The sequence below is a fragment of the Nymphaea colorata genome, unplaced genomic scaffold, assembly GCF_008831285.2.
Source record: "Nymphaea colorata isolate Beijing-Zhang1983 unplaced genomic scaffold, ASM883128v2 scaffold0001, whole genome shotgun sequence".
Taxonomy (NCBI): Eukaryota; Viridiplantae; Streptophyta; class Magnoliopsida; order Nymphaeales; family Nymphaeaceae; genus Nymphaea; species Nymphaea colorata.
Genome location: NW_022204507.1, coordinates 1,934,250 through 2,062,842, shown reverse-complemented (window position 1 = coordinate 2,062,842; position 128,593 = coordinate 1,934,250). Strand labels below are relative to the sequence as shown.

Here is a 128,593-nt window from a genome sequence, read left to right as displayed (position 1 = left end):
TGTTCGACTGGTTAATTGTCAACTTGCATCTGTTGTATACAACTTTTGCACTGCGCTAATTGAGCAGTTGTTCCCAATGTCAGTATTAGCCTCTCCTATGTTGTTGAGTTTTGATAAAATGATACTAGAAATCTACTGTCCAATTATTAATAAGCTTGCCCCCAGTTGCATAACGACGTTTACCATATGGTTCTTCATCAAATGATCGACATCCCTACTGTTCAACACTAATGGGAGCTCAACATTTTGGATCATAACCTTAAACTTTAAGCAGTTATGCATCTAATTTGATGAGCCTTATAATGACCGACGACATTTTTAATATTTTTAATAAGAACTAAGAAATTTTGATATCTCTCTCAGCAAAATAGTCTGCCCAAGGGGAAGATAACTCCTTTGTAGAAAAAATCATGATGTTATTTGGATGAGAAGAAAAAAGTCAGGAAAGATAAGAATAACAAAACAGTGAAAAACTGATCTCTATTATTTCATGAGGTAAAAAACTAGGAGTCTAGATTTTAGAGGCCCTTCGAATCCATTGGAACAAAACAAAACGAAACAGCCACATTCCATTTATGCAAAGTCAATGCAAATGGTGGATATCTAACGCTCAAAACGCCATGAGACAGCGGCTGCATGTTAATGGTGTCAGAAAGTGACTTGCTGTTAGTGGATTCCAATAACTGACTGTTTAAAAATGATAAGAGCCATTGGTACATGGTGTGAAATGATGAATTCCTGTTAATGGTGCAAGATAATGGTATTACATAACAAATATGTTTACTAATGGTGTGAGATAAAGACTATATGTTAATAGTGCTTGATATCAAATGTCTATTAATGGTGTTAAATAATGAGTGTCTATTAGTAGTGTAAGATGATGCCTATCTATTAATAGTGTTAGATAATGGTTGTTTAAGAATGGAAAGACCATCCATCCATGGTGTGAAGTAATAAATGTCTATTAATGGTGTGATATAACAAATATTTAAGAATAGTAAGGACTATCTGTCTATGGTGTGAGATAACGAATATCTGTTAATGGTGTGAGATAAACGTATTACATAATGAGTGTCTACCAATAATGTGGGATAAAGACTGTATGCTAGTGATATTATATAACAAGTGTTTGTTGATGGTGTGAGATAACAACTGCATGTAAATTGTGTGAGAAAACAACTATTTGACGATGGTGTGACGACTGCATGCTAATTGTCTGAGGTAACTATTTTTCAATGGTAGTAGTAACTACATTAGATGCAAAATACATTGTTCATGTCATTAGTTTTTGTTTTCTTCTTCACTTTGTTAGACACAAACATTGTCCATGCCATTGCTTTCTGTTATCTTCCTCATGTGTTTTTACATAGTTCACAAAGTCGTCACATATCTTTTTTTTGAGATGTGATATATCATCTTGTGAAGAAAACAACCTATTTGTGAGCAAGAAAACAACATCCTGACTAAGGTGTGTGATGTTTATCTACGACCTACATAGTCAAAAGCCGGTTCACGGTCTTGTAGATTGTTTAAGTGTATTTGATGACTAATGCATGGTAATTGTATGCTTTGTTCTAGCGTGGAGCTTTCCTTTTATGAAAAAAGTGCCATTAAGCCATGCTAATCCTGCACTCACTCTCTAAAAATTCCTTTACGAACATCAAATTAAGATGTACTGGTCCATGTATTTCTAATGAATTGTGGTATAAACAAGCAGCCTTCGGCATGTCAAGCACATATAATACTCAATGATGGCACTCTTCCTACAACATAGGAAGCATGACTTTAATGCATGAAACCAAAACTGAAGGCCATCCGTTGAACTGTGCTCTGTATAACATGATACAAGGTCATAAATAATGTATCATTAGCAAGCAAACAATAAATGTTCTGAAAAATGCAAAAAATCATAACAAGATGACTGAGAATGCAATACTTTTCGTTCATTACTTTGTCACACTAACTCTATTATGTCGTGCAAAACCAGTAAGGAGAAGACATACTATATAATTGAACCACCTACCATATTTCCTTATGGTATGAGGCTATAGAATACTTACAATGTAACTTATCCATTTGTTTGGGCTGAGAACATAGACAACCGCTATATCTCATCACTGAATGACTTTTACTTCACCCTCTTCACCTTCTCAAATGCAATAGTATGCTAGAGACTCTTTTATCTATGAATATAGTAGACTCTTTTATCTATGAATATAGTTCAAATTCTTCCTGCCATGGCCTATTTAATGCACTTGCAGGCAACCACATGATAATACATTGATTGATGACTACATTGCTATAGTAAGAGCATGCGATACTCCAGTTCATTGCAGCAATACCTTGCCATTTGCAAAGCAGCAGTACACACGTGATAGTACAACAAATATTCTTTGCGAATTGTTTTTGTTGCAGTTATCGACGGCTTTAATTTAATGCAACTGGAGTAACCAACAACTTCATTTAATGTAGCTGAATGAGTGTGAGAGAATCAATGTGCGTTGTAGTGTACTTTGCCAATTGCATTATAGTGGTATACATACGATTTAACACTAACAATGTTTTATATTGTTCTTACATAAGGTTTTGTTTTGTTTTGTTGCATTTATTGATGGCAGGTAAGACTGTGATCAATGATAAATAACATCAATATAGCTATTATATAGACAATGCCAAGTTATATGCTTGTAAAAAAATCAATCTAATTAATCTTCATTAACAAATGTATTTAAATAACCTTCACATATAAGATTTAGACGATGATCAATGAGAAATAGCATAAATATAACAATTACATAGACAATACAAAGTTATACATTCATAATCTAATCAATCGAATCAATATTCATTAACAAATGTGTTTAAATAACATCTATATATAAAACATAGACGATGAACGATGATAAATAACATCAACATAACAATTACATAGATAATACCAAGTCATACGTTTGTAATCCAATCAATTGAATCGATGTTCATTAACTTGTGAGATAACGAACGTGTGTAAATAATATCCCCATATAAGACTTAGATGATATTTGATTATAAATAATGTCAACATAACAGTTACATAGGTAATATCAAGCTATATATTTGTAATCAAATCAATCGAATCAGTTGAAACAATTATGTAGATAATAGAAGAGTTGAAAAAAGTCTGACAAGTTGGTGTCAACACATATGACATCAAAAGATGGTAAATTCATCTTACATGAAGCACTATTATGGACCATTAATGATTTCCATGAGTATGCAAATATGTTAGGATGGAATACTAAATTTTACCTAGCTTGTCCTTGTTGTTATAAGAAAACTTGTTTTTATCGTAAATAGGCTCCATAAGCAGTGTTTATTGTGCATAAATGGTGGCTGCATATATCACATCGACATCATTGAAATGCATGCTCTTTTGATGGTACTATTGAGGAGATGCATGCTCCTATTGTTCTTTCTAGTTTGAGGTACCACATGAAGTTGAAAATATTAAGACTATCTTTAGACAAAAGATTTTCATACAATCATAATTAGAGGAAGAAAAAGTACACTCTTTCAATTGCCTTATCGGGAACATATTGCGACACAATGGATGTGTTGCACATCAAAAATAACATACGTGATAACTTAATCGGTACATTATTGAATATTGATGAGTAATCAAAAGACACATTATACCCCTGACTTGATATCGATAAGCCATTCCTTCACCTTCTGCAAGTTGATGGCTACGATAAAATACATTTGACTCCAGCTTACTTCTCAACGCACCAAAGTGAGAAAGTTGTTTTCTATAAAGTGTCAAAAAAATAAAGTTTCAGATGGTTAATCTTCAAATATCTGTCGATGTGTGCGCATTGACAAAAACTTTCAGGGCTTAAGTCTCATGACTGTCATGTTTTGATGCATTAGCTTCTTCCTTTGGCCCTATGGAGATCACTAAAAAAAGTGAATTTAGTGATTATGTTGTTGTGGAGTTTCTTCAAGTAGTTGCACTCAAAAGTTTTCTAGGAGAATGAATTGCAAGACTTGGAAGAAAAAATTTTCATTACATTGTGCCACCTAGAAAGGATATTCTCCCCTCCATTTTTTGATATCATGGTACACTTGACAAATCGTTCAAAGTGCTCACCAAAACTGGAATTGAATGTCATTCTTCATATCACTCCGATAGTGGTTGTTTTAGGATGTTCACTATGAGGGAGTCATTACTAGGCTGTCTAGTGCAATATCGATGAATGTATCATATCAAAAGATACTATTGGTACTTTAAAAGTGTATTTTTATTTTTTTATAAATTGCTTATAGTTGATAACAATGATTTTGCATGATGATAAGGTTTTAAGCAGGTTAAAAACATTTGTTCAAAATAAAAGTTGCTCAGAAGGTTCTATGCTAAAGGTTACTGGAAAAGAGTGCATGGAATTTTGTGTTTCATACTTGCACAATGTGGAAACACGGTTGAATCATCCACACATAAATGATGACATTATTGTAAAAGTAAATGGAGAAATAACTACAAAATGGCGAAAGGGTCAAGCTTTGAGAAAGATTGATATTATTCTTTTAGATGACACTATATTGTGGCAGACACATCAATATATTCTTTTGGATGACTATATAAATTTATAGTAGATGTTATTGTATTTCTAATGGTTGATACAGACAAAATATTAGAGAAATAAAAAGTCAATATTGTAGAAGTTGAAAACATACATAAAATCCAATTTCAAGTTTGGTTTACGAAACATGTAACTTTATAATCATATCGTCTTACCATACTTTTTTATTGAACTTATTTTTTTAAAAAAACATTTATTATATTTTCATATGCAAATGTTACTTCCATCTAATCAGAAAGTGATAGAAGAAATTAAATGGCTATTACATGGTCCTCAATTGTTGGTAAGAAGGTTCAAAGGATATCTCATAATGGGTGTCAGCTTCTTACAAAATAGAGAGTAATAGAAAAACCCAAAACATCGTTGTACTTACATCAAGTTTCTCGAGTACTAGAGATATCTGGCCTAGAAGAAAAAATGTCACTTTTTATGTTGTCAGTGAAAATATTATTGAACTGAAATATTATGGAGAGTTTAGATTTGTGTTGTTCAAACGTGAATGGTTCGATGTTCTTGGGTTGCAAGGTCGGCGAAAAACAAGTTTGGTTTCACACTCATTAATTGTAATCACAGATGCATGTATAATGAGCCTTTTGGTTTAGCATCTCAAGTTAAACAAGTTTTCTATATTGATGATCCTTTAGATAATGATTGAAAAGTTGTTATCAAGACAAAACCAAGAAATTTGTTTGCAATGAATGAAGAAGGTGGAGACCTAAATGTTGAAGATTTTGAAATATATTGGGACTTTGAAAGCAATGTCAAAACTGATGAAGATAGCAACATGGGTTGGGTTATGACAAACAGGAATGTGACTACGATTAGCATGAATGTACTTCAAAAGAAAAGACCAAGAGAAGAAGATGAAGTTGATAGTTCACTAAATGTAGACTTTCACTTTTTCTGCTATGTCTGTTTTGTTAGTGGTCACACATGCAAACAACCATACATTGTTGTTTTCTTCACCCTTTTCGATATATTACACATTATTTTTAATGCATTCTGATATTGTGATTTTGAATATAGAATTTACAGCATTGCTTAAATTCCTGGTTACATATAGAACTATTGTAATATTGCATAGGGAATTCGATTATTATTTTATTATTATTATTATTATTATGAAATGAGGGATAGTCAAGTTACTCCAAATTGACTAAACAAAGTTCTTGTTCATGAAGCAACCATGTTTTTAGATTCTCTTATAAATCAGTAGCTAATTTCTCGTATGTTTATGTTTTTCTCTTCATCTTAATAAGATCAATATATCAGATTGAGTTAATATGAGGTTAGAATATAATGGGACCTTGTCTAAAAGTTTTTTTTCAGACAGATGCATGCTATGATATGATCTTGTTAATGCTAACAAAACTGCACTGTCAACCAGATTTACCTATATAACTTATTGAATTTACTTGTGTTTTTGTTGCTCTATCGTGTATTCAACTATGATCAAGTGCTTATAACTTGCTTCTTGGGTTGGATAAGGTGGATTGCTATGTCCATCTAGGCTATCTAGGCTTTTTTGGTTGGATTCATGTCATTACTTTGTGTGTCTTACTATTTACTTTCATTTTTACTTCTTTATTTAGGTAAGCTAGTACAACTGTCGGTAAGTTTTACTCTATTTAGAGTAGAGAAAATATAGGTTTTTGTTGCTCCAAAAAGGTATCTCTACCAGTATCTATATTATAGATGCTAACTAAAAAAAAAGTATGTGAGGAGCTTCTTTCTATCCCTAGGTGCACCAATCAATCACAATCCATGCTAGTAGGTCAAAGTCAAACAAATAGCCAGCCTACAATTTCTTGTGTAGGTATATGTGGTTGTATTATAATTATATGTCAGATTTTTTTAGGAATCTTGAATGTAGATTTATTATGTTGCTTTTATTGTCTTTTGGTGCCCAAAGCAAAGCACACATGAGGCCCAAATAGGCTTCTAGAGGTTGCAAGGTTGTCCATAGGTGAAAAAATTAAAGTATCTATAAATAAGTATGGGCAACTAATAGGAGACGATGTATTGAAAGTATCACAATGCATTGGTACTTTAGCATGTGATGACAACTTGCAATGGAAGCAAGTGCCGAAGACAAACAAAGAATTTATGTGCCTGTGTTAAGAAAAAGGCTTCTTTTACAATTGTCAATGAACAGTTACACAAATTGAAGATATATTGGGAATTTGATAAGGCAAAGGTGTGAATAGTCGTATACTTACCTTTTAATTTTTAATTGATTCTATGACAATATATTTTCTTGTTTTATGTTTATTACTTATGAAATTACGTATCAGTGACATTTCATATCTATAAATTTAGAGCGCCAACGTGAAACAAATAGAGCAAACCATATAAAACAAGTCATTTGTAATAGTAATATAACAAAGAGTCTTGCCTGATGCTGTGCAGAGAAGGTAAAAATACTTGTGTATTATAAGTTATAATTGTACACATTGTTTGGTTTTAAATATTTCTTGACTAGATAGATATTTATTTGTTTATTTATTTTTCTTTGTTTATTTATTTTTCTTTGACATAGATAAAAAACAAACTCACTCACACGCACAGCTCTAACTCAATTAGAGCAAACCCTCACCAAAGGAAGGATTACATTACATTCGATAACCCTAATTGCACCCCAATTCCCTTATTTATAACCATCTTCTGGGTCAGTCCACTAAACCCACTTTAGACCCGATTCCAGATCCAAAACCTAGATACCAACAGTTGAGTTAAATTCTGAGTGATAAATATTTTACAATGCTCATATTTTGTTATATTTTAACAAGAATTTAAGAGATCTATTTTATATCCCTGACCTAACTAGTCCAAGATATACCAATTTTCCTAAAATACGCAAACACACACACACAATTCCAGATCCAAAACCTAGACACCAACAGTTAAGTTAAATTATGAGTCACATTTTAGAATGCTCATATTTTGTTATATGTTAACAAGAATTTAAGAGGTCCATTTTATATCCCTGCCTAACTGGTCCAAGATATACCAATTTTCCTAGAATACACACACATACACACACACACAGACATATATATATATATATATATAATTGTACAATAGTTGAACTTTTTTCCTACAAATGTCTTCTTTGCATACCGAAAACATTTTCTTTCTAAGGTGGATCCTAACTTTTGAGACATGGAAAATCCCCTGCAAAGAAAGCTCGTCAAGAAATACTAAATAATATCTACAACCTGAATAACACACTGAAGAAGGATATCCAGTTTTGCAATGATTCACGACAACAGAAACCCAGAAGTTCATGTTACAGATTCACTTCGAAGATTTCAAATGGTCACGCCTACTGTCTCATTATCTTTTTAGCACTTGCGAACTCGTTCAAAAATTACACTTGGATCAGACAACAAAAGTGTTGAATGCACCACTCTGCAGTTTCTCGTGTTCAACCTCACAAGACGTTTTCCTCCTATTCTCGTCTGAACTACAGCAGTTGGAGTCTGGAGAAGAAAACATGCCTGGCGTGTAAAAGCAAAGATCGATCCCAGATAGGAAGAAGTCACCAGCCATGTAAAACGAGAGGCCCATGCCAAAGTGAAGTTGCATAAAGAAATCCCGCGGCTTTAAGTATTTACAACAGTGTCGTGCAAACCAGACAATGTTACAAGTTTTCCTGTTCAACAGAAGGAGTCTCTCTTCTGTTCAGAAACTGTAAAGGGCAGGAAGTGACTGGAACCGAACTTGTCATGAAAGAATACACGCACACTATGCATAATCCTGCTCCAACAGACACCAGCACAAAGAATATAGATCAATGAACTTGAAAACACAAACTATGATCTCAGTATCGAGCTACTTTTGTGTTTAAATGCCATAGTCATTCACAAATCATAGCCTTAAAGGCATCTCATAAGACATTCTAAATGCAGATAGAGTAAAAAAGAAAAAGATGGCTACAAGTACACACATTTTCCTTTTTAATACATCTAACCTCCACCTGTTCCGACCATTATTATGCATCTTTTACATGAATAGTGGGGATTCTAACAAAGTTTGCAGAAATTAGCAAGACATTCTATTGCTCATATATAACATGCATTATTATAAAAATATACTGTTAATCCGTAAACAGTTTCCTACAAAAAGAAAAATGCCTTGGGGATGAATAAGTTGAGCGTCCAAGGTCTACATTGATATTTTTAGGCCCTCTCCCAACCAGGTCCTGAATATATCATAGACGAGGAGAAAGACAGATATTACTTACCCGCATAAGCAATTGTTGCGCCAGAGGCCGCTCTACCCAACACGGATGAGAGATAAAGAATAAGAACCACCTACAGAAATTTCTAGGACATTTTTATTCTTGTAACATTGCAGAAACTGTCAAACTGAAATAGGCAGGTAGGATTCTGTGCATCAAAACATATAAATGATGGGATGGGGCCAAAAATCCAGAATACAAGGAGCAAAAACAAACAGAGATGATCCAAGTGAAGGGCGAGATGGTCAGAAAGATCATTCAATGGTGAAGTATCAGCGTGGTTGCAACCATTCTCACAGATATCCAAACAGCGGAGTCTTTCTTGAATAATTTTCGGCAAAGCTGAAATTCTCGGGAAATTTTTGACAAAAATTAGGCAATTTTTTTAGAAAAGAATAATCCTAAAAATTAGGAAAAAGTAAAATAAATTGAAAAACTAAAAAACAGCATAAGAAATAACTTGAGAAAATGATACAAATGTTATTTTAGACTTTTAGTAATAATAGAAATGAAGGCAAATAAACTTAGCTTTTAAACTTTTAAAAAAAACATAAAAAAATGTGACTAAAAACACAAAAAAAGAAACACGAAAAGTCCAAAAAGGGGGAAAAGATGGATTTTTTCATTTTCATTGTTTTAAATATTTTCATCAGGCTTCTTTTTTTAAAAAAAAAGCCGGTTCTATGTGACAATGATTGCAACCGACAACAAAAATTTCACAGATATAAAAGGGAAAAAAGAAACACATATATAAAAAAAATTGTGAGAAATAAGTAAAGCCACACTCACGCTTAAGCCAAGCATGCGAATTGCGAACATAAATGATGAAAATCATTCTAACAGGCTAACACTTCGAAGCATGCAAATAAAAATCATTCTAACCAACTAACACTTAAGCATCAGAAATGAAAAAGCACTTTACCAAAAGCAAGCGTAGTTGATCCATGAACAGAATAATAGAATCATTTCCAACATTTGAAGACAAAAATTGCTAAAAATAAATTTGCACTTTCACTTTGGGACAGCAAACATGCTCAACGAATACATAAAGCAACAGAAATCATATACAACCATGCCTTGAGAAAGAGCCGCTTATCATGCCCGGTTGCAGCAACTCTCAATACAGATTCTGCTGCACCTACGGTGTTAGCCAAGCAAGCAGCCACTCCATTTGCAGTCTCCTGAGATATCTGCCACTCAAGAGGATCAACAGGTACCCTACATAGTTATGGCACGAAGAGTGAATACCATTTTTCTTTCGTTTTCTACTAGGATAAAGAACCACGTATCACACTAATCCTCACGGATAACATCATGAAAAGACATGCACAGGTTATCCCATGTGCTACCGGCAGAAAAGAAATTCGAGAACTAAACTTGTTATAGCAACTATCCACACTACATCCTTCATAGAAACCAAATGACTATACCCATCCATTTCCAATTAGACACCCACATTCCTTGGTGGATGACTAACATCACAAATCAACCCCATTGCCAACATGACAGGCAATCTAGCAGCAACAGTTGAGCAAAACACTGACGTTCAAGGGCCAAATATGGGGAAACAGTGTTCTATTTTCCTTTTTATTTGTTTTGTTTTCTCAAATTTCCAGAAGACCTATTTCCCATATGCGACAAGTAGCATGTAGGTCTACTCAACAACCGATGTGCATTAGATTTCATCATTATCACCTCTCTGAATTCTCAATACTTCTACAAATAATATGAAACGCTGAGTTCTAAAATTTGCCAAACTTCCCCTCGATTCTAGTACAAGAAGCAGCAATAAGATGAATATGTAATTCTATGCTCATAGAACTCCATTCTGGCTAGATTAAGAACCCAATTCCCCAATAAGCACTAACTAAGATCACCGAACCGCAGGAATGAATTCCTAAACTTGGAAAGCACCGAAATTAAGATGCCCTCGAATCACAAAATCCTCACGGACCAACTCAATAAGGGAATACCGTGCATCCAAATATAAACACAATATGAGCACCGTACAATGGACTGTCACTTTAAATCCCCTCCCATTCCCTACCCCATGGAATGCTTAGAAAAAGCACCCAAACGAAATGCCCTTGAATCTCCAACGCCGCAACTGAACCTGACTCAGTAAGTCCAACAAAGAAACAAGTACATAAGAAGTAACTAAACGAAATCGCGATAATTGAATACTGATGACTGATAGAAGATGCCGAAAACAGAAAGCCGGCGGTAGAAGAAAGGTGGACCGGTTTTCAATTCAAAACAGAAATGGATGAAGAGATCGATCTCTTCAATTGTTTGTCTTTTGGTGAATAAGCTTACGAGATTTTCATTTGGCGGAATAGGAGGCCAAGAATGGCGAGCGAGCAGGCGACGACGATAAAGACGTCGGAGACAAGCGAGACGACGCTCGAGTCCCTGAGGGCGCAGTGGTAGTACACGAGTGACCCGCAAAGCAGCAGCACAAGAGGCTTCGCCGCCTCCGCCCTCTGACCGCTGGGGTGGCGATCCATCGGCTAGGCTTTCCTCTCTCGCTCTGCGTGTACAGGGGATCTGACGAGGCGCGTCGCCGTCGGCCGGCAAGTTTCTGCCCTACAGAATATCTGAAAATATAAGGGTGGGAGGGAGTCGGAGCTTCGCCGGATGAGGGCCAACCCACGGTGTTTGGGCGAAGGTCCAGTGGTCGACGAGCCGGCCTTCATAAGCAAGGGTGCTGTTAGGACAAAGGTCAAGTCTGGCAAGGTTTGACGAACCATCGCTCGTTACCTGGCAAGGGCTACCGTCAATCCCTTACCCGACAGTCGACTGTAACGAAACAAATAGCTCAAGTGTTGAGCAGTAGTAATAATTTGTCTCTAGCTTTATAAAATAAGAAGAAAAAGATTCGGCAAGACGGACACCTCCTCAATTAGAAACAAAACCTATTATTATTTGTTGAATTATTTCTAGCCCACCAAGTTCTTTTTTCCACTTAAAATTTATTTTACGAGGAGGCACCTATCATCTCTTCCTTTGGTTCCAGTTGATGCATGAAAGGTGGGAAAATCATAGCTGCCCCGAACTTTTACGTGAAGCATACCCAGAATATATGAAGACTTACATTTCTTGAGATGTAAAAAAAAAAAACTTGGCGAAACCTTTCCTCATTAGCTTGCTTAGGTCATTTATCTTTGTCCTTGACTGATAGCTAGACATCAATTGAGCAGGACTCATCTTGTAAGAAATCTATATAGTGGGCCTATATACGTGTCAATTTTCATATATGACAGGTTATATGTATGGATAGACCTAATTTAATGTAATCTAAAAGTTTGGTTCTGCTATCATCTTCTTTAATACGGATTATTTGTGTATAAACCAAAGAGGATTCATATCTGGTTTATGTGGGCAAAACCATCATTTGGACCCTCTTAAAGTTTATAAATAGGGTTGTGGTCCCTAAGGCACAAGTGGTCAGGTGATATTCGATTGTGTGATCTCCTCTATCTCATCTTAAAGTATTTCGCATCGCACCCTTACAACCATTGGAAGATTCATTGGGCTCTCTCTCACTTGTGCTATGAACATTGGTACGCTTTCGCAAAGTTCATTGATCGACTCTTACGTTTTTGGCTTGTATAACATGTTTGCTTGTTTATGCCTCCAAACGGTATAGAGCCAATCCATTTATGCTTTTTGTTTAATCTGGTTTTCTGTATTTTGGTGTGGCTTCATTTTCAGTTTTTTCTATAGCCTTTGGTGCACACGAGCCAAGTCGAGCCCGAGCTTGGCCAGCTCAAGCTCAATTCGGCTCAAAAAAATTGAGCTCGAGCTCGGCTCTAACTCGAGTCGAGTTCTCGTTTAACTCATTTAACTCGTTTAACTCATTTAACTCGTTTAGTGTTAACTTGTTTAGACATTAACTCGCTTATCGTTAACTATGTCCAAATTTTCTATTGCAACAACCTTCAGCCCTCTTGAATAATATTTGTCTTAGGTGGTGTTTTGAATATTTAAGTTTTTTAGGAACAACTCTTTACAAATAAATGTTCTAGTAGTGGACTAATCTTGTAATTTGTTGTCTTACCCTAATTCTCATTTAGCATGAAAATAAGGCCGACTATTAGAACAACAAAGAGAATTTCTCTCTCTCTCTCTCTCCTCTCCCTTCTTGCTTCCAGCAACATTGTATCAGAGCCATACCCTTCTTGGGACTGACACCTGTTCCTCTTGTCATCGTCATCTTACCCATCTTCTTCCTCTTCTTCTGTTATCGTTGTGGATTTTGTGGGTAAAACTTGTAGATCATGCATATTGGGGCTCGATCTAGGGTTTTCTCAACAAAAAATGAAAACCGTAGATTGATGCCTTGTTGAAGTGGATGTAGTTGCAAATTAGCTAATGGTCCTTGTTGCTGGTCACTTTTGCTAAGCGTGGGAACAGCAAAATCTTCTTCATTGGCGCTGGTCACTTCTGCTAAGCGTGGGAACAACAGAGTCTTCTTCCTTGTCGCTGGTCACTTCTACTAAGTGTGGGAATAAAGTGTTAAAAGTCTTTTTTTATCATGTCTATGGAATATATGATCAGTCTTCAAGTTGTGCGTAGCGTGGATGTTAGGATTGATATGTGTGCAGTTAAACAAGGCATGGAAAAGATACGTACTATGACCTGCTTCTTGTCTGCCATGGACCAGCTCTCTATGTTATAAAGTGGATTTTTTTTTTCAGCAAAAAGCTCCTTATCAACTGTTTATTGTTTCTACTGTTGTGTGCTCTACTTTTGCTCATTGCTGTTGCATATTCTACTTATTGTTGCGTATTATAGTCAGACTGTGTGGTTCAATTGTTTGTCTTACGATGGATCTGGAACAACAGTATACCTAAGAACGAGTCTCATACGGAATACAAAGTTGTTGGGAATTTATTCTTCTATAGTTCGACTGTGAAAGATGGTCACAACTATGAAATTTGGTCGCTATGTTCATGATGTCTGTAGTAGGACATTAGAAAGACCATATCATTGAAGAAAATGAACCAAATGTTAAAACAAGAAAGTATACCACATGGAAAGATGATAATAGTATTGTTATGTCGTGGATTATGAACAGTATGCAGTCTGATATTGCTTCTACTCTTGCTTACTATACAACTGCTAAACACATGTGGACTTTGTTGAGACAAACCTGTTCTCATGACAATAATGTTTCAAAAATTTTACAAGTTGAGGAAGAATTACTCTTGGAATTATCTTAATACTTTGCTTCAGTTAAAACAGCGTATGAATGATTGAAGACCCTTCGACCTCCATGTCAGGCATGTTACAAGATTCATTTTGAGCAAACAATGGTGGCAAAGTTATTGGCTGGTTAGTCCCCTAAATATGAAATAGCTGAAGTTCAGATGCTTACTGGTGCACAAATTCCAGATCTTGCTGAGACAGATAATACACTTAGTAGATTTGTTGTATCTCTCTCTCAGCCCTAGAATGAGTCTCCTGCTGCTTCCTTAGCCGTGTCCAGAGGACATGGACATGCTACAAGGGAAAAAGGCTTAGGTTGTGGTAGGGGGCAGAGGTAGATTTCAGTGTACATACTGTCGCAAATTGGAACATTTAGAAGATAGATGTTGGGACAAACATGGTTGTCCAGCTTCTAGTTCCCATATGGAAGAGGATACCTTAGGTGGCAGAGGGAGATTCACTTCTTAGATTCCTGTAGGTTATGCCTGAGCCGCTACACCACTTGGAGAGACTCCTTCCATGATAGCTCCTGATAGCTTCAAGGTGACTATGAGCAAGGTAGAGTATGATCAGCTTATGACTCAGTAGGGGTGGGCATCAGGCCGGGTTGGCCCAGCCTGGTTATAATAAAATAATATTTTTATAAATTATAAAATATTTTTTAAATTATAAAAAAATTTAAATATAAAATATATTTGTTAGTAATAAATATATTACCCCTGAAGGTCTCTTTCTTGCTCAACATAAGTATATGCTTGATCTACTCGCATCGCATGGTCAATGCTTCTTGATGCCATGGGAACTACTATCCCCTTTCTCCTAGAGTTGCAGTACAAAAAATTGCAAGCTTTTCTGAGACTGGCCGAAAGTAGGCCATCTGTAAAAAGAAGATTTCGTGACGATATCAGAACAGTGACAGTAAAGAAGATTTTTATTGATGGCATGGAAATTTCGCCAAAAAACAACTCATATACTGCGCTGCCATACAAACGTGTTACATTTACTGACGGATCAGCGCATCGTCAGTAAGAATTTCCTGCAATATTGATGGGCGAACAAAACTATCGGTGTTCTAAGTGTCCCCCTTTCTACTTCGTGTTCTCCCTCCATTACTGCCGGTGAAGAAGGTGCCGATCGGCGGTCCACCTTCAGCGACCACCTTCATCGGTGACCCACCTTCACCGGTCACCTTTATCGGCTAGAGCCCTCTCTCGAGCCGTTGTATCTGTTAGTGCCGGTGACGAAGCTGCCCATCAGCAACCCACCTCCTCTTCAATGACGATCTCAAGGTCCAAGTTAGTAAAACAGATGCTAGAGTACCCATGGAATTTGGTTTTGTGATATACTTCCGCAGTTGTGGCTGTCGACCATTTTGATTTTAGGGACAATGTGTAGAGCATGTTATATTTCAATTTCATGTAACATATTTTACTTTTATTTATGTTGGTTTACCCACACGTCCAAACTTCTCCCATTGATGCGTGTAAACCTAAGTCGAAGGATCAATTACCGTACTTCTTTTCATGTATTCAATGTCATGTACAAGTGCCATCCTAATATGGAAGATAGACTACAATTATCAAAAACATTGGTGACTTATTTCAGTTTAAATGGAGAAAGCAATTCATTTATATGCATTAATTGCACATTTCATTTGTTATGTTAATTGCAGGGGTTTTAATTGTATTCCCATTGTTTGGTTTGTACATAATACAATTCTAAAAAAATATGTTGTTTTACTAATGGGCAAAAACCATCAATGAAAAAGGCATTACTAACAGACGCTTCACGCAATAGAAAGAGATGCTTATTGAGAGACCGTCTTGATGTCAATGTAAACTACCTTTAATCAACGAGCTCATTTCGTCAATTAGATGGAAAATGTACTGATGGACATACTCGTCAGTAAATATCAAAGTTTTACCAACGTGACAATTCCATCAGCAAAGGGAACACCTTTATTGATGGAATCAGACTGTCAGTAAAGGTTAAGGTTTTACTGATGCAAGACTCTATTATTGCAAGTTGAAGTACAATGATGTTCTACGAAACCATCAGTTAAAGTTTTAGCAACACCATCTACAATGACGAACTCTGCTTGTCGTCAGTGATAGCTACAATTTTTAATGACACTTTCATCGTATCAGTAAAGCTTCTGTTTTTTGTAGTGTTGCTTTGTCTAGATATGACGGTGACAAATTGATGAATCCAGCAACACATAGGTAGCTCATTGGTGCACTTTAGTATCTCATATGAACACGACCAAATTTGCTTATGCGGTGAACAAAGTGTGCAAATTGATGCAACAACCTTCCACTATTCATTGGGTCACCATCAAGTGAATTCTCCATTGTGTGAAGCACAACATTAGCTGTGGACACTTGTTACACCCATCTACCACTTGTATCCTCATTGCTTACTACGATGTTGACCAGGCAGTAAACCCAGACAAACATAAATCCACTAGTGGGTGTATTGTCTTCCTTGAAGGTTCAGTCGCGTCGTAGTCAGCATGCAAACAACCTATTTTTGCCCGGTTATGTACGGAAGTAGAATATAGAGCTCTTGCTTCAACCACGTTAGAAGTTCTATCAATTACTCATTTTCATTTTCTTCGTAAGCTTCTAGTGCTAATGCTGGTGCTTCTCTGTGACGCTTTAAGTGCCACTTGTATTACCACCAATCCCATACCACACCAACAAACCAAACACATTGAGACCGACAACCACAACCACTTCATCTGTGAACATGTCGCTAACTAGCATGTAACTACTAGACATGTCTCTACCGATTCTCAAATTGCTGATATCATGACTAAAGCTCTATGTCGACCACATTTTGAAGAACTTCGGGTCAAGCACAACACCCTTGCTAGACCGTTGAACTTGAGGGGGGCTATTAGAGAAGAAAGATCAGAAGACAGATCTGGATCTTAATCCAGATCCGTGAGTCAAAGAAAACAATGAGGACTCATGCGGTTTCGGATCAAGATAAGGAAGTTGGAGATAATCTTGTCGCCAACCTTGTAGCGAAATCTAAAAATTATGATTCCAAATTTGAGCTGTGAAAATTATGTAAATCTCCTAGTTGCAAGGAGACATTTTCACATTGTAACGGTGAAACTTTAATAGAAGAACCTCTACCCTAATGCGACATTTGAGAGAGTGAGTGAGAATCTTGAGGCCGTGGACGTGAGTCGAACCACTTAAATACCGTGTGGTATCTTCTTCTTCTCATTCTTGTACCCTTTTTAAGCTCCAAGAAAATAGCTGCCAAGCTTGCACTGCTGTGACAAATTTAGATATTTTCGCTCATGGTTGGAATGTTGGATCCAGCTTGTGTTGTTTTTGTAGAAGTCCGGCTGACTTGGAACCAGGCGAGCTCGAGCGCTCCATTCTGCGGACTGTATTGCTGTTGAATTTTACTCGCCGAACCCCGTTTGTTTACCCGATCCCTAGTGCCGCAAACGGAGAGGCTTAATCTGGATGGGCCGAGCCGAGAAAGCGCGCGAAAGAAGGGAGAGTCGACTCAGAGAGGTGGCGCACCAAAGGAGCATCCCTTATACAGAGGAGGAGAAGTAAGCATCTATACAGCCCGAAACTGTTTCATCAATTTATTGTGTTCACTGTTCGTTTCTTTCCTCCAATATCTGTTGCAATCGGCATCCAAAACGGACCCCAGGCTGCATTTCTTGTGGAGTTATAGCGAGAATCAATGCCGATGCTACTGGCGAATCCTGAACCCATTGAACACTGGGATGGATTATGGCATAGGAGCCCTAGAGACTATTACCTTTGCCTTTTGCTTTGTTCTCCTACGATGGATTGGACGCTTCAATATGTTATATCTTATCTTGCATTTTTGGTTTTTGTCTTGGGAGTCTGGAAGAGGTAATAGTCATCTCTTTTCTTTCTGTCGTTACGATTTTGAGAATTAGGCGTCTTATCTAGCAACTGACGCAACAAAATGTCGCAACAAATGTATCTGTAGAGACCAGCTTGTACACCATTGTTCTCTAGAACGTCATGAAACTACATCCAACTTATAGCGTTTGCAGGTTCTTTTGAATTAGAAAACTAATGCATGCTAGGTGATTATATTTAAAACTAATGCATGCTAGGTGATTATATCAGTTACACGCTCTGTGGTTTTCATGTTGGTCAAGCAACCTTTTGTTCATAAAAGAAAGGAAACACAAGAGAGTATTTAGTTGTTCTGTTTATTTTCTTGAATCTGTTCAGTAGATGCATTTGAGTCTTGCTATCCTTAGAACCACCTTCCCCTAAATACTGTTTCACCTGATGACCATTCACTTAGTGCAGCATTGTTGTTATGTTTTTGACTTTTTTGTCATGCTTCTTCAGTTGCTCTAGTCTGATTTTCTATATAGATTAGCTCTTTTCTCTTCTCTTCCACAAATAATCAAATATTGACCTTGCTGACCTCTTTATTATGAGGATTAGCTGATTTTTTTTTATCCATGTAGCTTGCTTTTTGTTCATAAAACTGTATAAATTTGTCAGTTCCCTGTTTTCTGTTGCACTTTCTAAAATGGTTATCTTAAAAAAAATGCATGGTTGACTTGGACTTGAATTCCCTTCAACATTTGTGTGAACAAGGCAAAGGGAAAAAGGAACCATAAAGGACAGGAGGGTTATCCATGCTATCAAACCATGGATCAGCAACCCACTAGCTTACCAAGTCAGTAGTGAGTCAACTGTTACATAGTGTTATACTTATAATAACTAGTTATATACAGATTCTCTTAAAAAATTAATAAATCCCAGCTCGAGTCACCAAGTTGACCTGCTGAGTCACAAGACGAGAACGCCTTCATCAAGTCCCAAGGTGCTGGGTTTTAAGATTTTACCTTATTGCAGGTATAAGAGCCAGTCAATTGTCCATGACAAATTGCAAGCCAAATTCACATTTTTGCTGCTGTCACTGCTTTTCCCTCCTCTAATCATATGCTTCCAAAGCAGCTGAGCTGAATCTATTTCAGCTGCACCAGCAGTATTTACACTACCAATGGATCTTGCTATGACCACTTGCAACTATCTTTCTTTTATCAGCCATTACATTTGAAAAGCTAAAACTGAAAATTAAGTTGCTGGTAAAGCAAAAAGAAATAAGACAAAAGCAAAATTAATAATAAAGAACATAGATGAAGAAAATACATAAACACATAAATAGATATATACATGTATATGTACAAAGTACTAAATGGTGGCTCCCTTATTTTTGGTGAAAAGTGCACTTGGGAAAAGAAATATGGAAAATGACCCAATAAATGTGCCTATTCCTCTCTCTCTCTCTCTCTATATATATATATATATGTATATATGTGTGTGTATATATATATATATATAAAGAATGTTGAACTTTAACATCAAATCTGAAGAAGAAGAAGAAGAAGAAGAAAGAGATAGTTGAGAGAAGGAAGGGAGGAGAGAACGAGAGAGGTCACGAGAGAGAGAAGGGAGCACATTACTTGTTATGGCTCCTTTACTTCTTATTCAATAAAAAGGAACTAATTAGGGTTATGTTTAACCGTTTACATAAAGAGTCCAATAGTACTTAAAATTCAAAGAACTACCTAATAATAAAGTTCCAAAATACAGAAAACCTCAAACCAATACATTTTCTCAACAAAGAAAACAGCAAGATGTCCTCTTCTTTGTCCGAAAATGGGTTTGATTAGCTTCACCTATGAGAATTTATGAAAGAATTTCAAACAAAACAACTCAAGTCTACTGCAGACTGAAATAGTGCAACTGTGCAGTTCTGAACATGACTGCAGTAGCGTCTGTGCAGTTCTAACCTGACTGCATAGTGCAGTTCTAGTAGAACCGCATACTGCATTCACATATGCTGATAGCCTGATAATAACAATTATTTAGGAAATACTCAACATTATTTTCTGGTATGAAGCTCGGCAGTCGGTATCGACAGTTTGTTTTAAGGCATTTAGCATTTTAAGAGAACTAAAAGCAAACAAACTATAGAAAATACAAGGGAAACACATAGTAAATGCACAAAGCTGCTAAGGACGAACTGTTTTACATACCGGAAAAAATCCATACAAGAAAACAATGCTGCATCAACAGGTAACATCATGAGTGTTGAATATTGGAGGAAGAAGGGGATGAGAGAGAGAGAGAGAGAGAGAGAGAGAGAGGAAACAGTTTCTTCCTTACTCACGTGACCCTAATCTCATATTAAAAGAGATTAGGGTTGGCAATATAATAATTACAGATTCAGTCCACTAAATATAAGAAAATATTTAAAGAACTACTATTCAACTTTCTAATATTGCAGAAACACTCTTTAACACTCCTCCTCAAGCAGGAGCATAGATGTCAATCATGCTCAGCTTGTTATAACCTCTCAGGAAATTGCCTATGGGAAGAGCTTAGTGAACATATCAGCTGCCTGATCTTCAGAGAAGACATGAATAGTGCTAATAATTCATTCTTGAACTAAATCCCGAACATAGTGGCAATCCACTTCAATATGTTTTGTCCTCTCATGAAAGACAGGATTGTTAGCAATATAGGTAGTTGCCTTGTTGTCACAATCAATGTTATCACTGCTGTATCGTATCGTGTATCGGTCGGGCCGACCCATACACCGTATTATAACGTATCGTAAATGTATCGTAACGTATCGTAAAATTATTATTTTTTAATTTGTAAAAAATATTAAAAAATTATAAAAAATAGAAAAAAATCAGAAAAAATCTAACAAATCCCAAAAAAACAAGTAAAAATCAGAAAAACTCAAGAAAAATGTATTTAAAGGAACATTCATCATTCATGTATATGAAGTATGAACTATGAACTTATGAAGTATGCATATGAACAACACATTCCAAAATAAGAAATCAAACATTCAAAAATCAAAATAACATACTAAGCAGCCGAAGAGTATTCAATTACATCACAATTCATAAGTTCAGAAGTCAAAACATATAGACATAGTTATCATATTTCATGATTCAACAAAAAGCCTCGTCAATCGTCATCTGCAATCTGCATCATCATCTTCATTCTTCATCATCATCTTCATTTTCTTCATTAAGTGCTTCTTGATCTATCCCCTTTGTTGCAAATGGAATGTCACCAACATTCCATTGCTCCTCAGCCTCTCCTTCTTCAATAATCTCTGCTGCTTCTTCAACGCTCAAAAAATCAAGATCGTCTTCATCAAGTATTGCAGATGGTTCTTCTTCAACCCAAGAATCTAATATATCAAAATGATCAATGTTGATAGGATCATATTGAGTGTGATGCTTCCTCGTATATGTGGTTTCTAGTTGCCTAACAAGAGAAAAGTTTAACAAATTGTTAGGAATTAAAATATATATTAGAATTTGCTATTTTGTATAACAAATGTTTACCTTTGTCTCAACTTCATATTATAACGAATGTAAACAAGGTCATTCAACCTTTTATGTTCCAGCCTATTCCTCTTCTTACTGTGGATGTGCTGAAATACACTCCAATTTCTTTCACATCCAGTTGCATTACATGTTTGGCTGAGAATTCTAATTGCAAGACAGATGGAAAGTAAAACTGAGAGAATAATATATGAGAAGGTAAAAATGTAGAGTAGAAGCTAAACAACAAAAAGTATAAAGTCTCTTTTTCTAATACCTGGACGCATAGTTGTCCTGCATCAAACTGCTGTGTCTCTCGCCATGGTACCAGAAGCCGTATCATATTTGTTGATCGACATATGGATAGCGTCTTGTTCTTTACTATCACTTACTAATACGTCAATACAATCCAACATGCCATACTCGACCTCTCTGTCCTTCTTAAAAGTGGGAAGATATCTAATAGCAGGATTTAGGTAGTAGGCTGTTGCATGAAGAGGGCGATGAAATTGTCCAGACCACCTTTCATCTATAATCTTCCACATAGGCATGTATAACTTCTTTTTTCCCTTCATATTATCTCTAATGGCCTCCTTGACTTTGTCCATAGACTCATATAAATATCCAATAAAAGGTCTATCTTTACTATCAACTAATCTGAGGACTTTCACTAGAGGTACACAAATCTTCAATAAGTGCACACATGATTTCCAAAAATCAGCATCGAAGATGGTATCCACAACTATCGTAGCCTTTTTTTTTTATAAGCATGTGGATATGCAGCCCAATCATCACTTGAAAACATCTGCCTGAGAGGAGTTCTTTGCTTGACTATACCCTGCACAGTCAAAACATTTGTAGCAAATTGTGTTTGTGCAGGTCGAATCAATTCAGCCCCATTTGTGAATTTCCTCATCAAATTCAAGACATAAGCATGATTATAAATAAACTTCGTGATTTCTTGGCATCTATGAATTGTCAACTTCATATCATCTCTTTCACCAAGATCCTGAAACATAAGATTTACACAGTGAGCAGCACATGGACTCCAATAAAATGTCCTATATCATGCTGCTAACATTTCACCTGCAGCTTTATAATTTGCTGCATTATCATTGATAAATTGTATGACATTTTCAGGCCCAACTTCTTGTATAACTTTATCAAAAATCCCAAACAAAACATCAACAGTCTTAGGAGTATCAAACAAATCAACAGATTTTAAGAACATAGTACCAAGGAGGCAATATACAAGGAAATTTACCAATGTTCTGTTCTTGATGTTTGTCCACCCATATGCCATTACACTGCATCCTGTAGCTTTCCAGCTCAATTTTAGTTCATCACAATATGTCTGACATCTCTAACTACATTGTTGAGAATTTTACCTCGCAATTTATGAAAAGAGGACATTTTATACCCTCGACCTACACTAGCAATCACATCTGCTATAGGCTGAAAATGATAAGAGTTTGCTGCATTGAAGGGAATGGATGCATCATAGAACCACTTTCCTATGGTTTCATCTGCTGCTTCAACAATATCCTTTGATTGCATGGCTATACGAATCTTAGGCTCAGCACCAACAACAATATAATTGGGAAAAAAATTCTTGATCGAACTAGACATATTACTCGACCTCATAGTAGGTACTCTACCACCACTAGTACGACCATGACTCCTGCCACGTCCTTGTGAAACTGAACTTGCACTTGCACCTCTTCTTTTTTTGGTTGCAGTTGCAGAAGAACCACCTCCATGCATGATGTCTTTCCCTTTAGCTGTTCCCAAACTGACACCAACATGTTCTTCTTCAAGCTCAACAACATCTTCACCTTCACTTTCTTCCTCTTCATGTGGGTCCCCATATCCTTCCTCTCTTGCATTTCCTTTTCAATCCTATTTGCTTTCACTGCATTAAGAAGCTCCATACATTGGTGCTTTACATACGCTGGCAATGGGTTCTCTTGGGAGCCATTGCAAGCAGCCACTTCGTTGTGTACCAGCTATATGGTTTTTAAAACGAGAGATCCCTCCTGATATGATTTGCTTACAATAATTGCACTTAACTCTTGACCTATCTTTGGGATTCACCCTTGTACACCACTGCCATGCAGGATCCGACATTATATCTTCACAAAACAAGTAAAAACATACAAATAAATGTAGGAAATAAGAGAAATGAACGATTCAACGACAAAAATAAGTTATTTCTTACCTTCTTGGTGTTAGAAACCAAAAAACCCTCTTTCTCCAAGTTTCCCACCGTCCCGAGACTCCCCACAACAAGAAATAAAGCTTTTTCACCGGCAAATCTTGATGCAAATGGAGAAAATCTCTCCCTCACACGTCTCTTGCAGTGTTTAGAAACAAGAGAAGAGAGAGAGAGGAGCGTACGTTTGAAAAAAAGACACAAAAAAGGGGCCGTCGGGCCTCTTTTTCATTTTACTCCTGTATCACACGATACAGGCAGTACGTGTGCGATACGCATGCGTATCGTGTATAGAACGTGTGTCGTATCGTTTTTGTTGATAAACATTGGTCACAATACATATTCATTGGGAGATTCACTGAAACACCCAACTCTAGAAGTAATGATCTGACCCATGACATTTCAGCCGTAGTTTGAGCCATAGCCCTATATTCCTACTCAACATTAGATCGGGCCACCACATTCTGCTTCTTGCTCCTTCAAGAAATAAGATTACCTCCCACAAAAACACAAAAACCTGTAATAGACTTTCTGTCATCTACAGATCCTGCATAATCAGTATCACTATATGCTTCAATGTCAACACCTTCTTCCTTTTTGAACCATAACCCCTTTCCTCAGACTGATTTTAGGTATCTGACAACCATTAGAGCAGCGTCCCAATGAACTTTCCTGGGTTTTTTCATGAATTGACTTAGTTTATTCACAGTGAAGCTAATGTTAGAGCGAGTTACAGTAAAATATAGCAGATCTCTGTAAGATTTAAAGTCAAAAGGCTCTGAATTATCATCATGTATATGAATGCGAAAGTTCATGGGAAGAGTAGCAGGTTTAGCCCCCAATAAACCTGTTTCTTGCAGAAGATCCAAAGCATATTTTCTCTGAGATACTACAACTCATTTACTACTAGGGGCCACCTCAATACCAAGGAAATAATGGAGTTGTCCAAGGTCTTTTATGACAAAGTGTTTCTGAAGAAATTCCTTTGTCTGAGCTATCTCTTGATCACTTTGCCCAATGAGAACAATATCATCAACGTGAACAATTAATATCACTATACCAGATGTACCTTGCTTGATAAACAATGAGTGATCAAGTTGAGACCGCCGAAAGCCACATTTACATAAGACCTCAGATAGCTTATGAAATCATGCACGAGGACTCTGTTTAAGCCCATAAATAGCCTTCTTTAATTTGCATACCTTGGAACACTCCCCCTGTCGCTCAAAACCAGGTGGTTGCAACATATAGACAGTTTCAGAAAGATCTTCATATAGAAAAGCATTTTTCACGTCCAGCTAAAATAAAGGCCATTGTCGCTAGACAACAAGTGATATAATAAGTCGAATAGAGCCCAATCGATCCATGGGTGAAAAAGTCTCAAAGAAGTCGACACCATAAATCTGTGTATATCCTTTAGCGACAAGACATGCCTTGAACCGTTCAACTGAACCATCAGAATGATACTTGATGGTGAACACCCACTTGGAGCCAACCACATTACGGTGCCTCGGTGGATCCACCAATTCCCAAGTCTCTCGAGAGATAAGAGCATCCATTTCCTCCTGCATGGCATGCCACCACAGTGAATCTAATAGGGCTTGATAGTGAGACGAAGGGATCATGTGTGACTAGGCAGAGCTCGATCAAACTGCACCAAACTTGTACTCAAATGGTCAGTAGAGACAAAATTAGAAATCAGGTGTAGTGTGCACTGTCGCTTTCCCTTACGAATAGCAATAGGGAGATCATCTGCATAGTGTTCATCATTTAAACCTGAATCAGTCTGATCAGTGGAGCTTACCTCCTGAGAAGACGCTGGTAGGGGGTTGGGAGAGGGACCAAGACGACGAGTGTAAACCAATGGAGGATCAAGGAAACGTTCATGTGACATAGGTTTAGATGGCGGGACATAGGTTTAGATGGCTGGAATGACTCAAGGGACACTGGTGTAATAGGAAGAGGAACAAGTATAGGCATCTCAGACGAAGGAGGACTCGAAGGGGAAAAATAAGGACGAGACTCAAAGAATGTAACATCCACACTGATAATCTCTTTCTTGGTCTGGGGATCAAAGCACTTATATCCTTTTTGATTGGCAGAGTATCCAATAAATACACATTTGATGGCTTGGGCAACAAGTTTGTTTTTGTTTGGGCCTAGGATGTGTGCAAAGCAAGTGCATCCAAATACGTGGGAATCTTCTTTCATTTGGGTCTACCGTGAAGTTAGACGGCTCAAACTATGAAATCTGGTCTCGCGTATTTAGGATGTCTGTTAAGGGGCACAGAAAGAAACATGTTATTGAGGAGGAAGAACCCCTAACCAAGACATGAAAATATTCTACATGGGAAGAAGATAACAATATTGTTATGTCATGGATTATGAACAGCGTGCAGACACACATCACTCCTATGATTGCATATTGTACCTCTTCCAAGCATATGTGGGAATTTCTGAAGCAAACGTACTCCCATGATAAGAGTATGAGCAAAGTCTTGCAGGTTGAAGAAGAACTCCTTAAACTCCAACAAGGTGACTCAGATCTGGCCCAATACTTTGCGTCAGTCAAATCAGCCTATGAGAGACTCAAAGCCCTACGTTCCCCGTGTTAATCATGCTACAAAACCCACTTTGAGCAGCACATGGTGGCAAAATTTTTAGCTGGGTTATCTCCTGATTTTGCAACGGCCAAAGCCCAAATGTTGACTGGGGCTGAAATTCCAGACCTGGCTGAGGCGTATAACAGGCTAAGTCGTCCGGCAGTGACTCTCTCTCCATCCTCAACTGATGCACCCTCTTCAGCATTAGCTGTCCCAGGAGGTCGTGGGCAGTCCTTAGCCATCTCAGGAAGCCGAGGACATGCTTTCAATAGAGGGAAAGGAGGTCGTAGTTCAGGAGGTGGACGTGGTAGATTACAATGCATGTTCTGTGGAAGACTTGGTCATCTAGAAGATAGATGCTGAAATAAACATGGTCGCCCAATGATTCGAGGCTTTGAGTCATCACAGATCAAGAGTTCTTCTCATATCCCAAAAGCTTCACATGTTGAAGATGACCATACAGAATCAAATGCAGAAAAGGTCACTGTTGGTATGAGTAAATCAGAGTATGAACAATTTCTGGCACAGAAAACCTCATCTTCCTCCTTAGCGTCTACAGTTGTGGGTGATTTTGCTTTTTCCACCATTATGCAGAACCAAGACCCAGGTATGTCATGGATTATTGATTCTGGAGCCTCCAAACACTTTTGCAGTCAACCAAATTTATTCATTGTGCTTCATCATTTTCCTCAACCTAGATAGGTGAAGCTTGTAGATGGGAGATTATCTCCTATTATCGGTTGGGGTAGTGTGAAAATTTCTGATTGTTTAACCGTGAATAATGTATTGTTTGCTCCTGACTTTCCCACTCATCTTCTCTCTGTTAAAGGGCTGACTCATGATTTGAACTGTAGAGTCAGTTTTGATCCTGGTTCGTGTTGGTTTTAGGACTTGTAGACTGGGAGGATGATTGGTGGAGGCCATGAACGAGGGGGAGTCTATTTCCTGTCTGAGGCCATGGACACAACTGCTACATCAGTTCCATCTAAACCTACGAATCTTCAGTGGCATCTCATACTTGGGCATCCATCGGTGCCAAAACATCGTTGCTTGTTTCCTCAGCTTTCCATGTCAGAGTCACTCCAGCGTGAAGTCTGTCAACTTGGGAAACACACTAGGAGTAGTTTTCCTTCGAGTCTAAGTCCTTCAAGTCATAGTATATTTGATTTACTTCATGTCAATGTGTGGGGGCTTAGCCATACTGCTAGCCAGTCTAAATTTTGGTATTATCTAGTTGTAGTTGATGATTTCTCTCGTGTTAGTTGGGTTTTCCTTTTGAAGGAACGGTCTGCAGTTATATGTATCCTTCAAAATCTTATTATTGAAATAAAAACTCAATTTGGTGTTTCTGTTAAGTCTGTTCACACTGACAATGCTCTTGAATTCAAATCGTCCAATCTTTTACAATTTTACTCAAAACATGAGATTGTTCCTCAATTCACCTGTCCACATACCTCGCCACAGAATGGGGTTGCAGAGAGAAAACATCGACATTTGTTCGAAGTTGCTCGTACTCTCATGATACAGAGCCATGTACCATTTTACTTTTGGGGGGATGCGATCCTAACTGCTTGTTACTTCCTTAATCGCCTACCATCATCATGTATACTTAACAAATTCCAATTCAAATGCTTTGCCCGGATCATCCACTGTTTCAAACTCCACCTCGTGTGTTTGGATACACATGCTTTGTTCATATCCTTGGACCAAAGCGAGATAAACTTGCTGCCAAACCCGAAAATTTGGTTATCCCAAGAACCAACGAGGCTACAAATGCTTTCACCCTCTCACCCAGAAAGAGTATGTCATTGCGGACATCACATTCTTTGAGTCCCGTCCATATTTCCCACAACCATCTACCTCTTGCCCTGAGAGTCTCCCTCAATGTCCTTTGCCAATCCCACCTTTCCCTCTTACGTCCCTTCTGAGTTCATCACCGCCCTGAAATCGTTTTCCGGATCCTCCATTAGTCTACTCTCGCCAACAGGGTCTCTCACATGGCTCTCCTCCATCATCCTCTCCTGAGGTAAGTGTACCTGATTCCTCACCTCCGGTTATCTCTGACTCGCAGGACCTTCCTATTGCCTTGCGGAAGGGTAGACGTCAATGCACCATTCATCCCATTTCACAGTTCGTGACGTCTGAATATGTAAGTGACAAGGTGCAACAATTTATTCATGCTCTATCTACTTATACTACTCCGACATGTCATCAGCAAGCATTACTAGACCCTAATTGGTGCCAGGCTATGGAAGAGGAAATACATACTTTACAAGAACGCCACATGTGGGACCTTGTTGCTCCTCCTTCCGGTTGTGATATTGTTGATCCAAATGGGTATTCACTATCAAATACCATGCAGATGGCACCCTTGAACACTATAAAGCTCGGTTGGTTGCAAAAGGATATACTCGGACCTATGGTATTGATTTCTTTGACACCTTCTCGCCAGTGGCCCGGTTAGGTATCATTCGCCTCTTGATTTCTCTTGCAGTTCACTATGACTGGCAGATGCATCAATTGGATGTCAAAAATGCATTCTTGTATGACGATCTTCAGGAGACCGTTTATATGCAACAACCACTTGGCTTCGAGGTTTAGGGGGAGTGTGGGAAGGTGTGCAAATTGCGGAAGGCTATATACGGATTGAAACAAAGTCCCCATGCGTGGTTTCATAAACTATTTGATATTGTCTCACAGAGTGGATTCCAAAGGTCACCTCTTGATTATTCAGTGTTTGTTAAGAAGGGAGAGTTGGGTATGGTTATCTTGGCAGTATATGTTGATGATATTGTATTGATCGGCAACTATAAACAAGGTATATCTAAGACCAAAGAATTTCTTCAAAAGCACTTTGTCACAAAAGATCTTGAACACTTGAGATACTTCCTTGGAATAGAAGTGGCTCGTTGTAAGGAAGTGTAGAAATACGAACAAGAAGAGGAAGAGGAACAACAATCACGATGTAACGTGGAAAACCCTCAACACGAGGGAGAAAAAACCACGAATGAGGAGGAGTTGGTGCCCACTAGCAGCCAGACTCTCTCTCTCTTTTGATTATCATTCACATAAGGATTAGGGTTACATGACTTAAGTAGTGCCCAAAACGGGCTACAAGGCGGGTCGGGTATGGATCCGGACCCGAAACATACGATCTATCAACACTCCCCCTCAAGTTGGGCATACATATCAAACATGCCCAACTTGGATACATTCCTCTCAAATGAAGCTGAAGGAAGAGCTTTCGTCAGAACATCAGCAGTTTGGTCTTCAGACTTCATGTAAGGTAAGATCAACTCTTTCGCATCAATTCTTTCCCGAATGAAGTGACGATCAATTTCAACATGTTTTGTTCTGTCATGAAGAACAGGATTGTTGGCTAAGTTGATTGCAGATTTGTTATCAAAGTACATCTTCATAGGTCATTCAATCTCTATTCCAATGTCAGTCAGCAATATCTTCAACCATAGTAATTCTGACACTCCCATAGCAACTGCCCTATATTCTGCCTCTGCACTAGATCTGAGCAAACATCCTGTCTCTTGCTCCTCCATACAACAAGGTTTCCTCCCAAGTAGACACAGTACCCTGTAGTAGATCGTCTGGTATCACCACAACCTGCCCAATCCGCATCAGAATAGCCCTCGATTTCCACAGTCTCTTGTTTCACATACAGGAGTCCCTTGCCAGGATTTTTCTTCAGGTAGCATAGCACTTTGTCCACAGCCTTCAGATGTGCATCGGTTGGTGCATGCATGAATTGGCTCAAAACATTCACCGCAAAGGTGATATTAGGTCTCGTGAGAGTAAGATAAATCAACTTCCCAACCAGACGTTGATATCTTCCCTTGTCTTCTTCACAGAGAGGCTCTCCATCTCTAAGGCTCAACTTGTGCCCAGTGTCAAATGGGGTAGGAGTAGGTCTACATCCCAATTTACCAGTTTCTTCCAGCAGATCTAATGTGTATTTCCTTTGGTTTAGTACAAGACCAGTACTAGACCTAGCAACCTCCATACCAAGAAAATACCTTAGCTTGCCAAGATCTTTGAGATCGAATTCTGTAGCCAGTAACCCTTTTAGCTTGATAATCTCCTCCTCATCATCTCCTGTGACAATCATGTCATCTACGTTGACCAGCAGGAGAGTAACCCTGCTCTCCTTCTTCTTCACAAACAGAGTGTGATCTCCATTTCCTTGTTTGTATCCATCACGTATCATCACTCTTCTCAGTCGTTCGAACCACGCTCTGGGCGATTGCTTAAGGCCATATAAGGCCTTTTTCAGCTTACAACATTTTTCTGGTTCTTCATATCCTGGAGGCATATGCATATATACTTCTTCTTCGAGGTCACCATTGAGGAATGCATTCTTAACATCTAGTTGATACATCTTCCACTCCTTCATCACAGCTAGGGATATAACCACCCTCACTGTCTTCATTTTCGCAACAGGAGCAAAGGTTTCCAAGTAATCAATTCCATATTTCTGGCTAAATCCCTTGGCCACAAGTCGAGCTTTATATCTTTCAACACTCCCATCTGGTTTGTACTTGATGGTATACACCCATTTGGATCCAACTAAGTGAGCGGCTTCAGGAATCTTCACCACTTCCCATGTCATATTTCTTCTCAGGGCATCTAATTCTTCTTTCATTGCATCAGCCCACTTGGAGTCACTTTGAGCTTCAGCAACAGTCCTGGGGATCACAGCCAAAGAAAGAGTAGAAACAAAACACTTGTAATCTTTTCCAAGTCTGGAATAAGAAACAAAATTACCAATGGGGTGTTGAGTACATGACCTGACACCCTTTTTCAGGGCAATGGGAAGATCTTCATTCTTCTTTTCAACCTCATCATGAGTCTCCACGGTAGGACTTGGTTCATCCAGGGAAGGAGTGGCATTGGGATTGGAAGTAGATCTAGCATCACAAGTCATCATCTCTGTCCGAGTACCTCGTCTAGAGTAAAACTGTCCAAATAACCGAGGGCCTTCCTTCTCAATGCTAGTGTCACACCTTTCCTCCTTCTCAGGCACATCAACAGTAGTAAGCAATTTTGCTTTCTTGTAGTCCAAAAAATCTATAAACTGAAGTTCCTATCTCTGAGAATACTCTTCCCTGCTCACAGACTTCTCCCCCTGAAGAGGATTCTCACCAAAGTAAGAGGCATGTTCTAAGAAGGTAACATCCCTCGTAACATAAACTCGACCAGTAATAGGATCAATACATTTGTATCCTTTTTGCGTAGGAGAGTATCCAACAAAGACACCTTTGATAGACCTAGGATCAAGTTTCTTGACATTTGGACTGTGATCATGGATAAAACATACACAACCAAAAATACGAGGAGGAAGAGGGAATGGTGGACGACTGCCAGGAAGCAACGAGTGGGGAGTCCTATCATTCAAAACACGATTGGGCATGCGGTTAATAAGATAGGCACTAGTAAGAACAGCATCACCCCAATAGTGTTTAGGAAGATTTCTCTGAAACAAAAGAGCCCTGGTGACATTAAGAAGTTGACGATTTTTCCTTTCAGCAACCCCATTTTGAGGGGGGTGTAACTACAAGATGTTTCATGAACAATCCCCCGTTGTCTAAGAAACTCCTCAACAGGCTGACACATGTACTCACGGGCATTATCGGACCGGAAAGTTTTAACATTCGCACCATATTGGGTATGCACAAGAAGAATGAATGTCTCGATGATACGAGGAACCTCACTGCGGTCTTTTAACAAGTACACAAACGTAGCACGAGAGAAATCATCAATGAAAGTGATAAAATACTGGAAACCTTGACGGGTATAAATTCCTGAAGGTCCCCATACATCAGAGTGAATCAGGGAAAAAGCTTCATTAACACAACTAGTAGAAAGAGGGTACGAAGCCCTCACATGTTTGGCAAACTGACAAACATCACAAGAAATGGAAGACAAATCAAAGGAGGAACACAAGTCTCGAAACAAATGTTTCAAAATCCCAAAAGGTAAATGCCCAAAACGTTCATGCCAGTACATAAAGGACTGAAGACAATCTTCTCTTCTCTTATCTGTCTTGCGGATCGCTGTCAACAGAGCAGTAGCCACACGTATGGGAAGACGATATAATCCATCAGAAGCTAAACCAATCCCAATCCTCTTCCCTGTCACCAAGTCCTGCAAAACACAGCGATCGACAGAGAAAATAAGTTCACAATTCAATTCTTTAGTAAGTCTACTGACTGACAAGAGATTTAAAGGAAACTGGGGAACATGTAAAGCGCCCTACACATGAAATTTGTCCAACAAGGACAGAGTGCCTACGCCTGCCACACAGGTAGAAGAACCATCTGCAAGAGAAACACGTTCCTTTCCCGAGGACAACTTATACTCATGAAACAATTTTGGATTACCTGTCATGTGATGAGTAGCACCACTATCGACAATCCATTCTCCCACAGAAGAGTTACCTTTATTGCCAATAACTGCAAGAGCATGATTAGCTGTAGTGTCCTCTGAGGTCTCAATCTTGTTGACATCGATCCTGCCCAAATAAGCCCTTAGTTCACGAAGCTGATCAGCCGAAATAGAAAGTTTTTCCCCACTGGATTTGGGCGTCCCAGGCCCACGTGTCTTCCCACTAGAAGACCTCCCTCTATTGCCTTTCTTGTCTGGATAGAGATCCCAACAGTAATCGACGGTGTGACCCATCTTCTTGCAGTGTGTGCATCGGCGAGGGGGTCTAGCCAAGCCTCCAGGTCCACGGCTCACAAGGGCTGATCTCTCATGAGAGAGATCAAGATCCCTCTTGCTTTCATTGGTTACCAGCCTTCTCTGTTCTTCTGCTTCAACAACCGAGAGTATATATCTTCAATACTGGACACCTCTCCAGAATTCAGAATCTGGCTCCGAACACCTTCAAACTCATCATTTAAGCCAGCTAAAAAGAGGAACACTCTGTTTTCCCATTTCTGGGCAATGTAAACTGCCTGATCTTGGGGACAGTGCCACGGAATATCAGAGTGATTGTCAAGTTCTTCCCACTTTGCTTTCAAAGCCCCATAGTATTCTGCAATAGAAGAGTTCCCTTGGCGAAGGTTATAAACAGTCTTCATTACTTGATAAGTGCGAATGACCGTCTTCTTCTGGCCATACATTTGCTCAAGGACCACCCACATGTCTCGTGCAGTCTTCTTCCGAAGGATAAGAGGCTGAATCTCAGCGGAGACAGAGTTAACAATCCACGTTTTTACTTGATTGTCCTCATGGAACCAAGTGTACCACGCATCACTTGCTCTTGCTGGTTCAGGGTTGCTCCCGTCGATATAGGCCATCCGACCACGGCCAGCAATCCCCATAGTCATAGCCGGCGACCACGAGAAATAGTTCTCCTTTGTGAGGCGAAGAGTAATAACCTGCACAGGAACGTTCTCGTGTCTCACAGTTCCAATTTCAGTTTGACTGACCATCGACGAGGAAGAAGAGGCTGCCATAATGACAGACCCACACAACGACGAGAGCAACAAAGGCAGGGAGCAACTGCAGCGTGGAACCCTGAAGACGGCGGCGGTGGCAGAAGGGCGGAGCGTGAGGCGCTTGACGGCAGCGGGAACAGAAAACGGCGGCGGGAGGCCCTTGGCGGCGCAAGAGCAGAGGGCGGCGCTTGGAGGCGCTCGCCGAGTGCAGGAGGACGAGCGGCGGAAGGGCGGACGGCGGCGGCAGTCGTCTTGGCGTCGGACGACGGCGATAAGCAGTGGCTCCATCCGACGATAAACAGGTCGGGGCGCCTCCTCCAACACGTTAATGCCGGAACTTCACGGCTCTGATACCATGTAGAAATACAAACAAGAAGAGGAAGAGGAACAACAATCACGATGTAACGTGGAAAACCCTCAACACGAGGGAGAAAAAACCACGAATGAGGAGGAGTTGGTGCCCACTAACAACCAGACTCTCTCTCTCTTTTGATTATCATTCACATAAGGATTAGGGTTACATGACTTAAGTAGTGCCCAAAACGGGCTACAAGGCGGGTCGGGTATGGATCCGGACCCGAAACATACGATCTATCAACAGGAAGAAATAGTTCTCTCTCAAAGAAAGTACATTTTAGCCTTATTGCAAGACACTGGAATGTTGGGTGCAAAACCTGCCACCATTCCCATGAATCCTCGATTGCACTTACATGATGAGCAGTCAGAACCTGTAAAAGCCAAGATGTATAGATCCTTAATTGGAAAGCTTCTTTATGTGACAGTTACAAGACCGGATATTAGTTTTGCAGTGGGAAAGCTGAGTCAATTTATGGAGAAACCAAGGTAGATTCATTGGGAAGTTGCATTGATGATAGTCAAATACTTAAAGTCCTCTCCTGGTAAAGGACTACTATTCAAGAAAGGGAAAACCTTAGATGTCCAAGCCTATAGTGATGCAGACTATGCAGGATCCGTTGAAGATAGAAAATCTACTACTAGATTTTGTGTTTTTGTATGAGAGAATCTTATATCCTGGAGGAGCAAGAAACAGAATGTGGTCTCATGATCTAGTGCTGAGTCAGAATATAGGGCAATGGCCCAAATGACAACAAAATTAACATGGGTTAAATCCATGCTTGAAAGCCTTGACATTCCAGTTCAACTATTTATGACAATGTTTTGTGATAACAGGGCAGCCACCTATATTGCAAATAACCCAGTCTTTCACGAACGAACTAAACGCATCGAAGTAGACTGCCATTACATTTGTGATTTAGTTCAAGGAGGAGTGATTTATACAACTCACGTGGTCTCTGAAGAACAAACTGCTGATATCTTTACTAAAGCTCTTGCAATTAGTGAATTTTCAAAGTGTTGTAACAAGCTGAGCATGGTAGATATCTATGCTCCAGCTTGAGGGGGAGTGTTGACGTTGAGGTAGTTTTTAGAATATTAAAGAACTTTACAGTTCTTTAATTATTTACAATAACTTTTTGGTTTACATTGTAATTCTGTTTTGTACCCTAATTCTCCCTTAAGGGTTAGGGTAAGTGATCAATAAGATTTTTGGACGTTTTTCTTCTCTCTCTTTCTCTCACGATCACAAACTCAACAAAATAATTTCAGCCGATGACCGCAACACAAGCAGGAACTTTACGATTAGCAGCAGTCCACAACTAATGAGATCTCAACTTATAGATTTCATATCCACGATCTGCAGGTCATTCTGCTCCTCACATCAAATTACATCCACAAGCAGCAGATTGACTCTGCCCCACACAGTCAACATAAAAATCTGATTACAGCAGAAGTAACCTCCATGAGATCCACTTAAGTATCAGGTTGAACACAAACACAAAACAAATCGGAAGACTGTTTTCAGACGTGGATAGCAGGCAACACTTTCAGATGTCGATAATAGGTAGCAAACAAGCACAAGTTTGACAGCAGAGAAAACCTGTCTAACTTCAACGATACACAGAGAAAACAGAAATCTGCCTACTCCATACAATTTCAAACTTGTCTCACTTCAATGATGTAGGGAAAAGACTGAACCTGCCAACACGACATACCTTTGCCTGTGGGAATCCACCAGGCACCACACAACTAAACAGATCAGACTGCCCTAGCAGATCCGACGTTCTTTGGCCTAAACATCTTCCACGGCTGCACTTGAGTTAGACCTGATTTTGCAGCAAAGTCTGATCTGATTCACCATTTGAGCGACGTGATATGCTTCAATGGCAGCAGCTTTCAGCAACTTCACGACAGCAGCAACAACACAAGCGTGCTAATCATGTTTTCACATGTTAAAACGTGATTAGCCCCTATCCAACCAACCAATCAACTTGCTTGTTTTGTAAACAGCAAGAACCCTAGGTGTGAAACCCTAGTTTGGCGGAAGTGAGGAGAAATGAGAGGAGAAGGGAACCTTAGGCGTGAAACCCTAGATCACACAGCCCTAGGTTTGTTGCTTTGCTACCATGTTGAATATTGGAGGAAGAAGGGGATGTGAGAGAGAGAGAGAGAGAGAGAGAGGAAACACTTTCTTCCTTATTCACGTGACCCTAATCTCATATTAAAAGAGATTAGGGTTGGCAATATAACAATTACAGATTCAGTTCACTAAATATAAGAAAATATTTAAATAACTACTATTCAACTTTCTAATATTGCAGAAACATCTTTAACAATGCGAAAATGAAAAAGTATGAACTGATGATTGAATACCATTAGTAATAAGAATAAAAAGAACATTGAAGCAGCGTAGGAAAGAAGGAGAAGTCGACTCAATACCAATTGCCGGAGGGCAGAATGAAATCGCCAGAGATTTGAGGGCTTGACAGAAAAATGAAAATAGGGATTGCTGGAGGAAAACGATGCCCAGACATGCACGAATGTGTCCAAGATGTTCAACATATTGGGTACCTGCTGTTTCATTGGAGCTAACACCAGTCAACAAAAAAAGTCACGGAAAAATATCACAGACAAGTCAAGAGCACTATCAACCCACAGATGTTGCTTAGAGCCCTCGACTCCATCAAAGGCTCTTATTTGCCAATGTATAGACATAGTAACAAAGAAAAAAGAAAAAAGGAAGCCCTAATTATTGGACAAAAAATAACTTGCTCACTTTTGATCGAGTCCAGAAATGGTTGGATATGGTCATGGGTGCATTGACTGCAACCAATACCCTTTGACACATGTCCTGGCTGTGTCCTGGGCTGTACTTGTACCTGTTTTGGGTCGTATGGACACGGGTATGGAGCTAGACAAAGGTGTCCATGAGACATAGAGCCACTCTCTTAGTTTCACAGTTTCAATCAGTATGACCTAAAAGTTTCATGTGTCATATGTAGATAAATGACTCATAATTAGTTAAAGGAATTCAAAACTTAAGAAGTGAGCAACTCTCACTCTCTCCTTATCCAATACAGACATGCACATCTTGCTCATTCCTATGCAGAGGCTTGTGGTTTCACACACTACTGGATTCTTGCTGATTATCCCATGGCTGGAAATGGAATAAAATTTTACTATTATAGGTGAAGCCACCACTACTTATTGAGTGGTTTTAAATGGACTAATGATTTAGCACTCTAGAAGAACTAAATGACCAAACATTCATGCTCTAGTTGAATGCCAAAGATAAGAAATTTTTGGTCTTACTTATCTATTGTTTGTGTTGCTACTTTCGTATGGTTTAGGCAGTTGATAACTTCCACATGTTCATCTAATTGAAGCATGGCATTTGCTACTGTGATATTTTCCAGAAACACTTTTCTTTTTGCAACTGTTCATCGTATTTTTTTTTCTTGTTGTGCATTTCTTTCTTTTCTTTAGTGGGACCTTTTTAACAGGATATTAATACAAATTACTAAAATGCATAATTTTGAAATTATGTATGCTTGAAAATGTTAATGGAAAGATATCTAACTTAATAATCTTTTTGGGCTTAATGGCATCAAGTAGCTATTGAACTGGTAAGTTTTGATGGATGTTCCCCTGATTCATCTATATTCCTTGATGGATCAGAGTCACTATGTGTCTTTCAGTTTTTGATTGTAAAGACTAGCTGACATTTTTCCTTGATGAAATATGCTTTAGATGGTGGTCTCCAAAAACTGTTGCTGTGGTGACCGGAAGTAATAGAGGGATTGGATTTGCGATTGCTAGACAACTTGGAAGGCATGGCTTGCATGTTATCATTACATCAAGACACAGTGATGAAGGTCAAGCTGCAATGCTTTTGTTGCAAAAGGAAGGATTAAATGTTAATCACCATCCATTGGATGTTCTTGATTCTACATCTGTCAAACTATTTGCTGAGTGGATTCTTGAGAATTATGAGGGACTGGATATTTTGGTAAGATAGATCTCATTCTTCAATTGAAGGCAGTGGTTGTTCCTTTGCGATGGAAAAGTTTATTTTTGAAATTCTTTGAATTTTGAGCTGTTTTTATTTGGCTCGCACTTACGTTTGGAGCATAAACCATGTATGTCATCTCATAGCTAATACCAATCTTGTAAAGAGCATATCATAACATGCATTGGTTGTTCCAATAGTTACATTGTATTGTAACTGTTGAATTAGGTGGTCTTTTGAATATTGAAGAGTTTGATTCGAGTAGTGGACTAATCTTGTAATTTGTTATCTTATCCTAGTTCTCATTTAACCTGAGAATAGGGCCGACTATTGGAACAACGAAAAGATTTTTTTTTCTCTCTCTCGTTCTCAACTGCTTCTTCTCTCTCTTCTTGCTTCCAGCAACATGGTATCAGAGCCCAACCCTTCTTGGAACTGACACTTTTTTCTCTCCCTCATCATCTTGCCCATCTTCTTCCTCTTCTTCTATTATCGTTGGGGATTTTGTGGGTAAAACTTGTGGATCGTGCATATTGGGTCTTGATCTAGGGTTTTCTTAACAAAAGATGAAAACCCTAGATTGATGCCTTGTTGAAGTGGACGTGGTTGCAAAATAGCTAATGGTCCTTGTCGCTGGTCACTTCTACTAAGCGTGGGAACAACAGAGTATTCTTCATTGACGCTGGTCACTTCTGCTAAGCATGGGAACAACAAAGTCTTCTTCCTTGTCGCTGGTAACTTATGCTAAGCATGGAAACAACAAAATCTTCTTCCTTGTCGCTGGTAACTTATGCTAAGCTTGGCAACAACAGTAAATGTTAAAAGTGATTTTTTATCATGTCTGTGGAATATATATAATCAGTCTTCAAGTTGATGCGTGGTAATAGTAGTAACTATTAAAAGTGATCTTTTATCATGTCTGTGGAATATATGAGCAGTCTTCAAGTTGTGGCATGGCGTGAATGTTATGACTGGTACATGTGGAATTAAATGAGGCATGGAAAAGATACCTATGATAACCTGCTTCTTGTCTGCTGTGGACCAGCTCTCTACGTTATAAAGTGAAATTTTTTTTAGCAGAAAGCTTCTTAGCAACAGTTTATTGCTTTAACTACTGCTGTGTGTTCTACTTACTGCTCACGGTTGCTGCATATTCTACTTACTGCTGCGTGTTCTACTTACTGCTCACTGCTGCTGCATATTCTACTTACTGCTACGTATTATAGTCAGACTGTGTGGTTCAGACAACCCTAAGATCGAGTCTCATACTGAATACAAAGTTGTTGGGAATCCATTTTTCTATGCTTCGACTGTGAAATTAGATGGTCAAAACTATGAAATTTGGTCGTGTATGTTCATGATGTCTGTAGTAGGACATCGGAAAGACCATATCATTGAAGAAGATGAACCAAATGTTAAAACAGTAAAGTATATCACATGGAAAGAAGATAATAGTATTGTTATGTCGTGGATTATGAACAGTGTGCAGTCTGATATCGCTCCTACTCTTGCTTACTATACAACTGCTAAACACGTGTAGACTTTTTTGAGACACACCTATTCTCATGACAAGAATGTTTCAAAAATTTACAAGTTGAGGAGGAGTTACTCAAACTGCAGCAAGGTGACTTGGAATTATCTCAACACTTTGCTTCAGTTATAGCAGTGTATGAACGATTGAAGGCTCTTCGACCTCCATGTCAGGCATGTTACAAGACTCATTTTGAGCAGACAATGGTGGCAAAGTTCTTGGCTGGTTTGTCCCATAAATATGAGGTAGCTAAAGTTCAGATGCTTACTGGCATAGAAATTCTAGATCTTGCTGAGGCATATAATAGACTCAGTAGATTGGTTGTATCTCTCTCTTAGCCCTAAGGTGAGTCTCCTGCTGCTGCGCTGGAGGACGTGGACATGCTACAAGAGGAAGTGGCTCAGGTCGTGGTGTAGGGGGCAGAGGGAGATTTCAGTATGTACACTGTGGCAAATTGGAACATTTAGAAGATAGATGTTGGGACAAACATGGTTGTCCAGCTCCTAGTTTCCATGGAAGAGGATTCAGTACCTCAGGTGGCGGAGGGAGATTCACTTCTCAGATTCCTATAAGGTTTGCCCGAGCTGCTACACTACTTGAAGAGATTCCTTCTTTGACGACTCTTGATAGCTCCACGGTGACTGAGCAAGGTAGAGTATGATCAGCTTATGACTCAGCGATCTCTCCCTACCTCGACGTCTGCTACTGCATCCTTGGTTATGGTGGATTTTTCTTTGTCTGTTGGTAGTACTTCCCGTGAACCAGGTTCTGTGTGGATTATTGATTCTGGGGCTTCGAAACATTTCTGCAGTTAGCCTGACTCATTTACCTTATTGTATCGTTTTGCATAACCTCAACATGTTAGACTTGCCAATGGAAAACTCTCTTATTATGGGAGTTGGGGATGTGAAATATCTAGTTTTGTATCTCTTTCTAATGTTTTATATGCACCATAATTTCCTGCTAATCTTCTGTCTATTACTCAATTGACAAAGAATTTGCAATGTAGAGTCAGATTTGATCCTGGTTCATGTATTTTTCAGGACTTGCAAAATGGGAAGACGATTGGTGGCGGCCATGAGCACAAGGGAGTTTACATTCTGTCACATGCAGTGGAGGGTGTGGCATCTATGGCTCTATCTAAGCCTAGCCCGTATCAGTGGCATCTTTGACGAGGCCATCCTTCATTATCCAAGCTCCGTGGTGTCCTCCTTAATATTTTTGTGTTCGAGTCATTTCAGTGTGAGGCCTGTCAATTGGGCAAATACACTAGCAGTAGTTTTCCTTCCAGTATTAGTCGGTCGAGTCATGCAGTTTTTGATCTCATTCATGTTGATGTTTGAGGGCCTCGCTGGGTGGTAAGCCGAGCCAAGTTTAGGCATCACCTTGTTATTGTCGACGATTTTTTTCGTCTTAGTTGGGTGTTCTTGTTAAAAGAGAGGTCTGAAATTATTTGTATTCTTCAAAATTTCATTATTGAAATAAAGGCTCAGTTTGGTTCCATTGTCAAAAACATTCGCGCATTATCCATTGTCAAAAACATTCACACTGATAATGCTTGTGAGTTCAAATCCAATACATTGCTGCAATTTTACACCAAATATTGAATTTGCCGTCAATTTACTTGTCCCTACACTTCTCAACAAAATGGTATTGCTGATCGTAAACATCGTCAACTACTAGACATGGCTCGTACTCTCATGATATATAGTTGTGTTCCGGCCCAATTTTGGGGTGATGCCATTCTCACTGCATGTTATCTAATTAAACGTCTTCCGTTTTCATCCCTTGACAATTAAATTTCTATTCAAGTTTTCTATCCAGAAAGACTGTTTTCCCTTCCACCCAAAGTCTTTGGGTGTACTTGCTTTGTTCACATCCTTGGTCCTAATAGGGGTAAACTTGGTGCACAATCAATTAAATGTATTTTCATTGGTTATTCAAAACACCAAAATGGTTATATCTGTTTTGACTCCCATACTCATAAGCAGTACATCAATGCAGATGTTACATTCTTTGAGTCACGTCCTTATTTCAAGTCTACTCCATCGCTATCAGACAAGTCGATGTCTATTCCTTTACCTATACTGCCAGTTCCCCTGCAGTCTATTATGTGTGCCACCGGTTCACCTCCCAGTGTCAATAGATTCCATGATCCCCCACTGGTATACACCCGCTCACATGCTTCTGCTCATGACTGCGCACCAGTTGCTTCTCAGGATGTAAGTATACCTGACCTCACTGCTCCTCCTCCTCCTCCTCCTCCACATGATGCTTCTGAAATATCTTTAGACTTACTGATTGCCTTAGGCAAAGGCAAACGACAGTGTACTTTGCATACTATATCTCAATTTGCTTCTACTGACAATATTGGTGGTAGCTTACAACAGTTTGTGTTAGTCTTGTCAGTGAATTCAATTCCTTCAAGTCACGAACAGACATTACTTGACCTGAAGTGGCGGCAAGCTATGCAGGATGAGATGGAGACACTACTGCAACGAGGGACATGGGAATTGGTTGATCCCTCTTTTGGTTGCGCTGTCGTGGGCTCCAAACAGGTTTTTACCATAAAGTATTTATCTAATGGCTCAGTGGAACTGTCACACCCCAACCCTTTTGACCCTCAAATTTTTTTTTCTAAACATAAGACATTGAGGTGCGACGACACAACAATTCAAAATGAGATGAGCCAAGCAATTCAAAACAATGGGGCAAACTTTCATTTATATAACAATTTCAGTTGATACAAAATTACATCAATGTGTATGACAAAAATGCCCCAAACCATATGATTGATGTCCAACAACAACAAGACATCAATATAACCCAAAACACGATGCGCCGACACTACAAACGACCCAAAACCTCCCCAGTAGGATGTGAGTGAAGCCATCTGCTCAACCTGCTACCCCGAGTCCGCCAAAACCTGAAAAAAAAGAAGCAACTGAAGGCTTAGCCTTTGCAGTATGACAAGCTAGGAAAATGCCAAACCCTTTTAGGTAGGGCTCAAATATGAGAACAATCATAAAAACAATCTATCATCATGTCGTGTCAGGGCATAGTCACATCATTTGCCAAGAAGGCCCCTAACAATAGACCACGACATGTGAAGGCCACTCAATGGCCACAGTAACACAATTTCAAATCACATGCAAGACATGCTTAAACATTTCATTTGCATTCGTAAGCACAAGATTCACAAGCACATCAATCACATACATTTCATTCATATACATTACATTTCCATTAACTTCAGTGAATTGACAGTTCCTGTGGGTGCAAACACAGGCACGTGCACACCGCGGGCAGCCTACAGCCGAGAGACAACTCCCGTGGTGGCCCAGAACAGTATGGATCTATTCACCCACTGCAGAGGTAGAGCACTCAGCCATGGATGTGTGAATTCCAAGGAGAGATACTCAGCCTTCCCTAGGACACCTAGGTTGGGAAGGCGGGAGCTCAACGCTCCAAGCACAACAAACAATAGTGTTAAGACGTGCTTATATTCAGTATTAGGCTTGAGAGGGCACTTGTGTAATAATGTTTCTTTTAATGACTTTCTTGTAACTTTTCCCTCTCCTCTAGTCTATATAAAGAGGAGTTAGGGATTCTTTCGATAAAAATCAAAGATTAGTTCTCTTAAATTTATCATGGTATCAGAGCTCCAGCCGTCTCCTCCTCAGCGGGTTGTCGCCGACTGAGCGGCGCCAGCCGCCGCCTAGTCGGCGTCAGCTGCCGCCGCCCGACCCATCCCTGCTGCCCCTCGTCGCCCTGCCTGTCTGCTGTCTGCCGTCCCTCAGTCCGCCGTCTGCCTGCGGCCGTCCGCCTGCGCCGCCGCCGCGTGTGCACTCTGCCGTTGCTCTGCCCAGCATACTGAACGCCTGCGCCCGTTGCTGCGTCGCCTGTCATCTTCGCCGCCGCCTGCCGCCTGACCTCATTCCCGCCGCTGCTGCTCTGCCTGCACGCTGATTTTCCTCTCAGCGTCTTTCCGCTGCATGCTGCTCCGCCGCTGCTCTGCACGCTGCTCCTCCGCTGCACGCTGCTCCGCCGCTGCTCTGCCCGTGGTTCTGCACGCTGATTTTCTTCTCAGCGTCGTCTCTGGTATCTCTCTTCGTTCAGCTCTGCTGTTGCCTCTTCCAGCCGATCAGACTTATGGATTGCTACATGCGTTAACTGCATATTGCTTCATGATCAGCATGTTGTCTTTCGATATGTGATTGTATTCTTTTTGCCTGCACTTCCTATTCCGTGGCTCGGTTTCCTCCTTTGTGTTGAGAGATGTCTGAAATTAGCAGTGGCGCTAATACCTCTTCCTTTGTATCGTCGGGAGAGATGAAGAGTTCCCCATTTTCCAGCATTATCACCAAAATGGATGGGGGTAATTACGAGATGTGGGCCATGCAAGTAAAAAGAACCTTGATCGCTCATGAGAAGGAACATCTCATATTGGAGCCCGAGCCAGTACAGAAGGTAGGAAAATATACTACTTGGTTTAAAGATAATTCGTTGGTTATGGTATGGATTGTTGGTACTCTCTCTCAAGAAATTGCAAATGAAGTCTTGCACAAGGACAGTGCAAAGGATATGTGGGATTCCCTTGCTGCCACGTATTCACAGGCAAGAAATGAAACGCGCATTATGCAGCTTCATCATGATATTCATCAGATGCGACAAGATGGCCGACCTCTTCACACTTATTATTCTAGTCTCAAGTCCATGTTTGAGAGACTGAATAGCTACTTTCCCGCGTGCAAGTGTGAACAACAAAAGGCATACAGAGATATGCTTATGGTAGGGGTCTTTCTTTCTGGTTTAGACTCTGTTTATGAATCCGCAAAGAACCAAATGCTTACTAGTCCCTCGATTCCTCCTATTGATGAGGCTTACAGTAGGCTAAGCAGAATTCCGATCTCTGCATCGACTGTTCCTGATACCACTTCTGCTATGCTGGCTACTCGTGGCAGAGGTGGACCCTTTTTTGCCAGAGGACGAGGGGGCCGTGGCCGTGGCAATACCCCTTCGCGCCCTGTATGTCAGTTTTGTCACCGCATTGGTCATACTGTGGATAAGTGTTGGCAGAAACATGGCCGTCCAGCTTTTGCAAATCAGACTGTATCTACTGATTCTCCTGAGCAGCCTAAGTCTCAGCACACTGCCTCCTCCAGTGAGCTGCATGTAGATGACATTCTCTCTCAGTTGAGGAACTTGATTGGCGACAGCGCCCATCAATCCCCTGGTCCGACCACTTCTACTGTTCCTACCACTGCGAGTGCTTCTTCATCTGGTATGTATTCTGCTTGTACAGTCTGCTCTGCTACTGACACTACAGATTGGCTTATTGATTCTGGTGCATCGACACATCTTTGTGGGGATAAGGCGCAATTCACCTCTTACGTCCCTACTCCACCGGGTCGTTCGGTTATTCTAGCAGATGGAAAATATTCACCAGTTGTTGGACATGGAGAGGTCCAACTTACTTCATCATTGCCGCTACAGCACGTTCTTCATGCACCAAAATTCCCCCATAGCCTACTTTCTATCAGTCAGATTACCAGAGAATTAAATTGTCGTGCTATATTTGACTCTTCCTCTCTTGTGTTTCAGGATATACTGACGGGCAGGGTGATTGGCAGTGGCCGTGAACAGGGAGGTCTCTACAGGCTAGTGCATTCCTTTCCCTTTGCTGGATCTACCTCGTCGGGGTCGTCCTCATCCTCGGCTTATACTTGGCATTTACGTTTTGGACATCTCCCGTTTCAGAAACTGCTGCATGTTCTCCCTCAGCTGTCTCATAAGTCGTCTTTTCAATGTGAGTCTTGTCAGTTAGGCAAACACCATCGGTCATCCTTTCCTCCGCGGTCCAGTAGAAGTAGCCACTCTGTGTTTGAGTTACTTCATTTTGATGTTTGGGGCCCGAGTCGTACTCCTGACCTTCAGGGTCATCGGTATTATCTTGTTGCTGTTGATGATTACAGTCGTGTTAGTTGGGTTTTTCTTATGAAACACAAATCTGAAGCGGGTCATGTAATCAAAAATTTTATCAATGAAATTCTGACTGAGTTTGATACTTGTGTCAAGATTGTGCGCTCTGACAATGCTCTTGAGTTCTGTGCTTCCTCTTTAGAACAATTTTTCAGGGATAAGGGTATCATTCACCAAACTTCTTGTGCTTATACCTCTCAACAAAATGGGGTTGCTGAAAGAAAACACCGCCATATTCTTGATGTCGCCAGAACCATTATCATACACAGCCATGTTCCTCATTCTTACTGGGGAGATGCTGTTCTTACAGCATGCTATCTTATTAATCGCATGCCGTCATCTGTGTTGGGAGATCTTATTCCTTTCTCTGCTCTTTTTCTTGACAGAGAATTGTTTTCTGTTGCACCTCGTATTTTTGGATGTGTTGCCTTTGTTCAGTTGCTTGGTCCTGGGAGAGATAAGTTATCCCCTCGGGCTATCAAAATGATCTTTGTTGGTTATTCCCGCACTCAAAAGGGATATCGCTGTTATGATCCTTCTACTCGTCGATATTATGTGAATGCTGATGTTACATTTTTTGAGTCAATCTCTTATTTCTCTCCAAATGGAACTCAATTAAGGGTGCCTGAATTTAGTGATGAAGTCCACCTTCCTTTACCCCTCATGAGTTATCCACAACCCGTTGCTTCGCGTTTTGGGGCCAGAGCATGCTCCTGGTCCTCATATTAATGAACTTGATATGCCCATTGCTCAAAGGAAAGGCAAACGCAGTTGCACTTTGCATCCTCTCTCTGGTCATTTATCCATAGCTAGACTCACTCCTACTTACCGACAGTTTGTCAAGGGACTGTCGGCTGTAGCTCTTCCACAGACTCCCATGGACGCTCTTTCTGAGCCCAAATGGGCCGCAACAATGCAAGAAGAGATGGATGCTCTTCAGTCTAGAGGCACCTGGACACTAGTTACTCCTTCATCTGATGCAGCTGTTGTTGGTTGCAGATGGGTATTTACTGTTAAATACAGAGCAGATGGCAGCATTGAGAGATATAAGGCTCGCCTGGTTGCTAAAGGCTATACTCAGACTTATGGGGTTGATTATTATGATACCTTCTCTCCTGTGGCACGACATGCCTCTTTACGGGTTCTTCTCGCTGTTGCAGTCAGCAAGAATTGGTCTCTATCACAGCTTGATGTCAAAAATGCCTTTCTGTATGGTGACCTACATGAAGAAGTGTATATGCAGCAACCACCAGGGTTTGTTGCTGAGGGGGAGTGTCAGAAAGTGTGCAGATTGAGAAAGGCAATTTATGGTCTGAAACAAAGTCCTCGAGCTTGGTTCCAAAAATTATCAGAGAATATTGAGAATGAGGGCTTCAGACGTTCTTCGGCCGATCATTCCCTTTTTGTCAAGAAAACTTCTACAGGTACAGTGATAGTTCTTGTCTATGTTGATGATATCATTGTTACAGGGGATGATATTCAGGGGATTTCCAACATCAAGGACGTCCTTGGACGACACTTTGTCACCAAGGATCTTGGTGAGCTATGCTATTTCCTAGGTATTGAGTTTGCCAGAAATCAGAAGGGTCTTATCATGTGCCAAAGGAAATACGTTACTGATGTTTTGCAAGAGACAGGTATGCTAGGATGTCGACCTGCCTCTACACCCATGGACATCAATACTCGCTTGTATGATGATGATACTGAAGATGTTGACGCTAGACAATATAGAGGGATTGTTGGGAAGCTCCTATATATCACTGTTACTCGACCTGATATTGCCTATGCTGTCAGCAGAGTGAGTCAATTTCTGGATAAGCCCAAGAAAGTCCATTGGGATGCTGCTATGATGATTCTCAGGTATCTAAAAAATTCACCAGGAATGAGACTCTTCTTTCAAAATGGTACATCTCTCACTATATCTGTGTATGTTGATGCTGATTATGCGGGATGTCACCTTGACAGAAAATCCACTACTGGATTTTGTGTGTTTATTGGATCCAACTTGGTCACATGGAAGAGTAAGAAGCAGACAGTGGTTGCCAGATCAAGTGCAGAATCTGAGTATAGAGCTATGGCTCAGGCTACTGCTGAAGTTATGTGGGTTAGATCTCTGATGTTGGATCTTACTGTGGAAGTGCCTCTTCCTATGCAATTGTTAGGTGATAACAAAGCTGCTCTGTTTATTGCTAATAATCTTGCTTTCCATGAGAGAACCAAGCATGTTGAAGTAGATTGTCACTATACCAGAGACATGATTCAAAAGGGGTTTGTAAGTACCTCCCATATTTCAACTACAGGGCAAACTGCTGATATTTTTACTAAAGCTCTTGCAAGAGGACCATTCCAAAGTTGTTGTTCCAAGTTGAGCTTGTTTGACATATACGCTCCAACTTGAGGAGTAGTGTTAAGACGTGCTTATATTCAGTATTAGGCTTGAGAGGGCACTTGTGTAATAATGTTTCTTTTAATGACTTTCTTGTAACTTTTCCCTCTCCTCTAGTCTATATAAAGAGGAGTTAGGGATTCTTTCGATAAAAATCAAAGATTAGTTCTCTTAAATTTATCAAATAGTACCCTGGGGCTTTGCACCGCCTCCGCTCCGAACAGGCGAGACCAGTGCCGAAGGCGAGACAACTCCGAAACACATAGCCACATCCCACTGGCCTCTCATCTCTTATTCTTTCATTATTATCATTATAATTGCACATTCACAAAATAACCGGCTAGCTGGTATACTTCACGAGTGCACCCACACCTCCAATTGCCTCCACATAAGGGCCACACATATCATTACATTCTTAGCTAGCCGTCATACAGTATGGGTACACTACCCTCCAATTCATTCATTTGCATCATTGCCCGCGGCAATGCATATGCAACTGTTGACGGGTTTTGTTGTCCGGGTCCGGATCCTTACCCGATCCGGTTTGTCCTAATTAGGACTACTTATATCTCTGTAAACCCTAATCTTAGAGTTAATGAAGTTTTGAAGAGAGAGAGTGTCTGGAGGCTAGTGGGCACCAGACCTCCTCACCCGTGGTTTTTCTTCCCTCGCATTGAGGGTTTTCCACGTTACATCTGTGTGCTTTCTTTTACTCTCGTGCATATTTTGTTTCTACATGGTATCAGAGCCGTCAGACTTGGAGAAAACAAAATCTGTTTTTCTAGGGTTGTGAAGTTCCAATCCTGACTGCCGTCGCTACCACCGTCACCGTCGCCGTCGCTACCACCACCGCCGCCACTGCCGTTGCTGCGCCGCCGCTGTCGCCGCGCCGTGACATTGCCTCCGTCGCTGCCGCCGCTGCTCCACCGTGGCCGTGACCGCCGACACCTCTCGCATGACGACCAGCCGACATCCGACGCCAACATCTCTGCTGACGCCTCTGCCGACGCCGACTCTACCGCCGACGCCGACGTCTCTGCCGACGCCGACGTCTCTGCCGACGCCGACGTCCGACCACCGACGCCGACGTCCGACGTCGTTGCCTGTTCTCGGCGCGCGCTGCCAAGCGTCGCCCTCTGCTTCCGCCGTTGATCCCCGACTGCGTCATCTCCCCTCTTCTCTAGGTTACTGCTGCTGTGTGTTCTTTGGCAACCACTTCTAACTGGTGATCATGGCTGACTCGTCTTCTTCTTCAGTCAATACTAATCTACCTGATGTTGTGTCTGTGCAGACTGATCATGTACCGGTTCAAGTTACCACCATTCAACTTACCAAGGAGAACTATTCACGATGGTCTGCTGCGATTACTATGGGGATTGCTGGGCGAGGACGCATTGCCTATGTGAATGGGAGAAAGGTTGAACCTGCTGCAGATAGTCTGGCTTGGGATACATGGTTTCTTGAAGACAACCAGGTAAAAACCTGGATTGTTAATTCAGTGTCCTCGGATATCCAACCCCTCATTCTTCGTAAGAAGACTGCAAGGGATATGTGGATTATTTTGGAGCAGATGTATGGTCAAAAGAAAAGGAAAGTTCGTGTGTATCAACTTATGAAGGATGTGTATTCCCTGTGACAAGGTGCTCTCTCGGTTGCAGACTTTTATGCAGCATTAAAATCTAAGTGGGAGGACCTTGACTATCATTCTGATATTACATGGAGGTGTCCTCATGACCAGATGCAGTATATGACTGATAAATGGGAGAACAGGGTATTCCTTTTCTTATCCGGACTGAATGATGACTTTGAAAATATAAGGAGTCAGATTCTTAACTCTGACGAATCATTTAGTATTGAAGATGTCTATTCCCGAGTTGAAGCTGAAGAACAGAGAAGGCTGCTTTCTAGTGGACGAAAGGGGGAAGAATAGTCTGCCTATGTTAGCTGTGCCCCTGTGGGAACTCCTCGTTCTTCCCAAAAATGTACACATTGCAAAAAATTTGGTCATACTAGGGATTTTTGTTGGGACCTGCATCCAGAGAAGAAGGATAGTAGGGGGAGGTCTTCTAGTGGGAAGAAGCTTGTATCGTCTGCAACAAGTCTGAGTGATGGGAAAGGTTCTATTTCTACAGAACAGATTCGTGAGCTACGAGCATATTTGAGCAAGATTGATGTTGGTCAGGCAGATACACCAGATGAGGTGAAGATCAATCAGGCATTGGCTGTTTCAAGGGCAGAAGGTACTTCTTATATGGGTGAATGGATTGTTGACAGCGGTGCCACTCATCACATGACTGGCAACCCCAAGCTTTTTCATGACTACAAGCTATCCTCGGGAAAGGAACGTGTGTCCCTTGCCGATGGTTCCTTTACCTCTGTGGCAGGGAAAGGGAGTCTTTCCTTGTTAAATAATTTTTTAGTTCACAATGCCTTACATGTTCCCCATCTTCCCTTAAATTTGTTATCTGTTAGTAAGATTACCAAGGAACTGAAGTGTGAACTTATATTTTCTGAAAAACGTTGTGTTTTGCAGGACTTAGTGACAGGGAAGAGGATTGGGATTGGTTTGGTGTCTGATGGGCTGTATCGGCTTCCTATACGCGTTGTCACAGCTCTTATGTCAGCAGTCAGCAGGACAGAGAAAAAGGAGGAAGAGTGTCGTCAGTTATTTTTGTTTTGGCATGAACGCCTTGGTCATCTCCCATTTGGGATTTTGAAACATTTGTTCCCTGAACTATGTTCTAGTTTAAACATTTCCATGTTATCATGTGATGTGTGTCAGTTTGCGAAGCATGTTAGAGCTTCTTATCCAATTTCAAATAGTCGTTCTAATAAAGCTTTCTCCTTGGTTCATTCTGATGTGTGGGGGCCTTCGGGCATTCATTCTCGTGGTGGTTTTCAATACTTTATAACTTTTATAGATGATTATTCAAGGTGTACCTTTGTGTATTTGTTGAAAGATCGTAGTGAGGTGCCTCACATTATTGAAACTTTCATCCTCCTAGTGGAAAACCAGTATGGAAATTCTATCAAGACTTTTCGGTCTGATAATGCTCGTGAATATATGTGTCTCACTGTTGAAGAATTCTTTCGAAAGAGGGGGATTGTTCATGAGACATCCTGTAGTTATACCCCCCCTCAAAATGGAGTTGCTGAGAGGAAAAATCGTCAGTTGCTCAATGTCACCCGAGCCATATTGTTCCAAAGAAATCTCCCAAAATACTATTGGAGAGATGCAATCCTTACTAGTGTCTACTTGATTAATCGCATGCCTAGTCGTGTGCTAAAGGGTCGTACTCCCTACTCTATGCTTCCAGGGAGTAATCAACCTTTTCACCTCCCTCCTCGAGTCTTTGGATGTGTGTGTTTCATACATAACCACAGCCCAAATGTGAAAAAACTTGATCCCAAATCTATTAAGGGCATATTTCTTGGGTATTCTTCCACTCAAAAAGGTTATAAATGTCTAGATCCCACCACTGGTCGTCTTCACATTACCAAAGATGTCACATTTTTGGAACATGTCTCATATTTTGGTGAGAATTCTCTTCAGGGGGAGAAGTTAATGTCTAAGGATGAGTATTCTCCCACACAGGAAATTCAGTTTATAGACTTTATGGATTACAGGCGTGAAGAGAATCCTGTTGCCAAGGTGCTTGGCAAAGATGAAGAGGGGACGACTACTGATGTACATGAACATGAGAAGGAGGGAGAGCATCCTATGGTGACAGAACAAGAGGGTAGTCGTATGTTTGGATAGGTGTATTCCAGGAGAAGAGCTTGTACTGACAAGGTGATTAATGATGAGGAGGTTATACCGAATCCCAATCCTACTTCTTCCTTGGATGATCCAAGTCGTGTTCAGAAGCAAGATGTTGGAAGAGAAATTCAGACTGAAAAGGAAAAGGAGGATCTTCCCATTGCCTTGAGAAAGGGTGTCAGGTCATGTACTCAGCACCCTATTGGTAACTTCGTATCTTACTCTAGATTGAGCACTGACTATAAATGTTTTCTATCCTCCTTGGCTGTGGTTGTGATTCCCAGGAATGCTACAGAGGCTCAGGGTGACATTAAGTGGTCTCATGCAATGAAAGAAGAGATGGAAGCTTTAGACAGAAATCAGACATGGGAGGTGGTTGATATTCCTGAAGCAGCCCACTTGGTTGGGTCGAAGTGGGTCTACACTGTTAAGTACAAACCAGATGGGAACATTGAGAGGTACAAAGCACGATTGGTGGCCAAGGGGTTCAGTCAGAAATATGGGATCGACTACTTAAAGACGTATATGGGATCGACTACTTAAAGACGTTTGCTCCCGTTGCAAAGATGAAGACTGTTAGAGTTATTATTTCATTGGCGGTGCTGAAGGGTTGGGAGATGTGCCAACTTGATGTGAAAAATGCCTTCCTCAATGGAGATCTCGAAGAGGAGGTGTACATGTGCATGCCACCAGGTTTTGAGAAACTTGGAAAATGCTGTAAATTGAAGAAAGCTTTGTATGGGCTGAAACAGTCTCCCCGAGCATGGTTTGAACGGCTCACTTGCTATGAAGAAACATGGCTACAAACAAGGAAATGGAGATCATACCCTGTTTGTAAAGAGAAGAGAGAGTAAAGTTACTCTACTATTGGTTTATGTTGATGATATGATTGTTACAGGTGATGATAAGGAAGAGATAGCAAGATTAAAGGGTTTATTATCTACTGAATTTGATCTAAAAGATCTTGGTAAGCTGAAGTATTTCCTTGGTATTGAAATTGCTAGATCAGGTACAACTCTTGTACTTAGTCAAAGGAAGTATACCCTGGATCTACTGAAGGAGACATGAAAACTGGGGTGCAGACAAGCCTCTACTCCTATAGATGCTGGGCATAAACTTGGTAGCAGAGATGGAGAACTGTTGTGTGAAGAAGCTAAAGGGAGATATCAACGTCTAGTTGGCAAACTGATTTATCTCACTTTGACTAGACCTGATATCACATTTGCTGTAAATGTGATGAGCCAGTTCATGAATGCACCTACAGATATGCACTTGAAGGCTGTAGATAGAATTCTGTGCTACTTGAAAAAGAATCCCGGGAAAGGACTTCTATATGTGCAACAAAGATCTATTAAAGTTGAAGGGTATTCTGATGCAGACTGGGCAGGCTGTGTTAACACCAGAAGATCTACTTCAGGGTACTGCATCTACTTGGGGGGAAATTTAGTTGTTTGGAGAAGCAAGAGACAAGATGTGTGTTCCCGCTCGAGTGCAGAGGCTGAATATAGGGCTGTGGCTACTGGGGTATCAGATTGTTATGGCTGAAGATCTTATTGACAGATATTGGAATAGAGATTGAAGGGCCTATGAGGATGTATTGTGATAATAAGTCTGCAATCAACTTAGCTAACAACTCGGTTCTTCATGATCGAACAAAGCATGTGGAGATTGACCGTCACTTCATTAGAGAAAGAATTGATGCTAAGGAATTAACGCTACCATACATGAAGTCGGAAGACCAAACTGCTGATATCCTAACCAAGGCCTTAAGTGTAACTCCATTTGAGAGAAATGTATCCAAGTTGGGCATGTTTGATATGTATGCCCAACTTGAGGGGGAGTGTTGACGGGTTTTGTTGTCCGGGTCCGGATCCTTACCCGATCCAGTTTGTCCTAATTAGGACTACTTATATCTCTGTAAACCCTAATCTTAGAGTTAATGAAGTTTTGAAGAGAGAGAGTGTCTGGAGGCTAGTGGGCACCAGACCTCCTCACCCGTGGTTTTTCTTCCCTCGCGTTGAGGGTTTTTCACGTTACATCTGTGTGCTTTCTTCTACTCTCGTGCATATTTTGTTTCTACAGCAACAAATCACAACATTCACATTCATAAAAACTCACATCTTATCAAACACATCTTTTAAAACTTAGCCAAATTCCGGAGAGTACTTTTGATCCGTGATTGGCTCGTAGCTGTCCTAGGCAGTTATCATTCTAAGATGCTTTGTAATGCACAATTGGGGTCGAGGAGACACTCGAATCGATACCTCACTTCATCTGTCCTAAGCAGTTATCAATTCTAGCATGCACATGCAATGCGTAACATTTTCAAAACAAGCTTCTAATAACTTTTCAAAATAGATCTTATCATATATCAAATCATTTACATGCATACATACATTCACTCACAAAACAATCAATCAATCACATCACAATCCTAGGATCCCACGATCTTAGGAACACACAATCACATGTTGGCCCCAGGTAGGGATTTGCCTAGAATGCCGCCATACTTGTCGCGCACCCACAAAACTCTTCAAAATGCCTCAAGCTTCGAATCTGGTCGCTCAAGGTCTACGGGACGTGTCTGGTGTACCTACAGACATAAGCAAAAGATAAGATTTCTACTAGTTAGCCTTACGATCCAAACAAATATAAAACAAAATCATTGAAGCACATGCCTCAAGAGGGTGTCGACGGGTAGTGTCGACCTACAAAGCCCTCTAATAGGTCTCTTCTCAGCCCTAGAGGTTACCACCAAAAGGCTTAAGCTTCGCGCTTTCGATTTGAATCGATCACTAATCCACTTTTCCCTTGCTTCCTTAGTTAAGGTGTCTTCCCAACATACACACCCTCTTCCAACCAACACGTACTACGCACGTCGACAATGGTGTGCTCCACGCGTTCACAAAGACGGTCCTACACCTTTTTCATAACATCACAATCTCTACCATGCTTCCTTATTGCTTCGAAATCAACACATCATGCTAGAAAAACACTTATACACATAGATCCTCGTCTTCTCAACATAGTCATAAATTTCCCTCAAAATAGCAACATCACTAAAATGCAATCCAAATCATCAAATCATGAGTCTAGTATGCTCAAATAATAATTATACATGCTCCAACAACAAAATTCAACAATTCAAGCTCGATTAGGTCTTGCTCACCCCAATCTTAGTGTCCAAATTGTCGCAATGTTCTTGGCAGCCACCTCAAGCGTTCGATCAAGTGCCAATGCCCAAAATTGCTTGCTGCTGTCGCCAACCACACGGCCTACTTGCTGGTAAGAGGGGGAAAACAGACTTCCCTAGCTGTAATCCATTCAAACGGCAATAGGTACGATGATAATCAACAAAAGGGAGATGAAAATAGAGGTCTGCCGTGAGAATGAGACATTCAGTGGTGAGATAGATGGTTCGGTTGAGGGTGCTGACAGTGAGGAGAGAATGCAGGCAGAGAGAGCAAGAGAGTGTGGGAGTGGCAGAGGAGGAGGGATAGCACGGGCGAGGGAAATGGGGGAGATGGTGAGGAGGAGACAAATGAGACGAGGAGGGAGCTCGAGCAGAGAGGGAGAGAAAGAAAACGTGCGGGCAGAGGGTGCTGACGGAGAGGGGAGAGGCTGCGTAGGAGGGAGGAGGAGAAGAAGGAAGAGGAAGGAGGAATAAGGCGAGGGAGAAGAGGCAGAGGGCTTACCAGAGCGCCGTCGCAGTCCTTCCTCCGCCGACCCAAGCGTCGCCGCGGCCACCTTTCGTCTCCCGTTGCTCTCTATCGTGCGAACCAGCAAAAGACAAAGGAGAAAGAGACGTTGAGGAAGGCGAAGGAGAAGAGTTACCTCGCGCGACGGTCTCCCACGCTGGTGGATTCGGGTTCGGGTCTGGACCCGATCCGGCCCACCTACAAAAACAACGAGTGTTACAGGAACACTACAAAGCTCGTCTTGTCGCAAAAGGGTACACTCAAACATATACTTAGATCAAAAGAGAGGTCTGCTGTTAGATGAAGGCATTCGGCTATGAGAATGAGGTTCAGTTGAGGGAGACTCATGCACAGTTAGGGAGATCCAACAATCGGGCGTGGGGAAAAAGAGGCAAGCGAGAGGGAGAGTGTCGAGAGAGTGAGTGCTCGGTTGGGGAAGAATGCAGAAGAATAACGAGAATGACAGTGAGAATGAAAAGAGGTTGCGAGTGAAAGGAGCTGGCGGTAGAGGGAAAGTGCGGGCAGAGAGGAATGGTAGGGTGACGCAGAAGGGACAAAGTGCGGGAGAGGGGAAATGAGCAGAGGGTTCGGACAAGGGAGAAAGGGCAGGTGCAAATGAAAGAGAGCGTGCAGAGAGGGAGGAGAGAAGACAGAAGAGACGGGGAGAGAGTTCGACTAGAGAGAGCGTGGCAGGAAATAGTGTAGACAGAGAGCTCCAGACAGAGGGAGAGCAAGGGTGAGCGGGAAGAAGAAGAAAGAAGAGAGAGAGAGAGAGAGACCGAAGGGCTTAGACCTCCTACCGGCAAAACGAGAGAGCTATGAGGAGGGAGATGCTGAGTAAGGCGAGGGAGAAGAGCCCTCGCGTAGGGCTCTCACACGGGTGAGTTTCGGGTCCGAGTCTGCACCCTCTCCAGCCTAACCTAAAACAAAGTCGTGCGTTACATAGGCAGTGGGCGACAAACGGAGTTGCTGGTTGAATGGTCCAATCACAATGAACTGCTCGCCACCTGGGATCCAGCTGAAGAAATACAAAGACATTTTCTAGAGTTTTCACCTTGAGGATAAGGTCTGTTGAGGGGGGTGGGGGGAGCAGATTGTGAGGTGTCAAACTTACCAGGTGCTGGTATACGATATTAGTCACAGAGTTATTGGGATTAGTGGGTCGGACAGAGACCCAGTATGTAATAATCCCAACCCATGTCGGGCTGTATATAAGTCGAAAGGGGGCTAACCCTAAGGGGACGAAAAAGAAGGAATTACTGGGAGCTGCGCTTTTGGCGGCTGGGTTGTGAGGCGTGAGTGGTGTGGCTGGCCAAGAGGCTCTGAGCCCTTGAGCAGCTGAGAGTTCCTCTTGTTAGCCGAGAAGCTAACAAAAATATAATGAAAGATATTTTTTTGGGGGAGAGTTGGACTAAACACGTGGCTTGATGTGCCATCTTGCTTTATTTTCGAGTTTGATAAGTTTGTTTGATGAGGTGATGTAAAGGTGTTTTAGTGGGGATGCTGGTAATTTCCCCGTTTTCTGGTTGATGTATCTGATTGAGGTTCAATCTGCATCCAATCTAAGTCTTTTCTTTCCTTTTGTTAGAAAAAGGGAGAGAGATAGGTTTTTCCTTTTCTTGATAGGTTTTTGATGTTTTTAGTGCAGTTTGTGATGAATTACTGTTTAGCATTTCTACCATTTGTACAGATTTAAACAAAAGATTGTTATACGATGTTAGGTTTAAAAAATATTGATGTTGTTACTATTGTTTAGTAATCCCTACGATTTGGCATCATGTTTCATATATTCCTTATTTCTTTAGTAACTTGAAACTATGTGTGTTTTTCCCTTTTTATTTTAACTACGTATGTAGGTCAACAATGCAGGTGTTAATTTCAACACTGGATCAGATAATTCTGTGGAGTTTGCTGAAAGGGTTATTGAGACAAATTACTTTGGCACTAAACGGGTGATTGAATCTATGGTCCCCCTGATGAGGTCGGCTTTCAATGCACGAATAGTTAACACCAGCTCCAGACTTGGTAGGCTAAATGGCCGAAGGAACGTAAGTATACATTTTTCTTGTTTGCCTCTTTCATAATCTCCAATACGTGGTTTCTTCCACAACCTCTCTCACTTCGCAAAGAAGTTCCGCCCCAACCAAACTGCATTCAACTAGGGCAGGAACTTCCGGTTATTCGTGATTGAATCGAGTAGCTGAGTCCAGTTGTGGTATTGTTTGCCATCACAATGTTGTTTTTCATGATGCTGTTTTGTGAAGTTTATCGTGTGTGTCACTCTCACATTGTGCACATGCAGAATCTATCACGCCACATGCACATTCAGTCAACGTCTAACCTATCATGAAGCTCATATCTACCTGTGAAATCTGAACAGTTGGGTTTAAAAATCTCTACTCACAAGAGCTGATCACGAGAATACATCAGTTCCACATTTCAAACATGTCCACCATGTAGGCTTTTGAATCATTTCTCCCATACTCTATTTAAGCTTCTGAATTCCACATACATTTTTCTCAAACACCATATCCAATGATGAAGACTAAGAAATCTTATAATCTGTAAATCTTATAATCTGTTCACTCGCATATATATATATATATATATATATATATTCCATGTCAGCAAGTGCAAGACTACATGTCTCTATCGTGTTCCAAATCACACACTGCCATTCAAACAATCAGTCCATATTGCAAACCGTTAAAGAGTGTTTCTGCAATATTAGAAAGTTGGAGAGTAGGTCTTTAAATAATATCTTATGTTTCTTGGACTGAATTTGTAAATTTTGTATCGCCAGCTCTAATCTCTTTAACTTGAGATTAGGGTTACATTAATGATATCTTTTTGGCCTCTCTCTTTCTCATCGTAACATGGTATCAGAGCTTGATTTGGCGTCGACAGCCAGGTGAGTTCTCTGGTGACCCTCTTCTCCGGCGACCTCTTCCCTCCTCCCTCTTCTCATCGCCCATCTCTATTCCCTCTTATCACGCAATAAGGAGGCAGTAAGAGAATAGAGTTTGGGTGTGCTGCATGGAGAAGGACTTGATCACGCCTATGTGGAAGGCGTGTTCAGATCCTTATGTAGATCTTGTGGATGCTACTTCAGCTGTGATCAGAGTTTTACATTGATCGTGTACGGCAGGGTCAATCTGCTGGTTGTGGATGCAGTTTGACGTGAGGAGCTGCTGTCTGTGGATTCAGTTTTACGTGAGCAGCAGAAGGATCTACAGATCATGGATGTGAAATCTGTAAGTTGAGGCTTCTTGAATTGATGACTGCTGCTGATCGTAAATATGAGATATGTCAGTTGATATTGTTGGTCTCTTTGTCGTGCATTGTGGACAACTAGTTTTATGTGAAACAGCTGTATTTAGGAGTAGCAGCAGCCATCAATCGATGGTGGAAGAAGTTCCAGCCATCGACTGAAACAGTCTATTCAGGATTGTTGCCTAATTTATAGAGTTTTAGATTTGATGTTCGAGTCATAAGTGTTTTGCAAATCTTCTGTGTTGCCGTGCCTTTGATATTCCTCTGACATTCATGGTCAGTGTATTACATTTCAAAGTTGTGGGTAACAACTATATCATAAACTCTTAACTTGTGCGCCAGTTGGGTCTTCTTTATTTACTATGGCTGAAAACAGTAAATCTGAAGGTTTTACTAAATACATGGTGGCTGGATACCTTCTCTTATGGAACCGCGATCAAACTTAATGGTTCAAATTATGAAATATGGTCTAGGGTGTTCATAATGTCTGTAGCTGGTCATAAGAAGATATATGTTCTTGAGGAGGATGAACCTATTGAGAAAAAAGGAAAATATGTTGCGTGGGATGAAGACAATTATACTGTTATGTCTTGGATTATGAACAACGTGGAGTCTCATGTAGCTCCAACTATTGCATATTACACTAAGGCCAAAGATCTGTGGTCTTTCTTGAGGAAGACATACTCTCATGCTACTAATGTAATTAAGATTCTACAATTGAAAGAGGAGTTATGCAACATACGGCAAAGGGATCAAGACCTATCTCAATATTTTGCTACATTGACTGCTACATATGAACGGTTAAAAACTTTTCGTCCACCTTGCCAGCATTGCCATGCATCACACTTTGAAACTGGTATGGTAGCAAAGTTTCTATCTGGGTTATCTTCAGAGTATTCTGTGGCAAAGTCTCAAATCCTCACAGGCAGTGATTTTCCAGACTCAACAGACACATATAATAGGTTGAGTCATCTTGCAATCACTCTTTCTCAGCCTATGCATGATACACTTGTCTCTGCACTTGTGATATCAGGTGGATGTGGCCATAGTCCTTATGTTGGAGCTAGAGGATGTGGTGCAGGCCGTGGTGTAGGATGCGGTAGACAGGATGCGGTAGGCTTTAATGCACCTTCTGTGGCAAACTGGGTCATCTAGAGGGTCACTGTTGGGACAAGCATCCTCACCTCCATTCTGTTGGTCCTCCTGATCGGTGCAGGCAAAGGTCCTTCTTCATCCTAAGCAACCCACTCAAAGCCGACAAGATCTATGGTTAAGTCTTCTACTGATCTTCCTATATCCATGTCATATTCCCTTACTTAAGTAAGGATGAATATGATCTTGTTCTTGCTCAGAGGTCGGCCTTTACATTTGCCCCTACATCTGCCAATGCTACTGTAATGGACTCAGCCTTCTCTGTTGGTGCTCCTACCGATGACCCAGGTATGATGTGGATGATAGATTATGGCGCTTCCAGGTACTGTTGTAATCAACCACAAAACTTTTCATCATTAATCAGATTCTCTACACCACAACATGTCAGACTGGCTGATGGCAAGCTGTCCCCTGTTTTGGGCAGTGGTGATATCTACTTCCCACACTTAGGTACTATTGCACATGTGCTATATGCTCCTCAGTTTCCTGTTAACTTATTATCTGTTAAGCAGCTGACTATTGACTTATAGTGTAGAGCTAAGTCACCCGGGTGCACCATTTTTGGCCTCACTCCCGCATCGACGTGATACGGGTGTGCCCCTGATGCGCACCCGAAGTGGTCAAACAAGAGTCGGATGCAGTCAGCCGCACCTGACTAAAATCATCCTTTTCTGACTCGCGCCCGACTCGTGTTTGACGCAAGTCGGGTGCGGTCAAATGCGAATCGGTCTATTTTGGTCCAATTTTTAGGGTTTTTTTGTTTTTTATTTTTAACAAAGTCGATCGGGCACCGACATCAACCTCGCCCCTTTGCATCTGCTGTCTCTCGCCTGCGTTCGTCTCTTCCACCGGCGGCTACCTCTCTATTCGGCGACTGGCGTCCGCAACATGATCTCCATCTAGCGGCATCAGGTTTTCTTCTTTCCCTATTTCCTCTTCTTCGTCCCTCTTGGCCTCTTCTTTGTCCCTTCTTCTTCAACTCTCTTCCTCCTTTCTTCTTCGCCCCTCGTCGTCCCTTCTTCTTCATCCCTCTTCTTCATCTTCTTTGTCCCATCTTCTTCGTCCCTCTTCTTCGTCCTCTTCGTCCCTCTTAGCATGCATATTTGGTACTTGCCTTTTATGTTTACCTAATTTATCCTTTATTTTTTTATTTTTTCTAGAATTTGTGGTCTTTGTCATTTTCATCCATGTTTTCATGCTTATGTGATTGAATGTTTTTGTGTTTCTTGCTCTGCAGCTTTACAAAATAAATTGTTTTTGTTACTGTTATTAAAATTTTTTCACTGGTTTTTTTTTTTTTTTGCATTGCAGTTTATGATAATGATTAGTGGATAGCTCTTTAGAACAACGGATAACTCTTTAAACTTATTTATAGGCATTCATTCTGATTAAAAAACCAGTGCTTCTTTTGTTTTATATTCTGATTTTTGTGAAATCTGGATAGCTGCAGACTGCAGTTACGCAGTATATATCCTTTGAACTTTGCTGGTTTCTTTATATTTTGATTCTTCGTCTCTATTGCTGGTTTCTAATTTTCGTATTATGAATCAAGTTGTGTAATGTGTACTTGTGTAATTGTGTTATTCAAGTGCATGTGCATTTGGCCATTTATGACTGAAAGTGAACTATGCAGAGTCGCAGACTATCTATTCTTAAATTTGTTATATTTAATTTTTTTTTTTTTGAACTTTGAAAGGAAAACCATAAAAGATGGAAAACAGAACGAAAGGAAAAAAAGTTGTTTCAGATTCTCCTGCATTAGGTTTTTCATCTAGTGTGAATCGGGATGAAGGTGATGTTTCAAAGTCTTGTACAGTACTTGGTGAAACATATGCATCTGAAGAACAACCACTATGGAAAGAAATGAAAACAGTCACTAAAGATGTAGGCAGTGGCGGTGGAAATGTGCATTTTGTATGTCGATATTGTCAAGTTACATTTGTGGATCTTACACAAGAATTAAGGCACATTTGTTGAAGTTGCGAATTCAAGGATGTAAAAATGTTTCTACAGAAAAAGCTCGAGAGTTGAAGAGGTTGCAAGATTGTGCTGATGCAATCCACAACAAGAAGAAAATAAGTATTATTGTGACAAATCCTAAGAGTTATGATAGAAAAAGAAAGACTATAGAGAAATATTTTGATTCTTGCAGAAGAGCAGAAATAGATAAAGTGATTGCTAAGTTTTTCTATTCTAGTTGCATTCCTTTCAATGTAGCTAGAAATCCATATTGGAAGAACGCTTGTACTATGCTTGCAAATAGCAAATTATCATGATATATTACCTCTCGGTTCAGAAAGGTTGCGCACATCACTTCTTCAGAATGAAAAAAACAAGGTTGAGCAAAGTTTAGAAAGAAAAAAGTTTAAATGGAACACGACTGGGGTATCAATTGTTTCGGATGGGTGGACAAAGATGTCGACTAATTAATTTCATTGCCATTGCACGTGATGAACCAATATTTTTGAAGGCAGTTGATGCATCTGGAGAATATAAAGATGTCGGATATTTGAAGCAATTATTTGTAGAAGCCATCAAGGAGGTTGGTCCTGATAAAGTAGTGTAGCTCATTACAGAGGTATGATTTTTCACATATTTTTTGGACTCCATGTGTTGCACATACTTTGAATTTAGCACTGAAGGACATATGCAATCCTCCAAGTCAAGATGCAGATCCTAAGGGACATGAGCTATTCTCATGAATTCAAGAGATTAAAAAAGATGCAAGAAATATTAGAAATTTTATCATTACTCACCAAAATGCATTGTCTTTTTTCAGCAATCATTCTGATTTGAGATTGTTAAAGGTTGCACAGAGACACGATTTGCTTCAATAATTGTCATGTTGAAAAGAATTCAAAGAGTGCGAGATGCACTTATTCAAATGGTGTTTAGTTGAGAGTGGAGCTTTTATCGAGTTGAAGATGAGGCTAAAGCTCAAAGTATTAAAAACCTTATTGTTGAAGATAAATGGTGGAATAAAATTGCATATTTTTTGGATTTTACAGAGTTAATTTGGTGCATGCTGAGAGCTGTTGATAAAGATGCGTCTATGCTTCATAAAGTTTATGAAATGTGGGACGATATGATTGAACAAATTCAGTGTATAGTTTTTAAGAAAGAAAAAAAAACACATTGTACTTAGAGTTCTTTGGTCACATACATAGAATATTAGTTGAAAAATGGGATAGGAACAATACTCTCTTGCATTGCATGGCTCATTCTTTAAATCTCAAATATTACACTAAAAAATGACTTGAAAGAGCTCCTAGACGTGTTACTCCAAATCTAGATAATGAGTTAAAGAATGTCATGTATGGATACACTTTTTACAGATTCTTATACCAGAAGACAAGCTATTTGTGAATATAACAAGTTTTCTTTAGGAGATTTCAGTTTAGAAGGCACAGCAGAAACAAGAGAAGTTGATGACATAAGTCCTTTTCATTGGTGGGTGTCCTATGGATCAGAAACGCCCGTGCTTCATAAACTTGCTTTGAGGTTACTATCACAACCTGTTACATCATCGTGTTGTGAAAGAAATTGGAGTATATATGGTCATATACACAACATTAAAAGGAACAAGCTTACTAGCCAACGTGCAGAGGACTTGGTTTATGTGCATTCTAATTTGGGTCTTCTTTCAAGGAAAGAAAAGAAATACAAGTATTTCTTTATTAGGTTGTTTTGCTTTGCTCAGTTTCTTATCTTGTATTAGATTTTTTATATTTTTGTGGTACATATTTTTTATTGTTCAACACTTTAACTTTCGTCTTTAATAAAATGTAGTTGTGGATCATCTCAATATTGGAATGTAAATCTAGATGAATTTGATCGATAGAGAACACAATTTATATACTGTAACATGGATTTTTTTGATCGTGTTATTCCTTCTGAGGCGTTTGATGATGATGATATCGTTGAAAGCATTGAAGAAAATCAAGATATTGATGGAAGTGGACGTGGAACTCGATGATTCCAACTTGATTACTCGTTTATCAAGCAAGGTATATCTGGTATAGTGATATTGATTGTATATGTTGATGATATTGTTCTCACTAGGGAAAGTAATCAAACACTTAGATAAAACCTTAGTTAGCTTATGGAACCATGCACGGGGACTTTGTTTAAGTCCATAAATAGCTTTTTTAAGTTGCATACTATGAAACGCTCCCCCTGTCGCTCAAAACCAAGTGGTTGCTGCATATAGACGGTTTTAGAAAGATCTCCATACAAAAAAGCATTTTTCACATCCAGTTGAAATAGAGGCCACTCTCTTTGGATAGCAAGAGATATAATCAGTCGAATAGTGCCCAACTGAGCCACAGGCGAAAAGATTTCAAAGAAGTCAACGCCATAAGTCTATGTATATCCTTTAGCAACAAAACGTGCCTTGAACTGTTCAACTGAACCATCAGAATGATACTTGATAGTGAAAACCCACTTGGAGCCAATCACATCACATTGTTTCGGTGGATCCACCAATTCCCAAGTCTCTCGAGAGATAAGAGCATCCATTTCCTCCTGCATGGCTTGCCGTCACCGTGAATCTAACAGGACTTGATGGTGAGAAGAAGGGATCATGTGACTAGACAGAGCTCGATCAAACTGCACCAAACTTGTACTCAAATGGTCAGTAGAGACAGAATTAGAAATCGAGTGTAGTGTGCACTGTCGCTTGCCCTTATAAATAGCAATAGGGAGATCATTTGCAGAGTGGTCATCATTTAAACCTGATTCATTCTTATCAGTGGAGCTTACTTCTTGAGAAGACGTTGGTGGGCGGTTGGGAGAGGGATCGAGACGAGTGTAAACTACTGGAGGATCAAGGAAACGTTAACATAACATAGGTTGAGATGGAGGGATCGACTCCAGTGACACTGATGGAATAGAAAGAGGAACAAGTGTAGGCATCTCAGACGGAGAAGGACTTGAAGGGGAAAAATAAGGACGAGACTCAAAGAATGTAACATTCGCACTGATAATGTCTTTCTTGGTCTGGGGATCAAAGCACTTATATCTTTTTTTATTGGCTGAGTAGTCAATAAATACACATTTGATGGCTTGGACAACAAGTTTGTTTTTGTTTGGGCCTAGAATATGTGCAAAGCAGGTACATCCAAATACTTTAGGAGGTAAATGAATAATGATCGATTTAGATATAAAATTTGTATGGGAATACGTTCTTGGATGGATAAATAGGGTAATCTGTTAATGAGATAGCATGCAGTAAGAATAACATCACCCCAAAAATAGGCAGGCATGTGAGAATGTAGCATGAGGGTGCGAGCCACATTTAGGAGTTGTCGATATTTGCATTCAGCTACACCATTTTGTTGGGACGTGTGTGGATGTGTGGACAAGTATATTGAGGTCAAATTCCATGGTTGGCATAAAATTGAAGTAGAATGGAAGACTTGAATTCAAGAGCATTATAAGTGCAAATATCTTTGACAATGAAACCAAAGTGAGTTTTTTATTGCTTTGACAAATTTCTAAGGAATACATATGACTTCAGAAATTTTCCTTAACAAGAATACTCAACTGACTCTAGTAAAATCATCAACTAAAACAAGATAATACCAGAAACTCGAGTGAAAAAGAACCCGACTAGGACCCCACACATCCACATGAAGAAGACCAAACAGACTTTGACTAGATGGACTCTGACTCGAAGGAAAGCTGCTCCGTGTATACTTGCCTAACTGGCAAGCATCACATAAGAATGACTCTAATGCAGAAATATCTGGAAACATGTGACGAAGTTTATGCAATGATGGATGACCCAATCTGAGATGCCACTGGAAAGGAGAAGTCCTCGAGGGGAATGAAGATGCAACAACATCTACTGGGACAAATAAGAAATAGAGACCCTCACACTCATGGTTGCCACCAATCATCTTTCCAGTTAGTAAGTCCTGAAAAGAACAAGAATCAGGGTAAAAAATGACTCTATACCTGTCACCTCGGTGTAGGGTGCGGGTGCCAGTGCGGCACATCTCAAAAAATTTAGGTGCGGCGAGAGTATTTTATTATTATTATTATTATTATTATAATATTTATATAATATATATGACAAAAAATTGTCTATAAACCACAAAATTATTAAATAACATGATCAAAATTACAATTTGCTAATCATGTTATCATTATCAATCATTAGTTCAATATTCAACAAGAAATATACTCTAGTTTTGAGCTCACAAAATCAGAGTTCATACAGTCATACTTCATAGTTCATATATCAATACATATTACATCATGTTTTTACAGAAACACTTTGCCACAAAAGACCTTGGACAACTTCATTATTTTATTGGTATTAAGGTGGCCTGTAGTAGTAAAGGAATTATAGTGTCTCAAAGAAAATATGTTCTTGATCTTTTGCAGGAAACAAGTTTATTGGGGGTTAAACCTGCCACACTTCCCATGAATCCCCATATTTATATATATACATGTCGATGAATCAGAGCTTATTGACTCTAGATCTTATAGATCTCTAATAGGAAAACTGTTATATTTGATTGTCACTCGCTCTTACATTAGCTTCGCTGTGAATAAGTTAAGTCAATTCATGGAAAAACCCTAGAAGGTTCATTGGGACGCTGCTCTATTGATTGTCAGATACTTGAAATCACCTCGGGAAATGGGTTATTGTTCAAAAAGGGAGAAGGTGTTGACATAGAAGCGTATAGTGATGCTGAGTTATGCAGGGTCTGTAAATGACAGGAAGTCTACTACAGGTTTTTGTGTCCTTATGGGAGGTAATCTTATTTCTTGGAGGAACAAGAAGCAGAATGTCATGGCTCGATCTAGTGTTGAGTTGGAATATAGGGCTATGGTTCAAACTGCGGCTGAAATGTCATAGGTCAGATCAATGCTTCTAGATTTGAGTGTTTTAGTGAATCTCTCAATGAAGATGTATTGTGACAACAGGGCAACAACCTATATTGCAAACGATACTGTTTTGCTTGAGAGGACGAAACACATTGAAGTAGATTGCCACTATGTTCGGGACTTAATTCAAGAATGAGTTATTAGCTCTATTCATGTTTCCTCAGAAGATTAGGCAGCTGATATTTTCAGCAACTCTCTTCCCATAAGTGATTTCATGAGAGGTTATAACAAGCTGAGCATGATTGATATCTATGCTCCAGCTTGAGGGGGAGTGTTAAAGAGTGTTTCTTTTCTGCAATATTAGAAAGTTGGAGAGTAGGTCTTTAAATATTTTCTTATGTTTCTTAGACTAAATTTGTAAATTCTGTATCGTCAGCCCTAATCTCTTTAACTTGAGATTAGGGTTACGTTAATGATATCTTTTTGGCCTCTATCCCTCTCATCATAACACAAACCTATACATAATTTCATAACATCTGAATGCTTATTCTTTTCTAACCTGCTCTTCGTATGAATTCTATATAGACTTGCAGTCAGACTAATTTCCTACAACATATTTAGCTCATCGGATCAATCTTAGCATGCTGATTTCCTAGCACACTTTCTTAACTACAACATGTAGTCATGCATATAAGAATACATATACTCAGTTTCGGTACACATATACATTCATATTGATCTATTTACCTGTGAACATAAGAAAAAGAATCACATATGGCACCAACTATGAATATTCTCAAAGCACACATTTCTAAATTCAACATGCAATCAATCTGTTTTATGCATCAGTCCGTACACTTTATGCACCAGTCCCTATACTTAACTCTTCACCCATATATACATTTATATATCTTTACATACATATAAATACAACAACATACAAGAACTACATTCTGCCCTTAAGTCTAAACATTTCCGTAACTGTAAGTCTGAAAGGAATTCTAATTCAGCTTGTAGATATGTTTATTCCACCACAGTCCACCAACACCACAGCAGCTCACTCTCTACCCTTGCAACATATATTATTTATATATAATCAGGTTTTAACTTATCCATTGAAAATTACATATATGTCAACATACAGATACGTGATTGTGTCTCAATACTTACTTGAGTCCTCCAAACAGAGACAGCCCTAATTTACTCTGTTCCAGACCTTCCTCCTTTCTCAGTCTACACACACATACATATAAATAGGAAAAGCTCTGATTCGTTCAGCACCTCCCTTGACTTATTGGCTTCTTTGTGCAGTCTACAACTAAGTCAATGGAGGGAGTAAAAGCCAGTAAAATTTTGCTTCAGATATTGATAAGGAATGCACCCAAAAGAGACTCTTTTTCTCCCTTATTTTCTCAATTTCTATTGCTGGGACACTATTCCTTAAGGCAGTAGAAAAATAACAGCTACAATAGTGTAGTATAAGGTTAAATAGAACCTCTACTTGTCAAGGTGAGCCTTTGATTCCCTCCATCCTTTCTTAATGAGTTATTTGTTTTTTCCTATGCATCCTAACTATCATTCTCTTATTTCCAACAACTTCCTTTATTATTGCTACAACTACCCCATACTGACTGATTTAATAATTAGTTTGCTTTCCAGAACAAATATATATATATATATAGCCTTTACTTGAAGTTATCCCTTGACTATATATATTATATGTATTTACATGCATATCTCTATTTTCACTTGTTTGAAATTGTGGGGCCTTACAGTGGGAGCAGCCAATATATATATATATATATATATATATATATATATATATATATGTCTTTATATATATGTATATATAGATATATATAAAGATATGTATATAAAATAGTAAATTAACTATGTAATATATTTGTTGCAGCCGACAGTCTTAGAGAGAGAATCATTGTTCATTAATTAACCCTAATCTCAATAATAAAGAAATTAGGGCAGAGGTAAAGGCTTCTAAATAACATCAACAAAAAATAGGGGAATGTTTAAAGAAAACTCCTAACTATTAAATATTGCAAAGAACCACCTAGAAACTTAAAGTCTTTTAATTCAACACTCCCCCTCAAGCTAGAGCATACAAATTAATCATGCTCAGCTTGTCACAACATTTAGAGAAATCACTAATAGGAAGAGATTTGGTGAAAACATCTGCAACGTGATCTTCAGATGATACATGAATAGTGGCTATGGTTCCTCATTGAACAAGATCCCGAATGTAATGGCAGTCCACTTCAATATGTTTAGTTGTCTCATGGAAAATTGGATTGGTTTGCAATGTATGGGGCTGCTCGATTGTCACAATACATCTTCATAGGAAGAGGAATTGACACACTTAGGTTAGATAGCATGGATTTAGCCCAAATCATTTCAGCCGCAATTTGAGCCATAGCTCTGTATTCAGATTCTACACTAGATCTTGACACCACACCTTGCTTTTTGCTTCTCCAGGATATAAGGTTGCCTCCCACAAATACACAAAATTCTATGGTAGACTTCTTGTCTTCGTCTGAACCAGCATAGTCAGCATCAGTATAGGCTTCCACTTCCAAGGTTTTGCCTTTTGTGAACAAAAGTCTTTTACCTAAAGACAATTTCAAATATTTGACCACCATTAAAGCTGTATCCCAATGAACTTTTTTGGGTCTTTCTATGAATTGACTTAGCTTCCCCACTGCAAAGCTAATGTCTGGTCTGATCACAGTAACATAAAGGAGCTTCCCAATAAGAAATTTGTATGATCGATAATCCAATAATTTTGATTGGTCATCATAAAGATGTATGTGTGGATTCATAGATAGATTGGCCGGTTTAGCTCCTAGCATCTCGGTGTCTTGCAATAAATCAAGAATATATTTCCGTTGAGATAGAACTACACCTTCCCTGTTGCGAGTAACCTCTATCCCTAAGAAATATCGTAGTTGACCAAGGTCTTTCGTCACAATTTTTTTTTGTATCAGAAATTTCTTGATCGGAGTCACCTGTCAGGATAATATCATCAACATAAACTACTAGAATGGTCATACCCTGGAATTCTTCTTGATAAACAGAGAATCATCAAGAGGGGATCTTGCAAAGCCACACTTTGATACTACCTCAGAGAACTTGTGAAACCACACACGAGGACTCTACTTGAGTCCATAAATAGCCTCTTCAGTTTGCATACTTTTTCATACTTCCCTTGTCGTTCAAACCCTGATAGTTGTTGCATATAGATAGTCTCATCGAGATCACCATACAAAAAGACATTTTTGACATCGAACTGGTACATGTGTCAGTCATGGTGTACAACCACGAAGATGATAAGACGAATGATTCCCAACCGGGCAACATGAGAAAATGTGCCAAAAAAATCAACACTGTACATGTAGCCCTTAGCAACCAATCGAGCTTTATATCTTTCCATTCCATAGAACCATCAGAATTATATTTCACTGTGAATATCCACTTTGAGCCAACAATGTCACAATCACGAGGAGAATCAATAATTTCCCAGTGCCTCGCTGAACTAAGGCATCAGTTTTATCTTGCATCAGTGTTGTACGATATGTACGATACGAGGCCGTATCGTATGATACGATACGTCTCTTTTACAAAATACGATACGATACACCCCCTGTATCATAAATAGGGGTGTATCGTACCTGTATCTTACGATACGTACGATACAAGCCCCTGTATCGTATGGTACAGTGCGATATGCCCCATACCGTACGATACAAGCTGATTTCAGAAAAGGGGGCCCGGAACCCTCCTTTTTTCGAGGTTTTTTTTTTAATAAAAACCTGGCCCTTCTTCATTTTTAACCTAGAGATTGTGCTGCCGTGGAGAGAAATCATGGATTTCCATTGTTAAATCATCTATTTTCAAAATGAAATCATTGATTAAACTATGGATTTGTGCGTGGGTGGCTGATTCCCATTGGGAGGAAAAAGGTTTTTTTTTAAATCGTGAAGATGAAAATGAAGAAGAAGATGGAGATGAGGATGAGAATGAATATGATGAAGATTATGAATGAGAGTCAAGAGTGCTTTCATTTTATATGTATTGACATTGAACATTTTCACAATTTTATTATCATCTTGTGATGTAATCATGTAATAATACATAACTTCTAAAACTTGTTTTTTGATGTGGTATTTCATAGACTTATGGACCTTATGACTTATGAATCTATGTGTTTTTTATGAAGAACACATTATTCTTGATTTTTACTGATTTTTTATGAATTTTTCAAATTATTTTCCTAATTTTTTCTGATTTATTAAGAAAAAATGATACGATTACGATACATTACGATATTTTACGATACAGCGTATCTTAAAGCCAGACCTTTGTCTCTAGTGGGTATCTAATGAAGCCTATTGGTGAGAAGTAGAAACCGCATGGATAGTCAGAGCATAAATAAACTGTTGCATACTTTTAGTTTTACCAACACCGTCAGTAGAAACAAAATGAGATATAGGATGCAGAGTACATTGCGCTTGCCTTTGCGAAGAGCAACAGGTAAGTCCTCGCAGGGATCAGAGATAACTATAGTGGGCTCAGATGAACTAGGTATACTCACCTCAGATGTACTTGCCTCCTGATGTCACACCCCGACCTTTTTGACACACAACCATTTTTTTTTTAAACTCCAATTGAGGTGTGACTACACATCAGTTCAAAAAGAAATGAGCCAAGCAATTCAAAACAATGGGGCAAGCTTTCCATTTTATATAGCCTTTCAGTTCAACTGTACATTTGACCAAAAATGCCCCAAAATCACAACATCGATGCCTAATAAAAAACAAGGCATCAGTAAAACCAAAACTCGACGCGCCGGCACTACAAAAAAAAAACAAAACCCAAAACCTCCCCAGTAGGACGTAAGTGTAGCCATCTGCTCAGCCTGCTGCCCCGGGTCCGCCAAAACCTGAAAAAAAAACAACTGAAGGCTTAGCCTTCGCAGTATGGCAACAAGCCAGGAAAAGTCCAAACCCTCTTAGGTAGGGCTCAATTATACAATCACACATCAGAACAATCTATCATTATGTCGTGTCAGGACACGACATGCAGAGGCCACTCAATGGCTACAATAACATAATTTCAATCACATGCAAGGCATCCTCAAACATGTCACTTGCATTCAAAAGCACAACAGTCACATGCACAACAATCCTATACATTTCAATCACATACATTTCAGTTTCATTACTATCAGTGAATTTACAGTTCCTGTGGGTGCAAACACAGGCACGTGCACACCGCATGCGGCCCACAGCCGAGAGACAACCCTCGTGGTGGCCCAGAACAGTATGGTTCCATCTATCCGCTGCAGCGGTAGAGCACTCATCCATGGATGTGTGAATTCGAAGGAGAGATACTCAGCCTTCCCTAGGACACCCAGGTTGGGAAGGCGGGAGCCTACGCTCCAAGCACATCACACAACAGTACCCTGGGGCCTTGCACCGCCTGCGCTCCGAACAGGCGAGACCAGTGGCGAAAGCGGGACAACTTCCATACACATAGTCACATCCCACTGGCCTCTCATCTCTTATTCTTTCATTCTTATACTTATACTTGCACAAACACAATTAACTGGCTAGCTCATGAGGTTGGTTCACTTCACGAGTGAACCCACACCTCCAATTGCCTCCACACGAGGGTTACACATAACCACAACAGTTTTGGCTAGCCGTCATAACAATATGAGTATAACTACCCACTGTACAAACATTTGCATCATTGCCCGCGGCAATGGGTATTCAATAAACATAACATTCACATTCATCATCATAACAATCACATATTTGAAAACTTAGCCAAACCACAGAGAGTAGTCTCAATCTGTGGTGGGCTCGTAGCTGTCCTATGCATTTATCATTCTAGAATGCTTTCTAATGCACAATTGGGGTCGAGGAGACACTCGACTCGATACCCCGCCTCATCTGTCCTAAACAGTTATCAATTCTAGCATGCACATGCAAATGCGTAACATTATCAAAACAATTACTATAAGCCTTTCAAAACAATTCATATCATATATCAATTTATGTACATGCATACACACATTCATTCACGGAACACTCAATCAATTCACATCACAAATCCTAAGATCCCATGATCCTAAGAACACGCATTCATTCACTTGCCCAGACAGGGATTTGCCTGGAATGTCGCCATACCTGTGGCGCGTTCACAAGAATCTTCAAAATGCCTCGAGCTTCGAATCCGGTAGCTCAAGGTCGACGGGACGTACCCGGTGTACCTGCAAACACAAACACAAGATAAGATTCCTACTACATACCTCAACAATTCAAACAAAAACAAAACAAAATCATTGAGGCACGTGTCATCGCCTCAAGAGGGTGTCGACGGGTAGTGTCGACCCACAAGTTCTCCAATAGGTCACTTCCCAACTTCTAGCCGTGCCAATAGATGCCAAAACTCAAAGCCCTCAATCCGTCTATCACTAACGCCTTTCTCAAAACTCTCTTTTCTTAAATCAAGGCGTCAACCCCAAAGATACATCCAACTTATGTACGTTATCCCTATTTAACTCCAAGATGCACCCGTTCCCAAAAACGCATGCTACAAGCTCACTAAAACGGTCCTAAATCTTCCCCACAACCTCACAAATCCTACCATGTTTCCTCTAATGCTTCGAAAATTAATCCATCAAGCTTAAATAATCATCCAAAATATGAATCTTCGCTTTCCAACATAATTGCAAGCTTTCCCCCAAAAACGAAATCACTAACATGTGCTCCAAATAATCAATTCTAAGCTCTAGCATGCTCAAACAATAATTATACGCGTTCCCAAGAAAAATATATCATAAAATAGGTTCAATTTCGCCTTGCTCACCCCGATTGAAGGTCTAAACTGCTGTAATCCTCCCGGCAGCCACCTCACGCGTCCAAGTGGTCCCCAAACGGCTAAAATCCTCCAATGCCGCCACTACCAAGGCCTTCTCTAATTGCTGTTACGAGGGGGAGGACAAATCCCCAAGCTGAAATCGGATCCAACAGTGATAGAATAATGAAAATCAGTGAGAGAGAGTGCTTGATTGGAGAAAATAGAAAACAAACAGAAAATGGGGAGAGAGCATGAAGCGTGGACAGAGAGGGAGGTCGAATAGAGGGAGAAAGAGAGAAAAACGGAGGGGGACTGATAGGGGAGAGGGTTCGGTCAAAAGGGGAAAAGAAGGCAGTGAGGGGAGAGGACGGGAGAGAAGAGAGAGACGGTGGAGAGTGAGGAGAGGGATTGTGTGGAGAAGAGGGCACGAGAGAAAAGAGGGAGACGGCCAGAGAGAGGCGTTGGGTGAAGAGGGGAGACGAGAGACAGTGGGAGAGGGAGGAGGGAAAAGAAAACGGGAAGAAGAAGAGAGAAGAGAGGAAGAAGCAGGGGACGACAGGGTACACCTCAAGTGCCGCCATCGTCGCCGCCGCCGTCGTCTTCTTCCCTGAGTTCCGGTCGTGGGTAAGGAGGAGACGGTAAGAGGAAAACGAAGGAGAAGAGAAAACGAGGGAGGAGAGACGGCGTCGGGCTCCCTCGCGTGGGGCTAGGGTCCGGGTCTGGACCCTGACCCGACCCACTCTGCCCAAGCGCCTCGCGTTACACCTGAGAAGAGGTTGGGGAAGGATCATGACACGGGTTCTGTTAACGTGTGTAGACCAGTGGAGGATTACGAAACTTGGAAACCATAGAAGGAGAATCACTAGAAGAAGACTCACATGTGAATGACGGCAATGGAATAGGAGGAATAGATAGTGGGTCAAATGGTTGTGGCATCTCTATAGAGGTAGGAGTGAGACTATAATAAGGTTGAGACTCAAAGAATGTGACATCCGCATTGATATACTCTTTTTGAGTCAAGGGGTCAAAATATTTGTAACCTTTATGATTTTTGGAGTAGCCAATACAGATATACTTAATTGCTTGAGCAACCAATTTATCACGTGTGGGTTCAAGGATGTGAACAAAGCATGTGCAACCAAATACTTTGGGAGTTATTGGAAACAAAGGTCGTTGTGGGTGCACAAGTTCAACGGGAACATGGTTGTCAATAGAGGATGAAGGTAAATGGTTGGTCCAGTAACAGGCAGTGAGGATGGTATCTCCCAAAAAATAAGCAGGTAAATGAGTTTGAAGCATTAGGGAACGCGCCACGTTTAAAAAGTTGTTGATGTTTTCGCTTAGCCATTTTGTTGGGAGGTATGAAGACAAGTAAACTGAAGGGAAATGCCATTACCGGAGTAAAATTTCATTAAGGTAGATGCCTTGAACTCAAGAGCATTATCAGTTCGAATACTTTTAACAAGAATACCAAACTTACCAAACTGTGTCTTTATTTCAATAATAAGGTTCTTGAGAGTACATATGACTTCAAACTTTTCTTTCAAAAGGAAAACGCAAGTGACTCGAGAGTAATCATCAACAATGACAAAGAAATAACGAAAACTAAACCTACTAGCAACTCTACTAAGACCCTACACATCAACATGAAGAAGATCAATAGTTCAAAACAGGACGAACTAAGACTTGATGAATAACTGTTACGGGTGTGCTTGCCAAGCACTGAAACGACTCTTATACTGATAGATGAGGAAGTAGGTGACAGAGCTTGGAGACAGATGGATGACCAAGTCTGAGATGCCATTCGAAGGAGGATGACAATGAAAAAGTCAAGGAGGCTGCAATACCCACAGAATCAGACAGGATGTAGGTGCCCCCTTTTTCATAGCATCCATTAATCGCCTTCCCAGTTTGCAAGTCCTGAAATGAACATAAACCAGAGTAAAATGTAACACGACAATGTAAATCATTAATCAATTGTCTAACTGACAAAAGATTAGTGGGAAACTTAGGGGCATATAACACATTAGGAATTGTCCTAGACTGAGAAATCTTAATCTCTCCATAACCCATAATAGGAGACCATCTACCATCTGCAAGTCTCACATGACGTGTTTGACGTAATGTGTGTAGTACGGTAAACATAGAGGGTCTACTACAAAAGTGCCTCGATGCTCCTAAATTAATAATCAAAGTAGTACCTGTATTGTGTGAAGTAGTATTGACAGACATAGCATTGTCTATCATAATTGTGGAGGCCAACATGTGAATAGATCTGTGTGTCAAGAACTGCTCATACTCTGATATTCACAGTTAGAATTTATGGATTAGCACTAATGTAAGTATACATAAATTTTTTTATATCTACTGTCATATATCTTAAACTCCTAGTATTTTGATGTATGATTTGTATATATAAATATATGTGTGTATACTTATGACTTTTTTTAATTATTTTCCTTTTATTTTTCGTGCCTTTTTTTGTTTTATTTTCTTTTTATATTTACAAAGGAAGTAGCTGTTGGCAACTCCAACGGCTAGATTTCTAGCCGTTGGGAGCTGCCAACAACCACTTCCTCTTCCCCCTTTCTTCTTTCTTTCTTCTATAAGTAAGGGACTTGGAACCCTTGTTATGTCAAGGCTTTTAGGCCTCCCTTGTATATTCTTTTGAGATCAATATATATGTTTTCTTCTCCTCAAATTTAAGGTTTGTTTTGTGTGAACTATTGGAGTTGCTGGAATCTTCAAGAGTATATCTCTTGAAGCATTTGTATTCTCAAATTTGGGCCTGATTTACAATAGTCACAGTCTCAGGATGAAAAGAAGATAAAGACCTCTCTACTACTGATGAAGCTGCCTGGACAGATCCAATAAGAGACTGTAATGAATTCTTGCCATACTTAGATACAACATCTCTTCCTAGGGATGCAGTGGAAGGACAACCATGTTTATCCCAACGTCTGTTTTCCAAATGCCCTATTTTCCCACAGAAGGTGCACTGAAATCTCTCTCGACCTCCTCCTGACCCTCGACCTATGCCCCTCCCCTTGGAGAAACTACGTCCATGGCCTCCTGAAGTCACCAAGGTAGAGGCAAGAGCATCACTGGAAGGCAGAGAAAGGGTCACAACAAGACACTTAAGTCTATTGTAAGCCTCAACTAGATCAGGGATTTTTGCTCCAATCAACATTTGTGTCTTTGCTATTGTGTATTCGGGAGGGAGACCATGTTGCAACCATAGACTGTTTACCATGAGTCTTGTGGCATGTTGCACATGGGGGACATAAGACTTTAAGTCTTTCATAGATTGACTTGATGAGCAAGACTTTGGTTGCCCTGTTGCAAATTAAGTAATTCCTCCTCCACCTACAAGATCTTGCTAACATTCTTGTCATTAGAGTACGTTTGTTTAAAAAAATATCACATTTGTTTGGAATATACAGTATGCAATAGTAGAGTTAATATATTGTGCACACTATTCATGATTCATGACATGGCAATATTTATTATTTTTTTCTATGAGCTATATTTTCCACTCTTCTCCACAGGCTCATTTTCTTCTATAACATGCTCCTTCCGATGTCCAATCACAGACATGATAAACACACAAGACCAAATCTCATAGTTAGAACCATCTAACTTTACAGTAGAGCCATAATGGATTTCCACCAATTTTAAACTCATGTAAGGAATCAGGTTTGGGCAGCCATTGTAAACCTGTCCAGAGAGTTCTGCCCAAAAACAGAGAGGAATATATAAAGTAGAATGAGCAGAAATAAACAGTCGTCCAACACCACACAACAGAGTAAACAATATCATGTAGATGCGCAACACTTCTTCCAAACAAAATTATAAATAACCAGACGGTAGAAGTAAACGATATTGTGTGGATGAAGCAGCATTTCTTCTAAACAAGTATAAATACCTCCACAGCAGATTACTGTCCACCTGCTAACAATATGCGCAACACTCCACAGCAGATTGCTGTCCACCTGATAACAGCCACACCACAAATAACAATGACTAATCCACAACCACTTGTGTTGTCTCCTCCCACAAAGACTTGCCCCTTCTTTAATGCATCTGATGCTGCTGCATCAGCAGATTATTGTTTCCTATCCTCCAGGAATCATCAAATAAGACAAAAAAAAATGCAGCGTTGACTGCCGTAGAAATCATAGAGAGCAGTCCTCCACTTGGCTGCTTTGATCATAGAACAACGTCAGCCCATAAGACGTTAACTAACGAAGACTCCCACGCAGCTGCGCCAATATATATTTCTATTGATATCTGTTAGAATATATTGTATTGGGAACCGGGTCCATATATGGACCCGGCCCTATGGGGCACGGATACCGAGGCGGGCTCGGTACCCTAGGCGGCACTCTTTCTCTCCCTCCTATATATTCTTCACTTACATGTAATTGTAGAGTTAAGTGAATATAATTTTCTCTCTCCTAGGGTTGCGGTTTGCCCCTAGGTCAGAGCTTCCCCGTGGTTTTTCACCTCTTTCTGAGGTTTTCCACGTATATTGTGTGTTCTTTCTCTGCTCTCTCCTTGTGGTTCGTGTTTCTACATGGTATCAGAGCCACCGTGTGTGAGATCGTTGGTGTGCAAGTAGTGTTTTTTCGCCGTTCACGTGTCGCCTCCGTTGCCGTTTCCAGCACCGCCGCCGACACTGTTCCCAGCGCCGCTGCTGTTGCTGTCTGCAGTGCTGACGCCGTCTGACGCCGTCCAGGAACGCCGCCGCCGTCCATCGTTTCCATCGTTTCCGCCGACCAGGAACGCCGCCGCCGTGGTTCCCAGCGCTGCCCTGCCCGGCCGCCGTCGCTGCTCCCAGCGTCGCCGTCTCTGCTCCCAGCGCCGCCGTCGCCTGGGTTATCGTCGCTGTTCCCAGTGCTGCCCTGCCGCCGTCGCCTGGGTTAGCTGCGCCGCCGCCGGGTGTCTTGTTTCCGCCGCCGTGGGTTGTGCCCTCTCTGCCGCCGGTTGTGACCTTCTTTGGGGATTGCGATGGCTGATGCAGTGATGCCCAAGCTTGATGATGCCCTCGACACGGGCAACAATACCAAGGGTGAGAACTTGCCTGTTCATGTCACCTCCATTCGGCTGAATAAGGATAACTATCTCTCGTGGTCTGCTGCCCTAGAAATTGGGATTACTAGTCGTGGTTGCCTGCACTATATCACTGGGGAGAAGCCTGCACCTTCTAAAACTGATTCGCAATGGCCGACCTGGGCGTTGGAGGATAGTCAGGTAAAAGTATGGATTATTAGTTCGGTTTCCGCAGATATTCAGCCTTTGATCTTGCGTAAATCGACGGCGTATGATATGTGGACTGTTCTTGCCCGTATGTATGGTCGTAAGAAGCGTGTTTTACGTGCCTATCAAATCAAACGTAGCATATATGCTCTTAAACAGGGAGATTTATCTGTTGCCTCCTTCTATGCCGCCCTGAAGACCAAATGGGAGGAACTTGACTATCATGTGAATGATGACTGGAAATGTGGTGTAGATCATGCCCTGTATTGGGAAAAGGAATGGATGGACCGCACCTTTATCTTCCTTGGAGGCCTGCGTGATGAGTTTGAAACCATTCGAAGCCAGATTCTTAACTGTGATGAGATTCCTGGAATCGAAGAGGTGTATGCCCGTATTGAGTCTGAGGAGCAACGGCGCCAGATTATGCATATTGACTCCCATCAGGGGAATTCTCCAGCAGCCTTTGTGAGCCATACTTCTGGGACGGGGCAGCGTCCTACTCGACGATGCAGCCATTGCAACAAAGTGGGTCATTCTGTTGATTTTTGTTGGGATCTTCATCCTGAGAAGCGTCTCGTCCGCGGTCGTCCTCCTCCTCATCGCCGAGCCTCTTCTGTGCCAGAGCCTAGCCCGGGGTCGTCCAATGTTGCCAAATCCAAGCTCTCCTCAGATCAACTCAGAGAGTTGCAAGCCTACATTAGTCGGTTGTCTACCCAGGATGATGCTTCTACTTCTGAGGGGGCTAAGTTAGCCCAGGCTCTGGTTGCTACTAGTGATCAAGGTAATTCTTCTCTCGGTGATTGGATTGTTGACAGTGGGGCTACTCATCATATGACAGGGGACCCTACGATGTTTCAAGAGTACAAGTTGACCTCTGGGCAGCAGCGTGTGTCTATGGCTGATGGTTCTTCTATCTCTGTAGCTGGAAAAGGGAGTTTATCACTACTGAACAAATATTGTCTTCATAATGCCCTGCATGTTCCCAATATTCCCGTAAATTTGTTATCTGTCAGCAGTATTACCAAAGAGCTAAACTGTAATCTAATTTTTTCTGCTGATTGTTGTTTCCTGCAGGACTTGGGGACGGGGCAGAAGATTGGGATTGGTTCGGCTATTGATGGGCTCTACAGACTGCCCGTTCGAGTTGCTTCTGCTTTGATGTCAGCCACCAGTGGTCAGTTGCCTGGCGTGGAGGCCAGATCCGTCATTATGCGTTGGCACGAGAGACTTGGTCATCTTCCCTTCCAGTTGCTTAGAAAGTTGTTTCCTAGGATGTTTCATTCTGTTTCTTTGGACACCTTCGCCTGTGAAGTGTGTCAGTTGTCTAAGCATGTTAGGGCCTCGTACCCTATTTCGTTCAATAAAGCCAACCGTCCTTTTGCTTTGGTTCACTCTGATGTTTGGGGTCCTTCGGGAGTACCCACTTGTCGTGGCTTTAACTATTTTATGACTCTTATTGATGACTACTCCCGGTGTACGTTCGTGTATCTGTTGAAAGAACGTAGTGAAGTTCCCGACATTGTCAAAAACTTTGTGGCATTTGTCGAAACTCAATTCGAGACCACTGTTCAAGCCTTCCGCACTGATAATGCCCGAGAATATGTCTCCCAATCCCTTGATGACTTCTTGCGAAGCAAGGGTATTATTCATGAAACATCCTGTAGCTACACCCCTCCTCAGAATGGCGTGGCTGAAAGAAAAAACCGTCATTTGTTGAATGTTACCCGGGCAATTATGTTTCAACGTCATGTCCCTAAGAGGTACTGGGGGGACGCACTTCTCACTAGTGCCCACCTTATCAACCGTATGCCTACTCGTGTGTTGGATGGTCATTCCCCTTATTCTGTGTTGTGGCCCACTCAGAATCCCTGGCCTCTAACCCCTCGAGTGTTTGGGTGTGTTTGTTTTGTCCATGATCATAGTCCCACTCTCAAGAAACTTGATCCTCGGTCCATCAAAGCAGTCTTCTTGGGATATTCCTCCACCCAAAAGGGATACAGGTGTGTTGACCCTCGCACTTCCAGAGTATATGTCTCCAGGGATATGACCTTTCATGAACATGAGGCATACTTTCCTGCGAATCCTCTTCAGGGGGAGTGTTTAGGTGACAGAAGGGAAGAGTATTCTTCGCATCAGTTGATTCAGTTCATGGATTTCTTGGATTATACGGTGAGTTCTCCAAGTGTGGAAAACGTTGTCAGTGAGGACAGAGACAGTCAGATGGAGGGGGGCCCTGTGGAAGAACAGTCTCGAGATCACCTATTTGGTCTTTGGTCAAGTTTACAGCAGGAAGAAGAAGGATGTGATGGAAGATGTTGATGTTACCAATCCCAATCTTCCCAATCTTGTGACCTCCCCGGATGATCCAAGTCCAATGAATGAAGAACTTCCCATAGCTCTGCGCAAGGGCACCAGGTCATGTACTTCTCATCCTATTCAGAGATTTGTTTCATATGCAAAACTCAGTAAAGACTACAAGTGCTTTGTTACCTCTTTATCTATGGCTGTTATTCCCAGGTCAGTGGAAGATGCAAGGAAGGATCCTAAATGGCTACAGGCCATGACAGAAGAGATGGACGCCCTGGAAAAGAACAATACGTGGGAGGTTGTTGATATCCCCAAGGGAACTCACTTAGTTGGCTCCAAGTGGGTGTTTAATGTGAAGTACAAACCTGATGGCACTGTAGAACGCTATAAAGCTCGTCTTGTTGCTAAAGGGTATAGCCAGAAATATGGGATTGACTATCTTGAGACGTTTGCTCCCGTGGCGAAACTGAAGACCGTAAGGGTCATCTTAGCTCTTGCAGTGCAAAAGAAGTGGAGCATGGACCAACTTGATGTAAAGAACGCCTTCTTGAATGGTCACCTTGAGGAAGAAGTCTATATGAGCATGCCGCCTGGGTATGCTCGGAACGGGAAGTGTTGCTATCTCAAGAAAGCTTTGTATGGTCTCAAACAATCCCCTAGAGCTTGGTTTGAAAGACTAAGGGTTGTAATGAAGACTAATGGGTATAAACAGGGAAATGGTGATCACACCCTCTTCATCAAGCAGAGAAATGGTCTGGTGAGCCTTTTACTTGTAGATGTTGATGATATGATTGTCACAGGTGACGACGAGGGGGAGAAAAGGAAGATGAAAGAAACGTTAGCTGCAGAATTCGATCTCAAAGATCTGGGTAAACTAAGGTATTTCTTGGGGATTGAGATCGCGCGATCTGAGACTGGGCTTGTTATGAGCCAAAGAAAATACACGTTGGATCTTCTAAAAGAGACAGGTAAACTGGGATGCAGGCCCTTTCTTACCCCAATGGAGTCTGGCACAAGGATAAGTATCAAAACTGGGACTATCTTGGATGAGGAAGGAAAAGGGAGGTATCAGCGTCTGGTTGGTAAACTTATTTATCTCACTCTTACTCGCCCAGATATTACGTATGCTGTGGGTGTGTTAAGTCAGTTTATGCATGCTCCTACTGATTGTCATTGGAAAAGCGCTGAAAGAGTATTGGGATACTTAAAGAATGACCCAGGGAAATGACTACTCTACACTCGGCAAGATCAACTAAGCATTGAAGGATACTCTGACGCCGACTGGGCAGGGTGCACAGATACTAGGAGGTCTACCACAGGATACTGCATATTTCTTGGAGGTAACCTTGTGGTATGGAGAAGTAAACGTCAAGAAGTTTGTTCCAGGTCCAGTGCTGAGGCTGAATACAGGGCGGTTGCTATGGGGGTTACAGAGATGTTATGGCTCAAAATTCTTTTAGCAGATATTGGGGTTAAAATGGAAGAGAAGATGAGGATGTATTGTGACAACAAGTCTGCGATTAACTTGGCAAACAATCCGGTCATGCACGACAGGACCAAACATGTGGAGATCGATCGTCACTTCATACGGGAACGCATAGATTCAAAGGAGTTGATTCTGCCCTATATGAAGTCTGAAGATCAAGTTGCAGATGTCTTAACTAAGTCTTTATGTACATCTCAATTTGAGAAAAATGTTAGCAAGCTTGGCATGTTTGACATGTATGCCAAGCTTGAGGGGGAGTGTTAGAATATATTGTATTGGGAACCGGGTCCATATATGGACCCGGCCCTATGGGGCACGGATACCGAGGCGGGCTCGGTACCCTAGGCGGCACTCTTTCTCTCCCTCCTATATATTCTTCACTTACATGTAATTGTAGAGTTAAGTGAATATAATTTTCTCTCTCCTAGGGTTGCGGTTTGCCCCTAGGTCAGAGCTTCCCCGTGGTTTTTCACCTCTTTCTGAGGTTTTCCACGTATATTGTGTGTTCTTTCTCTGCTCTCTCCTTGTGGTTCGTGTTTCTACAATATCCATGGCTGAAGTCTATTCACTCATATTTCAGAGTGTGAATAGACTCCTTCACACAGTTTCCTTGTTGATGATCGTCGACCAGAACAGACAAAAGAGGAGAGGGAGAGAAAGAAGAGAAAGAGGAGAAGAAGAGGAAGAGATGTTGCCTGAGAAGAGAAGGACGGTCGCCCACAGCCTGAGTCACGTCACCAAATTCACGTCACTTGCTTTGATACCATGTTGCAGCCGGTAGTCTTAGAGAGAGAATAATTATTCATTTACTAACCCTAATCTCAATAATAAAGAGATTAGGGCAGAGGTAGAGACCTACAAATAACTTGAACCAAAAATAGTGGAATGTTTAATTTAAAAAAAACTCCTAACTATTAAATATTGCAAAGAACCACCTAGAAACCTAAAGTCTTCTAATTCAACAATATTTATTTATTTATCTATATTTTCATTTTGAAACATTCGTATTAGGACTACTTTAGTCAGGTCTGCATCTAAAATGGCCAGTTTTTACCTAGTTCTTCTGAGTCTCTGACTGTAGCAGACGTGTTGTGTTGGAGCCGCACCAGCATCCATGTCATGTTGATGTGGGTGTGGCAGTCGTTTAGGAGCACCCACATGACATAGCTTACCAATACCATCGATGGTAAAGCTAAGAAGCTAGAAGGGGTGGAGAAAGAGAAGGCAATTAAGGAATAAAAAGAAGTTGAAAGAATGGATTAGTCACCAGAAAGTTATGCTATGACTTGTTAATAGTGTTGATTCTTCTACGAGCTCTCAACAAGTTAAGTTTGAGCTTGCTTAGAAGCTTGAGATTTGTAAAGGAATTGCATACCGTGAATTGTGAAAGATGTAGCTGATAAGTGGAATGCTCATGTGAAAATGTCAAGACTATTATCGTCCAGGTCAACATGTCCCGTCTGATTGAGTATTGGTTGCTATCATCTTTATGATCTTTTCGTAGTTATATACATGTGATTGTATATTTCTGCGCTTCTTATTCCGTGGCTCGGTTTCCTCCTTTTTTTTTTGAGTTAAAAGATGTCTGAAATTAGTAGTGGAGCTAATACCTCTTCCTTTGTATCGTCGGGAGAGATGAAGAGTTCCCCATTTTCCAGCATTATCACCAAAATGGATGGGGGTAATTACGAGATGTGGGCCATGCAAGTAAAAAGAACCTTGATCGCTCATGACAAGGAATATCTCATATTGGAGCCCGAGCCCGTACAAAAGGTTGGAAAATATACTACTTGGTTCAAAGATAATTCGTTGGTTATGGTATGGATTGTTGGTACTCTCTCTCAAGAAATTGCAAATGAAGTCTTGCACAAGGACAGTGCAAAGGATATGTGGGACTCCCTTGCCGCCACGTATTCACAGGCTAGAAATGAAACGCGCATTATGCAACTTCATCATGATATTCATCAGATGCGACAAGATGGCCGACCTCTTCACACTTATTATTCTAGTCTCAAGTCCATGTTTGAGAGACTGAATAGCTACTTTCCCGCATGCAAGTGTGAACAACAAAAGGCATACAGAGATATGCTTATGGTAGGGGTATTTCTTTCTGGTTTAGACTCTGTTTATGAATCAGTAAAGAACCAAATGCTTACTAGTCCCTCGATTCCTCCTATTGATGAGGCTTACAGTAGGCTAAGCAGAATTCCGATCTCTGCATCGACTGTTCCTGATACCACTTCTGCTATGCTTGCTACTCGTGGCAGAGGTGGACCCTTTTTTGCCAGAGGACGAGGGGGCCGTGGCCGTGGCAATACCCCTTCGCGCCCTGTATGTCAGTTTTGTCACCGCATTGGTCATACTGTGGATAAGTGTTGGCAGAAACATGGCCGTCCAGCTTTTGCAAATCAGACTGTCTCTACTGATTCTCCCGAGCAGCCTAAGCCTCAGCACACTGCCTCCTCCAGTGAGCTGCATGTAGATGACATTCTCTCTCAGTTGAGGAACTTGATTGGAGACAGAGCCCATCAAGCCCTTGGTCCGACCACTTCTACTGTTCCTACCGCTGCGAGTGCTTCTTCATCTGGTATGTATTCTGCCTGTACAATCTGCTCTGCTACTGACACTACAGATTGGCTTATTGATTCTGGTGCATCGACACATCTCTGTGGGGATAAGGCGCAATTAATTCACCTCTTACGTCCCTACTCCACCGGGTCGTTCGGTTATTCTAGCAGATGGAAAATATTCACCAGTTGTTGGACATGGAGAGGTCCAACTTACATCATCATTGCCGCTGCAGCACGTTCTTCATGCACCAGAATTCCCCCATAGCCTACTTTCTATCAGTCAGATTACCAGAAAATTAAATTGTCGTGCTATATTTGACTCTTCCTCTCTTGTGTTTCAGGATATACTGACGGGCAGGGTGATTGGCAGTGGCCGTGAACAGGGAGGTCTCTACAGGCTAGTGCATTCCTTTCCCTTTGCTGGATCTACCTCGTCGGGGTCGTCCTCATCCTCGGCTTATACTTGGCATTTACGTTTTGGACATCTCCCGTTTCAGAAACTGCTGCATGTTCTCCCTCAGCTATCTCATAAGTCGTCTTTTCAATGTGAGTCTTGTCAGTTAGGCAAACACCATCAGTCATCCTTTCCTCCGCGGTCCGGTAGAAGTAGCCACTTTGTGTTTGAGTTACTTCATTTTGATGTTTGGGGCCCGAGTCGTACTCCTGACCTTCAGGGTCATCGGTATTATCTTGTTGCTGTTGATGATTACAGTCGTGTTAGTTGGGTTTTTCTTATGAAATACAAATTTGAAGCGGGTCATGTAATCAAAAATTTTATCAATGAAATTCTGACTCAGTTTGATACTTGTGTCAAGATTGTGCGCTCTGACAATGCTCTTGAATTCTGTGCTTCCTCTTTAGAACAATTTTTCAGGGATAAGGGTATCATTCACCAAACTTCTTGTGCCTATACCTCTCAACAAAATGGGGTTGCTGAAAGAAAACACCGACATATTCTTGATGTCGCCAGAACCATTATCATACACAGCCATGTTCCCCATTCTTACTGGGGAGATGTTGTTCTTACAGCATGCTAACTTATTAATCGCATGCCGTCATCTGTGTTGGGCGATCTTATTCCTTTCTCTGTTCTTTTTCCTGACAGAGACTTGTTTTCTGTTGCACCTCGTATTTTTGGATGTGTTGCCTTTGTTCAGTTGCTTGGTCCTGGGAGAGATAAGTTATCCCCTCGGGCTATCAAAACGATCTTTGTTGGTTATTCCCGCACTCAAAAGGGATATCGCTGTTATGATCCTTCTACTCGTCGATATTATGTGAGTGCTGATGTTACATTTTTTGAGTCAACCTCTTATTTCTCTCCAAATGGAACTCAATTAAGGGTGCCTGAATTTAGTGATGAAGTCCACCTTCCTTTACCTCTCATGAGTTGTCCACAACCCGTTGCTTCACGTTTTGGGGCTACCTACCAACGTCGCACTAAACCTGTTCAACCTGCCCACTATGCTCCTGTGCCTTCACCCAGCACGCCCAAGGTAATTCCTGAACACACAAATTCTGCTGACAATTCTTTATGTGATGATGACACAAGGGACTCTCCAGAGCATGCTCCTGGTCCTTCTATTAATGAACTTGATATGCCCATTGCTCAAAGGAAAGGCAAACGCAGTTGCACTTTGCATCCTCTCTCTGGTCATTTATCCATGGATAGACTCACTCCTACTTACCGACAGTTTGTTAAGGGACTGTCGGCTGTAGCTCTTCCACAGACTCCCATGGACGCTCTTTCTGATCCCAAATGGGCCGCAGCAATGCAAAAAGAGATGGATGCTCTTCAGTCTAGAGGCACCTGGACACTAGTTACTCCTTCATCTGATGCAGCTATTGTTGGCTGCAGATGGGTATTTACTGTTAAATACAGAGCAGATGGCAGCATTGAGCGATATAAGGCTCGCCTGATTGCTAAAGGCTATACTCAGACTTATGGGGTTGATTATTATGATACCTTCTCTCCTGTGGCACGACATGCTTCTTTACGGGTTCTTCTCGTTGTTGCAGTCAGCAAGAATTGGTCTCTATCACAGCTTGATGTCAAAAATGTCTTTCTGTATGGTGACCTACATGAAGAAGTGTATATGCAGCAACCACCAGGGTTTGTTGCTGAGGGGGAGTGTCAGAAGGTGTGCAGATTGAGAAAGGCAATTTATGGTCTGAAACAAAGTCCTCGAGCTTGGTTCCAAAAATTATCAGAGAATATTGAGAATGAGGGCTTCAGACGTTCTTCGGCCGATCATTCCCTTTTTGTCAAGAAAACTTCTACAGGTACAGTGATAGTTCTTGTCTATGTTGATGATATCATTGTTACAGGGGATGATATTCAGGGGATTTCCAACATCAAGGATGTCCTTGGACGACACTTTGTCACCAAGGATCTTGGTGAGCTACGCTATTTCCTAGGTATTGAGTTTGCCAGAAATCAGAAGGGTCTTATCATGTGTCAAAGGAAATATGTTATTGATGTTTTGCAAGAGACAGGTATGCTAGGATGTCGACCTGCCTCTACACCCATGGACATCAATACTCGCTTGTATGATGACGATACTGAAGATGTTGATGCTAGACAATATAGAGGGATTGTTGGGAAGCTCCTATATATCACTGTTACTCGACCTGATATTGCTTATGCTGTCAGCAGAGTGAGTCAATTTATAGATAAGCCCAAGAAAGTCCATTGGGATGCTGCTATGATGATTCTCAGGTATCTAAAAAATTCACCAGGAACGGGACTCTTCTTTCAAAATGGTACATCTCTCACTATATCTGTGTATGTTGATGCTGATTATGCGGGATGTCACCTTGACAGAAAATCCACTACTGGATTTTGTGTGTTTATTGGATCCAACTTGGTCACATGGAAGAGTAAGAAGCAGACAGTGGTTGCCAAATCAAGTGCAGAATCTGAGTATAGAGCTATGGCTCAGGCTACTGCTGAAGTTATGTGAGTTAGATCTCTGATGTTGGATCTTATTGTGGAAGTGCCTCTTCCTATGCAATTGTTAGGTGATAACAAAGCTGCTCTGTTTATTGCTAATAATACTGCTTTCCATGAGAGAACCAAGCATGTTGAAGTAGATTGTCACTATACCAGAGACATGATTCAAAAGGGGTTTGTAAGTACCTCCCATATTTCAACTACAGGGCAAACGGCTGATATTTTTACTAAAGCTTTTGCAAGAGGACCATTCCAAAGTTGTTCCAAGTTGAGCTTGTTTGACATATACGCTCCAACTTGAGGGGGAGTGTTAAGACGTGTTTATATTCAGTATTAGGCTTGAGAGGGCACTTGTGTAATAATGTTTCTTTTAATGACTTTCTTGTAACTTTTCCCTCTCCTCTAGTCTATATAAAGAGGTGTTAGGGATTCTTTCGAGGTTGTAGAAACACACACCAAGATGGAGAGAAAGAGAAGGAACACACAATATACGTGGAAAACCTCAAAGAGAGGTGAAAAACCACGGAGAAGCTCTAACCTAGGTGCACAACCGCAACCCTAGGAGAGAGAAAATGTTATTCTACTTAATCAACAATTACACTATAAGTGGGATTAAATAAGAGGGAAAAACGCCTAGGGTACCGAGCCACTCTCGGTACCCGTGCCCACGGGACCGGGTCTGGATCCAGACCCGGTTCCCTACACATGATATGTTAACACTCCCCCTCAAGCTTGGCATACATGTCAAACATGCCTAGCTTGCTTACATTTTTCTCGAATTGAGATGTACATAAGGCTTTGGTTAGAACATCTGCAATTTGATCTTCAGACTTCATATAAGGTAGGATCAACTCCTTTGAATCTATGCGTTCCCGTATGAAGTGGCGATCAATCTCCACATGTTTAGTTCTGTCATGCAAAACGGGATTATTCGCAAGATTAATTGCAGACTTGTTGTCGCAGTACATCCTCATCTTCTCTTCTGTTTCAACACCAATATCTGCCATAACATTTCTGTAACTCCCATAGCCACAGCCCTGTATTCAGCCTCAGCACTGGATCTAGAGCAAACTTCCTGCCTCTTACTTCTCCATACAACCAGGTTACCTCCCAGAAAGATGCAGTACCCTGTGGTAGACCTCCTAGTATCAGTACATCCGGCCCAATCTGCGTCAGAGTATCCTTCAATATTAAGTTGGTCTTGCTGAGTATAGAGTAATCCTTTTCCTGGGTTATTCTTTAGGTACCCCAACACTCTTTCTGCACTCTTCCAGTGACAATCAGTAGGAGCATGCATAAACTGACTCAACACATTCACAGCATAAGTAATATCAGGGCGAGTAAGAGTAAGATAGATGAGCTTACCAACCAGCCTCTGATACCGCCCTTTTCCTTCTTCATCTACGATGTTGCCAGTTTTAATGCTTATCTTTGTACCAGACTCCATTGGAGTTTGAAAGGGTCTGCATCCAAGTTTGCCTGTCTCCTTTAGAAGATCCAGAGTGTATTTCCTTTGGCTCATAACCAGCCCTGTCTCTGACCGAGCAATCTCTATCCCCAGAAAGTACCTTAGTTTACCCAAATCTTTAAGATCAAATTCAGCAGCTAACCTCTCCTTCATCTTCTTTTTCTCTTCTTCATCGTCACCTGTGACTATCATATCATCAACATACACAAGAAGAAGACTCACCAGGCCATCTCTCTGCTTAATGAATAGGGTGTGATCATCATTTCCCTGTTTGTATCCATTTGTCTTCATCACTATCCTCAGTCTTTCAAACCATGCTCTAGGAGACTGCTTTAATCCATACAAGGCTTTCTTAAGATGACAGCATTTTCCGCTTTGAACGTATCCAGGAGGCATACTCATATAGACCTCTTCTTCTAGATTGCCATTCAAGAATGCGTTCTTAACATCAAGTTGATCCATGCTCCACCCCTTTTTCACGGCAAGTGCTAATATGACCCTCACAGTTTTCAGTTTGGCAACAGGGGCAAAGGTTTCAAGATAATCAATACCATATTTCTGGCTGAACCCCTTTGCAACAAGCCGAGCCTTATACCTTTCCACAGTACCATCTGGTTTGTACTTCACATTGAACACCCACTTTGAACCAACTAAATGAGTCCCTTTGGGAATATCCACAACTTCCCAAGTGTCATTCTTTGCCAAGGCATTCATCTCCTCTGTCATGGCCTGTAGCCATTTAGGATCCTCTCTAGCATCTTCCACACACCTGGGAATAACAGACTTAGACAAGGATGTTATAAAGCATTTGTAATCCTTACTCAATTTCGCATAAGAGACAAATCTCTGAATAAGATGAGAAGTGCAAGACCTGGTGCCCTTGCGCAGGGCTATAGGAAGCTCTTCATTGATTAGACTTGGGTCATCCGGGGAGCTCACAGGATTGGGATTGGTTACATCAACATTTTCAATCACATCTGTCTTCTTCCTTCTGTACACCTGGCCAAACAAATGATCACGGGCTGTAGGCTGATTATCAACAAGACCCTCGTCCATGTGATGGTCTCTATCATCTCTGACTGTGTCTGCCACATTGTCACTGGCCTTGTAATCCAAGAAATCCGTAAACTGAATCAACTGATTTGAGGAATACTCTTCACTACTGTGTCCTAGATACTCCCCCTGAAGAGGATTCACATGAAAGTATGCCTCATGTTCATGGAAGGTGACGTCCCGGGAAACATAGACTTTAGAGGTGGTAGGATCAACACATTTGTATCCCTTCTGAGTGGAGGAATACCCCAGGAAGACAGCCTTGACAGACCGAGGATCAAGTTTCTTGAGGGTGGGACTATGGTCATGAACAAAACAGACAAACCCGAACACCCGAGGAGTAAGAGGCCAGGGATTCTGAGAAGGCCAAAGCATAGAGTACGGGGAATGGCCCTGCAACACACGGGTAGGCATACGGTTGATAAGGTGGGCACTAGTGAGAAGCGCATCACCCCAGTAGCGCTTGGGAACCTGTCGATGGAACAGAAGAGCCCGGGTAACATCAAGCAAATGGCGATTCTTTCGTTCAGCCACGCCATTTTGGGGAGGTGTGTAACTACATGACGTTTCATGGACAATACCCTTGCTCTTCAAGAAATCATCTAGGGATTGAGAGACATACTCTCTAGCATTATCGGTGCGAAAAGCTTGGACAGACGTCTGAAACTGAGTCTCAACAAAGGCCACAAAATTTTTGACAATAACAGGAACTTCACTACGTTCTTTCAACAGATACACGAACGTACAACGGGAGTAATCATCAATAAGGGTCATAAAGTAATGAAAACCACGACAAGTGGGTACTCCCGAAGGACCCCAAACATCAGAATGAACCAAAGCAAATGGACGAGTGGTTTTATTGAATGAAATAGGGTACGAGGCCCTAACATGTTTAGCTAACTGACACACTTCACAGGTGAAGGAGTCCATGGAAACAGAATGAAACAAACTAGGAAACAACTTCTTAATCAATGGAAACGGAAGATGACCAAGCCGCTCGTGCCATCACATAATAGTAGATCTGTCTTCCATGCCTGACAACTGTCCACTAGTGGCTGAAATAAGAGCGGACGCAACCTGCACAGGCAGTCTGTAGAGTCCATCAATAGCCGAACCAATCCCAATCTTCTGCCCCGTCACCAAGTCCTGCAGAAAACACCGATCAGCAGAAAAGATCAGATTACAGTTGAGCTCTTTAGTAATACTGCTGACAGATAACAAATTCACAGGAATATTGGGAACATGAAGAGCATTATGAAGACAGTATTTATTTAACAAGGACAAACTCCCTTTTCCAGCCACAGAGATAGAAGAACCATCAGCCATAGATACACGTTGCTGTCCCGAAGACAATTTGTATTCTTGGAACATCTTAGGGTCCCCTGTCATATGATGCGTAGCACCACTGTCAACAATCCAATCACCATGTGAGGAATTACCTTGGTCACTAGTGGCCACGAGAGCTTGGGCTAACTTAGCCCCCTCAGACGTGGAAGTATCCTCCTGAGTAGTAGACAGCCGGCTGATATACGCTTGCAGTTCTTTGATTTGATCGGAGGAAAGCTTAGATTTGGCAACATTTGAAGGACTACTCTGACTAGGCTCAGGCACAGAAGGACTCCGGCGGCTAGAAGGAGGACGACCCCGGACAAGCCGCCTCTCAGGATGAAGATCCCAACAAAAATCAACAGAATGTCCTGATTTGTTGCAATGGCTACACCGCCGAACAGGACGCTGTCCAATCCCAGAAGCACGACTAACAAAGGCTGAAGGAGAACTCCCCTGACTGGTGTCAATATGCATCACCTGTCGACGCTGTTCCTCAGATTCCACACGGGCATACACCTCTTCAATTCCGGGGACCTCGTCACAATTGAGAATTTGGCTCCTAATGGATTCAAATTCATCGCGTAAGCCTCCGAGGAAAAGAAACGTCCGATCCATCCACTCTTTGTCCCAGTACAAGGCATGATCAGACCCACAGTGCCAGTCATCATTCACATGGTAGTCAAGTTCCTCCCACTTAGTCTTTAGGGCTGCAAAGAAAGCGGCTACAGACAAGTCACCCTGTTTAAGAGAGTATATGCTACGTTTGATTTGGTACGTACGCAATACTCTCTTCTTACGGCCATACATCCGTGCAAGCACAGTCCACATGTCGTAGGCAGTCGATTTACGCAAGATCAAAGGCTGAATATCTGCAGAAACAGAACTAATAATCCATACTTTAACCTGACTATCTTCCAACGTCCAAGTAGCCCATCGCGGATCGGTTTTTGAAGGTGCAGGCTTCTCCCCAGTGATGTAGGGCAGGCGACCACGACTGGTTATCCCAATTTCTAGGGCAGCCGACCAAGAGAGATAGTTATCCTTGTTCAGCCGGATGGAGGTGACTTGAACAGGCAAGATCTCGCTCTTGGTATTGCTGCCCGAGTCTAGGGCATCATCGATCTTGAGGGACATCTCCTCGGCCATCACAATCACCAAGGAGAAAGAATACCCAGCACCAGAGACGACAAACAAGAGGCAGCGGCGCTGGACGGCGGCAGTGCGGGAGAGAGCGACGGCGGTGGGCAGCGGTGGCGCGGGACGGCGGCGGCGCTGAAGTGGGCGACGGCGGCGCAGCTGGACGGTGGCGGCGCAGCTGGCAGCGCTGGACGGCGGCGGCGCAGCAGCGGCAGAGAAAAAAACCGGCGGAAACAGCAGCGGCAAAAAACGGCGGAAACACGACTATCACACCAACGATCTCTCACGCGTTGGCTCTGATACCATGTAGAAACACACACCAAGATGGAGAGAAAGAGAAGGAACACACAATATACGTGGAAAACCTCAAAGAGAGGTGAAAAACCACGGAGAAGCTCTAACCTAGGTGCACAACCGCAACCCTAGGAGAGAGAAAATGTTATTCCACTTAATCAACAATTACACTATAAGTGGGATTAAATAAGAGGGAAAAACGCCTAGGGTACCGAGCCACTCTCGGTACCCGTGCCCACGGGACCGGGTCTGGATCCAGACCCGGTTCCCTACACATGATATGTTAACAGAGGTTAATCAAAGATTAGTTCTCTTAAAACTTATCAACATGCTTCAAATTTTCAAAGTTTCCTTACTGGTTCATGCATTCTTACTTCTTCATTTTTAATGATTTGTTATATCTTTTGAAGGTTTTACATTTTTTCTTATAGCATAGTGCATAACTTTTCATGAAAGGACAAAACATATTGAGATGGATCGTCATTATGTGGGAGAAGAATACCTTTGTCGCACAATTGACTTATCTTTCGTACCTTTGGAATATGAACTTGGAGATTTCTTCACCAAGGCACTTGCTTCAGCTAGATTTCAGTTTCTTCTTGGCAAACTTTCGGTAATCCTACCGTAAGTTTGAGGGTGGGTGTTAGAATTTAAAGTTTATCTTAAATTTCTTGTACGCATGCATATATATATTGATCTATACTTTCATATGTCATATACTTTTGGTTGCTTGATATATGGTTGTGTATATTTTTATGTATATGGGTGTGCATAGATCTCTTATGTATTCTTGTTTTCCTTTTTATGTATTTTTCTGTTTCTATGTTTTAATATTTTTTTTTATGTATTTTTCTGTTTCTTTTTATTTTTGTCTTTTTTATTTGCAAAAGGGAGAAGAACAAGCTGTTGGACCAGCTTCCAACAGCTAGAAACTAGCCGTTGGAGCTGGCTCTATGGCTATCTCCCTCTCCCTCTTTTCTTTTTTTTGTACTATAAATAAGGGATTGTTGCCCCTTGGTTTGATAAGGCTTTAAGGCTTGTTTTTCTGTAGTATCTCAAGTTTCAGCAGTACAAGTTTATGCACCTCTAGTTTGAGGTTTTTCTTGTGTGTGTTCTTGGTGAGGCTGGTGCCTCAAGCTTGTGATATTGAAGGATCTTTGTCCGCTGGTCCAGCTCTGGTTTACAATTATATGATTTATATTATACTTGTATAAATGATGACAAAATGTGATGTTTATAGCTTTGAAGATTCAGGAAAAATGATAATCAGATAGCACAGACCATAAATCATTTTCAAAAAAATGTATAAAGTGGGTTCAAACATAATAGAAAGGCTGTAAGAACAAACCTAGCTCCTAAAAGTAGAACAAAGTTGGGTCTAAAAAGTTATAATACAGATTACTATCCAGTCCACATAAAGTACAAACTGTCCATTTGTAATTTTATGTGTAAATAATACAATCAAGAATCGTATGAGTCATGATGAAATTAGTTGAAAGACTGAAGCATATATCAGACTTTTCATAAAACAGAAACCAGACTTCCCACATTGAAGTTTTTAGAAAGCTTTACATTAACAAATTAAATGTTTAATTTGGAGAGTGATAAATGATTGAATAATTTTAGTAAAACAAGCAGCATTGCATTGACAGCAGCAGCACATGGTCAACGGTAGTTCTTTACCTTTTAATGAGTTCTGCAGCAACTGCTGCTGAGATGTGAAAATAGCTGCAGATGAAAGAATAAAGAACTGCCTGCCAGGTAAACCAGATTAACCTCACATATTCAGATTGTTAACTAAGGAACGTTGTGTGTTTTTTCTTATAACGGCTGATTGGAGGGGGACTTATTTTCTCCCAGTCATAAATATAATTCTGTGACCAGCTCATAAAATTTCATCTGAAAGGCCTAGGTTTGTCAGTGTTGTGGTTGATGTTACTTTTCCAAAAATGCGGAGAGGCTACATTTGCTACCTTCTGCTACCCGTCTTGTATGCAAGATCTGGGTGCTACAGTATGAAGCACATCTTAATGTTTGATATTTACCGGCCCGTGCTTTAGGTGGTCATGAAAAACACCATTACAGTGCCAAAAATTTGTAATGCTTTCTCATTTTTCCCCGTTTTTCCAGAGACTGGGAGATGTCAATCAAAGAAAGCAACTCTCGGATGATAGCCAACTCTGTGAAGAACTAATTGATGTCACTGTTGGAAAATTTCTTGAAGAAGTGAAAAATGGCTGCTGGGAATCTGGTGGTTGGCCACAAATATATACTGATTATTCAGTTTCGAAGCTGGCTGTAAATGCTTATACCCGCTTGATTGCAAAGAAGTTATCTATCGAACATGAGCGGAAGATCTGCGTGAACTGTTACTGCCCTGGTTGGGTGAAAACTGCTATGACTGGTTGGGCAGGGAATATGACCACAGAAGAAGGTGCAGACACAGCAGTGTGGCTAGCTCTCTTTCCAGGAGAGCCCCCCACTGGCAAGTTCTTTGCAGAGAGGCGTGAAATAAGCTTCTAGCCTAAGCTTTTGACATGTTTGAGCTCTACCCCTGCTGAGACTCGGAAAGTCTTGGTCCTGGATGCTGGTTAGAGGTTGGCAGTCCAGACAAGATATTAGCCTTTTGCTGTTATTCCATGCTTCTTTTATTATAATCTGATCTGTTGTGCTTAAGCATGGACACATCCCACATAAACATACCCCGTTTGCACATGGATTTCTTATGGATCCTGATAAGTTGGGTAGCTGGATGTTTGAAGCCCTTTGATGACAAATTTGCAATGTCCATCAATAGTCACTTGCCGATTTTGAGTGTATTTAAGCTTGCGGGTGGTTGTGGTAATAAATCATTGTGAATAACACGGCACATAGTACGTGATATATGTAGTATACAACAAAAGCGCACGACCACACATGCGTACACATGCACACAGATGGAGCGACGCCAATACCATGTGTTGATACGTGGACCTACATCCATGGATTCAGCATTTTCTTTTATTGCATTGCAAGAGAAAAAAGGGCTCCTGAAGAGGCGACCAACCTTTCATATTCGTTTTCAGCATCTCCATAACTAAGCAAGATGAATTGATGCTTTTATGGTTGCCGTGGAATTTATTTCGTCGTGCTACTAGGTCTGCATTTGGATTTTTTAGAATCTCATCATTGCTTGTTTGAATATATTTATCTATTTCAGATCTGCTATGTTCCTTGGACAAGGCTTAATCGTTCACGAGGAGAGCTTGTATTGGTGTCAAACTTCCATGTGCTTTTTCTCTTGGTCATCATTTTTGAAATTTACTCAATTTCCACCGTCTTTTTCTTAACTGTGAAAGATTGGCAAGTAATGGCCCCAAGATTGGAACAAATACATGGGATGGGCCTTTGCAACTCCTAGTAGATAATGAAGCCATAAAGCCTCTATATTGTCGCTTGTATGTTCTCCACTCAACGTTTTTGAGTTGTCACTCCTTTACATATATTGTATATATAGGAAAGCGAGTCGCTACCAGACACTTGTACATTAGACCCAATAGGAATTAATCTATTTTGGCCATCGATTCTAAACAAATTATTGGTTCTTTTTTTTTTTAATTTAAGAGAAGGAAATACCCGTCGAAAGGTCCAAGTGTTCTCACTTAAAGAAATTGATTTTATATTTTCCTTTCTTATATATATATATATATTCTCCTTTGAAGGTCATTTCTATCTCTTGAAAAGAAAGCTTGACTTTTATAAATTTCTACTTAATTTTCACTGTTTGATATACTTAGAACTAATGACCCAAATAATTCTCATTAAGTATGGTTACATCTTCACACACACACAAGTTTTACTACTTTATTTATTTCTTGAACTCTATGTAATGAGGAGGGACTTAATGTAATTTTTAAACTAATTAAAAAGACATTTACTAAGACGCAAAAGGCAGTAAGATAAAACATATTGTGATAAAGCAACTACAGTATTCGGTTTACGATACACCAAAATAAAATGTGATAATGACACTATATGAATAGGTTTGACGATAAAATGACATTTATTAAGAGGTGATAATAGTCAGACATAATAGATTGCATTACAAAAGTGTAGGATTTGTTTTACGATATAGTTAAATAAAATCATGTTCATAAGGATACGGTAAGCACAAAAATCAAGTGGGAGCATAATTGCTAGATTTGTTTTTCGATACACTCAAATGAAATCATGTTTACTAGGATGTGATAAACACAAAAATAGTGTGATAACGCAACTGCATAATTCGATTTACGATACACTCAAGTAAAATTGCGTTTATAAGTTCAAGATAAGCAGTAGGAAAAATTAAGTGCGACAACACTATATAGACTGGTTTTATGATAAAAATGTGTTTACTAAAAGGCGATAATCAGTCAGACAAAATAGATTGCAATGACACTGTAGTAGTGGTTTCACAATATAATAAAAATAAAATCATGCTTATAAGGAACACAATAAGCACTCATAAAACTTAAATGCAACAATGACATTGTATATAATAGTTTTACAATAAAAAAGTGTTTACAAAGGGGTGATAAGCAATCAAACAAAACATATTACATTAATGCAACTGTAGAACTTGTTTTACAATGCACTCAAATAAAATCGTGTTTTAATGAACGTGATAAGCACTCGGAAAAATTAAATGTAACAACGACAATGTACAAACTGGTTTTACAACAAAAAGACATTTACTGAGCAGCGGTAACTTGTCAGGCAAAACAAATTTTGATAACGCAATTGTAGGATTCATTTTATAATTACAATAAAATAAAATCATGTTTCTAATGTCCCGATAAGCAATGAGGAAAATTAAATGCGACAATGACATTGTCTGTACTAGTTTACAATAAAAAGGTGTTTACTAAGAGGCGATAAGCAGTCAGACAAAACTAATTGAGATAATGTAACTACTAAATTCGTTTTAGGACATACTCAATTAAAATAATGTTTACAAGGATGCAATATGAACAAAAAAATTATGCTATAACACAACTACATGATTTATTTTACGTTACACTCAAGTAATGTCATGTTTACAAGGAGGCGATAAGCACTCGAAAAACAAATTGCGACAAGCAACTGTAGGATTCATGTTTAAAATGATGCGATGAGGACTTGAAAGAATTAAATGCAACAATGACGGTGTATGGATTGGTTTTACAATAAAAATATGTCTACTAAGAGGCGATTAGCAGTTAAAATCGTGTTACAAAGATGTAATAAGGACAAAAAATTGTGCGGCAATACAACTGTTGGATCCATTTATGCTACGCTCAAGTAAAATCATGTTTACAAGGTGGCGATAGGTACTCAAAACAAATTAAATTCGACAACGACACTGTATGGTCTTATTTTACGATAAAAAGGCATTTACTCATAGGCGATAAGCAGTCAGACGAAACATATTGCAATAAAGCAACTGCATGATTCATTTTACAACACACTAAAATAAAATCGTATTTACAATGACGCGATCAACACACAGAAAAATTAAATGCAATAATGACTCTATATGGACTAGCTGTACGATAAAAAACATTTATTAAGAGATGATAAAAAATAAGACAAAACAAATTGTGATAATGCAACTATAGGATTCATTTTAGGATACACTCAAATAAAATTGTGTATGCTATGATGTGACAAGGACTTGGAAAAATTAAATGTGACGACACTACATGGATTGGTTTAATGATAAAAAGGTGCTTACTAAGAGGCGACAAGCAGCCGTGCAAAAGGATGTGATTAACATAAAAAATCATGACATATTGCAAATGTAAGATTCTTTTTATGATACACTCAAATAAAATTATGTTTACAAGGATTCAATAAACACTCAAAAAAATTAAATGAAAAACAACACAATGTAGACTAGTTTTACATTAAAAAGACATTTACTAAGAGTCGACAAGCAGTCGTGCAAAACAGATTTTGATAATGTAACTGCAAGTTTTGTTTTACGATACACTCAAACAAAGTCATGTTTACAAGGACTACTTAAACACTTGGACAAGTTAAATAAGAAAACAACACTATGGGCTGGCTTTTACGATAAAAGTTATTTAGTATGAGATGAAAATCAGTCGGATAAAGCAGATTACCATAATGCGTCTACTGGATTTGTTTTACGATATACTCGAATAAAATCATGTTTACAAAGATGCGATAAACACTTGGGAAAGTTAAATGCAACAATGATATAATATACACTGGTTTTACAATAAAAAGGTGTTTACTAAGTAGCAACAAGCAATTAGATAAAACAAATTGTGATAAGGTATTTGCAAGGTTTGTTTTACGATACACTCAAATAAAATCATGTTTAAAAGAATATGATAAGAACACAAAACAATTAAATGCGATGACACTATATGGGCTGGCTTGATGATAAAAATGTGTTTACAGAGAAGTGATAAGCAGTTAGACAAAATAGATTGTTATAATAGAACAGTCGTATTCGTTTTATAATGCACTAAAAAAATTCATGTTTATTAGGATGCAATAAACACAAAAGATCGTGTGATAATGCAATAGTAGGATTCATTTTCTGATACGCTCAAACAAACCATGTTTACACGATAAGCACTCAAAAAAATTAAGTACGACAACGACCAAGTGTGCACTAGTTTTGTGATTAAAATATGTTTACTAAGAGGCGATAAATAGTCAAACAAAATAGATTGTGATAACAAAATTGCAAGATTCATTTTACGATACACTCAAACAAAATTGTGTTCGCAAGGCTATGATAAGCACTAAAAAAAACTAAATGAGACAATGACACTGTATAGACTGATTCTACGATAGAAAGTCGATTACTAAGAGGTGATAAGGAGTCATACAAAAAAGATTGTGATAATGCAACTGTATAATTCGTTTTACGATGCACTCGAATAAAATTGTGTTTAAAAGGATGTGGTAAGAACAAAAAATTATGCGATAAAGGATTCATTTTACGATATGCTCAAGTAAAATTGTGTTTACAAGGAAGCAATAAGCACTCAAAAAAATTAAATGCAACAACGACACTGTTTGGATTGGTTTTGACTAAGATTGCAATAACGCAACTACAAGAATCATTTTAAAATACACAAATAAAAACATGTCTACAAAGACACAATAAGCACACAACAAAATTAAATGTGACAATGATACTATTTGAACTGAGTTGATGATAAAAGTGGATTTGCTAAGAGGTGATAAACTGTCAAACAAAACATATTTTGATAATGCAACTGCAACATTCGTTTTACGATACACACAAATAAAATCATTTTTACAACGACACTATATGGATTAGTTTTACGATAAAAGGAGTTTATTAAGAGGTAATATACAATCAGACAAAAAATACTGCGATAATGCAACTATAGGGTTCGTTTTATGATACATTGAAATAAACTCGTGTTTACAAGGACGTGATAAGCACAAAAAAAATCATGCCATAGTTCAAATGTAGAAGTTGTTATATGATACACTCAAGTAAAATTGTGTTTACAAGGATGTGATAAGTAGTTGAAAGAATTAAATGCGACAATGACACCATATAGACTAGTTTTATGATAAAAAGGTATTTACTAAGAGGCTAATGTATGCATGATTCATTTCACAATATGATTAAATGTGACAAGCTGTATGGACTCATTTTACAATAAAAAGACATTTACTATGAGGTCAAAAGCAGTCAGACAAAATAGATTGTGATAACACACCTGTAGAATTCATTTTATAACTCAAATAAAATTGTGTCAGTAAGGACGTGATAAGCACAAAAAATCATGCCACAATGCAAATGTAGGATTTGTTTTTTGATACACTCAAGTGAAATTGTGTTTACAAGACTGTGATAAACAATCAGAAAAATTAAATGCAACAACGACACTGTATGGACCAATTTTATGATAAAAATTCATTTACTAAGAGGTGATATGCATTCAGACAAAACAGGTTGCGATAACGCAACTACAATATTCATTTTGCTATACACTCAAATAAAATTGTTTTTACAAGGACATGATAAGCACTAAAAAAAATTAAATGCTTCAATGACATTGTATGAATAAGTTTTACAATAAAAAGACATTTACTAAGAAGCAATAAGCAGTTGGACAAAACAGATTGTGATAATACGACTACAGGATTTGTTTTACGATACACTCAAATAAAAATGTATTTACAATGACACGATCAACACTTGAAAAAATTAAATGCGAACAACTCTGTATGAACTGGTTTTGCGATAAAAATATATTTATTAAGCACTCTAGGATTCTTTTTTTGATACACTCAAATAAAATTATGTTTACATGGACACAATAAGCACTCAAAAAAATTTTAATGCGACAGCACTGCATGGACTTTTTTTATGATAAAATGTGTTTACTAAGCAGTGATAAGCAGTTAGACAAAATAGATTGCGAAAACAAAATTACGGGATTCATTTTATGATACATTCAAATAAAATCATTTTTCCAAAATTGTGATAAGCACAAAAAATTATGCGATAACACAATTGTAGTATTCGTTTTATGATACAATCAAATAAAAAGATGTTTCCAAGGATGCGATCAGCACTTGAAAAATTGAAATGCAAACTTCATTGTATGGAATAGTTTTACAAAAAGGCATTTATGAAGAGGCGATAAGTAGTCAAACAAAAAATAGTGAGATAACACAACTATAAGACTCGCTTTATGATACATTCAAACTGCAGGATTCGTTTTCCGATACACTCAAGTAAAATCATTTTTACAATGATGTGATAAGCACTTAGAAAGTTGAAGTTCGACAATGGCACTGTATGGACTTATTTTACAATAAAAAGATGTTTACTAAGAGACGATAAGCAATCGAACAAAACAGTTTGTGATAACACGACTATATGATTGATTTTATGATACACTTTAATAAAATCATGTTTACAAGGACGCGATAGGCACTCAAAATAAATAAATGCGACAACGACACTATATGGACTGGTTTTACAATAAAAAGACATTTGCTAAATAGTGATAAGTAGTCAGACAAAAAATCATGTGATAGTGCAACTGCATGATTCATTTTCAGATACACTCAAATAGGATTTACAAAGATGCGATAAGCACAAAAAATCATGTGATAACACAACTGCAGGATTTGTTTTATGATACACTCAAGTAGCATTGCATTTACAAGGAGCAATAAGTACTAAAAAAAAATTAAATGTGACAATGACACTGTAACGACTAGTTTTACAATAAAATGATATTTACTAAGAAGTGATAAGCAATCAGACAAAACAGATTGCGGTAACACAACTGTAAGATTCTTTCTTCGATACACTTAAATAAAATTGTGTTTACAAGGATAAAAATTGTGTTTGCAAGGACTAGATAAGCACTTGAAAAAAATTAAATGTGACACCACTGTCTAGAATTGTTTTACGATAAAAAGGCATTTATTAAGAGGCAATAAGCAGTCAGACAAAAAATAATGCCATAATGCAACTGTAGGATTCATTTTATGATACACTTAAAAAATCGTGTTTACAAGAAGACGATAAGCACTCGAAAAAATTAAATGTGACAATGACACTATGCAAAATGATTTTACGATAAAAAGCCAGCAAGTAGTCAGACAAAAAATTGTGTGATAATGAAACTATAGGATTGGTTTTGCGATGCACCCAAATAAAATCGTGTTTATAACGACAAGATAAGCACTAAAAATCATGCAATAATGTAACTTTGTGATTCATTTTATGACACACTCAAGTGAAATTAAGGATGCAAAAACACTCGAAAAAATTAAAAGTATCAACGACACTGCTTAGGCTAGGTTTTTACGATAAAAGGCGTTTACTAAGAGGTGATATACAGTCAAAGAAAACAAATTGCAATAATGCAACTGTAAGATTCATTTTAGGATACACTCATATAAAATTGTATTTACAAAGACACAATAAGCACAAAAAATCATGCAATAACGTGTGCAAGATTTGCTTTACAATACACCCAAGTAAAGTTCTCTCCAAACACAAGGAAGTAAGAGCTAAAACACATGAGCATTGCAATGTAGGTGAATAAGGGAAAAACATGCCAAGTGAGTGAGGAAAAAACAGCTAGAGTAGTAACCATTTCAACTTCAGCAAGGCTTCTATGTCCAATTCCTGAATTGACCTTTATGGTGTTTGTCACACTAACTACATTTGTGTTTGCCAAATGGCAAACAAATTCTTGTTACTATCTGTTCATGTGAAGAATAGTTTTTGTGTTTCAAATAATATAATGGAACAAGCAAGATGAAGGATATGTACATTGAAAGCTAACTTTATAGGAAACCTTCCAAGCTTGTTGTTCACATGTCTATGCTCCAAAAGTTTAACAAAAAAATCCATATAGACATTGCTTATTTGCTCACGAGGATGAAAATCCTCCATGTACATAGTGAGTGGATTGTCATTAAGTGGTTTAGTGAGGGGCCTACTTTCGGTCACCATTATAGCATTGGACCTCACAATAATGTCAGACTCAATAGATAAAGCAGATATTTTGAATAGACGAGTTAACCACATTACCTTTCCTCAGTTCGGCTGGAGTTGCTGGTTTCTCCATCACCAATGACATTTTTGTAGAAAGTGTCATCCTTGTTGGAATGGCAAGCAGTTTGTAGGAGTCATCGCATAGATTTCTCGTGAAACGTCTCTGTTGTAAAGGATGGAATTTTTTTGTCGTTGGGGCCTTCTTCTCTCCAGCCAATGAGTATCCCTTCTAGTGATGGATATTCATTGGTGGGCTTATTATTGTAGACAGTCATTTTTGTTGGACTCGATCGATATTATGCCCAATCTATTAGATGTCTCAGAAACCACCTCTTTTTGGCTCCCACCCATTTTAAGAGGGAGCAAGGCAACTGCTTTTTTGGTTCCTACCCGTTTTAACGGGAAATGGACCAACCACCATTTGTTATGCCTACTTTTTGAAAATAAACTGTAGGAACATGCAACACACGAAAGAAGAAGAGGGGAACACACGATATACGTGGAAAAACCTCAGAAAGAGGAAAAAACCACGGGAAGCTCTAACCTAGGTGCACACCGCAACCCTAGGAGAGAGAAAATTATTTTCACTTAATCACACAATTACACTTAAGTGAAGATTATATAGGAGGGAGAGAAGAATGCCGCCTAGGGTATCGAGCCGGCCTCGGTACCCATGCCCCATGGGACCGGGTCCAGAAATGGACCCGGTTCCCCATTACATCTATTTTAACACTCCCCCTCAAGCTTGGCATACATGTCAAACATGCCAAGCTTGCTAACATTTTTCTCAAATTGAGATGTACATAAAGACTTAGTTAAAACATCAGCAACTTGATCTTCAGACTTCATGTAGGGCAGGATCAACTCCTTAGAATCTATGCGTTCCCGTATGAAATGGCGATCGATCTCCACATGTTTGGTTCTGTCGTGCAAGACTGGATTGTTTGCCAAGTTAATAGCCGACTTGTTGTCACAATACATCCTCATCTTCTCTTCCATTTTCACCCCAATATCTGCTAACAGAATTTTGAGCCATAACATTTCTGTAACCCCCATGGCAACCGCCCTGTATTCAGCCTCAGCACTGGACCTGGAACAAACTTCTTGTCTTTTACTTCTCCATACCACCAGGTTACCTCCAAGAAAGATGCAGTATCCTGTGGTAGACCTTCTAGTATCTGTGCAACCTGCCCAGTCGGCGTCAGAGTATCCTTCAATACTGAGTTGACTTTGTCGAGTATAGAGCAGTCCTTTCCCTGGGTCATTCTTTAGGTATCCCAATACTCTTTCAGCACTTTTCCAATGACAATCAGTAGGGGCATGCATAAACTGACTTAATACACCCACAACATACGTAATATCCGGGCGAGTAAGGGTGAGATAAATGAGTTTACCAACCAGCCGCTGATACCTCCCTTTTCCTTTCTCATCCAAGATCGTCCCAGTTTTGATACTTATCCTTGTGCCAGACTCCATTGGAGTAAGAAAGGGCCTGCATCCCAGTTTACCTGTCTCTTTTAGAAGGTCCAAAGTGTATTTCCTTTGGCTCATAACAAGACCAGTCTCAGATCTAGCAATCTCAATTCCCAAAAAATACCTCAGTTTACCCAAATCTTTGAGGTCAAATTCAGCAGCTAACGTTTCTTTCATCTTCCTTTTTTCTTCTTCGTCATCACCTGTGACAATCATATCATCAACATATACTAGTAGGAGGCTCACCAGACCATTTCTCTGCTTGATGAAGAGGGTGTGATCACCATTTCCCTGTTTATATCCATTAGTCTTCATCACAACCCTTAGTCTTTCAAACCACGCTCTAGGGGACTGCTTGAGGCCATACAATGCTTTCTTGAGATAACAACACTTTCCTTTCTGCGCATATCCAGGCGGCATGCTCATATAGACTTCTTCCTCAAGGTGCCCATTCAAAAAGGCGTTCTTGACATCAAGTTGGTCCATGCTCCACTTCTTTTGTACTGCCAGAGCTAAGATGACCCTTACTGTCTTCAGTTTAGCAACGGGAGCGAACGTCTCAAGATAGTCAATCCCATATTTCTGGCTAAACCCCTTTGCAACAAGACGAGCTTTATAGCGTTCTACAGTGCCATCAGGTTTGTACTTCACAGTAAACACCCACTTGGAACCAACTAAGTGAGTTCCATTAGGAATATCAACAACCTCCCACGTATTGTTCTTTGCCAGGGCGTCCATCTCCTCTGTCATGGCCTGTAGCCATTTGGGATCCTCCCTGGCATCCTCCACTGACCTGGGAATAACAGCCATAGATAAAGAGGTAATAAAGCACTTGTAGTCTTTACTGAGTTTAGCATACGAGACAAATCTCTGAATAGGGTGAGAAGTACATGACCTGGTGCCTTTGCGTAGGGCTATGGGAAGATCTTCATTCATTGGACTTGGATCATCCGGGGAGCTCACAAGATCGGGATTGGTAACATCAACAACCTCCATCACATCATTCTTCTTCCTGGTGTATACCTGACCAAACAAATGATCACGGGACTGTTCTTCCACAGGGCCCCCTTCCATCTGACTGTCTTTGTCCTCACTGACTGTGTCATCCACACTCACACTCGGAGAACTAGCCGTGTAATCCAAGAAATCTGTGAACTGAATCAACTGATGCGAAGAATACTCGTCCACTCTCTCGCTCTGATACCATGTAGAAACATGCAACACACGAAAGAAGAAGAGGGGAACACACGATATACGTGGAAAAACCTCAGAAAGAGGAAAAAACCACGGGAAGCTCTAACCTAGGTGCACACCGCAACCCTAGGAGAGAGAAAATTATTTTCACTTAATCACACAATTACACTTAAGTGAAGATTATATAGGAGGGAGAGAAGAATGCCGCCTAGGGTACCGAGCCAGCCTCGGTACCCATGCCCCATGGGACCGGGTCCAGAAATGGACCCGGTTCCCCATTACATCTATTTTAACATAAACATTTGAAATTCAAATGGATTGGTTATATTTAAAGACATTCATTAATGAAGATTGATTTGATTGATTGATTGATTTGATTACAAATATATAACTTGAAAGTGTCTATGTAATTATAAACATATAACTTGGTAATCTGTACGTAATTGTTATGTTGATGTTATTCATCATCGAAAGTTGTCCAAATCTTGCATGTGGAAGTTCTATTTCAATACATTCATTAATAATCTTTGATTTGATTACAAACATATAACTTGGTAGTGTTTACATAACTGTTATGTTGATGTTATTTATTGTTGATTGTCGTCCAAGTATTTCAAATGGATGGGTTATATTTAAACGCATTCATTAATGAAGATTGATTTGATTTATGTGATTACAAACATGTAACTCGGTATTGACTATTTAATTACTATATCGCTTGTGTACCACTGCAATGAAATTTGCAATGTACAATGCAATGCACATTGCTTCTCTCACATTCATTCAGCTGCATTTAATGATGTTTTCGATTACTCCAGTTGCATTAAATTAAAGGGATTGATAGCTGCAACATCATCAATTGCCAAAGAACATTTGTGTGTACTGTAGTGTGTGTACCGCTGGCAGATAAATAGCAAGGTACCACTGTGTTATGTACTATTGTGTACTCTTGTTGTTGGTGTACTGTCGCATGCAGTTGCTTGTGGGCACTAAATGTGACGTGGAGAGAAGAATTTGGAGTATATTCATAAATAAAAGAGACTCCAGCATGCTATTACATTTGAGAATGTGAGAGCAATGAAGAAGAAGAAACAAATGTTGTTTAGTGATGAGATATAACAGATTGTATATGAGCTCAGTCAGAGCTCAGTCCAAAGAAATGGATAAGTAATATCGTAAGTACTTTTAGCCTCATATTGTAAGGTAATATGATAGGTGGATCATTTACATCATTTGTCTTCTCCTTATAGGTTTTGCACAATGTAATGGAGTTAATACGACAATGAGTAACGAATAAAAAGAGTTGCATTCTCACTCTTGCTGTCATGGTAATTTATTTTTTGCAATACATTTATTGCTTGCTTGTTATTAATACATTATTTATTATCTTGTATCATGTTGTATAGAGAGTAATGCATTGGATACCCTTCAGTTTTGGCTTCATGCATGCAACCCAATCTGTTGAGCTGATTTGAAGTGGCCTCTATTTAAATGATTCCCAACAGATGCATTGGACATTCTTGACTCAATGTAACACGTTTCATCAATATTCATGTCCAACATTGTATATTGTAGGTCATGCTTCCTACATTGTGGGAAGAGTACGGTCATTAGTTACTATACGTTCTCGGCATGTAAAAAGATTGTTTGCTTATACTACAGTTCAATGAAAATACATAGACCAGTACATATTGATTTGATGTTCATGAAACTATCAATGAAATACATTTATTATCGATCATCTTGTTCATGTTGTTTTGTTTTTTACAGATTCTGATTCAATGTGTTGATTTTGCCAATCAAAATGGTAAGATGTCGAATCAATGTGTTTATTGCTACTAACAATCTGTTTTTCCCATCGAGGATAGAACAATGGCCTGCAATACCCACATGCTCCTGGCCTTGTTTGCTTCGGATCTCTTTACCAATATGCTTTTGGTCTCGTTGGCTGCTGACCTCCCTTTAAGCATGCTCTTTTACTAGAGTTGGTGTTGGTGATGGTCATGATGATGAAGATGTACATCTGTAAATGATAATGGACATAGAAAATTTCTCCATGTATGGATTATGATGGCAGTGGGAAATCTCCTAATGCTGCAGATGGTGAGCAACGAGGGGAAACTTCTCCATGATCAAAGAGCTTTCTGGTTTGTGAGGATGCAATACATCTAAATATTGCTCAAGTTACTCTAGTGCAAACCTCTCGTCATTGCAAGCAATAGCCATCTCATCCTGACAAGGCCAGATATGGAGCTTCTTCTGAAACAATGATTGCCAGTCAACTCCAACCCCAAAAGTAGTTTTGTTCCTTACTTATATGCAGGGCTACAATTGCTGCAGAATTGGCAATCCCAAACTACACTACATGAGGACTCAGCTGTCATGCTACAATTCTACAACATTCATGCAAAACGACTAGAGATCTCTAGATGACAGCTCAAGCGCTTTATCGTATTCTTTAACGTGGTATGGTCTAAACCATGCGAGAACATAAATGAAATGATGCACAGTACACAAGTACTCTGGTATTCTTTTTCAGCAAAATATTAAACATGATTTGTTAAACATACCTCATCCATCTGAAGATTCAATATGATTGACTAGATGCATCTGCATCATTGTAATCTCTCAGACGGATACTTGTCCACTATGCATCTATGTCATTGTAATCATATGCATGTAATGGCCCCTCTAGAAATGAACGGTCCATAGTTAGTTTAGTAGAAAGTATGTCCTCCCACATCCAGAACCATAGAGCAAGCAAAGTTATTACAAGATGGTTGATAGTCTTTTTGCAATAAAATTACCTGATGAACACACTATCTATACCTGTATCAATAACCAAAATGTTCATATGGATGCAACCCCACTCTAAAATCACTCCAGTTGGTTATACAAATGTGCAAGCACAGATGCCCCCCATGCATGGCTGCACATCTAGTCCAAATCTTCCAAAAATTAGATGTATTGTCAGCTCATTCTCAAACTTCAATTGTTATTAAATAGGCACATGCCAAATAAATAAACAAAAAATGACCTCAATCGGTGCGTATCTTGTATAGGTGCATGTTTTGCATGTTGGCTTTTTTGTTGTAGTGCCATCACAATGATTGACGTCGACATTTCCTTGAAGCCAATAGCATTCTTGAACTTTGAATCTGTTAATCCTAGAAGACTACTATTCTTCCCTCTCAAGCTATAGTTGGATGTCCCCAGCACATGTTTTCTATTAATTCTAAGATAAAAAAACCTAGTAACATCTTCTAGAGTGTTCGTCATCTCGAACCCATTGAACACAAATGTGTTTAAAGATATGGCATAAATAAATAATAGAAAAAGAGCTCCAGTATAAAGATCTTCGTTGGTGTGCAAGCCGATTGTGTACCACCATTGATAAACACCGGAATAAGCAATATTCACTGGGCCAAGAGCACCCCCTCGAGTAAAAGCTTCTACAGCCGGTTGACCAAAATGAGGATCCCAAATAGTATGAGCAATGGGTCTTACATGTAAGGGGTCCTGTACCCATGACTCAAAATTTCCTTGCCAAGCCACATGAAACAGATTGCCGGAAGTCCACAGAAAGATTATTGCTAACTGCCCGAAGTGAGAAGCAAAAATATTCTGATAAAGACGTTCCTCGGTGATATCATCATGACTCTCGAAGTCATGTGCGGTAGCAATACCAAACCAAATACGACGAGTAGTGGGGTCCTAAGCTAAGCCTTGGCATGATTCCATTGAATTTCCAAGGAGCCATAGGACAGCAGCCCCAAGAATTTCATTTTCTTCGGTCCTTCTTTTAGAAGTCTAAAAGCTTTTCATGTCATTCAATAACAAAATGCCATTGGCAACACCTGCATTTACACAATACCTATGTCAAAGACATGATCTAACACAGAAACTCTAATTACAATTACTTAATTAAACGTCATAGATTACTTACATCGATGCCACATATTCATCGACTTTTCTTCTCACCTTCTTTTTCCCCATCAATTGGCCAGCTTTATTTTTCTTTGACTGGAAACTCTAATTTTTGGTGCAACTACCTTTTAGACATCTATGGCTTGTGGCTCTCCCGCAACTTCTCTTCCACCTACCGCGGCTGCATGACATTTCCTCTGGTTTCTCCAACAATTGATTATCATTGACAATCTCAAGTCTTAACTCCTCCACAATGGTCTTCTTGACCATTTCCACGACTAGATCCTCCTTCTTTCTTTTTCCCTACATTCTCCTTCACCACCTCTGCCAAAATGGTACTTTAGGTGCCCTACCATCTGCTGCAATGGTAGCTCCAAGTGCCCTACCCTCTATTTGTTCTACTGGCTGATCGTGCACAGCTATCAATCCATCTCATACCAGGTTCTCTATGCCTGGTCCAATGATTGAAAAGTGGGCATGGTTGATATGAAAAAAGCAAAATAATCATGAGATAATGTCTATGTAGCATTTGACATAACAACAAGATATGAGTTAATAAAAAGGGCAGGACCAAATAAATGCATCTATATAATGTGAGATAACGTATCTATATAGTGTGACATAACAAGAATGATACATGATAACAAAACGTCTACAAAATGTGAGACAAAGGCATATGAGATCATGAAACCAAACAATACATTTATTATAATGAAAGAGGTGTAAGATAACAATGTCGACAGAGTGTAAGATAAAAAAGGGGTATGAGACAATGAGATAACATAATGGGATAGATCAAATAACACATGTAAGATAATGAAACAGGTATAAGATGATGAAATAAGTATAAGATAACACCAAATCTAGAAAGTATAACAAGACATCTACAAAGTAGGAGAGAAGCAAATGGATATGAGATAGTGAAAAGGCATGGGCGCTTTTAAACTAACAAAAAGGGTGTAAGATAACAATGCATCTACAGAGTGGGGTATAAACATAAGAATATGCGATAATGAGATAACAAAATAGGAGGGAACAAATAGCTCATCTAAGATAACGAAAGTGGTATAAGATAACAACACGTGTATAGCATCTGACATAAACAAAGGGATATAAGATAACAAAATGGAAGGGACCAAATAATGCATCGAGACCAAGTTATAATGTGTCCTACAATGATTGGCATAACAATTGCGTCTGAGCTAACAAAACGAGTGGGACCAACCTGGATGAAACCACCTAAATCTATCACAGTCGATGATTTCTCTAACTGGTGAACTTCGGTCGCTCTGCTGTGAACATCTACCGTCTGTGCTTGCATCGATCGACAACCTTCTGCTTGCTTTGACCAGCGATCTTCCGCTTCCTCTATCTTGATGATGAAGACCATTGACATTCAGCTTGCTCCTACCAACGACCTTCCACTCCTTCATCTTGATCACGAGAACCACTCCTTCTACTGTTAAACTTCGAGGCAGGTATATACAAAACTTGCTCTCAGAAACCTTAACCACCTTTAATTGCTTGCTGACCGATGAACTTTACTGCCACCAGTTGCTCTATTCGGAAATGGCTTTGTTGCTTAGAGAGGTATAGCCTTAAAGTATGGACTATCGCAATCATTCCCGCCGCCCCCACATAGCATTCTTATCTATCAGCTCCAACTACCGATTCACCATGTATTATAGTCATGTCCCCCAAAAGAATGCTTCAACAACAATAAAAGAGGCCAAACCAACACAAAACTGCTGAAAAACTGAATCACAGGGCTGCAAGCATAAGATCGAGTTTCCAACACCACTATTGCAGCAATATACGTCAAGATATATGCTAAACAATGCAGAAAATAAGAGACACCAATTTACGTGAAAAAACCCCCAATAATGGGGTAAAAAACCATGGGCAAGAGAGACTTTCTACATATCAAGAAATGGAGCCAAATACACGAGTAATAATATCCCTACTGTTTTAAGAAAAACAGTGAACTGAAGAGAACAATAACACTCTCTTATGCGAATGTAAGAAAGCGCCCCAAAGATTCAAGAAAGAAATCACCCAATGAAGACTCCCTTCATTTTCTCTTTCTTCTTTGTCTTTCCTCTCTCTTCTTGGTGTGCCAATCAACCCACACGCGCTGCGATTTCTCCTTCTTCTCTTCCTTGCCTTCCTCTTCTCCTTCTCTCCCCTTCTCTTGCTGTGAGCAGCCACAAGAGGGAAGCCCTCTTCTTTTTTCCCCAAAGAAAAGCACACGAGAGAGAGAGAGAGAGAGAGAGAGAGAGAGAGAGAGAGAGAGAGACGTGAGGGGTTGAGGCACCGTCGGGTGCCCTTTCCCCCTTTTTCTTACCACCCGGGTCGGGTCCTCACTTGAGGCTGGACCCGACCCAACAAACTCTCCCTCCAGCCTCAAGAGAGGGATCATACCTGCAAAATGAACAAAATTAATACACTGCCTTAAAGGCAGTCATCCCAACTAAGTCTCTACACATGTCATGCTTCTCTTTAGGTAGAGACTTCATTATCATATCTGTAGGATTTCTCTCTGTCTGTATCTTCTCTAACTGAATCAGTCTTTCCTCAAGCACATCACGAATCCAATGATATCTGACATCAATGTGTTTGGTCCTTGAGTGGAACGCTAAATTCCTCGCCAAGTGTATAGCGCTTTGGCTATCACAATGCAACACAAAGGACTTCTGACTAAGGCCTACATCATGAAGAAAACTCTTCATCCACAACAACTCTTTAGAAGCTTCAGTTGCTGCAATATATTCTGCCTCTGTGGTGGAAAGAGCAACACACTTCTGCAACCTGGACTGCCATGATACAGCCCCCCCTACAAAAGTAAAGACATAACCAGAAAGAGACTTCCTAGAATTCAGATCACCTGTCATATCTGCATCAACAAATCCTTGTATTTCTGGATTAGATTCACCAAAACATAAACAATATTTGGAAGTACTTTTCAGATACCTTAGGATCCACTTCACTGCTACCCAATGCTCCTTGCCTGGATTTGACAAGAACCTGCTGACTACACCAACTGCATAAGCCAAGTCTGGGCGTGTGCAAACCATAGCATACATAAGACTCCCTACTGCAGAGGCATAAGGTACATTCTCCATTCTTTCTTTCTCATCTGTTGAGGATGGACATTGCTCATTTCCTAATTTAAAATGTGCTGCTAAAGGTATACTTACTGCTTTGGCATCTTTCATGCTGAACTTGCTAAGCACCTTCTCAATGTATTTCTCTTGTGATAACCACAATATCTTGGCCTTCCTATCACGAACAATCCTCATGCCTAACAATTGTTGTGTCGACCCCAAGTCTTTCATATCAAAGAACTTGCTCATGTCCTTCTTCAATTGACCAATCAATTGACAGTCATGTCCAACAATAAGCATGTCATCTACATATAGTAACAAGATAATAAAGTTACTTGATGAGAACTCTCTGATGTAGACACAATGATCTACAACTGACCTACGATACTTTTGATTTATCATAAATGCATCAAATTTCTTGTACCACTGTCTAGGTGCTTGTTTAAGTCCATACAAGCTCTTCTTTAACTTACAAACCATGTGCTTCTTCTTGACAACCACAAAACCTTCTGGTTGTGTCATGTAGATTTCTTCCTCTAGATCTTCATGAAGAAAAGCAGTTTTTACATTTAACTGCTCCAACTTTAAGTCTAGGTATGCCACCAAACCAAGTATTACCCTGATAGATGACATTTTAACAACAGGAGAAAAAATTTCATCAAAATCAATACCTCTTTTCTATTTGAAACCTTTCACCACTAACCGAGCTTTGTATCTCAACTTGCCTTGACCTTCATTTTTAAGCTTGTAGACCCACTTGTTCTGCAACACTTTCTTACCTTTTGGTAGCTCTACCAAATCAAAAGTGTGATTCTTGTATAGAGAATTCATCTCATCCTTCATAGCTTTAATCCATTTATCTTTACGCACATCATCAAGCACCTCTGCATAGCATTCTGGTTCTCCACTATCTGTAAACATAATATATTCATCAGTAGAATATCTAGTAGATGGTATACGTGTTCTTTTACCTCTTTCCAATTGCTCATCAATTGGCTCTGAATGAGGAGGAAGCTCCCCCTTCAACTCATGCTCATGATCGTTTGAGTTTCCATAGGGCTACCATCTGTATACTGCTCATCTGTCTCTCTTTCCTCTTCATCTACATCTTCATCAGTCTCACCATGCTCAGATGAAAGTTCTTCAGGTTCTGCATAGGTTGGCTCATGAACACCACTAGCATTCACACCTGACTTCGTGTCTCCCATGACATCTTCAATAGTCTGATCCTCTCTAAAGACAACATCACGACTCCTGTAGATTTTGTCATTCTTTGGATACCATAACCTGTAACCAATTTCATCATCTGCATAACCAAGAAATATTAGAAGAATAGCTTTATCATCTAATTTGATCCTATGTTTTTTAGGTACATGCATAAATGCTTTGCAACCAAAAACTCTGAGGTGATCATACTTAACATCTTCACCTGACCAAACTCTCTGTGGAATATCTCCATCTAGAGGCACTGAAGGAGACCTGTTTATTAAATAAACTGTAGTATGCATTGCCTCTGCCCAAAAATACTTAGGTAACTTAGAGCTAGATAGCAAACTTCTAACTCTTTCAATTATAGTTCTGTTCATCCTTTTTGCAACTCCATTATGCTATGGAGTATAAGGAACTGCCTTTTCATGTCTAATACCATGCTTTAGACAATAATCACGTAAAGAAGATGATATGTTCTCACCATCATTATCTGTACGCAGTCTCTTCATCTTCTTACCAGTCTCGCGCTCAACCGCTGCATGAAAAGTCATAAAGATGCTACTTACTTCACTTTTGCTTTTCATTGTACAGGCCTACACCTTCCTAGATGTATCATCAATAAATGTAACAAAATAGGATGTTCCACCTTTAGATGTCACATTTATAGGTCCACATACATCTGAATAAACTAAATCTAATACATGTTTAGTTTTTGAAGAGCGCTTTTTCTGAAAGGAAACTTGATGCAACTTACCAACCAAACAATGAGCACATGGAGATATCTGTGCACCATCTACCTTTGGTAACAAATTCTTCTTGGTGAGCAAGTCGATTCCTCTTTGACTCATGTGACCTAACCTCTTATGCCACAAATCTGATGAAGTACCACAAGTAACTGCATTGACATCCACACTACTGATTCGAGACTTCATCCCATACAAAGAGCCAAATCTGTCACCTCTAGCCAACACTAGTGCCCCCTTGGTATGTTTCCAACCTGTCTGACTAAACAAAGTACAATGTCCATCTTCACTTAGTCTTCCTGCAAGAATCAAATTTATTCTCAAGTCTGGAACATGTCTCACATCTCTCAAAGTCAACTTGCATCCTTTGCTCGTCTGAATGCAAGCATCTCTTATCCCAACAATCTTCGAAGTGTCACTGTTGCCCATGTGAACTACTCCAAAATCACCTACGCTGTAGGATAAGAATAACTCTCTACATGGTGTGGCATTATATGATGCCCTTGTATCTAAAATACATGTAGAATCACCATTTTGAACTGTAAGACAATCATTTTCTTCAGATAAAAATAACACAACCTCATCATCTGAAGCAACTGCAATGTACTCTTTTGGCTTTACATTCTCTTGACTCTTCTTTTTCTGTTCTTTTTCTTCTTTCCATTTTTTGCAATCAATCTTCTTGTGCCCTGGAATACCACAGTGAAAGCATTTACCTATCATCTTGGGTCTTGATTTGGACATAGAGTTTGACCTGTCATGCCATTTGTCACGATTCTTTTGTCTGCCCCTGTCTCCCATCACTAGCACTTGTGAGCTACCAGTACCAAGAAACTTTCTCCTTGTCTCTTCATTTAGAATGCTGCTGGTTGAATGTTTCATCGTAAGCACACCATCTGGAGCGGAGTTGCTCAAAGAAACAACTAAAGTCTCCCAACTGTCGGGAAGAGAACTAAGCAATAAGAGTGTCTGTAACTCATCATCTAATATCATTTTCGTGGCTGACAACTAATTGATTATGCTCTGCACTTCATTCAGATGCTCTGACACTGGTTTTGCCTCTCTAAGCTTCAAATTTACTAATTGCCTAATCAAGAAAGCCTTGTTCCCAGCTGTTTTCCTCTCGTAAAGATCATGCAACTTCTGCCATAACGACTTCGTGCTCGTCTCTGCGTATACCAAATGAAAAACACATTCATCTAACCATTGTCTGATGGTGCCAATGGTTTTCCTATCCAATAACTTCCATTTTTCATCTGTCATATTCGCTGCCTTCTGGTTCTCAATGGGTGCATACAAGTCTTTACTATACAACAAATCTTCCATTTTGGCTTTCCATATGGTCCAATTGTTCCTATTTAGAGAGACCATTCTAGTGAGGGTCGACTCCATCCTTTAATAAGAATGCACACAACCAACCTGGCGCTAACCTAGCTCTGATACCACTTTGTTATAGTTGTGTCCCCCAAAAGAATGCTTCAACAACAATAAAAGAGGCCAAACCAACACAAAACTGCTGAAAAACAGAATCACAGGGCTGCGCATAAGATCAAGTTTCCAACACCACTATTGCAGCAATATACGTCAAGATATATGCTAAACAATGCAGAAAATAAGAGACCAATTTACGTGAAAAACCCCCAATAATGGGGTAAAAAAACACGGGCAAGAGAGACTTTCTATATATCAAGAAAGGGAGCCAAATACACGAGCAGCAATATCCCTACTGTTTTAAGAAAAACAGTGAACTAAAGAGAACAATAACACTCTCTTATGCGAATGAAAGAAAGAGCCCCAAAGATTCAAGAAAGAAATCACCCAATGAAGACTCCCTTCATTTTCTCTTTCTTCTTTGTCCTTCCTCTCTCTTCTTGGCGTGCCGATCAACCCACGCGCGTTGCGATTTCTCCTTCTTCTCTTCCTTGCCTTCCTCTTCTCCTTCTCTCCTCTTCTCTTGTTGTGAGCAGCCACAAGAGGGAAGCCCTCTTCTTTTTTCCCCAAAGAAAAGCACACGAGAGAGAGAGAGAGAGAGAGACGTGAGGGGTTGAGGCACCGTCGGGTGCCCTTTCCCCCTTTTTCTTACCACCCAGGTCGGGTCCTCACTTGAGGCTGGACCCGACCCAACACCATGGACCCATACGTGCACCGATTCAGCTTTTGATTCACGATGGATCCAGATGTGCACAGATTCAGCTTCCAATTCACTTTTGCACGACACATGGCAGATGATCAGCTGACGTGCATGCAATTTTTGTGCATCATGAGGGCATATATAACCTCCTTTGCTTTTGAGCAGTTGTTTTCTTTTGGAAATTGGACAGCCATAATTCATTCATGAGAGACATCAATATATATATATATATATATATATATATACACACACACACACACACACACACACACTTTTGGCAATAAATATCAATATGTGTAGTTAGTTATGCAAGAAAATAATCTTCAGACCAATTTGAAACATGGCTAGCTGGAATCTTCCCCCACATTCCCCCCTCCCCAAACCTCCCTTCTTTCTAAATATCAGGTCGTAGGTAATTGATGCAATCTGCATAAAATTATGCAGAATATCATAATATATATCTCATTAACAATTAAAAGGGCAAAATTAGTTTATATTATGTGTTTTCGTATTGACTGATGCCTGCCTGTTGAAAGCATCCAACGTGCTTCATCCATGTTCATTTACTCCATGATCAACTGGATGAATTGCAGATGCATGAAAAGAGAAATAAAAAAAATATTTCAGGATGCATTTCACTAGGAACCATTTGGAACTCAAAATATGAGATGATTATAGATCCTAGAACTAAAAATTGATTCTCCATTTGCACCCAAAATAAATAAAGATAAGGAAAATTTTAAAAGAAGAAATAAACAACTTGCAATCTTCAGAACACATTTAAGGTGTTTATGTTGTTAAAAACATGCTCAAAGTTTCCGCCATTAATCAATTCTACTTTTCCCATTAGATTAATTTCAGCTATCTAAAACCTGAGGTTGGTTAATACGTGAAAATTGCCAAATTACCACAACCTTAGGTTTTTCCAAGAAGGTGGATTTTTTGAAACTAGATCTAAAAGGAATTAAACTTGTCAATAACACACCTACTATTTTCTTACAATTAAACGAATCCAATTTTTCATTAAATTAGTTTGGGCTATCTGAAGTCTGAGATTAGTGGATATACAAAATCAACTAAAATACCCTTAACTTGCTTTTTCTCTTCTTATGAAAAGTTACACGTTTGTTGTTTTCCTAAGGCTTCAAATCTCTCTCTCTCTCTCTCTCTCTCTCTGTCACTCTTTCGCAACAATTTCTTGTCTATATAGTGGGGAAGTTATTTCGGATCTGTTCAAGATCGACTAATGCAGCGAAACTACTATACTATTACTATAATTATTATTATTGTTATTATTATGCTGATAATATGTTCAAAATTACCAGTGGCTGTCAATTGACGAACCAAAACATTTAATAAAGTTTGCCTTTTAGTCTTTTTTCATCTGAAGCAATAATGGACCTTGTCGTATTGGTAAGAATTAATTTTTCCCTAAAATAGCCTCAACTCTCTTCTTTCTTTTTCTCTTTTTCCTTCATTGTCACTATTCCCATTTCCGTCACTACATAGGCACGGGGTGAGTCAATGAGCGGGAACTGGATTTAGCTGGCGCAGTGGTATTGAACTGGGACTATTGTGACAACAGACTGAGAACAGTCATTTTTGTTTCTTGTTACTCTGCTCTGCCTTTTCAGATTTTCTTTTCTAAGTTATTCATGAGTAGCTTTTCAAGAAAACCACCAAAATGTTCTGAATGCCTGGCATTATTGAAAAGAATTAAGTGGATTATTGAGAACGAGGAAATACTAATAGATTTCTTTTTTTTTATATTTAAAACAATCACTTGATTTTGTTCAAATGATACCTAAAAGTTAGGTTTTCATTGTTGTATATCATTAAAGTGTATTTTGAGCAAAGTTGTCATTGTCCACTGGATAGCAAGCGAACCAAAGGTCGCATTGAGAGGGAGAGTTTCCAATTGCATCAAATACACAAGACACTGCAAGGAGTTGAACTTACGATCTTCAAATCATCGAAGATCAGGAGTACTCCGACATCCAGGATGAAGTTGCCAAGTTTCAGATTGCACTACTGGGGAAAGCGTGACTTCCTTCGATGCTTTCTCTCTACTGTTCACTGTCAAAAACTCATTGACAGGTTCCAACTTAAGATCTTCAAAAAGTTCAATGTCATCTGGGTATGCCTCTGTTTTCATAATCTGATAACCCCACTTTGACCACTCTTGCCTATACACCAGAAGGCAACAAAAAAAGTTAACTTTCAGCCTCCACTCTTGCCAAAAGGGCCTTCACTTAACGCTCTTCTCCATTCATTTGCCATCAAGGGACATTGTTCAAAGAAAATATGAGCATCACTTGCTAAGACAAACCACATGTCGCATCTTGCACGCTGTCATCAAAGGAGGGTTCTTCAAGGATGAAGATGATGAACATGAAGACATGTCTGACATGATGTAAATGTCAGTAAATTTTCATCATATATTGCAGAAAGCAGTTGGGGGTTCGATCTAGTCCTTGAACGAGGGGGTAAGTCTAGCCGCAAGGTTTGGCAGTGGCAGGACTGAGATGGAAAGCGGATTTACTGCCTTTGATTCTCCTACGCCTCCCCATATGTTAAGCAAGGCAGGTGGGCAGGTTGGGAAATTAAGAGTGAATATAATGCCTTTGCTTCTTCTGCTCCTTCCCATAGTTTCAAGCAGTATTTGGAGTCCGTAAGGCGGGTGGGCAGGTTGGGAGATCAAGAGTTTAGAGGTGGTGGGTAAGTACTGTCAAAGGGCTCAGCTGTCATTAATAGAAGCACGATCAATTTCGGCAATCAGGAAGGTGATGACCTGTGGGATGACGAATGTGCATCCTCCACAAGCTATATAATGCCTTTGCTTCTTCTGCTCCTTCCCATAGTTTCAAGCAGTATTTGGAGTCTGTAAGGCAGGTGGGCAGGTTGGGAGATCAAAAGTTTAGAGGTGGTGGGTAAGTACTGTCAAAGGGCTCAGCTGTCATTAATAGAAGCACGATCTATTTCGGCAATCAGGAAGGTGATGACCTGTGGGATGACGAATGTGCATCCTCCACAAGCTCGAACAATATATATATATATATATATATATATATATATATATATATATATATATATATATACATATATATATATATATATATATATATATATATAACATACATATATTTTATATTATATATATATATATATATATTATATATATGTGTGTGTGTGTGTGTGTGTGTGTTGACGATAAGGTAGGTTTTTGAACATTAAAGAACCTGACAGTTCTTTAATTATTTTCTATAACTTTCTGGTTTACAATGTAATTATGTTTTGTACCTTAATTCTCCCTTAAGTAAGGGGTTAGGTTAAGTCATCAATAAGATTTTTGTGTGTTTCTTCCTCTCTCTTTCTCTCATGACAACATGGTATCAAAGTTGTAGACCTAGGGCTGTGTCATCTAGGGTTTCATGCTACTTCCCTCCTTCCCTCATTTCTCATCTCTTCCTCCAAGCTAGGGTTTCACGTGTAAAGTTCTTGTTGTTTACAAAAGAAGCAATTGGACTGTTTGATGGAAAGAGGCTAATCACGTTTAACATGTAGAAACGTGATTAGCACCCTTATGTTGCTGTTGAAGTCGTTAAGTTGCTGAAAAACCAAATATGATGTCATCATTCAAATATAAATGTTGGGGTGTATCAGATCTGACTTAGTTGCTGCCATTGAAGAAGTTCAGGGCAGATCATGTCACTGAGTGGAGGATCAGATCAGAACTCGCTGCAAGTTCAGATCGGACTTAGTTGCTGACGTTGAAGAAGTCCAGGCCATAGAACTTCTGATCTGCTAGGACATTCTGAACTACTTGGTCATGTGGTGCCTGGTGGATCCTCACAGTTCAAGGAATGTCATGTTGGCAGGCTTGAAATCGTATGGAGGGTCAGCATCGTTGAAGTCAAGTGGAGTTGGTAGGTTTCAATCCTTTTTGTTTGGCAGCAGCGTTGAAGTTGATTTGGAGCAGGCAAGTTTGTGTTGAAATCTGTTGTCAAACTTATGCATGTTTGCTGCCTGCTATCCATATCTGAAAATGGTTACCTACTGTCTATGTCTGAAAATAGTTTGCTATTTTTTTGTTTGTGTTCAACCTGCTGCATGTTTATATTCTACTGCCTACTCTGACTGCATGTTAATACATTCTGGAATTTAAAATCTGTCACATGACTTGCCTGCCTGCATGTTTATATTGTTCCTAGTTCTGCAATTTGCAGTCTAGGTAAAGTATGCAGATATTTTGTTTTGATCTATCTAAGGGACCAGAGAGATATTACAGCTAATATGCAAGGAGAATATAAAGTATTAAGGAACCTTCTTTCATTTTGGTCTATACTATGAAGTTAGACGGCTCAAACTATGAAATCTAGTCTCGTGTATTTATGATGTTTATTAAGGGACACAAAAAGGAACATGTTATTGAGGAGGAGGAACCCCTAACTAAGACAAAAAAATATTCGACATGGGAGGAAGATAATAATATTGTTATTATGATTATGAATAGCGTGCAAGTGCACATCACTTCTACGATTGCATGTTATACCTCTGCCAAACATATGTGGGAATTTTTGAATCAAACTTACACTCACGATAAGAATATGAGCAAATTTTGCAGGTTGAAGAAGAACTTCTTAAGCTCGAACATGGTGACTTAGATCTGGCCGAGTACTTTGTGTCAGAAAATCAGCCTATGAAAGGCTCAAAGCACTACATCCCCCTTGCCAGTCATGCTACAGAACTCACTTTGAGCAGCACATGGTAGCGGAATTTTTAGCTAGGTAATCTCCTGATTTTACAGTTTCCAAAGCCCAAATGTTGAATGGGGCTGAAATTCCAAACCTTGTTGAGGCCTATAATAGGCTAAGTCGTTTGGCGGTGACTCTCTCTCCATCCTCAACAGATGCACCCTCTTCAGCATTAGCTATCTCAGGAGGCCGCAGGCAAACCTTAGCCATATCAAGAAGTCGTGAACATGCCTTCAGTAGAGGGAGAGGTGGACGTGGTAGATTTCAATGCACTTTTTGTAGAAGTCTTGGGCATCTAGAAGATAGATGCTGGAGTAAACATAGTCACCATATAAATTGAGACTCTGAGTCATCACAGGTCGAGGGTTCTGCTCATATTCCAAAGGCTTCACATGTTGAAAATAACAATACAAAATCAAATGCAGAAAAAGTCACAGTTCGTATCAGTAAATCCGAGTATGAACATTTTTTTGCTCAGAAAACCTCTTCTTCTTCCTTGGCTTCTACATTTGTAGGTGATTTCGCTTTTTCCACCACTATGCAAACCCAAAATCCACGTATTTCATGGATTATTCATTTTGGAGCCTCCAAACATTTTGCAGTTGACCAAATTTATTCATTGTACTTCACCATTTTTCTCAACCTATACAGGTGAAGCTTGCAGATGGACGATTCTCACCTATTATCGGTTGAGTAGTGTGAAAATTTCTGATTATTTAACTATGAATAACATGTTGTTTGCTCCTGACTTTCCCACTCACCTTCTATCAGTTAAAGAGCTGACCCATGGTTTGAACTGTAGAGTTATTTTTAATCCTGATTCGTGATGGTTTCAAGACTTGCAGACTGGGGGGGGGGGGGGGGGGATGGTTGGTGGAGGCCATGAACGAGGGGGAGTCTATTTTTTGTACGAGCCCCTGGGTACAACTGCTACCTCAATCCCATCCAAACGTACCAGTCTTTAGTGGCATCTCAAACTTGGGCATCCATTGGTCAAAACTTCGTTGCTTGTTTCCTCTGCTTTCTATGTCAGAGCTACTCCAGTGCGAAGCCTGTCAACTTGGGAAGCACACTAGGTGTAGTTTTTCATCAAGTATAAGTTGTTCAAGTCGTAGTATGTTTGATTTACTTCATGTCGATATGTGGGGGCCTAGCCGTACTGCTAGCCGGTCTAAGTTTTGGTATTATCTTGTCGTAGTTGATGATTTCTCTTGTGTTAGTTGGGTTTTCATATTGAAGGAATGTTCTGTAGCTATATGTTTCTTTCAAAATCTTATTATTGAAATAAAGATTCAATTTGGAGTTTCTCTTAAGTTTGTTCGCACTGACAATGCTCTACAATTCAAATCGTCAAATTTTTTGCAATTTTACTCAAAACATAGAATTGTTCATCAATTCACCTGTCCACATACCTCGCAACAGAATGGTGTTGTAGAGAGAAAACACTGATATTTGTTGGAAGTTGCTCATACTTTCATGATACAAAGCAATGTACCATCTTATTTTTGGGGGGTGCAATCCTAACTGCATGTTGTCTTATTAATCGCTTACCATCCTCATTTATACTTGTATATATTAAAAATTGTAATAAATATTATAATAATATATAAAAAATAATAAAATATATATTAAAAACTATTATCGGGCCCACCAAGCCGGCTCGATAACATTTCGAGCCAGCCTGGTGCCCTTTTTTTTGGGCCCGAGTCAGGCCGGGTACCGGGTACCCACTGGTGGCCCGGCCCGATGCCCAGCCTTACCAAGGCCCCAATGGCGAGTGCCAGTGTCTATTGCTGCCTAGCTTAAGCCTTTGCCCTTCATGTCTAAGGTCTCCTTCTTATGATTTCTTCTTCTTCTTCTCAAATGGCAGTGGCATTATATTCATGATTCATGACAAAATTTGATTTCTTCTTGTACTCAACTATGTGGTGAGGTTGTGCCTCTGCCTCTATGCTTGCTTGACAAAAGACACAAAGAGGAAGCCAGCCATCAAGGGACTGCTGTTTGTTGCAGTGCATGCTAAAGCCTGATTTAACTTGTAATTAGTTTAGTTAGCCCCTTTTGATTTATTTTGTGTATTTCAATGTGAGGGCTTTCAATCTAGTCTATGGATTCGGGGGTTTTCTGTTTATCATGGACTCATTTGGGAATTAGGGGTTCTGAATTCTCTCTTTCAATTTCAGATTAGCATGTCATATTAATCTTTTTACACAATTATGGTTTTATAATTTTATTTGCACTATTGTCTTGATATTTTTAGATTAATGTAGAAAAATGGGACATTATATATCATATTAGTAAAAAAAAATTCTAACTAGAGCAAGGCAGCGACTTTAACCATACTAACAATTTCTTAATTGTCATAATATCATGGGTTGCGAGTAGTTAGTTAGTTGATTATACACGAATTTATTCTTGGCTAATTTGAATCTTATGGTCTATTTCGAATTTCAGATTTTTCCTATAAGTTTGTTGAGAAGATGATGAAAAACATTCATGATTATTTAAAAAAAAAAGTTATTGAACAAGAGGGTGCAAAGAGAGAAAACAAAGATGCTACTATTGTTGGTTGTTCTAGTATGAAAGTGTTTGATATTGGTCTTTTTGAATTTGATTCTCTACTTTTTAAGTATTCAAAAATTTAAATTGTACAAAGTACAGTACATGATCCAGGTTTGTGACATCCTACATGGGAGATATCAGTAAATGAGGGAGATGAAGTTAGGTGCTTATATTAATTATGGGCCATATCAGCACAAGCTTCGTAGATATGCATTGTCAAGTCCTTCAGATTATCCTAGTAAATTTCATTCATGTTAATTGTAAAGATTTTCGTAGTTAAAATATTCTCTCAAGACAGATAGTGCATAATTTTTGTGTTGTTATCTTTTTAGCACTCCTACTTTAAATGATACTCTATTTATAACTAAATGATTCAGAGCCTGAAAAAAGGTAGGTGCATGTGCATTTCGTAGTTATGAGGGGTCAAACCAAATTCACTTCATAATATGAGTGTGCAAGCTTATAATGACTTAAGTTATCAAAGCAAGCACATAGATAAAATGAACGAAAAATAAAATTCAGAGTATTCAGAACCGCTTGAGATTGAAGGTATTTGTAGATATTGTTTGTTGGTTAGCATTTCAAGATTGTGCTTTTAATGGTCATGATGAAAGTTCAAGTTCATTAAATCAAAGTAACTTTGTTGAGTTCATTAAAACTTTGGCTAGTTATAATGACAAAGTTGCAGAAAGAAATTTTACATATTTTTGCAAGTAAAATGAGAGCTAAAATTATAGAAGAAATTGGTAATCCTAAATATTATATTATTATTGATGAAGATAGAAATGAATCCAAGATATAGTAAATGGTTGTTGTTCTTAAATTTGTTAATAATCAAGGTCAAGTTCAAGAGCGATTTTTAGATGTTGTACATGTGAGGGTTACTACAAAAATTACTTTGAAGAATTCAAGTTTCTACTTTATTGATGGAATGTGTTGCAATCATTAATTTTAAATAAATGTCCCTTATGCATATTATATTCATTGTTGTGCTCATAGATAATTTGAACAATTAACATATGTAATTAATGTTATTCGTGAAAATAGTAAATGCAATGATAATTTGCATGAAACTCAAACAAATGAAATTGCATCTAGAATTGCTATAGATGAACTTGAAACAAGAAGATAACTTAAAATGAGATCACTATAATGACCTGGTGACACTCGATGAGAATCTCATTTTTTATCTATGTGCAGTTTGATGCTATAGATGAACTTGAAGCAAGAAGATAACTTAAAATGAGATTACTATAATGACTTGGTGACACTCGATGGGAATCATATTTTTTTATCTATGTGCAATTTGATAAAAATGTTCGATGCAACTTGTGCAGTTTAAGAAAAATTAAAAACAATGGATCAATATATCAAATACGTAGTAAAGGTAACAATATACGAAATGATCACATCATTTTGAATTTGTATTTATTTTGGCACTTGGCAAAGAGAGTGATACTTTTGTGTCAGTCATTGCGAAGGCAAAGCCAAGACACTTTAAATGCAATGGATATGGTTTACAATTCAAATGAGTTCCTACAAGAACTTAGAGAGACTGACTGAGATAAATTTGTAGATACTGTTGAAACATTTTGTAGGGCACATGAGATCTCCATTCTAGATATGGGCGCTCAATATTTTGTCTAAGAATCACGTTCTCACCTTAAACTTAATTTTATTATAGTAAGACATTATTATCATGTAAATATTTTCATTGTCGTCATTGATTCTCAGTTGGTAGAGTTAAATAGTATATTTAAAATGAATTCTTTAAAAATACTTTGTCTAATGTTGACCTTCAACCTTAGAGATGAATATGAGTCGTTTAATAAAAAAAATGCTTACACTCTTGTAGAGAAATTTTATTTTGAAGATTTTTAAAATTCAATTTTTTCTATGTTTAGGATATCTGTTGAGATATTATAAGAATGATATTTGTCATCATTTAAGTTTTCAAAATTTGAGTAAAACATCAAATGTATGTCAAGCATTGACACATAGTGTAAAAAATTAAGGACATCCTTTCGTATACAAGTTGAATTGTCTTATTTTAATGTTTTTTGTCTTCACTGGAACCATAGAAAGGGTATTCTTTCCTACAAACTTATTAAAACAAAATTGCATAACGAAATTGAGGATGAATTCTTTGCAGATTGTCTATTTTTGTATATTGAGCAAGACATTGCTCAAATGTTTGATTCGAATGATATTATTGATACTTTTTACAAGATGAAAACTTGTAGAGCATAGCCGAAATAGGTAAAATAATTTGTTGCAATTGAAATAGGTAAAGTATCATGTTGCACCATTTTTTTGTTAGTGTCTATTTAAGTCATTCTATAGTTAGAATAATACATGATATAGTTTTTATTTATATTTTATTGTGAAAATGAAAGAATGATGATATTTAACTTTTTTCAATGGAAACAGAGGCAAAACAGATTGTGTTACATAGAAAAAAATATAAAAGTACTTCTTTTAGGTTATTTTTTTTTGTTTTGGGGTTCATGGATGCACTTGTTTGCCAAATTTTGGGTTGTGATATTTGTATTCTCACCTTATACTCACACTTAGGTCACTTTAATAGAAATAGAGCACCTTATTTGTTCCTTCTGCACTAATAATGCAAGTAGTTATTGAAATGTAGCTTAGGACAAGTCGAGCATCACGTTCATGACGTGAGCAATTGTATACTATCTATGTCTATTCCTGCCACATCGTGGTCTGCAAATTATTTTGAAGTGTGTGTATATATTAATATATAGATATATTAATATACATTATATTATTATATTATTGCATTATATATATAATATATTATAGTTCATTCCTAGACCATTTCCCCCCCTCCCCTCCTCCCAATCCCATGGTGTATTATATGTATAATATATTACAGTTGGGTTTTGCTGTTTAGGTCGATCCTAAGCTTATCTATACCATAGGCACCAGAGAACACGTTATACTCAAAGGTTGGACTGGTCATTTTAAACTTTATTACTTTTCAAGTATCCACCAAATAGACAATCGGATCCGTTCATCAAGGAACTAGTCCAGGGATAGGGGGTGATTGTGGGGACGGCACCATCAGTCAACTCTATTTTTTATTTTTGGGGCCCCTTTCTATTGTAATTATGCCAGCACATTACTTCCTGATAGTGATGTCGATATATATGTATAGTTTGTGTGTGAGCGTATGTTCTTGAGTAGTGACAATGTTCACATCTTTGGTGCCTGACATCACACTATCATTCATTTTCAGCACTCTTAGAGGTCGTTTGATGGCCACAGGACATTCAGAACAGAACACGCGTGTCCGGTTTTGTTGATTTTTTCATCAAACATTGGACACAAGACAGGCGACAGGACGGACGACTGAACTAGGGTATAAATAATTTTTTGGTTCCATCCTGTTCCGAGCTAACCCTCGGAACAGACAGGACAGAAACTTCGTCTGCCGCCCCCGACAACCACAACCCCAACCCGAGCCTTCGACATCATCTCCAACGTCTTGACTGA

General features: G+C 39.8%; 2 protein-coding genes across 6 annotated transcripts; one reads left to right on the top strand and one right to left on the bottom strand.

The window, feature by feature from the left end:
• Positions 1 to 7,842: 7,842 nt before the first annotated feature.
• LOC116267902 (reticulon-like protein B23) lies at positions 7,843 to 11,614 on the bottom strand. 2 transcript variants are annotated; one of them, XM_031649831.2, is made up of 4 exons: positions 11,179 to 11,614; positions 9,934 to 10,080; positions 8,866 to 8,935; positions 7,843 to 8,378 (listed from the first exon to the last, which is right to left on the bottom strand). In XM_031649831.2, the coding sequence occupies exons 1-4, from the start codon at positions 11,367 to 11,369 to the stop codon at positions 8,367 to 8,369; spliced, it is 420 nt and encodes a 139-aa protein (XP_031505691.1). In that variant the 5' UTR covers positions 11,370 to 11,614; the 3' UTR covers positions 7,843 to 8,366. The 2 variants fall into 2 exon arrangements, with proteins under 2 accessions (XP_031505691.1, XP_031505690.1); XM_031649830.2 differs by having other exon boundaries at positions 9,939 to 10,080; positions 11,179 to 11,595.
• A 5,555-nt stretch (positions 11,615 to 17,169) lies between these two features.
• LOC116267895 (uncharacterized) lies at positions 17,170 to 96,306 on the top strand. 4 transcript variants are annotated; one of them, XM_031649821.2, is made up of 5 exons: positions 17,170 to 17,292; positions 17,409 to 17,650; positions 37,828 to 38,086; positions 57,300 to 57,491; positions 95,568 to 96,306. In XM_031649821.2, exons 2-5 carry the CDS (start codon positions 17,559 to 17,561, stop codon positions 95,958 to 95,960), a joined length of 936 nt encoding a protein of 311 aa, XP_031505681.1. In that variant the 5' UTR covers positions 17,170 to 17,292; positions 17,409 to 17,558; the 3' UTR covers positions 95,961 to 96,306. The 4 variants fall into 4 exon arrangements, with proteins under 4 accessions (XP_031505681.1, XP_031505680.1, XP_031505679.1 ...); XM_031649820.2 differs by lacking the exon at positions 17,170 to 17,292 and having other exon boundaries at positions 17,310 to 17,650; XM_031649819.2 differs by lacking the exons at positions 17,170 to 17,292; positions 17,409 to 17,650 and adding an exon at positions 17,675 to 17,963.
• Positions 96,307 to 128,593: the final 32,287 nt, after the last annotated feature.

What these genes read in the sequence shown, in the direction of transcription:
- LOC116267902 (XM_031649830.2), bottom strand. Translation starts at nt 11,369, where the DNA reads ATGGATCGCCACCCCAGCGGTCAGAGGGCGGAGGCGGCGAAGCCTCTT. An exon ending in ATAAGCGGCTCTTTCTCAAG is followed by an intron (nt 8,936 to 9,938) that starts GCATGGTTGTAT and finishes AAATTTCTGTAG; the next exon opens with GTGGTTCTTATTCTTTATCT. An exon ending in CGCAACAATTGCTTATGCGG is followed by an intron (nt 8,379 to 8,865) that starts GTAAGTAATATC and finishes CTGTTGGAGCAG; the next exon opens with GATTATGCATAGTGTGCGTG.
- LOC116267895 (XM_031649819.2), top strand. Translation starts at nt 17,788, where the DNA reads ATGCCGATGCTACTGGCGAATCCTGAACCCATTGAACACTGGGATGGA. An exon ending in ATGAGGGACTGGATATTTTG is followed by an intron (nt 38,087 to 57,299) that starts GTAAGATAGATC and finishes CTACGTATGTAG; the next exon opens with GTCAACAATGCAGGTGTTAA. An exon ending in GGCTAAATGGCCGAAGGAAC is followed by an intron (nt 57,492 to 95,567) that starts GTAAGTATACAT and finishes CCGTTTTTCCAG; the next exon opens with AGACTGGGAGATGTCAATCA.